Raw genomic sequence first — 130,944 nt, forward strand, 5'->3', positions numbered from 1 at the left:
CTCACTGCCCTCCAGGTGCCCAGCAGGGGGCCGGGGTTGTGCTCAGCTTATGTTAAAAGAATGAATGAACCAATGAGCGGATGAGAGCTTCAGTGGTCCCCAGCAGTCCCGCGGAGTCTCCCGCGCTGACACACACAGGCCCAGTCACCGCCTCCCCGGGTCCTGCTTATACACAACTTGGGATGAACCCCTACAGGGCAGGTTTTGGTTCGTCTGATGACTCCGGAAGGTCCTGGAACTTAGCATCCCGGTCTGTGTCCCTGTCCCCAGTCAAGCACACAGTCGGTCCTCAATAACGGAAGCGGACTGAGGTTTCTAGGAGACCCTGGCCACTGGCCCAACCTCCGCCATGCTGAGCTACCGGAAGCTTCTAGAAGATGCGCAAAGTAGGTGCCCGCCGCGGAAGCAAAGCACAGTCCCTTCCAGGCCACCCGCTCTGGCAAGACAGACACCGGCAGACACATGGCTCGTAGCACGTGGTACTCTTTATTGTGACGCTCAGTGGAAAACATCTGTAAACCAGCTAACTGTAGTGGTGACAGCCGTAACGCATGCTAAGGCACTTTTATTATATAAAAAAGGGGTGGGGCTGGGAACTCCGTTCACTCCTTTGTGACAGCAACTGGGACCTGAATTCAGAGCTTTTTAGGCATATGTAGCTTTCGTGTATCTTCATGATTTGTTGAGTTTGTTTCCTTTAAAAAAAAAAAAAAAAATGCCTTCTTTGCCATAAGTCTAAATGCAGCATATACAAAACAGGAACACAGGTGAATTAATTCAGCAGCCAGTGTAGACCAGCGCAGGACAAACTATTCTCTTCTAAACGTGGTTCCAAAGGAGAGGCAGTGATAAAGACTTGGAATTGTATCATTTATTATAAGAAGGGGAAAAAAAAAGAAAACTTTTTTTTTTTTTTCCTTTCAAAAACATCTGTGCAGATGGCAGAGATTCAAACCGTACTCAGTCAATGCTGCAGATAATCTACCCTCGGGCCCCAGTCCTAGAGTAGGTATGAGATCACGGGAGGGCCACTGGCCCTTTGCAATGAATGCTCTGGCTGTCAGACTTGGGACAAGTCCCTTAACCATTAAATATATTTGGTCCCCAAGAATGTCGGGAGAAGCCACTGCGGGCCTTTCCAGCTTGGCCCCTGGGCCCGGTCTGCTTGGCCCCACAGCCTCGCTGTGGCAGGGGGCAGGCTGCCCTCGGCAAAGGAGGGAGGGGGGCCGTCATTGCACTTGAGACGCTGTAGAATCAGGAAGAGGACAGTGGCACTGCCCGGAGGGGGTGGGGAGGAACGACCCTCCTTCCCCACCCCCCCACCCCCCCGCATTCTGTGCCCTGCACAGAGGTGGCGTCCCTGGGCCTGCTCCTGCCCGATCGCCCAGGGCCCACGGGAGTGGGGGGCCGACGGGGCGGAGGGTGTGAGGTCACCGTGTGTGATTGCCAACAGCAAAGAAGGAGGGGGAGCTGGTGGCGGAGGAGGGGGAAGGTGACAACTCTGCTGGGGTGTCGAGCTATCAAAACTTCTTAGTCTGGAGAAAAATAGATTCGTAGAAAACTCTTGCCCGTCCCCGGTGGCCTGCCCGCCTTGCCTCACCATCTTGTGCTTTTTGGCAAGAGAGGGCCAAAGATCCTGCTGGTTGCTCTGTTCCCAGGCCAGGGGCCCAAGACTCTGACTCTTTGGTATCAGATTCTGGGGGGCGGGAGGGGAGCAGGAGGCGGCTGCAGCAGAGGAAGCCAAACGCCCTCAAAAAGGCCTGGGGGGTGGGCAGGGGGTGGGGTGCAGGCCTGAGGTCCCCTGGCCTGGTGGGATGGGGTGGGGAGGTCACGATCACAGCAGTCCCAAGAAGGCGGAGGGGGTGCTGCGGGGGCTAGGAAGGGGAGGCGGAGTCGTCTGTCGGCCGGTCCGTCCGTCTCGGGCAGCAGGAGGAGAGGTTACTCGGCAGCTTTGGCCTCGGCCCCGTCGGCTTTGCCGTCCACCTCCTCGTCCGAGCAGTCACCAGCACCTTTCCGGGCCATCCGGCGGGGCACGACAAACGGCAGGTCTCCTCGCCTGGGGGCAGAGGCACAGGGTCAGCAGGGCCGGCCAGGGTGACGGAGTTCAGCTCACACATTTCAAAGCGCTTTAGAGGGACCCCAGGCCCCAACATCGCACGGGGAGAAGTAACACGGGGCCTCGGGAACACAGCCTCCTGCTTTAACCCGAGACACTGGTGAAGACAAACATCAGCAAGTTGGGACTGATCGAGAGAGAGAACGCCCAGAAGCAGAGTCACCTTCTGCAAAATGCCACCCTTCGCTCAAACTTCGAGCACACGGTGTAACCAAGAGATACAGAATAACTCCACACGGTACACAGATACCAACACCCTCTTCCCATCACGTGCAAGAAAATATTAAGTTCTGGCTAGAACATCTGCTCTCGTCGCTATTTCACATTTTTTAACATTTATTTCTTTTTGAGAGAGAGAAGCAGGCTCCAGGCAAAGTCAGACGCTCAACCACGTCTTATCTTCTTTAGGCATAAAAGCAACGAGAGGGGCTCCTGGATGGCTCAGTTGATTGAGCGTCTGACTTTGGCTGAGGTTATGGTCTCACAGTTCGTGGGTTCGAGCCCTGCGTTGGGCTCTATGCAGACAGCCGGGAGCCTGGAGCCTGCTTCCGATTCTGTGTCTCTTTTCCTCTCTGCCCTTTTCTTGTTTGCGCTCTCCTTCTCTCTCTCAAAGATAAATAAACATTAAAAACTTTTCTTAAAAAAATTTTAAATTTAAAAATTAAAGAAAAAAAAAGGAGGTAAGAAGTGAGACCTGGGGGAAAGACCCATCTGATACTTCCTGAAGGGAAACGCTCCTCGAGAAACGCAAGGCAGCCATCCTTGTGGGCACGGGCCTTGTGACTGGGCACCGGGACTCACTCAGCAAATGTTTACAAGGCACATAGCACGTGCCGGGGACGTGCCCGGTCACTTCCAGCAACTTCTAATGCAAAAAACGCAGCACGGAAACATCCTCATCGCGTTTAGAGCAGCCACGTGACCAGATTGTTCAGATGAGATGGGAACGAATTACCCAGACTTCACGGTTTACTCAAAAGGCCGGGCAACGGCCCAGGAGGCAGAGCCGGCCCAGGGCCAGCGTGGAGCACGGGGCGCCTTGCCCACTGACATCTAGTTGACGAACGGAACCAGTTTCTAGGAGCCGAATTTGGTGAAACGTGCTCTTCGGAGCGCACTGACTTTCGGGAGGAGAAGGAAGGGTGTCGAGGGGGCCGGGCTCACCTGAGCTTGTTCTTGAGGGAGCTGACCTCGCGGTTCATGGCGTCGGCCGTCTCGGTGGCGTCTTCCAGCTCGCGCTGCAGTTTCCGGCGGGAGGCGTTGGCCCGCTGGGCCTCCTCCTCCGCCTCCTCCAGCTGCCGCTTGAGCTGCTTCAGGCGGGTGGATGCCTTGTCAGCCTGCAGAGACGTGTGGCCGGCGGCCCCGGTTAGGGGCTCTGATGCGGGAGGCCGGGGGACCCCTCGCCAGCCACGACCCGGGCGGCCCCGCGCGCAAACACACCTGGTCCTTGAACTGCTCGGCGTTCCTCCGCTCGTCATCCACCTGCAGCAACACGTCCTTGAGCTTCTTCTCAGCCCGACGCACCTGCTTGCAGGCCGCCTGGCGCTCCCTGCGAGGCACAGACGCGGCGGCTCAGGGACCCTCCCTTCGAGGGTCCAGCCACACGCCACCAGCTGGACAACCTGTTCTGGGGCCTCGTGGGCATTTCCTCCCCAGGGAGGCCCTGAGGCCGAGGCGGGCCACCTCCACCGAACACCCCAGGTGCCCTAAGGGAGGCGCTGTGACCAGCCCCGTTTCACAGATGAGGAAACAGGCTCAGGGAGGGAGGTGACATAGTCCAAAGAGCAGATGTGGAGGCAGTAAAGGGGAATTGAGATGTGGGGCCCAGTGTGACCCCCCCCCCAGTACCTCCAAAGAAGCCTCAGTCTTGCTGAGCCCACAGGAACCCCCACCTGCGTCTGAGTCAGCCCCCAGACAGCTGTCAAAACTCCCGCCGTGGAGGTGGCCCTCGGGCCCCGACCCCGGCCCCGTGAGGCCCCCGCGGGTCGCTGCAGGAGCCGAGCAGGGGCACCTACTTGGTCTCGTTGTCCAGCTGCTCCTCCAGCTGTGCGATCTTGGCCTCGAGGGCGGCGATGGAGGCCTTGTATTTGGACTTGACAGTGCCCTCCATCTCCTGCAACTTGACCTTGAGCTCCTTGTTCTGGCGCTCCAGCTGCTGCCGCGCATTCTCGTTTTTCTGGGCGTGGCTGCGCTCGAGGTTCAGGTCGGTGTTGATCTGGTCGATCTGCGGGAAGGAGGGCCGGTGACCCGAGGAAGGCTGGGGACCCTGGCTGGGGCACACGTGAGGCCGCGGGGTCCCGAGGGGCCCCTGATAACACCAGGCCCCGGGGCCGGCAAGCTCTGGGCCTTCCCAGGAAAGGGAGCCAGAGCCAGGGTCCAGGACGTGCTCCCCTAAGCACCGCGAGCGCTCGGCTTCCGCCAGCCGCCGTCTGGGAGGAGCGGAGCCTTGTCTGGAAGGGGTGCCCGCGCAGCCCCGGCCCCCGCCCACCTGCAGGTTCGCCTTCTTCAGCCGGTCGTTCACCAGCTCCGTGTTGCCCTGCTCCTCCTCCAGCTCCTCCTCCAGCTGGGCGATGCGGGCCTCCAGGCGCCGCTTCTCCTCCAAGGCCAGGGCTCTGGGCGAGGGCAGGGAGGAGTGAGAAGGGGCCTGTCCCAGAGGCGGGACACCCCCAGCCCCCAGCCGAACACGCCATGCCACGGCTCACCCTTTGCCGCTGCTGTTGGCAATCTCGTCGGCCAGCTCGTCCCGCTCCTGCTGGGCCTGGCGCTTCGCACGCTCGGCCGCTGCCAGTTCCTGCCACGGGGACCCAGACGGTGACCTCCTGGGGCAGCCCAGAGCCCCGAGAGCCCCCCTTCCCTTTCCTGATACCCTGCAAGCGCCACGCTCCCGGAATCCTGGCCCTTCCTCTCGACTACCCCCTCACCCCCCAGGCCTGCCTCCTCCACGAAGCCCTTCCTCATGAGCCTCTCTAACTCACAGGGCTGATTCCTTCCTCTCAGACCATAGCTTAGGTACCACGTGTTTGCAAAGCCCCTACGTGTAAGTGTTAGGAACCAAGCCATATGCTGGGGATGGAAATAAAAAACCGTCCTGCCCTAATGGATACGCTGGTTCCTCTGTGTTCTGGGGAGACCGGAAGTCAGGGGGATAAGGCAGGGATTTAATCAGGGTGAGAGCATAGGGGCTCTGAATGCCAGGTGAGCTGGGGGCTCTGAAAGCCTCAACAGAGACCCACACGTGACCTCAGAGGGAGGGATCAGCCCAGGCCCAGGCAGAAGAGCACAGCCCTCAGGTGAGACTGGACACCGGGCCCGGGTAGGGGCACCGGCCAGCCAGTCGGCTCACGGTACAGGAGACTGCCTAGGGCCGCCGGAAGCCTTTCACAATATGCCCCTCGCGTGTGACCGACAAGGCTGGGGGGTGGGGGGCATGCCGCGCACCAGCGCTGGAGAAGGACCCTCCTTCCAGGTGCCAACTCCCAGCAGGAGGCGACGATTACCACCAAGCCTCATCTCATGCAAGGGAGCTGGCCCCAAATGGTGCCAATTTAATTCACACACACGTTTTACTCACACGAGGGAGCCTTGCTGCTTAACGAAACCCCTCAGGGATTTCCTTCATGAAGCAAAAACCACCCCCACCCCATTGCCAGAGTTGGGCTAGTTCCTGGCCAGCAGCGCCCCGGAGGGGGGCGGGGGGGGCGGGGGGGGGGTGCTCAGGCTGTCTGGGCGGAGGCCCTCTGCTGCCCCCTGCTGGCCAGAGGGCAGCGACCCCTCAGTGCCATCCTCGCGGCCTGCCCACCTCCTGCAGCTGGATCATCTCGGCCTCCATACTCTTTAGCTTCTTCTCGTTCTCCTTGGCCTGTGCCAGGATCTCCTCGCGGGAGGTGCGCGTGTCTTCCAGCTCCCGTACGTAGTCCTTCATCTGGGCCTGTGGTGGGCAAGGGAGGCTTGGCACCCACCGCCACAGCTGCCAGCCCCCCCACCCCGCGCACGGACACCCTACCCACAGGCACCGGAGGCTGGTTCTCGGCCTGACGCCACATTTAACCAACTCAACAGCGAAAGGGCAAGGCGATAAAGGACAAATGTCTCTTTACCCTGTGTCCTTTTTACACTTTGGTGACCACTAAGGTTACAGGGCATGGTTTTGGCAGTGTTAGTCACTGGTTACACATTAGTTCGAGCTGCTGTCTGGGTTTCGCCTTCCACGACTTCCTGTGGACTCGAGTCTGGCGCTCTGGAGCTGTCCCCCCGTGCCACCCACTGCTCTAGGTCAATGCCCACCTGCCAGGTCAGCCCCGACCAGAGGTAGAAACCCATTTCCTCTGTTCTTCTCCTGTGATTTAAACTCTAAAGATCTTGGTCAAATAGGGTTTTGTTTTGTCTTTTTTCTGTTTCCTTTTTCCCTTTCTGCAGATAAATCCCAATTTGGGATTCTCCAGGCCAGATGGTACCAGGTGGAACCACCACCAGCAACGAGAGCATCTGGGCCCTACGACCTCGCCCACCGACACCGAATTTGGTCTTCCTGTTGCTGGTTTTCTGGGTGTGATGTGGCTTCTCAAGGATGTTTTTTACGATTTATTATCTTTAACACTTATTTAAAAAAAATTTTTTTTTAACGTTTATTTTTGAGAGAGACAGAGACAAAGCTTGAGCGGGGGAGGGGCAGAGAGAGAAGGAGACACAGAATCCAAAGCAGGCTCCAGGCTCCGAGCTGTCAGCACAGAGCCCGATGCGGGGCTCGAACCCACAAACCGTGAGATCTTGACCCGAGCTGAAGTCGGACGCCCAACCGACTGCGCCACCCAGGCGCCCCTCTTTAACACTTATCTTGATCAACACTGAGTTACATACAGAAGTGCTGAATCACTATATCATATATCTGAAACTAACATAACTCTGTACGTTAACCACACTGAATTTATCATAAGAATAAAATTAAGGGGCGCCCAGCTGGCTCAGTCAGTTAAGCGTCGGACTTTGGCTCAGGTCATGATCTCCCAGTTCCTGAGTTTGAGCCCCACATCGGGCTCTGTGCTGACAGCTCAGAGCCTGGGAGCATGCTTCAGATTCTGTGTCTCCCTCTCTCTCTCTCTCAAAAATAAACATTAAAAATTTTTTTGAATAAAATTAAAATTAAAAACATGTAAGCGAGTAAAACTTGTGAACTTTAATCACTGGTGAGAACTCTCCAAGTATGTGTTCTGTGCTCTGTGCTGCATGTAGGGTTCCGTGCTCAGGTCGGAACCTCCCATCGCCGTCCCCCAAGGCTGGATTGGGTGGTTACGTGGGCCAGATCTGGTTTACTCTGGAAATCTGCCACCAGGTGACTACTTTCCTAACGTCATTGAGTTTCCAGGTTTACGTGGGTTTCTTTGTTTAATGGGCGCAAAGCCTACGATCTTAATGCAAGTTTGCTTCTGTTTTGCTTCCGCTTGACCCCTGGGTCTGAGTCCCCACCCGTGAGATGGGGCTAAGGGCACGCGGGTCCTTCCTCAGAGAGGGGAAGGCGGTGCCCCTCGGCACTCAGCAGCACCCCACTAGTGTCCCAGACCCCTGCGAGGCCAGGGCCGCGGGGGCAGCCGCGCCCAGCGTGGCCCGGCCTGACCTCACCTGCAGCTTCCGCAGCTGCTTGATGGCCTCGTCCCGGTTCTTGTTGGCTGAGTCGACGTGGGCCTCCAGGTCTTTCAGGTCCATCTCCAGCTTCTTCCGAGCGGCCACCGCCATCGAGCGCTGCTTCTTCTCGTCCTCCAGCTCTGCCTCCACCTCCCGCACCTGGGGGACGGGAGGGCGGTTCGGGCGGCTGCACCAGCCCCCAAGCCCTGCTCCACTCCGTGCCCGGGGGGGGGGGGGGGGGGGCTACTTGCGGCCAAGGACGATTACTGACCGAGAGGGTCCCTGACCCCGGTGACAGAGGGCTGGAACGCAAGGACGTGGGAGGGGTGGACAAGGAGCCCAAGACAGCCCGGGGAGAGGAAGGAGAAAGGAAGCCGACCGGAAACTGGGGGACGAGGGGGGCGCCCCTGCCCACCTCTGCCCGGGGGCAAGGGCAGCGGGAGGGGCGTCCGCACCTGTCTGACCAGCTGCTTCTTCTTCTCCTCGCTCTGCTCGTCGCGGCCCTGCAGGTCCCGCTCGAACTGGGCCTTCATGGCCTGCAGGTTGACCTCGAGCCGCAGCTTGGCGTCCTCGGTGGCCTGCAGCTCGTCCTCCAGCTCCTCCAGCTGGGTCTTCATCTCCTCCACCTGCTGCTCCAGGGCCCGCTTGGACTTCTCCAGCTCGTGGACCTGCCCCCCGCCCCAAGGGGGTCACATCAGAAGCGGAGGGATGAGGCCTCTGGCCTCGGTGTCCGCTCAGCCCTACCCCCCCCCCCCCCCCCCCCCCCCCCGCACAAGCCGGCCACCAGCTCGGTGCTCACGCTCTTGCCGACGTCGTCCTTGGAACTCATGAGGTCTTCCATCTCCGTGCGGAACTGCTTGTTGAGCCGCTCCAGCTCTGCCTTCTGCTCCATGGCCTCCTCCAGGGCCCGGGCCAGCGACAGCGCCTTGGTCTCCTTCTCCCGGGCCTCCGCCTCCGCCCGGTCGCGCTCCTCCGCGTACTTGGCAGAGATGGTCTTCTCCTCGGCCAGCAGCTGGGGGAGAGGTGGTCACCGTGAGCGTGCGGACCTCAGGCGGGCAAAGCACACGGACCCGAACTCCTCGGGGGATGAGGGCCCCAGGCGCTGGTCCGAGGGGAGGGGACCGCGAAGAGCAGGCACAGGCCACCGCTTCTGAGCGTGGCGCGTGCCATGCGGGGTGTCCTCGGAACCAGAGGCGGGCAGAGATCACCTCTGCCGGTGCGCTCTGAAGTCTGCTTGCAGCGTTGACCATTTACTAATCGTGGTCCTGCAGGTCCCATGGTGCCCCTTCCGTGGGAACCCACGGGACACCTTCCCCTCTCAGAACCAGAAAAGGCTCTGCTCTCCTCAACAACCGGTCGGTGCTTCCTCTAAAAAGGATGTCGGTCTGGCCGCTGAGAGGCCCAGATCCCACCTGTGCCCCTCATGAAGGATGCCCGGGCAAGTTCAAGTTTCCGGTGTCCACCCTCCACGTGGGCCCACCCGCGGCCAGACCTTATTTCCCCACCTTCCTGTTCCCTCTGCCCCAACACCTCTTTGTCCCCGACCCGCTCCTTAAAGGGCCAGACGATGAATGCGTGAGACGCTGCAGGACTCTGTGAAACCACGAAAGCAGCCGGAGACACCGGCACGTGAGGGAACGTGGCAAGGTCTAATGCACTTTTGCCCACGGCAACAAGTGCAGGGCCGTAGCCGGCCGGTTGGGCCGACGCCGGACTTACTGTTTTTCTATCCTATCCCACCGTCTGTGTCTCTGTAAGCTGCCTCAGAGTATTTGGAAGGAGACAGAGGTATGACACATAAATAAAAACCCTAAACAACAGGGGCACCCGGCTGGCTCAGTCGGTAAGACACGTGACTCTTGATCTTGGGATCATGAGTTCGAGCCCCACGTCGGGGGCAGAGTTTACTCAAAAAGAAAAAACATCCCCACTCATTGTAAAAGGGGCTCATCATAGGCCATTTGAAAGATGTAAGGAACCGGAAAGGGGAAGAGACGCCCTCCCCGAGGGGGACCACTGAGGCCCTCGCACGCGAGGCCATGCCGTGCGGCACGTACCTGGTCGAACTTCTTCTGCTTCTTCTCCAGGTTGGAGGCGGTCTGGCGCTGGTGATCCAGGTCCACGAGCAGGTCGTCCAGCTCCTGCTGTAGCCGCGTCTTCGTCTTCTCCAGCTTGTCATAGGCGGCCGCCTTCTCCTCATAGCGCTGGCTCAGCCCCTCTAGGTCCTTCTGGAGCTTCCTCTTGGCTTCCTCCGCTATCTCCAGGCACCCCACGCCGTCCTCCATTTTCTTCTTCACGTCCGTCATCTGGACGGGAGCACAGACTTAGGGAGGTAGCCGCCCCGTGCCCGGGACGGCGGCTTGCCTGCTACCTCATGGACGGAGGCCCAGGCACGGGGACGCCCCTCTTCCGCCGGGGCGAGAGAAACGGGGTTTCCGCAGAGGGCCTCTGCCTAGAGTGGGCAGGCCAGGGGGAGGCCTCCCAGTCGTGACGAACACCAAGCCTTGTTTTACAGAGACGGACAAGAGGGGAGGCTCCTCCATCGGCCTCTCCCCACGGACACAGTCTGCGGGAGGCAGGAGTGCCACAGACACCCGTCCCACAGCCCCTCCCTGCTCCGGGAGACACAGCTGCCGCCCTGTACGTGACAGCTGCTCCCACCCAGACTGTCACACGGGCTCCGGGCCCACCCCGAGGAGGTGGGGCGGGTCTCCTGGCCCAGCACACTGAAGTCCCAAGACAGGATGTAGAACGGGGCTCTTGACCTAGTTCTGGTTGTGGGAGCTTTGATAGTCTAGAAAAAGACTATGGCGTCCCTCTTAGAACGATGCTTTAACACGCATAAGACGTATAGGATCACCAAGTAAGCCGATCCGGAAAAATGCGGTTACCGGGTGCTTTTTCAAGCCGTGATACAGTAACCCACGTGCTGCCCTAGTAGCACGTGTAATACCAGCTCCTGAAGTGGCAGGGAGCACGAGGACACCCCCAAAGCCCTGCCTCAGCTCCGACGCGGTGACCGGCAGTTTCTATCGAACCCCAGCACCGCTGCGGTCATGGCTTACTGCCTGTGTTCCTAACGGAAGAAAACGCTAAACGTCAGCCAGATTGGTGGCCAGACAGATGTGACGTCGCCTCTAGCCAAGTTCACGGATCCCTGAGTTCTGCCTGGGTCCCCCTGGCTAAGAGCTCGGGCCGGGGAGGGTGGGAGCTCCCCGAGGGAGGGCGCCCGGAAACCACACCCCCCCCCCCCCCCAAGCCTGCAGAATCCAGCCATTTTCCCTGGGTCATCCGTGCGGCCCGGGGCACGGAGGGGGAGCCGGCACTGAACCTGGGCGTGGAGGGTGGCGATCTGCTTCTCCAGGTTCCGCTTGGCCTCCTCCTCCTCTTCCAGCTGCTCCTTGAAGGAGTTCTTCTCATCTTCCATCTGCTTCAGCTTGGTGCTCAGGCCCAGCTTCTGCCGGTTCTCCTCCTGCAGCAGCTCCTACACCGAGGACGAGCGGGGGGCACGGGCTCAGGAGGCGCCGAGTCAGAGCCTCCCGGGCCCCACACCCTCGGCAGGATGGAAGAGCCGGTCCCTCTGATTCGGGGGACAGCTGGGGGCACCAGGAGGACCCAGAGACCCCGTGGATACAGGGGAGGGCGGCTCATCAGATGAACCGGGGCAGCCGATGCCTCAGGGGCTCAGCGTCCTCCCAGGAAAGGTCCGGGGCAGGGACCGGCCGCCACCTTACCTGTGTGTCCTGCAGCTGTGACTCCAGAGCAGAGAAGTCCTTGGTGAGTTTGCTGGACTTGCTGTCAGACTGGGTGAGGAGACCGGTCACGTTGTCCAGCTCAACCTGCACGGGGACGGAAGAGACAAGGGACAGGGGCCGTGACTGCTCTGGCCCCACCTCGGCTCTCAGGCCAAGGTGGACCTGAGCTGCTGTCGAAGGCACCCCTGCCCAGGCCCGGGTCCCAGCGGAGGCCTCACCTGCAGCTTGGTGACCTTGTCGGCCAGCTCCGTGCGCACTCGCTCTCCCTCGTTGAACTTCACCTGCAGCTCCTGCAGCTGGGCCTCCACTTTCTTCCGCTTATGCTCGGAGTCCCCTTTGCCCTGCAGCAGGACCTTCACCTCGTTGGCCAGCTCCCCTCGCTCGTTCTCCAGGGTCTGCTTCGCCTTCTCCAGGTTGGCTTTCACCTGGTGGGGACAAAGGCAAAGATGTGCCAAGGGGCGTCGGTGCCCCGGCGTGAGGCTGGTCTTCCTAACGGCACCGGGGGAACCACCAGGTCCAGAGACAGAACCTGCCGCCCCTGCAGCAAAGACACGGGCCAAGTTCAGGGGATGGCGTGCAGGCAAGAGGTGTGGGCTCAGAAAGCCAAGCCGGGTCCATCCTCATCGCTCAGATGGACGGGGTGTTTGGCACGTGTCCTCCCCTCTGAAACGATCCCTGCCAGCCTCCCTCACCGGGCAGAGGGGACGTTCAAGCGTGAGGTGTTTTCACGGCTCATCTACCACGACTTTGGCGACATTATCATAAGATGAGGGAAATTATAACTGCTCAGTCAGGCTTCCAGTAAAGCCTCTTTGAAATTTGATCTTCCGGGTAATAACGTAAACATCTTCTAAAAGATATGAGAGTGGCGTTTACAGACTCAACTGCACACGCCATTCTACTCTGTGCTGAGCTGGCTGCAGGGTCACAGACAAGTTCGAGGGGAGCTGTATGAACTTGAAGGCGTGCCAGGTGAGAAAAACTGAAGGGCAGGGAAAGGCTCCCCCAGAAGGGATGCCGGTGGACACCGCGTGCTTCTGAGAACAACACACAGGCCTCAGAATATTCTTAGGCTGCCGGCAAGAGTGGCTTGGCGCTGGAAGCCACAGCACTCAGAACGTGTCTAGACAAACTGCCTGGCCCAGCCACCTGCCCAAGACTAGCGCGGTGAGCAGCCCAGGGCTTCCCACCAAGATCCAGCTGACCGCTGAAGGTGCTCCACAGAAAACCCTAAGGCTTCAGCACCAGGCCACTCCAATCCCTTGAGGCTTTCTGGCCTGATGGGGTCCTGAACAAAATACCAGTGATGCTAATTTTTGAACAACTTACTGACCCCTTATTGTTCACCTGTTCTACACGCCGTCAGCCCCACCTGTCATGTATTTGCATGAGACAGACTATCGTTACAAATGGGGAAACTGAGGCAAACAGGCTCTTCTCTGTAGGCTCAGCCCTAGCGAGTGGCAGCAGTCTCCAGGATGGCCTCCCTGGCCAGCACCCCGGCACCGCCCTCAGTCGCAGAATGGCCCCCGCCAGCAGCCCGGCACCGCCCTCAGTCTCGGATTGGCCCCCGCCAGCAGCCCGGCACCGCCCTCAGTCTCGGACTGGCCCCCGCCAGCAGCCCGGCACCGCCCTCAGTCTCGGATTGGCCCCCGCCAGCAGCCCGGCACCGCCCTCAGTCTCGGATTGGCCCCCCCAGCAGCCTGGCACCACCCACGCACTCGCTTCGTCTGCTCTAGCTGCTCAGCCAGCTCTTCCACAGCCTGTGAGTGCTTCTGCCTCATCTCCTGGATCTGCGCCTCGTGGGTCTTGGCCTCTTCCTCGAGGGTCTTCTTCAGGATGTTCACTTCCTGTTCGCGTTTGGACCTGGAGAGAAGCACCCTCAGGATGGAGGCCAGGCCTAGGCATGCCGCCCGGGGCTCTTCTTCCCTGGTTGCAGATATGCCGGCAAGGGGCGGCGGCCGCCCCAGCCTTGCTGCCTAGGCGCCTCCTTCCTTGGCTGTGCATCTTCCAGCCCGGGCTCGCGGTCCCACTTTGTAGAGAAATCTGTGCCCTTTCAGCCTTAAAGCCCGCCCTGAACTCTAAGCCAGATTTTTCAACACCCTAGGGAGGAGCTGCCGAGGGGGCATTATCCTCTCTGCCTTCTAGTGCCGCCCGCCCCCCCTTCCCGGCCTCCCTCTCCCTGCCACCCGCCCCCGCCCCCGGTGACTCGACTCCTTGGCCTCGTGGCACACCTGAGCTCCTGCTGGGCTGCCGTGGAGTCCAAAGTGTCCTCCAGTTCCGTTTTCAGAGCCTCCAGCTCCTCCCCGAGGTCCCGCTTCTGCTTCTCAGCTTTATTCCTGGAAGCGCGCTCAGATTCCAGGTCTTCCTGGAGTTCGGAAATCTGTGATTCCAGCTCCCGAATCTTCTTCAGGGCCATGTTCTTCTGGGTGGCTTCCTCCTCCACTCTGCCAAAGAGAGCACAGACATCAGGAGGAGGTCCCTTCTGCCTCGGGGAGCAGGGTCTGCAGAACAGGCTTTGGAGAGGAGCAGCGGAAGCCGCTTCTGGAAGTCATAACCATGGCTCTTAGGCGCTCCTCTCCGCAAAAACAACATCGGGAGCTTCCAGCAGGTTTAGGAGCAAAACCACTTTGAGACCTAGAAAACCTCACAGAAGAATCACTTCATTTTCCAAACATAACTCAATGCTCCAAACATAAAAATAAATAAAGATTAAGTGTTAAAACGAAAACACTTGAAAAGGGAATAAAATGTTACAGCCCGTCATGACAGCAACTGAGTAAAAACACAAAGGCTGCCGTAGACAATCTGTGAGGGATAATCACATGGCAGTGCAGGTTCCAAGAATTGGAACAAATGTGCCACCCTGGCCTGGGACGTGACAGTGGGGGAGGCCATGGGAGGAGGGGCCTATGGGATTTCTGTGCACCTTCTGCTCAATTTTGTTGTGAATTTAAAACTGCTGTAAAACAAAGCTTTTTTTTTTTTTTTTTTAAAGCACGCCTGTAGCCAGTAAGTTTAAAATGCAAGACAGGGAAGGCCTGTGGTGGTTGTGTGACGTAGCAGATGACTTTTAGAGGCCACACTCGTAACTTTTAGCGGACAGGACAGGTCTTGCAGCACAGTGGCTCCAAGATGACAGGGTTGGGAGGCGCGGGGGGGGGGGGGGGTCGCTGCCCTCACCTGGCCAGCGCGGCCTGTAGCTCCTCCTCTTTCTTGGCCAGCTGCATCTTGAGCTCGGCGATCTGGGCCTGCAGCTCGGCGATCTGGTCGTTGAGGTCGGTGGAGTCTCCCTCCAGCTTCCGGCGGGTCTTCTCCAGCTCCTGACGCTGCTTCTCCTCCCTCCGGAGGCGCTCTGGGGAGGAAGCGCGGGGAGACCCGACACAGCCCTCAGCGCCTGCTGATTTTTCCGTCTTTGTTTTCCATTTTTTACATAAAATACTGAGTGTTTGTTCCGTACCATACGTGAACCTTGAAGGATCACCGCACGCAGACACTCGTACCCAACGCCTGGATGAAGACACCGCGAGCTGCCAGGTCCAGGCCCACCCCCCCTCCCGACCCTGCTGACCTCCCCACTGGGGACCTACTCTCCCTGAAGACTGTGTTCACAGTTCCCTCGTTTTTAAGGCTGTACCACGTCTGTGTCCCTAAAAAGTATGTTTAATTTTTCATGAACCTAAATTACACGGGAACGTCCTGTATGAAGTTTACAGTCGGTATACGGGATTCGCGGTCCAATGTCTGGCTTTACAATTTCCACTAGGACGTCACTCAGGTAATCCCTCAGCTTTGTCATGTGTCATCCGAATAATAAGGACAATGAGACAATCTGCCTCATTACATTGCAAGGCTCGTGAGCGTCAGTCTCTACACTTACGACAGCTCCTAGCCCAGGGTCAGTGCTCACTAAGGGTTAGCGACTTTTATTCCTCGACTTGCCTTTGTCACTCGATATCGTGACCTTGAGATTTGGCAAGCGAAGTGTCACTGCAATGGATCCACATGGACCAGAATGTTCCGTTGTGTGAACATACCACAGCTCGTCTATTTGTCCTACAACTGACGGGCATTCGGGGTTTGTTCCCTGTGTGCCCCCAGAATGGTGCTGCCGGGAGCGCTCCTGCCCGGGACCCCCAGCGCACAGGGCCGGGAACGTTGGGTTGGTTGTGGGCACGTGAAGCTTCTACCTCACCAGGCAACGCCAGATGGATCAAGGCCGCCTACCAGTTTATGCTCCCACCAGCCGTGTGTGTGTGTGTGTGTGTGTGTGTGTGTGTGTGTGTGTGCGTTTGGACTGCTCCACATCTTTAACACTCAGCAGTGTCCAACTAACCAGACCCTCTCTGTGTGCACCTGCCCTGGGGGCTGTACCCTCCTACACCTGGATGTGTAGTTTCAGCTGAGTGTTTCAGACTGTTCCGGGCTGAGGCAGGGAGTCCGTGGGGGGAGACCTCTGTCAGCACCTCGCTTCCCCTTGCCGGTCTGACTCGCCTCGTCCCATACAAATGTGACGGGGCGGGGGGGGGGGGGGGGGGGTGGCGGGAAAGCCCTCCTGCAGGTCAACCTGGCTGGTGTGGGCCCTACGTCCAGGCGGCATCAACAAGCGCCCCAGACAGGCCGGGCTGCCCTGTGTCTCCACCAAGGGAGCTGGGGTTTCTGGCACAAGCTCACAGCACCCCCCATGGTGCCCTCTCCCCTCTCCCTCTGCCGTCCACGCCTCTCCAGACGCAGGGGTGAGAAGTCCACAGACAGACACAGACCTGTGTTCTATCTACCCTGTCCTCCTCCAGGGACCCAGGGAGGCAAAGGCACGATTGTCACCCTGCCCCACGTCAAGCAACGGCCTCTCACGGCACCTGTCCAGCAGAGCATACACAGCGTGTCTCTGTGTGGTTGAGTTCAGTCCCCATGGCCGCCCGTTCACCGTGTCCCCCTTGGCGGGAAGAGAAACGAGGCCGACAGGATGACACAGCTGGTAAAGTGGCAGAGCGAGGGTCGCACCCAGAACCTCGTAGGAAGTCAGTCTTGTGCAGCTCACGGCACGCGACAACGGAGAGACGCCGAATCGTTCTCTCGAGAGCTCCTCACGTTGGGGACACCCCTCCCCAGCCCAGCCAGTGCCTGGAGGCCCAGGCTCCCGTAGAGACAGAGTTGTCCCTAGGCTTTCAGAGCGGTGGCTGGGAGTTGCAGACTGCGAGCCTGCCTGCACACACGAACGTGAGACCAGCACAAGAGTGAGGCCCAGGCTGGCCCTGGAGGCGGGGGGCCTGGTCCCCGGGTCCGTCAGCTCCCGCCCACCGCCCTCTCACCTTCCAGGTCGGTGATCATCGCCTCGTGTTTGTTCTTGAGTTTGGCAAGGCTCTTGGATTTCTCCTCCTCTTCCATGAGGTTGGTGGTAAATTCCGCTATTCTGTCTTCCAGAAGCTTCTTTTCCTGCGGGGGCGAGGGTGGGTCAGAGCTTAAAGTTAGTTGAGCACAGAACGCTTCAGCTCTCCTTCAAACTATGACCCGCCCGGCCATTTAGAATTGGACGAAGGGGCGGGCCTTAACTACTTGATTCACTAGGAGTTCCTGGATCAGAGGGTAATTTTGAAAGGTCACTAGCGCCCCTGAAAGGGCCGGATAAGCTTCCTTAGGGTCTACAAATGTGGGTGCCCAAGGCCTTCCTGGACCTGTGTCACCCCTCTGGGCTTGGGTTAGAACGGCGTCCAGGTGGCAGCTAGCATCACCAAGGGGATTCACACACAGTGACACCGCCCTCTGTGCCCCACACTCATCCACTAGGTGGGCCGTGACCCCCCCCCTCCCCCGTTACTTGTGTTCCCACACAGCCCCGGCTGCTGTCCTGGCTTTCTGCTGTGTGGCCACCGCTAGGGTCCTAATGTCAGCAAGGTGCCCCACGAAGGTGACCCACCCAGCAAGCGCCATCGCTCAGCATGCATCTTGGTCTCGTGTCAGAGTCTGCAGGCAGGCGTCCTGCCCCTTCAACCCCTCAGTCCCCGCTCTGGGGATCGAGGACGACATTCTGCCCCCCGTCCTTCCTTCTGTGACACACCTCTGGGCTTTGATCCGCTCACTGGCAGACTCTGACAGGGACCCGACTTGGCTCTGAGAGAAACAGCCACCACCCTGGAGATGGCTGACGGAGGGCACCCGCCCCACAACACTGAGCCACCAAGGTGCGGAGAGCCCGCTGGTGACTGAGGTGCGAAACCCCTCGGATACGAGTCTCGGGAGCCGGCCAAGAGCCTGAGAACAGAGGCCAAACCTTCCCCCTGGGCCCCACTCCGCTGTGAGAAACATCCCTTTGAACAGGACGCTGGCTCCCAGAGGATGCGGACACCCCGGAAGAGGAGCTGTGACCGTGACCCAGCAGAAGCCGCAGCGCCACAGGCAGGGGGAGGAGGCCGCGGGCCTCGAGCCGCCTGCGCCCGGCCGCTCGCTCTCCGCGGCCCCGCGTCTCCACGCTCGGGGCCTCACCTTGGCCAGCTTGCAGTTCTGGTCCTCCATGATGATCTGGTCTTCTTCCAGCTTCTTGAGCTTGGCCTCGGTGGTCACCTTCTCCAGCTGCAGCTTCTGGCGGGCGCTCTCCTCCTCCTCCAGCTGCTCCTCCAGTTCCTACCGCGGAGCCGGGGAGACCGTGAGGGGTGGCGGGCCGCGCGGCCCGCCCCCCGCTCGTGGGGGTCCTGTCTGTAAAACTGGGGTACGGGGACGAGAGGCCCGGTCCGGTCGCGTGGCCCCTCGTTCTGCGGTGCCGCCACGAGCGAGGCCGAGCCGATCGCCCCGGCCACTCAGGCTGGCCGCGCGGCGAGGACCGGGGCAGGGAAGCCAGACGGGCCCCAGGCCCCGCGGGCAGCTCAGGCGGCCTCCGCGTTGCCTCCGGGCCCGTCCCCGCCGCCCCATTTCCGGCGTCCGGCCCCGCCCCCTCCTCTACCTGGATGTTCTGCTGCATTTTCTTCTTCTCGGCCTGCAGGTGCTGGCAGCGCTCCTCCTCCTCCTCCACCCTGGCCTCCAGGTCATGGCAGATCTCTTCCAGCTCCTGCTTCTTGGCGGTCAGGCGGGCCCGCAGCTCTTCCGCCTCGGCACACAGTTCCGTTTCCGCCTGGAGCTGCTCCTGCAGCTGTAACTTCTCCGCCATGAGCTGCGGGGAGCACGCGGAACACGTGAGCCCCCTGCGACCTCCTCGGGCCACTCGGGGCCAGGTGCTGTCTCGCTCGGCTCCCACGGAGGGGGGAGGGGGGGAGGGGGCTGCTTCGGCTCCCGGGCGCTTCCTAAATATTGTGTTCTTTATCCTTCACCGCTGCTCCATGAGCTGGCCACGGCGAACCCCAGGATGCAGGCTCAGAGAGGCTAACCTAACACTCAGGAACCTCCCATCTGGCGGGGGGGGCCCTCCCTACCTCACAGGACCCCGAACGGGGTCTGTGGAGAGACGAACGCTGCTTGACAGTGACCGTTGACATCTCCTTAAACCCCAAACATGCCCCGCCTACTGGTGGCCAGCAGGTGGCAGCACCGGGAGCGGCCGCGCGAACCGCCGGGGCGAAGCCTGCAGATACCGACCTGGGACTGGAGCGTCTCCATCTCCGTGAGCCTGTTCTCAGCAGCCAGCTGCTTCTCGCGGACCTTCACCAGCTCCTCCTCCTTGGCCATCATCTCCTCCTCCTGCCGGCTCACCTGCAGCAGCGGCTTGACCTAGAAGGGGAGACGGGGGCACGGCCAAAACATGAGGCCTTCCCCTCACCTGCGCCCACGCAAGCTGCCGAGACTGACGGGAAGGAGGTGCAAACACACACGAGCTTTCTGGGGATCAACTCGGTGCTGTGTGCCACAGGCCTCTGCCCCGCTAATTACACGTCAGGGAAACGGCCCCCATGTATGCAGGAAGGTGTTCAGGACGGCATTGTTTACAACGGTGAGAAACTGGGAATGAGCTGAAGAGACACCGTGGGGAAAGTAACCAGGTAAAATACGACACATTTCCAGGGAACAACGTGCTAACTTAAAAAAATTTTTTTTAACATTTACCTTTAAGAGAGAGAGACAGGGCATGAGCAGGGGAGGGTCAGAGAGAGGGAGACACAGAATTTGAAACAGGCTCCAGGCTCTGAGCTGTCAGCACAGAGCCCGACGCGGGGCTCGAACCCACGGACCGTGAGATCATGACCTGAGCCGAAGTTGGCCACCCAACCGACTGAGCCACCCAGGTGCCCCACAACATGCTAACTTTTAAAAAATGATGCTCGTGAAGGAATTCTAAATGGAAAATATAAAACACAAGATTGTCTACAGAAATCAGAGCTCAGCTGGGTAAGAATGCATATGGCTTACTGAGCAAAGACTTAAGGGAGAAAAGATAGCGGGAATAAATATTGAGACACGTACTTAATACTGATGTTGGCTTGGGGTTGAAGGGATTACACATGAGCTTTTATTCTCTTCTTTAGGCTATTTTTTACAAACAAAAGCAGCTGAGGGGCCCCCGCGTGACTGCATTGAGTGAGCGTCGCTGGACCCTTGATTTCGGGTCAGGTCATGATCTCATGGTTTGTGAGATTGAGCCCCGCGTCACAGAGCCTGCTTGGGATTCTCTCTCCCTCTCTGCCCCTCAACCCCGCCCCCCCCCCCCCAATAAATAAATAAAACGTTAAAAACAAAGCCGGTGAACGACTGCGTGCGGATTCTGACCCACTGCCCCGCGGCCGCTTGGGGGCACAGCGCGGGCAGCACGCGGGGCCGTCACACCTCGGGAGCTGCTCTGAGCCCGACGGCAGGCTGGGCCGCGTGCACCAGGCACGACACGGCTTGCACACTCCAGACTGGGCGGGGCAGGGCCGCCTCGGGCTCACGCGGTCAGGAAGCCACCCCTGGGGCTGTGAGTCCCGCACAGAGGCCGGCGTGAGGTCGCTGTCCCCCTCTGCCGCAGCTGGGGCCGGCAGAGCGCCCACCGGGCCACGGGGAGGTGGGGCCGCCTTCCGGAACCCACCTTGGTGAAGAGCCGCCACCACTGCCAGTTCCGCAGCTTCAGGTAGGCGGCGCAGTTCCTCTGCAGGACCTTCATGGCCGTCAGCTGCTGTTGCCGCTTGGCGAAGGCCCTGGGTGGAGAGACGCGGTCAGGGTGGGGGACCGCAGACCTCTGGACAGGAGTGTAGCGAAGAGGCCCGGCCTTGGCGCTGAGTCCTGTGGGTGACCCCACAGAGGGCGACAAGGACCCCGACCGCCCTCCTTCACCAAGGGAGAAGTGGGTTCGAGGGGTGAAAGTCCCTCGCGAGCTAACTAGGTCCGAGTCAAGTGTGACGGCCGGTGGCTGAGGACATGTACTGGCTTTAGCGTCCCACCCTCCTGCCACCTGCTACCGGGGGCTTCTGATTGGCAGGAAAACGTCAGCAGCTGACGTCCTACAAAGGGGGGCTCAAGGTGTCGACCGGGGGCTTCTGGATAAATGAAGGCTCCGTGGGTCCGATACCACAAACCCCTGTTCTGTCCCCCAGTGCTCACAGCTCACGTGGAATGTACGTCCCTCAGCACAGACCCGGTCAGGAGACTAATGTGCAGCTCCCACACCCGCTGTCCTGCAGCACGTGAGCCCGACTCTCAAAGGAGCTGCTCTGGACCCAAGGACAGTCTCCGGGCCCTGGGAGCACAGGGGACTCTGGGGATGACCAGGTTCCGGGCATCATCCCCACACGAGGAACTGGTAAACAGGACTGTTTGGGACAGGCAAATCCGAGCACAGAGTCACCCCCTTCCCAGCCCGTCACCTAAAACCTCAGACATAAACTCAGAAGGCAGGGAGCAGGGAGCTCCACGTGGGCGTCCCTTGGACCTCCGACTGGCGTCAGGGCGTCCCAGGCCACCAGTTCCCAACAGTCCCCTGTGCGGCAGGAAGGCTGCGAAGGGCCCGCGCACAGGCAGGCTGGGCGGAGGCGGGCCCCTCTAAGGACTTACTTCCTGGCCAGGTAGCCTCTGCAGCAGGCCTGGAACCCGATGATGACGTCGGTGATCTTCAGGTCCCGCTCCTCCTCCAGGTGGGCCAGCACGCCGGCCCGGAAGAAGACCTTACTCTGGCCGATGCGGTACAGGTTGCTGTCCAGCTCCAAGGCTTTGATCTAGACGGGAGCAGAGCAGGCCGTTCACCACGTGCCACCACGGGGCCCTCAGAGCAACGCGGAGAGCCAGTGGTCTGTCCCCGAGAGGCTGTCTGCCAGCGGCCACTTCTCCGCTGGGCGGCCTGTGCGGCCCCGGAGCCAGAGAAGGCGGGCTCGGAGGATGCCGGGAGGAGGGGCAGGTGGCTTCCCACACACGGCGCAGTGACGCATGAGACGGCAGAAAAACACAGAACCTGGACGTTAAAGGGACCTGAAGACCTCTCCTTCGACCTCCCGCCCCCGCACACCGCGATCACGGACTACCAATGCCCAGCCGCGCTGCCCTCAGAGAGAGCTGGCTGAGCGTCGTCAACCTCCTCACCCAGGACTAGGACACGCTCCAGTTCAGGCCAAGCCCGGCACCAGACGCTGATTGGGTGCCTGGGGCTTTAGCCTCTGGGAACCCACCCTCCCTCAGCTAGAAGATGGGTATAAGGCTTTAATTTTTTTTTTTTTTTTTATTTTTAAGCAGTGAACAAAGAAAGCAAGTCATAGTGCCTCCTCCCCAGGACAGCTGCGGGAACTGAAAGGAGAGCAAAGTGCTCAGCCTGGGGCCACACGTACTGGGTAAGGAACAGATCTCAGCGGCCAGTACCATCACCGAATGGTTTCGGTGCGGCACAAGGCTCTCTCGTTAACCCACCGGCAAGGGGCCGCCTGTCTTCCTGGGAGAGGAGGATTCTGCACTAGCTCTGAAAAGGCAGAGCCTGCAGTGGGCGGAGTCAGGTCCGAGGGAGCTTCGGGGCCCACAGACGCCCCGGTCATCCCGGAGGAAGGGGAGGCTGGGCCAGAGCCAGCGTGGGTATCTTCCCTGCCTGCACCTGAAGGAGGGGCCTTTAACCTGGACAGCCACTAACTGAGTCTCCTGGAGAAAGGGTGGCCCAGACACCCTCCACCGATCACGCCTTCTGTCCCACGGGGTGGGGCTGGTGAGCGCGGGACAGTGGGGAACGGTTTCCTCCCTCCTACCCCACCTCCCTCTCCCTCCCTGACGCAGAGTCTCCCACACAGTCGGCGTTGGATTCCTTCTTCCCTCTTCTCTTTCTGCCAACGCCCTAGCCCATCCTCCCTCCTCTTTGGGAAGAATGCCCAGTAAAGGAGACCAAAGGCAGTGGCCGCTAACCCTGGACCATCGGGAACAGCAGGACGCCCACAAAGTAGGAAGTACGACAGAGTGGGATCGGGCCCCGGCTTGGCTGGCATCGCCACAGGCCGTCCTTCATCCCGGCAGAGTTCAGAGTGCCCAATGCACATCAGGCACTGCTCTAGGGGCCGAGAGGAAACGTCCGGAAGCATGGACTGCGCAGGTTGGGACAGCTGCAGTGCTCCGGGCCTGCTCCCCTGGTGGGGAAGCGCCCTCTGCTGACCACACTGGGCGTGACGATCAGAGGAGATATGAGCAAGAAAGCGCGAGAATGTGCCCCAGAAGAAGGGAGAGCCCCTCCTACGTCAGAGCCCTGCCATGGCTGGAGCACCGGTGTCCTCTACACCGCCCTGGTCCCCCGCTCGGAGCGCCTGGCAGGATCAGGACCAGAGCAAGAGCAGGACCACGGAGCACAGGCGTCATTGGGTGAGAGGGGCACTTGTCCGGGCACACGGGCACCCTCCCGCCCGAGGGCCCACCCCCAGAGGGAGGCGCAGGTGGCAGCCGTACTCACCATGAGCACACACGCCTGCTTCCCATCCATGAAGCCCTTAGGAATGGAGTTTGGTGTCAGGATCTCGTATCTGAGCGAAAAAGAGCAGCCTGGTCAGCCATGCTTGCACTGGACCTTTGCCTGGATTCCACGTGGCCTGGGGCGCACGGAGAGAGGAGGACGGGCCCTACGGGCAGCACAGCTAGGCTTCTCTCCCCCACGGTCTCCCGAGGAAGGAAGACATTTGGCAAATCCCACCCCGCTCTTTTCTTAGGCTGAACGGCACAGAAAGGCCGCCTGCGTGTTTTCCAGAAAGTGAATGGAAACTCACGTTGGACTGTTTCGGCCACTCGAGGGCGAGCTTTAGCTTGGGCTCCCCGATTGCTAACTGCCCACTGTCCGCATCTCTAACCCGGGAAGGCCGCGCTCCCCTTCTCCCCCGGGTGCCGCAGGGCCTCGAATGCGTGGGATGGCCCCAGAAACAGGGCTGGCACTGAACGCAGTCATGAGGCAAACAGGACGGTGTCATCAACGCCCCTCTCCGTGCGCACGGCCAGAGGCTGCAGCGCTCTGCAATCTCCATTTTTCTACACAGTTCCTCTAACACCCCAGTCTCCGGCTGATTCCTTTTGAATTTCTCTTCCCGGTTCCTCCAACAGCAGCAAAGCCTCCCAATCACTAGGAATAAAAATCCCTTCTCACACAGAGGGCGGCACAGAGAAGGAGCGGGAGCGGGCCGGACCTCAGCTCTCCGTGGACGGGGACACCGCTCCCTGGCCCGGGTGCCCTGCCCCCGGAGACGCAGCCTCCCGGCCGAGGCTCACCGCTGCCGGAACTCCTGGAAGACCACCCTGTTGGGAAAGCCCTGGCGGCAGATGCGGATGCCTTCCAGAACCCCGTTGCAGCGCAGCTGATCCAGCACCAGGTGGGGGTCCAGTTTGCCAGCCTGGAGAAACAAATAACGTGCATGTGGTCTCGCCCCCGTGTGGAGGATTGATGGAGAAAGGCAGGGCAAGGCCCCCTCCGGACTCAACGGGAGAACAGCCCCGGGGAACGGGCATCGCTGCGGCCCGCGGGTTTGGACAGCCACGTTACCCGACCCAGGTCTGGGAAAGGCCACAGAGAGACGGTGTGCCCAAGCAGGAAGGCGGCTACGATCGCAGCCGGGGCGGGGGCGGGGGACCTTCACCGAGGCTCTCAGGGTGTGTGGGGAGGAATCAGTTCTGCCCGGGGAGACAGACAGGGGCCTAGCACCCGCACCTTCTTCTCGTGGTTGGGGATGATGCAGCGGACGAAGTTGGGGTTGGTGTTCCGCAGCGTGGCCATCAGCTTGGCCAGCTGCTCCTTGTAGAGCTGCCCCACGGTGCGGAACATGCCCTTCCGAGTCTTGAAGGCCCCGGGCAGCGCCGTCTCTGACATGCCGGCCACCTGGTCCAGGCCGATGATGCGGTCCACTGTGGAGACCACCCAAACAGCACATGAATACCCAGTGGTCCTAGCCGGGGGGGAGGGGGGGGGTGGAGTGACAGGAAAGAGACGGACAGACACCTGGACAGAAGGAGGGGAGACTCCGGAACAGTGGGACCACTTCTACTTAGAATCTACACAGAGAGCTGAGATCAACCTCAAACGTTCAGCAAACTTGATGTTGTGAACAGGAAGCAGGAAAGGGTTGAGAGAGCCGGCTAAGCCATTAAGGGGGACGGTCTACTGGCCAACCCCACATTCACATTAACCATCTTCGGCCCACTGTGGAAGCTTCTATTCCCAGAGAGATGCGATAAAGCTTCCAGGCTATGCCGCTAGGCTGGTTCTAAGGAGGTGTTAAAACCTGACCTGCAGAATCCTCTAGTCCCATGGTCCTGTTAAAAATACAAACAAACAGGGGCACCTGGGTGGCTCAGTCGATGAAGCATCTGACTCTTGGTTTCGGGTCATGACCTCACGATTCATGAGCTCGAGCCCCTCACCGGGCTCTTGCACTAACAGTGCTGAGCCTGCTTAGAATTCTCTCTCCTTCTCTCTCTGCCCTTACCCCACTAACGTTCTCTCTTCCTCTCAAAATACATAAATAAACTTACAAAAAAGTTTTTTTTAAACCCAACCAAACAGACAAAAAAAAAAAAAAACAATCAGTATTCTGAATTCCCACTGACCTTTGCCGTAAAGCTACCTGCCATTGTCTATAGGACTCTGGATGATTCCCTCTCTGTCCGGGAGCCTCCCGTGCAGAGCTCCCTAAACCAGGGACCTGGGACAGCATATGGCGTCAGGAGCAGAGAGGTCTCAGGAACTAATGCTGACAACGCATATTCTGAAGTCTGAAGACCCCCTCCCGCCCTTGCATCTTGCCAGGTCTCCCAGCTCACGGGTCTTCATCGTCTAAGACGCCCTCCAAGGAAGCAGCCCTTGCCGCCAGGGCGCACGCCCGGAGCCATGAAGGAACTGCTTCCTCCCAGGTGAGACCAAAGTAATCAGCAAACCTCACCAAAGTGGCCAGTGATTTGAGGTCAGTTTTAAGCCAAGAGCCAATATGAACGTTGAGGGCTTCTGCTACTGGATGTAAAAGCTTAAGGCTTCTGTGCCAAAGTCTGCTTCCTATTCCTTTGCGGCCAGACCTCTAGTATTTATTTGAAGACGGCAGAAAGAACAGGCGCTCAAGACCGAAGCGGGCAGCAAGGACAGACTCGATGATCCAGTCAATTAAAATGGGAGGCATTTCTGACCTTAGGAACCCGGGGCCCGTTTTACCGGCTACAGAGGGTTTCCCGCGAGCGGGTGGCTTGTGGCCACTCAGGTTGCCCGGAGGAAGGTCGGATGTGCCCCATAATAACCGGCCGTTTCATGTGAGCGCGTCCTGCCCCCTGGAGGCCCGGCCCAGAAGGGGCAGGCCCTGGTTGAGAGCGCTGCACGAAGGCACAGAGGCGATTTTAGCCTTCAGGTGCACGTACGCGGGGCAGGGGGCGCACAACATCTAAGTCTCATGCTGAGACAGCACAGCCATTCAAGCAGCGTCTCACGAGCATCTCTGCACGTGCATTTCTGAGGAGCATATGAATTTTCACACTTGCTGTTTTCCACTTTCAAGATCTATATAGATCAACATCGACAGCTTGCCCGCAAGCCGGGGGCCGGACTGGGGAAGAGGACAGTCAGGCAGGAAGAGCCAACGGGGGAGGGCGGGGGGGTAAGAAAATCTGAGCAGAAGCGTGTCTCACACAGCCCCGGATGCGGCACACACAAGGGTCACCCCTCCGGGTGGCCAGTCACCTGGTTCTAGGTGGAGAATGGGAAAGCGTTGATAGAAATAGGCTCTCTGAGTGTTCTGCATCTCTGCAACAGAGAGGTTAAAGCAAAACCAGGCAGGAGGAAAGGAGGAACGGACGGAAACAAGGAAAGAAAACAACTCCAGAGCCACCGGCCTGCCAAGGAGAGGCGGAAACGCAGTAAAGTGCAGGGGGGGCGGGAACCTGTGTGGCGAGGCTTTGGGCCGCCTTGTCATTCCCACGGGTGGAGGCCACCCGGCCTGCGTCAGGCGGACCCCCGCCCCGTGTCCTGGGACCGCAGGGAAGGCGGGAAGGGAGAGGGGGTGCAAAGGGCGTACCGTCCTTCCACAGCTCCGAGACGAACTTGTCGGAGGACTGGTGCAGAAGCGTGGCGATGTTGTCGTTCAGGGGGTCCATGTTCTTCATCAGCCACTCGTCGGCTTTGTAATCCACCTGCGAGGGTCGGGGCCGCGCGGGTCACAGGCTGCTCTGGGGACGCCAGCTCTCACTGCGGGCCCCGAAAACCAGCCGGCCCCGCGGGGGCTGGGGAGAAGCCTAACAACGCCAACACCCCCTGAGCTGGTATTTCCTTGCCCAAGAAAGAAACTGAGGCGTGGCAAGGGCGGTGTGACACGGGAGGGCGAAAAGCTGCACACACGGACATCCAGCAACGGGGGACTAAGAGATCTATGTTGCAGCCAAGGTAACAGAACAGTCTGTATTATTATTATTTTTTTTTCCTAATACAAACATAAAGAAAACAACCCTAGCAGGACATAACCAAAGTGTTCCAGTGTTTCTTTTTGGCAACAGAACAAGGACTTTTGCGATCTACCTATCTATTTACTTATTTTGTTTTTTCTAGGACGCCCGAGTTTTCTCTGAGCTTGCACGATGGTTGCCTTTTCCAAAATACGTGAATGGGCAATCCGCTGTACTTTCACTGTGAAGCTTCCCGAACAGTACAGACGGCGTGCGGGCCACCTTGGCCTCCCGCTTCCCAACACACGGCACCGCGCAGAGGTGACCCCTGCTCTCGGGCCACTGCTCCTGCACGGCCCCTTCTGGAGGTTCTCCCACACGCACACTGGCGATGAGGTGTGTGACCCCGGCTTCTTGTTCCCTAGGAGCACAGTCACCTCCTGGGAAATGACAAAAGCCGCAGGGACGGCGTTGTGGCCACCTGGGCACAGCCGGCAGGCTTGTCCCGTTAGCTGCGGTGCCGCAGCCCAAGCGTGGACACACGTGGACACTTTTGTCGTTCAGGCTCGCCCCAGCGGGCTTTCGGGGGTGCCCGCTATTTTGCGTTATAAATAATGCTGCAACAAGAGCGCGGCAAGCGTCGCTGCACGTGCATTTCTCACAAAGGGAGAGGTGGAAATGCAGGTTCAGGGACATTACCTTAGGTGACTACAGACACAGGGTTTTTTAATGAGTATTTTTTTTTTTTTTTTTTTTTTTTTTTTTTTTATTAAATTTTTTTTTTTTCAACGTTTTTTATTTATTTTTGGGATAGAGAGAGACAGAGCATGAACGGGGGAGGGGCAGAGAGAGAGGGAGACACAGAATCAGAAACAGGCTCCAGGCTCCGAGCCATCAGCCCAGAGCCTGACGCGGGGCTCAAACTCACGGACCGCGAGATCGTGACCTGGCTGAAGTCGGACGCTTAACCGACTGCGCCACCCAGGCGCCCCTTAATGAGTATTTTTAAAGGCAAGAGCTGCGCACTTCAGCAGCTGTAGGGACCAGGCGGGCCGAGTGGGAGCGGCCGGGCAGCGTGGGGCCACGGGCAAGGGCAGCAGGCGGGGACCAGGTGTGGCTCAGGGTGAGCTACGCGAGGGGGTGGCTCTCCTCGCCTGATTCGCCACCTGCTCTGCCTGCAATCACTAATTAGGAGCGTCAAGCAAGCGACACGGAACTTGCTGCAGCCAGCTTTATTCTATGCACAGACCCCTGTGGACTCAGGGTACCCTCTTCGGTTAGGGATGAAGGCAGCTGTGCCATTTTGTGGCCGAGCAGGCTCGGTGATGACCAAGCCGTCACCTACAGTGGTGGCCCTGAACCAGGACGACTGTCCCCACTCAGTTTGGCGAAGCCTAGACATTTTCGTCACGTCTAGGGACAGTGCTGCTGACCCCTGGTGGGCAGAAGCCAGGAGTGCTGCTAAACATCCCACAAAGCACATGACGGTCCCGGGCGATGCACGTGGTCCAGCCCACAGGGTCAGGAGCACAGAGGCGGAGTGGCCCTGCCCCACAGCGCTGACCTATGCCGAGCACCGGGCTTCGCAAGCTCATTTAATACACGTCACCGTGCACGACAGCCGTTTCCTATTTCCCAGATGAGGCTCAGAGATGTTGACTGGCCCAAAGTCACACTGCTTAACGAGTGACAGAGTTCTAGTTCAAACTCTAGAGTCGAGGCACACTGCTGGGTGAGTCATTAGACAAGCAGTGCCCCCCGCCCCCCGACCCACTCCCTGGGCTGCCCAGCTCCTCAGCCTAGACGGAAGCATCTCCACCTGTCCGGCACCTTTCCGTGCAGGTGCTCCCCTCACCTTGCCTGCGTAGTGGATGATGCAGAAATCAGCTTTGTCCTTCAGTTGCTTGGGCTTCTGGAACTTGGGGTGGGTGCCCTGCTCCTGTACCACCTTCTCCACGAAGCTCTTGTCGGTGGCTTTTGGGAACCAGCATTCCTCGTCCAGCAGGGCCAGGATGCCAGGGGGACCAGCCTGGAAAATGCACAGCATCACACAGGTGAAGCCTGACCTGGCGAGTGCACCCTACCCCTGCCCTCTCGGGAAGGCAAAGGTCAGTATTCAAAGCCCCAGAATCTCAATAGAAGGTAGACAGCCTGTGCCCCCACACTCCAGGTAAAAGCAGCATTAGTGAAACTCAATTCAAGAGTTCTAGGTTAGGGGTGCCTGGGTGGCTCAGCCGGTTAAGTGTCCGACTTCAGCTCAGGTCATCATCTCACGGTTTATGAGTTTGAGCCCCGCATCAAACAGTTGGCTGTCAGCACAGAGCCCGCTTGGGATCCTCTGTCTCCCTCTATCTCTGCCCCTTCTCCTCCCTCTCCCTCCCTTCCTCTCTCTCTCTCTCTGTCTCTCTCTCTCTGTCTCTCTCTCTCTCAAAAATAAACACACACAAAAAAAGAGTTCTAATTTAAAATGAAACTTCTGGGGTCTAGTCTGTGGTTGACACATCTCAGCCAGATGATCCATCACGGAGTTTCTCCAACCTAGTGCCCTGGAAATCCCCGGTAGGTCTGATGGACGTGTGCCATGACCGCATGCCCAGAGGCTGTCCTCACAGGTGCCTCTGCCCCTGGAGTCACCCTGAGACACCGGCCCACATGCTGTGTCTGCACCACTATGTGGTGAGATGCAACACTTAGGTCAAGTCCTCCGAGGAAGCCCCAAGTACACTCAATTGATAAAATCAGAAAGCGGACTCAAACACCATGGAGACTGGCTGACAAGACTCAAAGCCAGATGGGATCTTGTTCATTGGAAAACTCGACGGATTTAAAAACAAAAAAACAAAAAAAAAAACAAAAAAACCCCCAACTCATCACAAAAGTAAATTGCTTCACGTTAGGATCGTGGGGTCTTTTTTTTTTTTAATTTTTTTTTTCAACGTTTTTTATTTATTTTTGGGACAGAGACAGAGCATGAACGGGGGAGGGGCAGAGAGAGAGGGAGACACAGAATCGGAAACAGGCTCCAGGCTCCGAGCCATCAGCCCAGAGCCCGACGCAGGGCTCGAACTCACGGACCGTGAGATCGTGACCTGAGCTGAAGTCGGACGCTTAACCGACTGCGCCACCCAGGCGCCCCAGGATCGTGGGGTCTTTTAACCCCTGCTCCCCGCCTTGACCAGTAGTTTCAAATGCACCAACTTCTTCCTAGGCTTTTCCAACTACTTAGCAGTTCGGGGTAACTCTGGTGTACACATTTTCAGTAGCCCAGGACTCCGGGAAGATGTGGGGTCATTCAGCACTTTAACCCCATCAGGAGGAATACAGACGAAGAAACAGCTCAGGCTCCATTAAAGAGCACACCCTGTCCAACCTAGACCCCAAGGGCACCTAGCAAGAGCTTTCACTCTGAAGTGAAGGAAGAGGGGACGGCTCTCTGGTCACCACCACCCGCCAGCAGCCAACGCTCTGGGGCGGGAGCTCTGGTGCTGAGCTAGTCCTGAGGGGGCAGACGGCGCTTCAGCACCTGTACGAGGAACAGCACTCCACGCCCTGGGTCTGCACAACCTACGCTGCCGCAGAAGCATCCGGGGATAGGATGTTGCGACCTAAAACCAAGCCTGTTTCCTTAAGACAAAGGCTTGTCGCGCCCGCCCCTTAGGTAAACACTGGGTGGTCTTCTGGGACTGAAGCACCAGCCGCATCCCCACCTGGTCGGCAGCTGGGCGAGGCTCCCAGGCCGCAGGTCTGAGCCCATGACCTTATTTTTGCAGGTGACACCGCCAGGGAGAGGAACCAGACACGCCCCCTCCCAGCCCCCACGGCCAACACGGCGTGTCCTCGTGAGGGGACGAGGGACCAGCCGGGTCTGAGGTCTGGGCAGGTCTGGCTCTTACTGGCTTCTCGATGAGGTCGATGCAGGGCTGCAGGTCGAGGCCGAAGTCGATGAAGTTCCACTCGATGCCCTCGCGCTGGTACTCCTCCTGCTCCAGGATGAACATCGTGTGGTTGAAGAGCTGCTGCAGCTTCTCGTTGGTGTAGTTGATGCACAGCTGCTCGAACGAGTTGAGCTGCAAGGAGGAGGCCACGTCAGAGGGCTGCCCGCCCGCCGCAGAGCCGCAGCGCCTCGGGAAGGAGGGGACGGGTGTTGAGCGCTGGCCCCGGGGAGCCCGGATGGGCGGGCGCCTTCCCTCATCAAACCCAGAGCCGGGGCTCCTGTGGACCTTTCTAGAAGCCTGGCAGAACCTCTCTCAGAACAACGTTTGAAAATGAATAAAACAGTTTGCGAAGGAAAGAAGTCCTGTTGAAACGCAATTACCCAAGTACCGTGACATACTAATGACATACATAACAAGCACAGGCTGTGGGCGTCCTAACTTGCAACATTTTGAAGTGGATGAACATAAATGATGTTACAACGTCCCCACAGCAACTGCTGTGATGTGCAAACATCTGATTTCCACCGGAGACAGACCCCAAGCGCTGCTCAGGCAACTGCGGTTTCGATATGTTGCTCAACTCACGATGAAAAAGAAATGCATCACCTCAGTGACACGTTAGTGAAAAATAAAGAGATGATTCCCCACCCCCGCCTCCCAAAGTTCACGGCCTCTCCGAGATGTGCCATGGACCCCAGGTTAAGAACGTCTGATCTACTGTAATTATCATTTTTTTCCTACCAGACTTCAGTCTTCATGGGCAGAGACGGTGTCTTGTCCCAATGCCCAATAAATAGTTGCCAGAAGAGTAGTAAAATCTCAGAAAGCACCTGCCCACGAACAGAAGGGCAGCTAAACGGTCCCGCTCTCTCTAGCCCTGCTGCTTGGGAGTGGGCATGCTTACTTAAACTTAAAATACGCCCCACTGATGTCTCCTGCCTCCATGTGAGGCAGGAGGTGGCCCGCTCAGACTCCTGTTGGGGCCACAGGAAAGAAGACGCCCAGCCAGGGAGAAGGTGGCCAAGGAGGCACGAAGGAGGAGCTCACATCAAAGATCTCGAAGCCAGCGATGTCCAGGATCCCGATGAAAGAGGCGCCCTGCCTCTTGGTCTTGTCCAGAGCCTTGTTGATCCGTAGCACCAGCCAGCGGAACATTCGCTCGTAGGTGGCCTTGGCCAAGGCCTCAATGGCAAAGTCAGCCTGGTGGGGGAAGGGAGAGGACACACCCCGGGGGACAGAGTGTCAGGTACAGGAGCCTTTAAACCTGGTAACCCTTTGCTCCAGGAAACCCACCTGCAGGGATCTGCCCCAGAGAAACAGCCCTCAGGATGCAAAAAAAGCTTCCCACACAAGTATGTTCGCTACAATGTTATTTATAATGACAAAAAGTTGAAACAGCCTGCGTACCCAGCAATGAGGCATAGCATCAAGTACTTAGATATTTGCAAAAACCTTTCTAAAATAGATGGGGATTGGGGCGCCTGGGCGGCTCAGTCAGTTGAGCGCCCGACTTCAGCTCAAGTCATGATCTCACGGTTCGTGCGTTCGAGCCCCACCTGGGCTCTCTGCTGTCAGTGCAGAGCCCGCTTTGGATCCTCTGTCCCTCCCCTGCTTATGCTCTCTCCCGAAAATAAATAATAAAAAACATTAAAGTAAAAAATAAAATAAAAAGTGGGGACATACTGAGGTATCTACAGAAAAAATGATAGGACGTGTGAGGTTCCCTTCAAATAATGTGCGAGGCGGGGGGATGGGGGAATAAGGTTAATGATGAGCCAAGACTGGCCGGGAGTCAGTGACTCGACGCTGCCTGAGCAATGGGCACACGGGGCTCAGTACCCTATTCTATCGTGCAAATGCTTGAACAGGGTGACAGCTAAGTTTTAGAAAGAAAAAAGCCTTGCAGGAAATAAAGAGCTGGCTGATAACTGTCACTGGCTAGGACTGTGATCGTTTCTTCTTTGCTCTAGACTTTTCTATATTTTCAGCATCTGCGGTATTCATGCAGTAGTTTCATCGTGGAAAAATAAAGGTTCTTTAATTATTACGGAAATGGGGGCACCTGCATGGCTCAGTCGCTTGAGCATCTGACATCAGCTCAGGTCACGATCTCCCTGCTCGTGGGGGCTAGCCCCACATCAGGCCCTCTGCTGTCAGCACGGAGCCCGGAGCCTGCTTTGGATCCTCTGTCCCCCTCTGTCCGTGTCCCTTCCCTGCTTGTGAGTGTGCTCTCTCTCTCAAAATAAATAAACATTAAAAAAAAGAAGAAGAGGGGTGCCTGGGTGGTTCAGTCGGTTGCGCGCCCAACTCCGGCTGAGGTCATGATCTCACAGCCTGTGAGTTCGAGCCCCGCGTCGGGCTCTGTGCTGACAGCTTGCAGTTCGCAGCCTGGAGCCTGCTCCGTGCTGAGTCTGTCTCTGTGTCCCTGCCTCTCCCTCGTGTGTGCGCACGCGCTCTCTCTCCCAAATATAAATAGACATTAAAAAAATTTTTTTTTAATTATCAGGGAAATGAACAGTTAGTGACAACTGTGGTCTTTTCGGAACAATGTTCTTGGCTGTGGTGGGGTGGCTCTGTACTAGTGACGGTGAGAGCCACCAGAGTGGGGCTACAGCAGACGGCACCTTTAGGGAAGAGTGAACTTGAGCGCATTTTTGGGAGATGGTACCACCCGCGCCGACAGAGGGGCCTGGCGGGGCGGGAGCTGGGCTCCCGGGGGAGGCTGCGGCTGAGGGACATCGCTGCCGTCTCTCACCACGCACAAGACAGCAGGCAGTGGAGAGCCAGCTTCTAGGCCCGGGCTTGGAGGGCGGCTGCCGCCGTCCTGCACCTGAGCGAGCTGTGCTAGAGACACAGCAGGTTCCCGTTTCACTCTCTACCAGGACGGGACTTGCCTCCGCACCCGCCGACCAATTGGTCTCGAGGTCGCCCTGGAGCAAAGAGGCTCAACTGGTAAAGGTGGTCCTTCCTGAGTGAGGGGCCTCGGGTCACTGGGCCTCTGGCGGCACACGGACACCCCGAGGCCAGTTTTCTCATGTTCTCACGGAGGGTAAACACCACCTTGCTCCCTGAGCTGCGGTGAGGGCTGAATGAGGCACCTGGCCAGGCGCCTGGCACAACAGTGGCCCAGAGCAGGCCCCAGAGAGGCCACCGCAACGACCCTGCTAAGGAAGCGCCCCCCCCCCATCCGCCCCCCCCCCCAAGCCCCCCCGCCCCAGCCAGGGGGCGTACTTCTTCCTTAGTCTGAGCCTCCTGGATGAACCCCCCCCCCCAAGGCCCCCCACCTCCTCCTCCCCCGCGGCCAGAGGGCGTACCTGTTCCTTAGTCTGTGCCTTCTGGACGTAGTCCCGTCCCACCTTGATGCGCGGGGTGAGGATTCCTCTGGTGAAATCTGTCACGTTGATCCCCAGGAGGTGGGACACTTTTTGGGCGGCTGGTATTTTCCGAAGAGTAAGGAAGGGAAGGGAGAGAAGTTTTAATTAACCCCAAGAGAACGGGTCCCTCTGCTGGAGCACGAGGTGGTGGCTGAACAATCATCACCGGGACGACCGGCTCGGGGCCCCTCCGCAGCAGGGCACGGAGTCCTCGGCTCCCCTGTTAGACCCAGCAGCCATGGCGACCTGCACCCTCACCAGCCACGAGCGGCCGGGAGGCCCCCATCCTGCCTGGGGGCCCAGCACCGGTTCCTCCGCACAACCTCAGCCACACAGTGCAAGAGTGCGTCCCACCCAGGGACAGGACTGCGAGGAGCCGGCCCCGATCCCGCTAAGGGGCACAACGGCACACATCCCGCGGGAACGCCTTCTACGCCCAGACACCCACGTGTTCAGTCTTTTCAGAAGCCCCTCAGAAGGGCGCATTAAGGCTGATCGCTTAAGTGGGGCCATTTGCAGGACTCAGGGGGACAGCGGCGGCCGAGGCGTTTCACGGTCCTGACGTGTTCACGGGTAAGGCGCGCCCTGAGACGGAGAGGCCGCCGACATCGCTGTTTTAACTGGACAACTGGTTTGGCCTCCACGACAAAAGAGGGAAGCCCTGGTCCATATGATCAAGGGGTTTTCTAAGTCATTCTGATGCCGCCTCCCCGAAAAAGCACTAGGGTCACGTTCACGTACAGTTTGCAAAGAACCCGAAGTGATAGCCAGCCAGAGATACACAGGAGACGAGAAACGGAGGACGGTCTGGAATTTCTACCAGACTTCTTCTCCTGAGCAAATCCAAGCCCAGACACCAGGCCCCACATTCCAGGTGAGGCGCCCACGGGTGTTACCTGTGTTGTCAGGCATGGATGCTTGGTCAGTGTTACGCTCCTTCTTGAAGACGATGTTGCCGAGCTGAAGAACTCCCGAGATGACCCTCAGCAAGCCTTGGGGTGCAACCAAAGGCAGCTCAGAACCAGGCAGGGATTGGAATAAGCCCCTGGGTGGAGGCAGCCGCTCCCCTCCCTGGGGGGGCGTGGACAGGACAAGCCACATGGTGGGCACAGCCCCCCTGCAGGGCTCACGGTCAGGGCCTCGGGCAGACCTCGGCTTGGGCAGCCCTATGCTTAGATCCAAGCTCTGTTAAAACTCCTAAACCTTCTAACTCTGGGCCAAGGACGTGCCTCTGGCCCAAGGGCCCACTGTCTGTTTTTATAAGTAAAGTTTTATCGCACAACATTGTACCCACCGTTTGCATATTATCTGTAGCTGAGCCAAGGTGGCTCCGACCCTCACGTTAGAGAACAGGGTGTGTTCTCCCTGTCCCCCACTCTTTTGAAAACAAAGCCTGAAGGCCTCTTTGCCCTCTTTCTGGGGAAAGAGGAAGACACAGGCATGCTCCACACTCCACCAATGCAAAGATCCTGGCCCCTTTCCGACGAAGCAGGAATATTCCCCTCTCAGCAAATGCGAGGACCGGAGCAGGTAAGCACCCGTCCTTTGTCCTCCTGTGCAGAAATGCCCGTGGTACCACTGGGAACAGACAACCCTGACACTCAGATACGAGGTACTGCTTCATGCCCACTCGAGGCCTTCCTCCTAGCCTCCACAGGACTCCCTGAGAGCCAGAGCCAACAGGAAGCGCTCCCCGGGCCCGTCAGCTGCCCCGTGCCTCCTAGGGCGCGATGACCAGCCTCCTGCCTCCCCTCCCTCCCCCACAGGAGGGCCAGCCTTGTACCCATTTGTTCCTCTTCTGGGATGCCCATAATCCTCATGGCCTCCATGGTCTCCTGGAACATGTCCTTGTCCTGCTGCCCCGGGATGGTGACGTGCCCGTTGGACAGGAAGCGGTATTTATTGTATGGCTCCAACAGGAGATCAGCTGTAAGGAGGGTCAGTGAGGGGCTGTAACCAGGGTTCAAGTCAGCACTGGGGCCTCAGAGGTTTGGGAGAATGGGAGGCACCCCTAAGCCCCGAGGTACCCCCCAGAACTACAGAGCAGCCAGGAATGCCCTCTCCCCGGCGTGAGACTGACATTCACGTAGCCCCCAAGAGCGTCAGGGCCCCGTGATTCACAGAGGCAGGTTCGACCGCCCTGACTTTCCTCTGGCGTGCTCAAATCAGAAGGCCGAGGCCCCGGAAGGCTGGCGTTTTCGTTTCCCAAGAGGAACATGTGGCCCGACCAGGGCCCGCAGCCCGCGCGCCAGGCTGCCGGCCCACTACTCACTCTTCAGGTGCTCTCCGGCCCCAGACAGGAGGTAGTAGAATATGTGGAAGGTCCGTTCCTCCTTGGCTTGGCGGATAGCACGAGATTTCTCCAAAAGATCTTGGCAAACGCTAAGGAACTGCGCAGGCAAGCAGGACGGAAGGCCACTCCCACCCGCCCCGCCCCCATCAAAAGTGACTGAACTTTGCCAGGCAGAAAATGGCAAAATCGAACAAAAGCAAACCAAATCGGCTCCTTCCGGGGGCACAGCCTGTCCAAAAGCAGCTCTTGCACTTGGGAGCCCTGTCTGGGTAAAGAGCCCCCTCTCACAAGGGGCTGGAGCACAGAATGTTCCCACCAGCAAGGCTACGATGCCTGTGCCAGGGAGAAATGAAGGAGCATCCACTCGAACCCTGCCCCTCTGGGAACCACACTGGAGGGTCTTCTGTCGTCCCATCCCTTTCGAAGCAGAACTCTGTCCTGCCAGTAAAGAAAAACCTGAGCTCGGGGTTGGGTGTTCCATGAGCTTCTCCGGGTACTCTTCCTGAAGCCACAGGTAAGGTGTCCTAACAGGCCCATAAGGAGGAAGCTGCTGGAATCAGGAGGCAGCTTCCTCTCCATCAAAGTCTTGTCCCTCCCCTCTAGACGCGGAACTCCAGGCCCAGGACTCCTCTCCATCAAGGTCCCGTCCCTCCAGACAAGGTCTCGTTTCCAGACCAAGGATACAAGTCTCAATGTTGGCTCCCACGATGTAGCCGTTGACATCAAAGTTAATGCGAATGAATTTGCCCTAAGGAGAGACAGATAAAGAGAATCAGAAGCCTGGTCCTCCAGTTTCTAGCTCCTGCGGTATAGCCCGAAGAGGGAAAATCAAGAGACCATGCCCATGTCGGAGGCCAGGGGCCCGTGCAGTGCACTGCATGGGTACTCAGGACTCAGCGCTGTGCTGCTTAAAGCCTGGGCCAGGACAAGATCCAGAGATGCCCAAGTTCATCCGCTGAGGCGCAGGAGTGCTCCTCGGTCTTTCATCTGGCTGTTGGCTACAACAGGACAAGGAGCGGGACCGGCAGGTAACTCCCCACTGTCCCTCCTTTCCCCCCAGTTCTCTGCCACCTGGGCTGAAGCAGCCACGTGTGCAGGTCCCCACCAGCTGGAGCTCACCCCAGCCTACTCCCCGCCACAGGCCGGGAGGCAACCAGGTCCGAAGCTGCCTCACTTTCTGAGGTGAGAGCGGCAGCTGGAAGGCGATGTGTGCCAAAGCCGTGGGTGGGAGCCTGAGCCCCGCGAGCTGGGCATGGCCGGCCACTACTCACAAATCGGGAGGAGTTGTCGTTCTTCACAGTCTTGGCGTTCCCGAAGGCCTCCAGGATGGGGTTGGCCTGCAGCAGCTGTCGCTCCAACTCGCCCTGGAAAGGAACCCGGGGATGCGGTGAAGGCCAGGCAGTGGCTCGGGTCGTCGAACCTGCTCCGCCAGGCAGGGGGGCCGGTGGCAGAGCTGTGCCTACACGCCCAGCACGCCAGGAACAGAGGGCGTTCCGGCCACGCCAGCCGCAGCCTGGCCCCTGTGTCACTCGGGAGCGACCTTCCCGCCGGGTGTTGAACTTACGTCGCCGGACTGACCGATCAGCACCCCCAGGAAGGGAAGGTGGGTGGCTCCCCCAGCTCGACTCTGGAGGACGCGTCAGGAAGCGGCACCGTTTCTCCCCCTGCGCAGAGCCCCCCCCGCCCCCCGGAACAACGGCTTCCCTCTGCCCTCTCTGCCCGACACCCGACAACATTTTTTTCCTTTTCACAGGACAAGGCGAGAAGGAATCAGCTCCATAAAAGACACCAGCTCACTTCATCCGTGTCCTGATAGACACGGCACTTTCCCTGCTGGACCCTGTCCCGCCACCTACCCACCCCCACAGACGTGCTTCCAGAGTGTCCAGCGCGTGAGCCGGGGATCAGTGAGGCCCACCACGGGTTCTAAACTGTTTATCGACAACACCAATAAACTCTACTTGTGGTCCCAAGCCACTCATGTGGCTGACACCCCCTAAGCCTCCCTATCCCCGGATCCTCAGGATAGGCAAAACAGGGTGGCCCCGAGGTCATCCGGCAAAGCAGCCGCCAACTCGCGTCTTCTCCGACAGGTGTCAGTCACCGCCCTGTCCCCCAGCCCTGCGTGGGGCTCTACCCCGCCAGCCTAGATCAGTTTCGGAAGCAGCCATCACCTTCCCAGCAGGCCAGGCAGTAACGGACGCTGGCTGCGGAAAATTCGGCCCTTAATACCTGGGATCTCTCTAGGGGGAAAGAACATCACACAGGGGCCAGGCCGGCTTTTGTATTTATTAGCAAGGCTGGACTCCGGCCAGGATTTTACGGGAACGGCTGCCTGTGAATGATGAAAAGGAAAACTGGAAGTAGCAGGAGCTCCCGGGAGAGTCGTGAGGTTCAGCCTTCCAGGCGCACCTGCTGCTGACGAGACCCGTCTGCAGAGCACTGAGCCAGGGGCTGGAAGGGGCTGGAAGGGGCTGGAAGGGGCTGGAAGGGGCCGGGGCAGACTCTCCTGCTCCAGCAGCCCATCCTCGGCCAGGGATCCCCCCCCCCCCCCCCACCGCACCCCGGGACGCCAGGGAGTCTTGTTTTCACACCACACGGATTAAGTGAAGGAGGGTCAGTGGAGCCACGCTGAGGAGCAGGGAGCAAATCCACTGCACGGGCTGAACATGTGTGCTGGGCACCAGCCGTCACAGGACACCGGGCCCCTGCCCACAGGGCTCGCGCGAGCCTGCGAAGTCAGCGGAGGCAGACCACGGAGTCCAATTTGGAGGAGCGCCGCTCCCCCACCCACTAAGACGCTCCTCGCAGAGCACAGGCCGGGCCACTAGGCTGGCTGGGCCACTCCCGCTCCTGTTTCTGCAGACCGATGGGACCACGGTCCCCACCAGAGCCTGCCGCCTGCCCTGGCTCGGGAGCCTCGCCAAGGTCTCTGTTGTGGGACCACACGCTGCTGCCGTGGCAACGTGGGACCGCTCGGCCAACTAGGGGGCAGCCACTTCAGATTCCGGAGCCGAACTCCGTGCAGACAATGGTGGTGGCTAACCTATGGGTTTTTCCTTATTGACCCATACCCGGGCACGGCAGGGACCTTTATTTCTCAATAAAATCTGCACGTGACCATGACCTTATGAGGTTCTGTCGGTAACATATGCTCTAGGTCTAGAATTAACCCATCCGGTTTCTGAAGGGCTTCGCTGGCTGGTGTTTCTGCCAGTGGCCTCCAACTAGTATATAAACAACAGAGGGAGGAAGAGGAAGAACGGCTGAAGATCACGGCTCCCCCCCCCGCCCCTCCCGCCCACGCTGTGCCTCGCCAACCGGCAGCCCCGGCCGAAGCCCGGCCCTCCCGTGGGCTTCGTGAAGTCGGGGCGTTCCGGTGGGCAGCCTTGGGAGAAGCATCTGGGTCACTGCGAGGGAGAGCTGTCGCCCAGAGTGTGCCGTGACAGGCTCCAGAATACGAGAGCCATAAACCAAGTTCAAGTGTCTCGTGCCCCAGCTGTGTGTGGAAAATCACTGTACAGCTTTAGGCAAGGAAATCCACTAAACTGTCAGCGGCCTTTACGACTGAGGGCCTGAGCAGCAATCGGAAGCCAGAGGCAACCTATTCAATCTCTCCACTTGGGGACAGAGTGGCCTGTCACACACTGTGACTGGAGACATAGGATGTGACAAGTTTGCTCCCCCTCATCACCCCTCCCTCCAGCAGGCCGTCTCCTCCGAGTGGGGTGCCCAGGGCCTGCCGTCCCCCCTCTGCAGCTGGAGTTCCAGACACAAGCCCCACGCGTCTATGTGCTGACTCTGTAACTGCGGTCCTGTCCCCCATCCTCCAGGGCAGGGACTCCAAGGTCACCCTCCAGAGACCCAGGCACATACTAGACATTCAATAAATAGTTGGGAAATGGATTTTATGGCAAATTCAGAGACGGAAAACCACAGCTAGAGGATTCCTAGCCTCGCGGCTCTGTTTTTGAAATAGGCCTCCTAAAGAGAATGGAAAATGGGGGTTGGAGACAGGGAGCAAGAGAAACTTTATTAGTTTCTAAATATAACTCCTGACGCCCCACGGAAAAAGATTTAGAATGTCTTGAGCAGTCTGGCACATGAAAAGTTACTTTTGGTTCGATTCCAGAAGACTGTACCCATTAGGACATTCAGGACACACCCCGGGTCTGCATGCAACAGACACACACCGCTACTTACTTCCACACGCTGCTCACGGCTCCCCGTGAGCCCCCCGTGGGGCAAGGGGCAGCCACGGAGAGACGGCGCAGTCCCCCCTGATGGCTTGAGGGGACACCACGGGCACTTGGAATTCACAAGGAAGCCTAAGAGTGTGTGCTTAAGAGAAAGGCGAGAGAGCACCACACGGGCATGCTTAGGACTGATCATCCCCAACCCTGGGACACTCCAGTGTGGGGCCTTCCGGGCGCTGCTTCTGACTGGCACAGTGCTGGCAGGTGGCGGGGGGGGGGCAGGGAGAGGGGGGACAGCCATCTCCATCCGGTCCACAGACACCGAGCACGTGGGGCTCCGGGACAGCAGATTCCCATTCCGCCGGACCTCGGTCGGGGTTCTGCACCGGGGCCTTACAGCTGCCGTGGGCACAGGGAGCTCTGGGCACGACCAGAGTTTCCGAGAACGGCTCCGGCGATGGGGCCCGTACCCGCTCTGCGGGGGCTGTCATTTCAGAGTGCACGAGAGGTCACCGCGTGTCACACCCAGCCCCTCCTCCCAAGACAGTCAGTGAGCCGAGCCTACGAGAACAGGTCTAGCCGCAGAAGGTGACAACGGTGTGGAGTGAAAAGCTGCTCAGGAGAAAAGACATAAATCAAGGGCACACGATGGGCAGAACACGCATTCCTGGTGCAGAACGTGCAGTAAACGTGCAAGCTCACCTAGCGAGGACACTGCTGGGTTCGACCATAATCCATCAAGAGGGAGGGGGAGAAAAAGGGAAGTGAGATGACTTTCTAGTTGCCCTTTCTCTCTTCACTGGGGGACCGTCCACCCAGAGGCATTTCAACAGCAGGGTGAAGAGGCGGGGGCTCAAAAGCTGGCCTGCCCGAGAGGCTCCAAGTCTCCGACAACTTGAGAACCGACTTTGGGAATCTCTAATTAGCCGTAAACGCCGGGAGCGCTGCTTCGCAAAACCTGGGGGTCTCCGGTGTCCACAGCCACTCAGAAAGTTAGGAGGCCGGGGGAGAAGTGGGCTGGCTACCACCGGACCCGCTCCCCACACGGCCGAGCTGCCGCCTCCCGTGAAAGAGGGTCCGGCCTCTGCTTCGATCCCCCAAACGCTCCGAACTACGAATCGTGAGATGCTCTTCCTCAGGGAGGAAGGCCCGCGCTCACCTGGTCCTTCTTGCTCTTGTGTGAGGAGGCCACGTGAGCCAGGTACTGAATGACTTTCTTGGTGTTCTCGGTCTTGCCGGCTCCAGACTCACCCCTGCCAAGAGAGCCAAGAAAGTTCTCAGGGGGGACGTGGCCAAAGCCTTGAAGCGCAACGCACCCGGGCCACCGCCTCCCGTCCCGCTAGGTGTCAGTGAGGGACCCAACCCCTTGCGGCAGGAGGGGGAACAGGCGAATAAATGCTGCGTTCTGGAATCCTCACTCCGGCCGCTTCCCATGGGCCTCGGGAGGCCCGACAGCAGACCGCCCGGACCCGCTGCCCGGCCTGGTCACCTGGGAGGCTTGCTGTCACCAAGTCTCAGGATCGGCTCTGGGCAGCTGTTGTCTCACGGGCCAAAGGCACTCACACGTGTCCCTTCGAAACCACTTGAAGGAATGTTCTGTACCATCAACTCCCCCCACAGTGGGGTTTACTTATCTCCTCGGTAAGTGCCGGGGGCCAGGGCGAGCAGCCCCGGTGTCTGCTTCAAAGCAGGTAAAGAAAGCCACCGTTCAGAGCTAGAAGGAATGTGCTCTGGAGGCACCCACCAGTTCCCAACTGTGCTCTGTGGAGAAGATTCCTGCTTCTCTCTGCTACGGACCTCCCCGCACGGTACGAGGAAGCGGAAGGGGAGTCCACGTCTGGCCCCGAAACCAAGCTTATCTGTGCCACGGGACTGCCGAGCGGCTAACCTGGGGCCTGGAGGCCCATCCCTTGGGGAAAGGGCGGGGGCCCGACTGGGAGCGGACCTCAGCAGCCTGGGTCTCGGCAGGAGTCCGCACAGCGAGGACAACCCAGGGGGTGACACGAGGCCCCGCCACCGGGCAGAAACACTTACGTGCACAGAATGGACTGGTCCTCTCGGTCTGAAACAAAGAAGACATCAGGTTAACTTCTGCCAGATACAAAAGCCTCCCTGTCAGGCTTCTGAAGAGCTGCCCCTTCCCCAGGAGCAGAAGGTCTCGGCCGCTGCCCTGGCGGAAGGCCCCGCACGCCGGCCGGCATCCACCCGCCCGATGCCCCACTCGGACGGGTGCCAGTGTCGCTGGGCGTCTGCCCCTCCCCCCACCACTCCGGGAGCTCAGCCTGCCCACCCCCACCCTCCCCCCCAGGAAACCACCTCCAAGAAAGCCCATCTCCAGAGAGGTCCCCAGGAGTCTGCTGCACCGAGGGCGGAGGGGAGGCCTGCCCTGTTACGCTGACCCTTGGGGCGGGGGCCGTAGAAATAAGGCCCGGCAACATCGGTGAGGCGGCTGGGTGCGGGCCGGGCAGACCAGGCTAGGGCACAGGGCCGCCTCTGCCGCGGGGTGTGTGGGACCTCCGACCCGTGCGCGGGCTCCCGGAGCCCCCGCCTCCTCCCGTGACGGGGAGACGAGCACCCGTGCACGGAGGCAGCAGTGCGGGGTCTGGCACGTGGGAGTGCTCAGCGAGCTGGTTCAAGGGCAGCTCGGAAGGAACGCAAACATGTCAGAATCACAGCTTCTGACCGGCGTCTGGGACAACCTGGGCCTCTAGGCCTGGCCGTCGGGAACTTTCTACGACCGACCCCAGCTGTGACTCCCTTAGCAAGTAAGGATACACCAGCTCGCGCCCCTTGTGTGCGGGAGGAACAGTACCGACCACGCTTTGAAAGCGAAGTCTGACAGAAATGCTGGAAGGCGTCTGGGCTGACCTGGTTCAGGGCGGGGTGTCCAATCCTAAGCAATGGCTGAGAAGACAAACTCATGTTTTTCCCCTTTTCACCCCACCCTGCGTAATCCCCTCAACTCCCTGAAGTCAAATCCGCTGAATCCGGGACCAGGCTCCTTGCTGATATTTGAGCTGCCGTGAGGTCTGTAAATCCCAAGTCTCGGGTTCCTTATCCATAGAGTAACTATGCTACTAACTCCCTGACAGGATTAGCGTGGAGAACAGAAATAACACATGTAACGGATGGACCGGCACGTCAATAGGACGAGCTCCGCAAATGGCCGCTATCTACTTCCCCACGCGAAGCGGGAGTCCTTAATGAGGAGGAACAGAGGACTGCTAGTCAAGCCCCAGTAGAAGAGCACTGGCTGAGGAGTCTCAGAGGAGGACCGGCCACAATCAGAATTCGTGGTGCTGCACAGAAACCAGCGCTGGTGATCTGGAAGGACACGCTCACTGGCTGCCACTGCCCGGCCAGGGCCCTGCAGGATGGGACAACGGGAAAGTGACTCATGGCTCACTGTGTTCACGGCCTCAGGAGACAGCTTTAGCTGTTCAACACCAACAGACACCGGATCAGCTAGGTCACCTGCCACCTGGCAAGGAGAGCCTCCAACGTGCCCAATCTCGGCGCGTATGCGTTTACACGCGTCTCCAGCCCTTGTCTGTGGGTCGCTCGGGAGGGAAAGAGGACATCCAGACAGAGAGAGGCAAGAATAAGCCTCCCACCCAACACAAACGGCAGCGCCCCCCCCCCCCCCGCAGCCCTCCCTCTGGCCCCCTAGCAAACATCAACAGTGTGGGGGTGCAAGGGAACTCAGCCAGGCACCTCGACCCACACACCCCACACCCTGCTCACCACTGGGCACCTTCTCAGAGCAGCCCCTGGTCTCAACTTTCCCACCAAACGAGGTCCTTCAAGACCGACCTCAAGACCACGCAGCAAGGGCCCAGGGAGCCTCTGCAGGGTCTCCGGAAGACAGAGGGGGCAGGGAGGGAGCAGGGGCTAAGGGCTGGGGAGGACAGGGCAGTCCCCAGCACCCGCCCCCTGAGGACAGCATGGTCACCAGCAAGGTCTGAGCAAACCCGGCTGTAATCCCAGGCCCTGGCGCCCCCACCCCCACCCCCTCACATCCCTGTGGGGCCAGCCCCCACCGCGGACACGTTCAGTCACTGCTCCACAAGTGGGCAAGAATGTACCTGCGCGGGCTGGCAAGTTGTAAGGCAGCAGCGGCCGACGCTACCATAAAAGGAAACATCCCCATCCCTTCCAGAAGGAACCGTTTTCCCAGGGCTGCCCAGGCCCCGTCCCTGGGATGGCTAGAATTCCTCTGATTGTGTGTCAGATGCTGAGCTGCCGAACAACAGGAAGCAGAGCCCACAAACACACACGTGTGCAGACACACAGCCGCGCAGAGCCGCGGACAGGCTGCGTGCGGGCCCATGCGCTCGCGAGCACATGCACACCCACGTCCGTGGACACACAGTGTCCGTGGACACACAGGTACGGACGCGGGTGCGCGTGAACACGAACGCAGACACGCACACGGGTGGCACGCACAGAGGCCTGAACACGCTTCAATTCCCGATTCTGGACCCAAACGCTAGGCGGCCTCCATGCACTTCACCGCCTCCAGGCCTTCCTCTCCTGACCCTTCACCCCCAATCCCTGAAGCACCACTGTCAACACGGCCTGCAAAGACACACTCCGATGCTCTCATTTTATAAAGAGGTCTGGATTCGCTTTGCCAGAATACTCTTTTGGGCAAACGCTTTTGCAAAGAAAAACTGATGGAGGCCTCTCTCGTCTCCTCAGCTCTGGTCTCTACCCCGTGGGGCCCCAAACCCACCTGCCTGCAGTGAAAGGACACCATGGCCCCGTAAGTCTGGAAAGGTCTTTTCAGTTCCTACAGTGGGTTTGGGTCTGTTATCTTGCGGCCTCACAGGAGGAGGCAGGGGACAAGGCGGGCACTGTCCCTGGTTTACGTGTGTTTCTTCTCATAGTGCTTCTGGATTTGTTCCTCAGCTCGGAAGCTCTTCTGGGTACGGGGATGGTTAGAATTCTCAGCAACCAGGAAGCTCTCTGCCTGACTCAGTTTACTCGGCCAGACCTCCCATGCATTCCAGCGGGGTCCCTCCTTAACACCCACTCCGTAAGACCTTCCCCACAAGGTAACCTCGTGGCACACAGACACTCCAGAATTCAGGCTGCTGTGTTTTTGTGTGACTGTTTATTTATTTTTGAGAGAGAGAGAGAAAGAGAGAGAGAGAGAGAGAGAGAGATTGAGAGACAGAGCACGAGCAAGGAAGGGGCAGAGAGGGAGGGAGGCACAGAATCCAAAGCAGGCTCCAGGCTCTGAGCAGTCAGCACAGAGCCCGACGCGGGGCTCGAACTCACAGACCGTGAGATCATGACCTGAACCGAAGTCTGACGCTTAACCAACTGAGCCACCCAGGCACCCTCAGGCCGCTCTGCTGTGATTGAAGTCCTTATTTGGGCCTATAGGGACTGAAGGCTTATTTGAAAACACCCTTCCTTCTGCCACACCAGGAGGAGGCAGGCAGACAGAAAGACGACAGGAACCCTATTGCCCAGAACCAGGCGAGTGCACCCATCAGAGGCAATCCAGTTCTGAGAAACAGGTTTCCTGCCGGGATGAAGGCATCAGCCTGACTGTGGCCCCTAACCTCTCCTGCCCAGCCCCTGACTTGGTGGGGGCTGGGTAGAGATGGGATTATAAAACGTCTCTCTAGTGGTTTTCAACTCTTTAAGAGCAACCTTCTCTCAGATAAACTCTTGAATTTCCAACTTGAAGAACAGGAGATAAACACCAGAGCTGCCTTGGTGGTAGAGACAGGGCTCCTTAGAGCACACTTAGACAACCACTACCTGTGTGTCTGGAGCACTGACAGAAGAGAGAGGACAGCGTTCTGATTTCCACTCTGTACTCTCCCTAGAGATGCCTGGCCCCTTGACCTCTCGGAATCGGAGGCCAGGGCCTCACCAGCAGGGCTGCTCTAAGGACTGAATGACATGGGTGCCTGAAGCACGTGGTACAGCACAGATGCCTGGAAACGTTGTCCTTAATAACCCCAGGCCCTTTGCACCTCCCCTGTGCACCCTCCACAGAACAACCACAAAAAAGGTTTTAAGCTACATGTTCACTGATGAGGCCATTCCCTTTCCTGATTTTATTTGAAACCCAAAATGCCCTGAGGCCTTTCAGAGCTGATACAGGCCTCCAGCCCGGGACAGGTGTTTCCAGCCGGCTCAGGAGGCCCAGCTCAGGTGGGAGGAGGGGAAACCTGACCGCAGGTATTTCACCCCAGGTACAGACTTCTGCTAGGGGCTTTATCGCTCACTTCCTCACTGAGAGGAGCTGCGATTCTTGTCCATAAAAGGCCACAAGGCTCGCAGAGTGGTGACATCAGCCCCGACAGGAAGTACACAAGGAAGAGAACGGGCCTGCTTCACCAACAGCCGCTGCCGGGACTGACTCATCAAACGCTCACTGAGCTAAGGGCTCCCGAGGGCCGGTTGCTCTCGGGGGCACACCTGAGGAACGCCCTGCCCTCGGGACCCGTCTTCAGATCAACCAGGCTTCTTGAGCAGTGGAGATGGACCAAGAAAAAGGAAAACGAAGGGCAGTCCCAGGTCGGGTGCACACCAGTGTGGGGCGACCCGTGACAAGCAGGCCTAAACTTTCCCCCACCGAGGCATGTGCCTGTCACGAAAACGGCAGACAGACCCCAGGGTGGCTCACGGTGTGAACCCTGCAGAGTGTCGCCCGGGAACAAGGCGCAAAGGCCCGCACTCCGGAGCCGGTTCTCTCAAGAGCCCCGTGGAGTGTCGGGCTCTTGTGGGCCACAGGGCAAAGCTTTCGCCAAGTATGAAACGTGGAGACACCTGTGGGTTCAGGCTCAGAACTTGGGGGCTGGGAAGGCCCCGGGGAACATCTGGCTCAAACAAGTCCGTTCAGAGGGCAGGACACCGAGTCCCGGAAACTCTCCTACGTTGTCAAAGGCACGCAAGCTGGGCCACGAAGCCGGGCCTCCGGGAGTCTGGTTCTTCCCTGTGGACGCTTCCGAACAGGGCAGGCCGCTCGGCCACCAGCAACGCTGCAGAGCAGGAGCCGTCTGCTTTCTCAGGAAGGGTTCCGGGGGCCTTACAGACCCACCTGGTACTTTCTCCAAAGCCAGACCCATTCACCCGGGTTGCAGGTGCTTGGGAGGCAAGGAGAGAGGTGAGAGAGGCAGAATGATGCTCCACGTCGACACGGGCGGCAGGCCGATGCTAAGCCTCAGGCCCCGTGTGTCGTGGAGCCTCTGGCAGACCGCCCGCCTCGCCGTCCGCAGCCAGGGACTCCCAAGCGCGCAGCATGGTAGGTGCCAACGGTCTCGCCAAGGCACGCGGGTAGGTCCAGACCAGGAAGATGCCAGTCAGCAGCAACCGCGGCCAGAAAGCAGCTGGCTGTGGCCCAGTGTCTCCACCCACACACTCCCCCAGGCGCGGCTGCGGCCGAACCCCCGCCAAGTAGGCCCAGGTCTGTCGTTGCGGGAGGCCAAGAACGGGCGCCTCCCCCATCAGGCACCTTTGATAATTAGAAAGAAGCCCCAGGGACCGCACTTAACGTTCACCATGGTAGAGGGCAGGCCAGGCCCCAAACAAGTCCTCTTTCGGCCGAAAGGCACCTAGCTGCTCACACCGGTGACTCCCGGGGCGCGGGCAGACCTGCCAGAAGCCACCGCTGGTCGCTGGGACACCTCGTCCCTGGGCGGGGCTGGGAGTGTGGGGCGGCTGCTGAGACAGCCCTGGCAGGTCTGTCAGGGTGGAGGGAAATTCGAACGTCACACGTGAGTGCCGACATCTCACAGCAAATGCCACCTGGACGCTCAGAGAGACCGTGTCCCAAACGCTGGAAGGCCAGCCTGCCTTGCTCTTAAACAACGTTCCCCTCAGGGCAAAGGAGAGACAGGCAGGGGGGCTGGGCTAGGCCCACTAGAGCCCCAGGTCACCGCTCCACTGTCCAGGAGGGACGAAGGGAAGCATGGGAGGGAAGGACAGTGGGGCACCAGGAATGAGAGGGACTTGGCCAGACAAAGCTCAGGACCCACTTGGCCCCACATCAGAGCACAAACAGGCCTGGCTTTTAGAAATGCCCCCGTGATGAGTGTCGTCAGGCTTGGCGGAGGACAGCAGGAACTCGGGTGCCGGGAGGCGAGCGGTTATAACACGTGGAGCTGCGTCCCGAAGAAGCCAGTGGCCCCGGTCGCCTTGAGAAGGGGCCATCAAACGAAATGAAAGGCATGTTGGTAACTGTTAGGCCAGAATTTGCTCCTGGGGCATGGCCTCTGTCCTTGGCTTTCAGCTTAGCGTGTCTGTGGACCAGCAAAGGGTGGGGACCGGATCTTCATCGAGTCCCCAAGTCTGGCTGGAATGACGGCCTCAGCCCCGGCCAGAGCTGCCTGTTGGCCAAAAGAACATCAAGGGTCCTCAGAGTTCGTGGCAAAGGTGGCCACCGGGCCAACAGCCTTGGTCAAGACCAAAGGAGTTTGACAGAAGCCAGTTAGAGAATCCTGACTTTCACGCCGGCACACTTTCAGCTGTCTTACTCTTTAGCTTTAGAGACTTCGTCTTGTTCTCATCGGACAGCTTCATTCCTGAAATCAGGCAGGGGAAGGAAAGCAACCCATTCCTCTGAACACACGGACGATCAGTCCTGACCTATTGGAACACAACTCTGCTGGAGTCTGGGCCAGCACTGGACAGAACAGGAAATAGGGCCGGTAAGCGGCATTCACAGGCCGAGAGGAGGGGCGTGTCCAGAGAGGCTAAAAGCACAAAGCTCCTGGGCCATTACAGACTTTGCAGGTGCCTTCTGGTTGTTTGTCCGTGGGCTGGAGAGGGGTAGTGACGGATACACTGAGCCACGCTTTGGACCACCCTCAAAATTTCAGGTTCCCAGAGGGCACCTCCTTCTCGCCTCCCACTGCAGATGGCCCAGAGCAAACCCCAGCAGACCCACTGGGTTGGATTCAAAGCCAAACAAAAAAGTAAGCCTAAATAAAGCCGAATCCTTGAAAAGGATCCACGAACCGCAGATTCCTCTTCTAGAAAGAACATTTTACAGAAATGGGACGGATAGGCACGACCACATTATAATTAAGCAGCCTCACTCTGAGGACCGGGCTCTCCTACTGGGGGACCCGACCAAGCAGCCTCCTGCGAGGGGCTGTAGGACAGCACCTCACCCCCACCCCGTCCAGGCTCGGGTGGACCCGGGGTCGCTTGTCACAGCACGCCCCACCCCCGGGGTCCCCACCTTATGTCAACAGAGGATCCCTTTCAGCGCTGCTCAAAAGAGCCACCTCTGAGTGCACGTTTTCCTGAAGCCCCGCCGAAGCCATGTCGACCCGCGGGCCTCCGGCTGCCCGCTGGGGGCCGCGGACAAGACGGGCCAAGTCGGAGACCGCATCTGCCCGCGCATGCCTGTGTGCTCTGCGGCCGCTGCTGGGAAGGTGGCTTTGACGAGTCACTTCCTATGCACACTGCTACCAGAGCCTGAACTCTCCCGAGTTGCTCTCGGAGAAGATTAAGAAGCCTGCCCTGGAGCGAGCATTTGGTGATCACCTCCATTAAGCGAGAGTGGCAGCGTGGAGGGAAAGAACGCAGGACGTGGAGGGCAGAGACGGTGAAGTCAAAAACTGATTGCAGGCCAGGCCCCTTGTCTCATCCCCGCAAAACCCCCCGCCACGTACGTTTCCGTTGAGCCAAGAGGCAGACAAGAGGAGGGAGGCTCAGCGAGAGCGGTCCCCCATCAGTCAGGAACCCAAATCGAGGGCAACACCAGCCACTCTTCTCCACACCACACCTCTGGCTCACAAGACAAGTTCCTCCTAAAGCTGAGGCTGCTGGCGTGGGTGACCTATGCCGCGTCTTGTGTCAAAGCCGCTCCCACCAGCCCCGCAGCCCTAAGGCGAAGCGAGGCTCCCTGCTCTGTGCTAGGCTCTCTCCCTCCTCCTCAAGTTCATTCACCTGCCTCTCGGGACCTCTTCCAGGTGGGCCCAAGTCTGGTGCACAGAGACCATCTGCAGGCAGGGGGCACGCCCCGTGGGGAAGGCAACCACACGTGGGCACTCGGGGCCTGGCCCCAGACCTCCCTGCGGCTGGCGGGGGCCTCTGCGTGCACGGTAGTGCTTCTCTGGCAGGGCCCGAGCCCCCTGGCCGGCACGTTCCTGCTTAAGTGGAGTCATCCCATCTGTGGTTTCCTCGGCCGCCTGTCCTGGTGCGTGTGTTCACGGTCATGTTTCCCCGTCCCCGGGAAGCACTTCCCCAGCGCCTCCCCCCGCTTGGCGCTTTTTTCCCTCAGAAAGGCCTCGGAGAGCAGAGAGTTCAACAGCAGCAGTTGGCAGAGAGAGTGTGGAGAAGGAACGAGGGCCTCCAGCCAGCCAGACACACAGAAGTCCTCCAAATGCCAGCCAGAGAGCGAGGGGCAACGGTGCCCCTGGGGGACAGGCACCGGGATGGGGGGACGGAATCAGGAGGCCCTGGTCTCTGGCGCTGACTGGACAAGTCAGTTAGCATTCATCTCTGGGCCTGTCCCTTCACCGGTGAATTACAGGGATCACACTCACATACGAAGACAGCGCTAGAATTCCACCCCTGGGTCAGCCCGGAGGTCAGTCTGCTGCCGAGGGCGCTCGGACACCCGCTGGACACTCTGAGCAGCTGCTGGGGGACCAGCCGCTTCTCCGGGCAGCTTCTGCTGAGACGCAGAGGTGGGATTAGCCCAGAGCAAAGGGTTAAATAGTTCTCAGATTAGTTTAGGCCTGGAATGAAAGCAGACCCCGCTGCCACTCCCCCAGACACGCTGGGAGCTCATTAAAATACCATGAAGTCACCGAAAACGAACGGGACCTGGCATTCTACCTAATCGGCACAGGAGAGGTTTTCTGCTTTCGCTGGGGAGAGAGCTGCGCTCAAGTCAGATTCTTTCACTGGTCGGTTCTCCCCTAAGAACACGCACACAGCCTGACCCCCAGAGGGAGAGCCCGGAACGCCAGGTCCCGCCGGGAGCCCGGGGTGCCATTTCCCAACCCCATGGTGCCTTCAACAGGCCGCGTGCCGCTCCTGCCCCAGGACGTGCCCTCATGCCCCACAGCGCTATCCCCTGCCCGGCAAGGGGCTCACGCTCTCCTCCAGCGGCCCTTTACGGAACCCCGAGGACTAAGGACCGGCTCAATCCCTGAGGCAGGAAGAACCCATTCATGGCCACGGCAACATATTAACCAAGCAGAAAAGAAGCCAGGGTTGGGAGGGTGAACCGACCGAGTCACCGCAACTTTAATTAAACCCAAGGTCGAGGCTTAAAACAAACAGAACTGCCGGGCACGTCTGGGCTACAGTGTAACCACTTGTTGACGCACACCTGCCAGCCTTTCCACAGGAGCCGGCCTCCCCGGTCCCTCCCCGACCACCCCAGGCCTGGGTGGCCACACCTTCCCCTGAACTCCCAGGACACCTGCTGCAGCCGCGCAATCGACACGGTGGCAGCTTGTCTTCTTCTACAGCCACGGCCCCAGATGTCTGCGTACAAACACGTCCCATCCCTCCGCCTGGACTGCCAGGGTCTCCAGTGCCAGAGTAATGCACTAAACCTCTTGGTATTCCGGCACTTTCCACCTCCTCTCTCCACAGACTAATCCAGGGTGCCAAAGGCTGCCATGCCCCATCCTGTGCCCACGGCAGACAGCACTAATCTATCCCAGCAGCATCCCTTGGCATTGAGTCTTGGATCCTTGGCAAGGCGGAGGCACTACTGATCCATGGAAGCCGACACTCAATAAAACCACTCTGCAGTGCTCAGTCCGGTGGTTCCCAAGTGCAGGCAGTTTTGCCCCCCAGGGAACATCTAGTAGCAAAGTCTGGGGACGTTTCTGGTTGTCACAATGGAGAGGGAGGGTGCCGCTGGCATTTAGTACAAAGGGCCCAGGTTGCTGCTAGACATCTACAATGCACAGAACAAGCCCCCTACCCCCAGCAGAGAATTATCCGGCCCCAAAGTCAAGAGTTGCCAAGTTTGAGAAGCCCTGGCTCACTCTGACAAATAGGTAGGGTGACCATAGGATTTATCACCCAAACTGGGCTGCTCTTGAAAGTGAAAATGGACACCACTAATATTAACTGCGGGACAAGAGGCATACGTTAGGACTGAGGCAAACCAGAGCGTTTAAGAGATGAAAGGCAGGGAGGTCCCGGGAACAGGCAAAGAGCTCATCTCATAAAAGTCCCCAGACAAAGCCGCCAACTACCCTATTTGGCAGAATAAATGCTAGTATGTCATAAGCCACAGGCAGCTCAGGGAGGAAACCTTTTTCGAGTTCCTGTTTAGGGAAAAAGCAGAAAAGGAACTATCCGGCTGTGCCCTTTAAGAGGTGAGTAGCAGAGAACAACCCTGTTTTCCCCCAAAGCCAGTGCCAAGGAGCTCATCTCAGAGCCCGCTGACCCCGAGGTACCACTGTCCATAATTAAGTCCTGTTAAGTAACTTCCTCTCTGCTCCAAGAACAAGAGACCTGTGGCTAACTGCTTGGCAGGTCAGCTGTGCCCAGCGAGAAGGGACTCGGAAATATTCTCAGTCGGTCACCGTGGGGGCTCAGGGCTGCAGCAACTCCAGCATCATGCAGGAGGTGAGGGAAAACCTCTCAGACGGAGGGTTAGAAATTACGTGGGCCCTGAACTCCCACAGATCGTTAAAAAGAAGCACCAAGGCCCCTGTCTTCCTGGGCCCGCAGTGGATTGGCATCCCTGGTCTCCAAAGGATGAAACGCACACCCACTTGCTCTCGTAATTTGGGAAGCCCCTCGCTTCCTATCAAGACCATTCCGTTAGGGCCAAAGCTTCCCGGTCAACATGAAGGAAAGCTCCAGCCTTCTGGATATCCCTTTCCATTTTTCAATTATCTCCAACCTATGGAGCTGACTTGTGCTCCTCAAATTTTTTTTATTGCTGGATAAAAATTGGGCAAATCTCTTTAGGAAGGAGTCTTGTGTGCAAGACATGGGAAGAAAGGCTGGGAGTCCAGTTCTAAGGACCCCCAGCTGCTGGTGCCATGTTCCACATCATGACATCGCCCTTGCCACAATGGCTTGCCCGAAAGTAAAGGAAGGCCACGTGCTAGAAAACCGTTCAAATCCAGGATCCGAGTGTGGGAATGTGCCCTAATTCAGCAACGCAGAGCTCAGGAAGACTCTGGGGTGAACTTGCACTGGGCCAATTAAGACAGCTAGGAGAAAACTGACTCATAACCTCTAGAGACACAGACTCAGGCTCTTCTGGAATCTCACAGAATGTTCTCCCACCAGACTGCTTTAGTTAGCACTTTAAAACAGACATCCCACTTTAAAAGTAATGGGCTGGTTTCCCCCAAGAAATTTTCATCGATGTAAACATAAGCCAAAGGCTAGGCCAAACTCGTACATGCTGCAGAATTCATTGAGCTTGGCAACAAAATGCCTTCCCCACAACAACTATGTGTACGACACGAGACAGACCCGCGGGCTGCCCCTTCAAACCACTATGCCACAGATAAAGCTGCTAATACAGCAAGGTTCTCTATCACCACTGCCCAGCTTCGTGGCCAAGTTTAAAGGAAACAAGCAGGCGCGTGTATTCGGATTTGGAAAAGCACTATCAGTATGAGGTTTGGGAATACAGCCCGGCCTGGAAGTTGGGCTTGACTCAGAATGACATTGACATGCCGCCATAGGCCAAGCACCTGGCTAAGCTCGAGAATATAAAGGCAACATGGGCCCTGTCTGTGTCTAGGAGGGAAAAACAAGTCTGTGAGCACCGAAGTCAAATGAAGTATCACCAAATCTAGTCCAGACATCCTCCCTGGAGGGCAGGAATGCCTCAGTCTGGTCTTTCACAAGGGAGTAGGGACTTGCCAGGCACTACAGGCAGCTGGCACGGGCCAGGCAGCCTGAAGCAGAAAGGCCTGGTAGAGAAACAGATGAGGTCCCCGTAGCAGGAAAGCCAGAGGCAGTGGAAAGCCGATGACAAAGGGCACTGCATGCTGCTGGCGGGTTGCAGAGTTACCTCTGGGGCCACGGAGGAGCCTTTTCGAGATTTTTGAAGATTTTGAATCAGGGGGTCTGATCAGATTTGCATTCTAGAAAGATGACCCTCTGTCAAAGGCAGAGGGAGGGCTCTATTAAGAGTGAAGGTTAAGAGGTCACAGCAACAGTGCAGGCAAAACCCTGCAGAGGCCATAACTGAGGTCAGGGCCAAGGGATGAAAGAGGGGAAAGGGGGCCGTAAATATGAAGAGATAAAACCCATAGAAAGTGCTAATGGACTTGAGAAAAGGAGGGAGAAAGAGAGAGAGGAGAGCAGAGGAACCACTGGGCCCGGGTGGCTGGGTAGACGGAGAAATGGCAGCCAGGGGCAAAGGGCCAGCATCAATCAGGCGACGGTCCCGATCCTCCCCCAGAATGTGCCGGTCAAGGCGCTCAACTGGATGGGTCCGTCATCCAGAGGAACAGCTGAGCAAGCGGTGAGACCGTGAGGAACACGGATGCGCGGAGGGGTGGCCAGAGATCAGGAGAAGCAGAGAGAGGGTCACATAGGAAGGAAGGGCTGTCACAAGGGGCGGTCAAGATTGTCCAACACTGGGGAGAGGTTAGGTAAGATGAGAACACGCGAGAGCTGTGGAAACAGCAACACAGGGAGGGTAACCTTTGTCAGAGTGGAGAAGTGCTGGGGCCAGCGGGGTGTGGTACTTCCTCTCTCAAGTTCCAGTGTGAGAAGACAGAGAGTGGACACAAGCTGGGGGGGGGGGGGGGGGGGGGGGGGGGGGGCGGGTGCAGAATCCAAGAGAGATTTAGTGCCTGTTTCTTAAAGATAAGAAAAACTTAAGGGGCACCTGGGTAGCTCGGTCAGTTAAGCGTCCAACTCTGGGCTTTGGCTCAGGTCATGATCTCACAGTTCGTGAGTTCGAGCCCCGCGTCGGGCTCCGTGCTGTCAGCACAGAGCCTGCTGGGGATTCTCTCTCTCCCTCTCTCTCTGCCCCTTCCCTGCTCATGCTTCCTCGCTCTCCCTGTCAAAATAAATAAATAAACTTTAAAAAAAAAGAAAAGAAAAGAAAAACTCAAGTGCGTTTCCAGATTGTGAGGAAGCAACAAGAGAAAAGACATGAAAAACGAGGAGGAAAAAGGAGTACCTGGTAGAAGGGACCTGTAAGTGAGGAGACTGGCACAGAGGGTCTTGACAAGAATGAGAAATTGCGGTAACTAGGAACTCTATTTTTAGAGCTTCTAGAAGGTTCTCTCAACATATAAACATGCCCTTTGATAGCCACTGGCCTCGGCTCTCACACTGGCTCAGAGACCTCCATGATGCACTGCGCCATCACCAACGCCAATCCAGGCCCTAAATCCCTGTGACCGTGAATGTGGATGAGCACCTGCAAGGGTGTCCACGAGGCTGCACGTGAAGACTGAGCCACAGGGAAGGTCAAGGCACTCACCTTGCATCATACTCCTGTAGGCAGTGTCTGTGATGGCATAGATGTGGGGGGGCATCTCGTGCCTCTTCTTGCCCTTGTACATTTCCACGATCTCCTCGGAGTAGATGGGCAGGTTCTTATAAGGATTGATGACCACACAGAAAAGGCCTGAATAGGTCTAAAGAAAAGAGCAGCAAACAGGAAAGGGTTAGACAGTCTTGATTCTCAAGGGGGTGCAAATTGGGTGGCAAACTTATCTGCCACCAAGGGCCGGGATTCGGGCTGCTGGGAAGGCACCCCGGGACGCCCTAACTCTCTGTGCCGCGCCCTGCCAGGCCCGCTGCGGGGGCACGGGCACCGGCACCGTCTCTGCTCACTCAGCAAGGGTCCTCCCCCGACGGCGTGACCGCTGCCGGCTCTGTGCGCCAACGAGCAGGTGCCTTGGGCAAGAGCCATGGCAAGCTGCGCAGACGGTACAAGTCCAGTGACAAAACTCAGATCCAGGGACAATAAGAGATGTGTCTGCCGTCACGAGATGCACAGAGAGAAAAGAACCGGGCTGCAGCAAAAGCAAACTGTGCAGAAGCACAACGTATTCCGCCCTCAAGGACTCTCGGGGAGACAGGCAAGCCTACACTTTTCCAGCATCGGGAAAACCCCGACCAGAGCTTTTGTGGGCTAGTATATCGCTGACAGCTCTCCCTCTCGAATCATCTAGAGACATTCACATGAGCATCCCTCAAAAACTCGACCATTTTCATGTCCCCTGTGAGCCTTCTCCAAGACTCGAGTCTTCTCAGAAGGGGGAGCCCGATTAGCCAACACCCTTCACGTGAGGCACCCAAAAATACACCCAATACTCCAAGTCTGACCTGATGGGATTAAAATCTGACCCCAGAGTCAGCCGTCCTGAGTTCAAATCCCAGCAAGGGCCAAGTTTCTTAACCACCCTCTCCCTCCATTTCTCAATCTGTAAAGTGGGGACAGCCGGACTCTATGCCTCCCTGAGCAGTTTTCAGGACTGGCACGCACCCAGGACAGCCTTGGAGAAGAGTTCTGAGAAGGTCAGGAAAGCAGGGTCCAGTGGCAACTGGCCAGACAGCTCTTTCTTCAGGGGCTTAAGGTAAATTCGTGTTAACTTGTGACTACTAATTCTTTTTCTAATAACCTGCTCCTTTGTCTTCCAAGATCTGTCTCCCGGGCCAAAAAAAAAAAAAAAAAGACAGGCTCCGAACAAGTTGGGCATGACTCCTGAAACCACCCAGGTGGTAGGTGCTCAGATAGGGGGGGCGGGGGGACGCAGCCCAAGCCCCCTCTTCCGAGGACAACACACCAGAGTTCCAGAAGCAGCCATGCAAAGCTGTCATTCACACACACCTGCAGCCCTGACTGTTGAGTGACAGCTGAAAGCCATGAAGCAGTGAACGGCAAAGCTGGGAGCAGCCCTTGGTGTCCCCCACCCCCTCCCCCTCCCCAGGCCAGACCTCCCTGGTCAGAGGCCAGTTCTCTGAACTCCTATCTTTTTGTTTTCCTCATTACAAGTGGCCTCCACCCTCCCTGTCCACGGCTGTGCCCCTCGGTCCAATAGCAGCCAACACCCACAGGGCACTGTGCTATGTGTCAACCCAGCCCCATCCCGCCCTGCCCTCTCCGCTCCTGCCAAAACGGAAGATGGGTCTTGTGGCTGAACCCCAAGACAGGTTCCACACGGGAACTAGTCGCAAGGACAAAGCCCTTTCCAGCTGTGGCCAAGGGCTATGGCGCGTGGACTTTCCAAACAGAAGTTAAAGACTCAAAGCAGAATTCCAGGAGAGCCTGGGTGGCTCAGTCGATTGAGCCTTCGCCTCTTGATTTCGGCTCAGGTCATGATCCCAGGGTCGCGGGATCGATCGAGCCCCGTGTCAGGCTCCCACAGGGCATGGCGTCTGCTTAAGACTCTCAGTCTCCCTGCCTCTGCTCCTCTCCTGCCGGTGCACATGCTGGCTCACTCTCGCCAAAATAAGACAAAAATAAAAGCAGAGCTCCAGAGGGACCCAGTAACCCACAGTGGTCTGCAGGCCGAAGAGCAGCCAAGTTTGGAAAGGACCAAGTGCATCTGGCTGCCTCTTCTGTTTGGAGGCGGGGACTCGGGGCCCTCAATTTTCTTTCTTCCTGGGATAATCAGTCATTTGTTTTCCCTCCAACGACTCTTTCACAAGGGACCAGGAAAGCTCCGAAGCAGAGAAGGCCACACGTGGTGTGGGCCACCTGCAGCGCGGGTATCACAGGAAGATAAGAGGAAAGCAGGGGACTTCTGGTTTTTCCTCCATGGGACTGTCGGGCCAGGATGAGATAAGGCCAGGGAGCAGTGAGGTCATCCCAGGAGCTCAGAAACAATTGAGCTCTGTTCCTGGGGTTTGAGAAAACCCACACTCTAGGAACTCGGCCCGATAAAAGCCAAGGACACATGGCCACACTTTTAGGGCCTGCCTCTGAGCCAGATGTTTGCAAACAGCTGGTCATGACAGCAGAAGGGGACCGGGGGTTCCCGGGACAAGGCTTTCTGACAGCTGGGTGGGCAGATGGTCCTGTGGACGGTTCTCTCCGGAGACCTTCAAAGTTCTCTGGACTAATCCCATCAAACCAGCAGCCGTGAGCCCAGCAGCTCAGGTGGGAGGAAGGAGCCCTGATGGCGAGCCTCCCTCTCGATACTTGCAGAGGCACGGACACCGAGCAAGTGGCTTTGCTCCCACATGGCTACGCCAGGAAGCTGCTCCATTCACGGGCCACAGAGGCTCTTTGTGCCCAGCCGCCCCCTGTCCCGGGGCCTCACCCCCCAAGGAAACAGACAGAGCAGCTGTGCACAGGATTAGCCACGCCGCCCACAATGCCAGGCGAACACGCTGCACAAAGGCTCCCCGGTCGCAATTTGGAGCGTCGTGTGCAGAGAGGTTGACTGTGAATGAGGCGGCATCCCCTGCCCAGCGGCTCCGATCCCCCCACAGCTCTGCACCTGCTGGGGTCCCCATTAGGGCGACTGCGGAGACAATCGACTTCTCTTCCGGGGAGGATGCTTAGGAAGAGGCTGGTCTGAGGCACACGGGAGGCGACAGAAACAGGAGTGAACGCCTCCAACCAAAGAGTCCTGCCTGCCTCCAGAGGGAAACCCACGCTAGCGGAGGAGAAATGAAGCAACCATCATTGAACCCGCTTTAATAATATTTCCCTTTGTGGGACAGAAGACTGCAGCCAGCTAAGGCAGGCGAGCGCAGGCCCCGCCCCCCTGACGTGTGTCGCACTCGGCAAATCCCTAGCGGGACACAAGCTGAACAGAGACCCCCAGCAAAGGCCACGCACAGGAACAGCTACCTTCACTTAGAACAAACGGCAGCAGCTGCACAGTCTGGACCCTGCCGTGAGCCAGGTGCTGGCTGGCGTTCACACACTCGAGTCCTCGCCTGCGAGGAAGTGGGGTTCCTCGTAGCCGCGGCGTGTGGTGGGGAAGGGATCTGAAGCAGGACCTGGAGGCCCCAAGTGCCGTGACCTTCATCGCCCTGCTTCACCAAGCAGAGCCTGTGTCAGCTTAGGGGCACAGCAGAGTGGGCACGATCTGCTGTGGAGCCTGCCTGGGGGGCGTCCCACTCTCAGACAATAGGACTTGGATCCCAGCTGCCCCAGCAGACAAACGATGCTTTCTCAGAGGCCCCTTGTTTTTCTACCAGTCGCCAATTCTGAATTCCAGTGGTTAATATCCTTAGGGACAGGGGCTTTTAATTCTGTCCATACGACATTCTCACCAAGGAAAAGATAGCTGGGCTGAGGGTCAAAAAACCCCAAGCTACAGTCTCAGGATGCATGATCCCGCACTGGGCCCTTGCGCCCTCTAGGCCTCAGTTCTCCTCACCTGCCGTATCAGCAGGTTGGGCTAAGCTGGCCTACAAAGGACTTTTCCAAGAAGACGGTTCTGTGTAGTTCCTTTCTGGTAGCTCCTGACTAATCAGGCCCATCCCCAAAGGGTGGTCTTCAACGGCAGGACATAAGAACTTCATTATCATGGACCGACTTAGCAATCGGCAAGGTAACACAGCCCCGGCATGCGGCTGGCCCAGTCAGAACTCCTGGGCAATCAATCCAAGAGGTTTGGGACTTCACAGAGGACTCTGGCACATGGCAGGGCACTCGGAAGTAGCAGTCCAGGATGGCAGGGCAAGTGCCCTGTGGAAACATGTGCTGAGGTCACCCTGAAACTGTATAGAAAACAAAATGGCCGACTCTGTGGGGGCCACTCGCCATCCGTGTGCCAGGACGAGCCCAGCACCTCCTTGTATTGCATATGTGATCATGAGCTAACCCCTGGGTCTGAGGCTTCACCTTCCCATCTATGAAATGAGAGGGTGGTAAGCATCTCGAGATGTTTTCTTCCTCCAATTCAAACAAAGTTTTGAGAACTGTTTTATTGAGCTCCAAGACCAAGAAGGCCAAGGTAAACCTAACAACATACCTAAACAAAGAGCTATTTTAGGAATAAGAGCCAGGTAGTTCTTCCCTACCTGGGACAAAACTAGAAGGAAATACCTGGGACACTGAACAGAAGAAATAAGAAATTAGCAATAACTTTTGTGACCCTAAGACTGAAAGATCTTGCAGCCTATTACACAGGAGACGGGAAAACGCTACAGCAAGGAGCTGTCTCTGTGCACAGGTAGCCCTGCTAAGCCAGAAGAAAGAGGGTGGCTCAGTTGGTTAAGCAACTGACTTCGGCTCAGGTCATGATCTCACGGTTTGTGGGTTCGAGCCCCGCGTCAGGCTCTGTAACTGACAGCTCAGAGCCTGGAGCCTGCTTGGGATTCTGTGTCTCCTCCTCTCTCTGTTCCTCCCCTGCTAGTTCTCTGTCTCTCTCTGTCTGTCAAAAATAAATAAGCGTTAAAAAAAAAAAGAGAGAGAGAGAGAGAGAAGGGACCGCACCTTCTCTGCACACCCCGGGCCCTTTACACGTGCTGTTCTCTGGACGCTAAGCCTGGCAGGGCAGGGGCACCGCCAAGCTGCACGGACCAAAGGTTCAAGTCCTCATCTCCGCTCAAAGCACACTCCCCAGGGAACTAAGCCACACCCACAGGCCTCTAAAAAGAAGAAGATGGTGGAGGTTCCAAAATGAGACTGAGCAAATGGGGAGGGGGAAGGGGACCAGGAGGTGCAGGAGGAAGGAGCGAGGCGGGAAACCAGGGCATGGCAGTCCCTTGCTTTAGAAGGAACTATCCTTCCTGTCCCCACCGAGACTGAGGACCAAGGCCCGTGGGCGGGCCCCCTCACACACACATCATGATGTTCTCCCTATGTGTGGTCTCAAACAGGCTTCCTGTCGTGTTTCGGGCTATGCAGAGAAAAGGTGAAATAATGCCGCGACAACATTCCGTTAGGATGTTCGCGTGCCAAAGCTGGAGGATGTCACCGCAGCTTTCTTCAAGACCCCCAACGCTCCGGGACAGACCCGGGCCTCCCGCACCCCCTGCGCCCCGGGCCCGGCCCCGCACTCACGTAGATTAGCCCTGAGTAGTAACGCTCCTTGAGATTGTGCAGCACCGATGCTTCGTTGAGGCACGTGAGCTCGGCCATGTCCTCCACCTTGGAGAACTTGGGTGGGTTCATCTTCTGGATGTCATCCTTGTTCACTTTCACCTTCTTCCCGTTTTCCACCAGCTCCACGATGGCCTCCTCGCCCACCTCTTCCTTGAGGCTGGCGGGCTCAAAGCCACTCTTGTCAGAAGGCACCCAGACCAGCTTCTTAGCCGCCCAGTCGGCCTGGGCCAACGGGTTATTGATGAAGTTTTTATCCACATAGAGATACTTATCAGCAGCTTGCTGCGCCATGGTGACTTACAGCCAGGACCTGCGGGACAAACAAGGACAAAATGTCAGGTACAAACCACATCAGCCACACGAGGAGCGCTGAGCACCTCCTAGCTTTGCAAACGGCACGGCATTAGAGCACAGCAAAACTTCTGCAACTGGGCGGCACCGGGAGAAAGATGTATATGACGGAAAAAAAGAGTTGTTGTCAGAGATCTTGCGAGAAATGAACGATAAGGTATATCCGAGGATCCAGCCACAACCAAACAAATCTATAAACGACCGCCGTGCCGGATGACGAGTGTAATTTGAGTCTCAAAGGCAGATGCAACCATAGTCACTGTGCTATACCTGCCGAGGCAGGAAAGTGACCACGCAGCTCAAGAGGACCTCCCACGAAAACAAGTTTCCCAGTAGCCCCCCAAAAAGGCAAAAAGTATGACCGCACGTAATGGAAGTTGTCAGTTCAAAAAACTTTTTATTTCACGGAGTTCCACCAAGAGGGAAAAAAAAACCCAAAAAAACAAAAAACATGTGGCCAAGAGATGTTGATTCCGTCTTGATAATACAGCCCAAAGAAATCAGGAGAGAAGAAAAGTCAGGCTCCAGGAAATATCATGAGCAGCGAGAGCACCTCCCTCCCGGGGCACTAACACAGAAAGCACCCCTCACCATTTCTGTCCAGGGGAACTGAAGCACATGTGTGTCTTTTTTTTTTTAAACTCATTTGCAGAATAAAGATGAAACAATAGCCCCTCACACCGGTGTGGCTTAATGGTTTATGAAATGCTTTCACACGCCCTTTGCTGTCTCCAAAGATCCTCGTCATAACGCTGTAGAGTGGGTAAGAAATGTGCTTCGGCCCGTTTTACAGATGAGGATCCGGGAGCTTCCTGGAGGTTCAGGGGCTTGTCGCCCAGGGAGGACTCAGGACTCCCGGTCCCGTGGCCTTTCCACGGTTACCACAGTGCTTATTCCTGCTCACAGGCTCAGGCTGGGGCCCTCAGGACTCTGAACGCAGGACTCTGAAACCGTGGTCCGAGATAGAGCCAGCCCACAGCCACCAGGGGAGCAGCCTAGAAGCTCACTGCCCAGCTCACAACGCAGGAAGGCCTTTCCCTTGTGAGGCCAAGGCCCCCTCCCCAGGCTGGAGGTTTGGGATAGAGAGAACAAAAGGAAAAGTCTGGGCCGCCCAGGCCTTATCTGGGCTCGTTAAATGCTTTCCAGATCAAGACTAAGGGGCTCCCCTGGACACGCTCCAGGAAAAGGGTTGTTTTCCAGGAAATCTGCTCGCTCCCCAGCCCCCACAGGAGGGAAGGCAAGTCCAAGGAACAGAGCCTGGCAGCCTCCCCCAGCAAACCCAGCCGGTGGCTTTGTTTACATTCCCAGCCAAGCAAACCCCTGCGGCCCCTCTTGGGGGACCAGGGGCATCATCCACCTGCAAGGACCACCCCCTGAGAGAACGCAGGGCCCAGAGCCAGGCAGGAGTCCACAAGGCAGGAAGGGACGGCCTGGCCTCATCTTCCATGAGGGGCTGGGGTCTAGGCCGCCTGCACGCCCCAGCCTCACCAGCTTACTTCCGGCTGTCCTGGCTCCCACACTGGCCAGGCCATTCAGGCAAATCGAAGGCTTCCCTCTGCCAGAGTAAATATCAGCTGTCCTGTCCCTCTGTGCCATCCATCTGACCACTGGCCAGGTAGCCTCCCCAGTCTCAGGACCCAGGCTCCTGAAGCCAGTCTCCCCCTCATGCCACTGCCCTGCCCGAGGACTGGCAAGGACCACAGAGCACACGGCTTCGCGGGCTGCTGGGTCTCAACCTTTTTGCAAAGTTCAAACCAAAAATGGACAAGACAATCTCCTATCAATACGTAAGAAGGGATTCACTTGAACCCTGTCCCCCCAAATCCTAAGTCCGCTGCTGGTTAAGAGTTCTCCTAACCCAGCCCAGGGAAGACACCCGAGGATATCTATCACATGCCCTCTTACGAGATCCCTCCAAGAGAAGAAGGGAAAGGGGGACAGTCATTAGGTCCCTAACCTACCAACATCAACCTCGCGTCACCATCAATCGCTCTGCAAAAGAGCTTTTATTATCCCCAATTTATAAATGAGGAAACAGGCTCCAAGAGGGCAAGTGACTTGCCTACTGTCACCCCATCCAGTCATGGGTCCACCAGGCCCCCCGGCCTGGGGTCTCCTTAGCACGCTTGTGCCTAGGGTCCCACAGAAGAAGTCGGGCTGGCGTTGAAGCTGGATCAATCGGTAAGTTGAGTGGGACACGGGGCGTGTGGGGGAATACATTCCACAGCGGTCAACACACAGTTACTGGGCTCTACCAGGCAAGGCAGGGAGGCTGAGGGAGCCTTCCCTGTGTGGACCACGTGACCGGTCCAAAAGCAGGGCGCACTGGAACTGTTACATTCTTGCCCTCCTGGTCTTGCACCGGTGGGTGTGCACTGGCCGGCCATGAACATGGCAGCCGCTGGCAGGGGACCACTCCACCTGGCCCCTCATTCTGCCCTACCTTCAGGCCTCAGTGGGAGGGAAGGGGGCGCTTACGGGGCAGCACTCCCCCAATGGCCACCAGAGACCTGGAGGCCAAGCCGCACTTCCTATAAGAGAGGGGGGCACGCTGTGACCGCCTCAGAGCTAGACCAACACAGGGGGCTGCCCCTCTCTCCCTCTGGGGGTGCCGAGTACACAGGTGGGCACCCTATATGTAGGTGGGCCTCCGTGCCCCTCTCTGAGCAGAACTTTCACGAAACTCAGCTGAGTCCTGTTTGGCCAGGCCGGGGACAGAGCTATTTGGTGTCACTGCTCTGCTGGAGTGATGTGGGTCAGCAGCAGTGCCAAGGTCAATACGCGGGTTGGATGGCGGCGGTGGGGGGCAGAGGTCACCACAAACAAGGGGGTTTATTAAAGCCCTCCCACCAGCGCAAACAAGAATATCCATATCCGGTGACCGCAGCTGAGCTTCGGTGACCACCTGAGTCAGGTGGAGGCGCCCCCACGTCCCAACAGGGCTGCCAGCGACGCACTCAGGGGACGGTCAACTCTAAGGGCACAGACGGACTAAGCCGTTAGTCAAGAGCTGTTAGAAATGAAGAGGGGAAAGAAGTAGAGAGAGAGAGAGAGAGAGAGAGAGAGAGAGAAAGGGAGGGAGGATGAACAGAAGGAAGGAAGGGATTAAAAGGGGCATCAAAGAAGGGATGCTAGGGAGGCATGTGGCCACTTCTCCCCTTCCTAGCCTGGGACCATGCTGAGTGGCCCCTTTTGTAAAAGCTATACAAAATATAAAAGTTTTGAAAATGAAAGACAACTATCCCCATACATTCCTGAGATCCTCCACCCCCCCCCCATCAGTTTGCCCTTTCTTTTTTTAATGTTTGTTTATTTTTGAGACGGACAGAGTGAGCGAGGGAGGGACAGAGACAGGGAGACACAGAATCCGAAGCAGGCTCCGAGCTCCGAGCCGTCAGCACAGAGCCCAACGCGGGGCTCGAACTCATGAATCATGAGATCATGACCTGAGCCGAAGTCGGACGCTCAACCGCCTGAGCCACCCAGGCGCCCCAGTTTTCTGTCTCTTTTATGGTCCTTCCGGTCCTTGTTCGTAGAAACACTTGAGACTTTTAATTATCACAGGCAGAGCACGGGGTTTCACGTTGTGGATTTTTCCCATTTACTATAACCACTTCCCCGCTGGGCCATTAGTTTCCTCGTTGATCATTTTCTCCAAACGCTTCATTTTCCAGGTGATGAGGCAGAGGCTCTGAGAGGGAAGTAATCCCACTTGGACACACAGCTGGGGAAGCGAGGACCCAAATTCAGGACTGCTGGCTGCAGGGCCTCCTTGAGAAACACTGTTCATGGCTGCAGGATATTCCAAAGTGATTTTTTTTTTTTTTTTTAAACCACCACGCACTAGGTTTTCTCCTTGTATGGTGGACCACCTTGAGATCAATTCCCAGAAGTGGAGTGACTGGAACAGGGGAACATCCAGGCATTGTTATGGCCCTGACAGGTACGACTCAAAATGTTTTCCCCCAGGGTCGGCGCGCTCGGTCCTGTGAACAGGGTCCCCATGCGGCGGCCACCAAGCCAGCACTGGGAAAACTGTCTGCAGGAGTAAGGCCGGGGGTTCGGCTTAGGGAACCTCAGGAAACTCTGGAAATCTGTGGGACTCGCAGGCCAGCAAGGAGTTAAGGAAAAAGAAGGCAGCTTTCCCCATTGGAGATCAGATCCGGCAGAGGCCGGCCCTTTCCACACTGGCTTCCTGCGGGTGCCAGTACAACGCCAAGAAACCCAAGTAGTTGCCTTTTTAGGCCATAATCGAGAGGACACGACCAGAGGCTAAATTAGGACTCACAGGAAATGATGAAACTGAAAGTAAATAGGTTGACCAAAAACCTCTGCTTTCAACCCAAAGTGGAATTCCTTGACTATCTGCCTTCTCCCCTTTCCCCTCAACACCCACTTGGACCTTTTTACTCTTTCCTATTTTCCCAAGGACCCCCCTCTCTCCCCCACCTTTCTGCCCTTTGCTTGGTTCTCTTTGTAGTTACTTGTGTACTTATTTAAGAAAGGAAGGGCTAGCCCCTAAAAGACAGAATTTATTCTGCCGGGAGCGTCTCGATTCCTCGACAACAGGGTTTGTGTAAAGCCTTTCATGGCCAGGTTCTAGGCCTAGGGCTTCAAGTTCTCCCAACCCGTCTCAAAGCTACCCTGAGTGACGGCCTGTGAATAAGCTCTCCATTTTCTCCATCCCCGCAGGTGAGGGAAATGAGGCCCACACCAGTCACAAAACCCAGGTTCAAACACAGACCCACTCGGCTTCCACCGCAACTGCCTTGCCTGTGAGCTCTCTGGTGCTGGCTAGAGAGAAAACAAACTGAGAACCCCCTGGTCAGTTAAGCAAACCAGGGACACGGACGCCGATCCTGCCGACTCGAGGCTGCAAATCCCACCTTCTGGTGCTGGTCTGAAGCAGGAACACGTCACACTCCCCTCTTGAGCTGCTGGCACTAAAAGAAGGGTCAGGGGTCTGACCTTGGGTGAGCTATTTCCGTTCTCTGAGCCAAGGTTCCAGTTCAGAGACCCGGTGGGCTCAACTCAAACACTGAAAGCCTGTTCCAGGTTCATCACTGATGTTTTCAAGGAGGCCCCTCTGATCCTTTGTCCCCACCCCCACCCCAGAGGGCCCATGTGAACATGTCCCTTTTCTTTGTTTTTATAGCCATTGCTTTGGAGTTAGTGAAACTATCAAGATGCCTTAGTTCCACTGTTACCAAAAGGCTCTACGAAGGCAGCTGCTGAAATGATAGAGAAATTGTCAAACCCCAGGGCTCCTGGGTGGCTCAGTCGGTTAAGCGCCCGACTCTTGATTTGGGCTCAGGTCACCACCTCACAGTTCGTGCACTGCCCGATTGCCCTGCAATCGATCGGGCTCTGTGCTGACAGAGCAGAGTGTGCTTGGGATTCTCTATCTCCCCCCGTCTCCCAAAAATAAATAAGCGTCAAAAAAAGAGAGAAATCGTCAACCCCCGCAGATTTAGTTATTCAATGAATCAATACATACTGAGGGTCTGTTTGCAAAAATATCACGACAAAGGTATAAAGGACCCAGGGAGTTTATAATGTAGTGGGATGACAGGACAGACACCCATGCCACTAGTTAAAGAGCCAACCTGGGCAATGCAGCCCGGACAAGGGGACGACAAGTGGACAAAAAGCAAGCGCTCTGGTTTCCTTCTGTCCTGCACGCCGCTGCACGACGGGCGTCTGATACACAGATGTGCCGTATGGATGACGAGGAAGCATTTGTTCTGTGGCCTTGGGCGCATGCCACCTCTCTGACTCAACTGTGCATGCTGTCTTCCCTATCTATCGAGGCTGTTTAATTCAACATACACTCCTTAAATGTGCACAACAATGGGGCAGGACGTCTGTCACTGTGGAACATTTGCTGCGGAGGGGGGGACCATGCAAACGGCCAGCTCCAACACGAGACTCGGTGGAGAAAGATGAAGGAACACGTAACTCGCTGCAGGAACAGAGAGGAAGGGGTCATTCAGCGGAAAACCCAAAGCACCAGGGAGTTCCATGGAAGGGATGGCATGTAAACTGGGTCTTAGGAGAGGGGACGAGAATTGGTGGGAGAGGGGAAGAGTTGGTAGAGAAGGATTCAAGCCCAGGGAGAAGAGGGGGCGGTCTTTCATAAACCGTAAAACGATGTGATCAGTTAAGGTAGGGCTCCCTAGCCTCGGCACCCTGAGCATTTGGAGCCACGTAAGCCTTTGTTGTGGGGGCTGTCCTGTGTATTGCAGGACGTTTAGCAGAGTCTCTGGCCTCTACCTTCTAGACGACAGTAGCAGTCTGCCCCCGGTTGTGACAACCAAAACTGTCTCCAGACATTGCCTAGCATGGGGGCTGGGGGAGCAAAACTGCCCCCAGTCGAGAACCACTGATTTAAGGGGCGAGCTGCATGAGCAAAGGTTGCACAGAAGCCAAAGTTCTGCTTTGCAAATACTCTCTGGAGTCTGAAGTGGACACTTCTTAAAACAGAAGTCCCTAGTGAAAAGTGATTCCCAGGACCCAAACGATGACCACTACGGATGGCACGGTCACCAAGGAGTGACTGCCCCTGTAATACACTGTATTTTAAGGGATCTGACCTGACTGAACCCATTACTGGACTATACTCTAAAGATTCCTGAATGTCAAGAGAAAGAAAGAAAGAAAGAAAGAAAGAAAGAAAGAAAGAAAGAAAATGAAGAAAGGAAGAAAGAAAGGAAGGAAAAAAGGAAGAAAGGAAAGAAAGGAAAGGAAAGGAAAGAAGGAAGACAGAAAGAGAAAGAAAGAAGAAAGGAAAAAAGGAAGAAAGAAAGGAAAGGACAGGAAAGAATGGAAAGAACAGGAAATGAAAGAAGAAAGGAAGGAAGACAGAAAGAAAGAAAAAGACAGAAAGAAAGAAAGAAAGAAAGAAAGAAAGAAAGAAAGAAAAGGAAGGAAAGGAAAGAAGGAAGGAAGGCAGAAAGACAAAGAAAGAAGAAAGAAAAGAAAGGAAGAAAGGAAAAAAGGAAGAAAAGAAAGGAAGGAAAGGAAGGAAAGAAAGGACAGGAAAGAAAGGAAAGGACAGGAAAGGAAAGAAGGAAAGGAAGGAAGACAGAAAGACAGACAGAAAGACAGACAGAGAGAGAAAGAGAAAGAGAAGAAAAGAAAGAAAGAAAGAAAGAAAGAAAGAAAGAAAGAAAAAGAAAGAAAGAAAGAAAGAAAAGAAAGGAAAGAAGGAAGGAAGACAGAAAGACAAAGAAAGAAGAAAGGAAGAAAGGAAAAAAGGAAGAAAAGAAAGGAAGGAAAGGAAGGAAAGAAAGGAAAGGACAGGGAAGAAAGAAAGAAAGAAAGAAAGAAAGAAAGAAAGAAAGAAAGAAAGAAAGAAATCAGGCAAAGGAGGCTGATGTGCCTCCCCAGGCAAGGCACAAGTCTCCAGGACCTCCAGCGCAGCCGCTCCACAATCAAGTTCACTGGCAGGAAGAGGTCAGGTGATTCACGGAAGCCAGGCAGCAACCACGCTCTGGGGGGCTGTTCACATGGCTGTGCTGACTCACCTGGGAACTGCATCAAATGCCATTTATTGAAAGGTTTCGACAAATCAGGATTAATCCCAAGGATGATACCTAGATAAATGTATCCCGCCCAGAAGCCTCCTCCAAACCCCCTCAAATACGTCCGAATGCCCACCAGTCGATGCCTCCACCCGGAGAACCCACAGGTACTAGGACACCTGAACCCCCCCAAACCCGCACTCCCTTCTGGGTCTCCATCTCTGGGAAAGACACCGTCAGCCTGGTCGCCCAAGGCGATCGCTGTAAACTCCTCTGGGGCAGATTAGCAAAGCCCTCTGTCAATCCCACGGCCAGCGCCCTGCTCCAGGACTGCGTCCCCTCCTTTCCAGGCTGCACAGCAGCCTCCTTCCCGGCCTTCCACGGGGGCTTCTACCTCCTTCCAATCCATACCCCTGCCGCCTTCAGGATGACTCAGCAGCCCCGTTTCTATGCGTGCTATATCCTCTTCTATCGATAATCACTCACCAGTTCGAAACAGTTCAACGGCTCCACACCTCCTCCCGAATAAAATCTCATCATCTTTGCAGGCTGAGTAGGCCCTTCGTGATCACACCCATTCATCTCCAGCCCTTCCTCATAACCAAGTCCTGTTCACAGCTCGCTCTCCTCGTGCCCCCTCCTCTGCACCAGAAGCCCTCCTCTCTCAAATCTCAGCGCAGGCTCCGTCCTCTGCAGGGCCCTCCCAGACTGTCACCACGAAAGGACTTCCCATAAGCCATCACACGGCTGAACTGTCGGATCTGCCGTTGCCTCTGAGCACAGGAGGCGGGTCTCATTCGGCTGATTTCAAACGTCTCGCGCAATGCCTGACCCCAGCAGGTGCCGTTAAGGTTTCCAGAATGAACGTATGAGGAACAAGGCAAAGAGGAGGAAGGAGTCATGGAGGAGGTTTCTAAAAAGGTGGGAAATCGCCCTGAGCTGTGCGGAGGGCCAGAGGGTTAGAGAGCTGACGGGAATGAGGAAGGAGACCCGAGCTGGTGGCACCCAGGTCCCAGCTGCTTCACTGCTGCAAAACCCAAGCCATTAATGGGCCAGTTCTTATATTCCCAAAACGAGAAGCAAAAGAAAGCACACCAGGGCTTTCAATCCTCGATGAGAATAGGAGTGAAAATAATTTATTGGTCCCCAGAAGCTTTGCAGGAGGTTGAATAAACCACCTCAGTTTTCTGGAACCTTCTAGTGCTTCCTGATGAACCAAGGTGGAGGCACCTACCATCTACCACCAGAGACACCAGAAGTGACTTGGCTGGTGTGGCGTGGCCTCTTCCCTAATCAGGACCCGTGAAGCCACCTCGGGCTGCCCTTCCTGCCTCTCCTGGGGCACTCGGTCTGCTAAGCAAGTGCTGTAAATGCTGATCTTTGGTACCAATTCTGAACAGATGGAACTGGAAAAAAACCACTGTGATGTGCAGCACCCATTCTGTGAATCCTGAGACAAGTCCGTAATGCTCTGTCATGGAATGGAATGGGCACGGATCTGGAGTCACACAGACCTGGCTCTGAATCCCCCGCTCAATTCCTGTAATCTTTTTTTTGTTTGTTTAATTTTTTCTATTTATTCATTTAGAGAGATACAGATAGCATGAGAGGGGGAGGGGCACAGGGGGAGGAAGGGAGAGAGAGAATCCCCAGGAGGCTCCATACTGTCAGCATAGACCCCCCCCCCCCCCCCGCCAAAACGCCGGGCTCGAACTCACAAAACCGCGAGATCATGACCTGAGCTGAAACTGAGAGTCGGGTGCTTAAAGACTGAGCCACCCAGGCGCTCCCAATTCCTGTAACCTTGAAGCTGTCACCTCAATTTCCAGGCTCTACAGGAAGAAGAAAAAAATCTGTATCAGAGGACTTGCAACTCAAGCTCCCAGGAAAGACTCTGACACCGAGTAAGAACTTCCCGACCTTGTCCTCCTGACCTCATTAGCCCTAATCCTTCCCTAGAAGGACACCTGGGGCCTATGAGAAGTTTCCAGAAGTTTGGTGACTCTTTCTCCAGGCTCCACCAGTCCGAGAACAACATGGCACAGTGCAGTGTCTCCCAACCGGTAATTTCGCACAAAGGAAGAGGGTTTCGTGGCCAAACGCGGTTGGAAACCCGCCTCCCCGTGGCCCTTCTGCAGTCACGATGCACACAGAGTGCCCTGAGGAGCCCGCAGTTAAGGATCCCCGTTTCACTGTGTCCAATCGGGCTAAGTACCCTGGGATATCCTGCAGGAGAAATGTTCCTCGGGGCCGGCCCGGGAAATGCTGGGCGGGTGGGATGTGCCGCGGCAGAAGGGCTGAATTGGGGTCCGGCTTGGCACTGAGCAGCTGCTTGGCTCTCAGGCTCAAACAAGATAATGGACACAGGAGCCGCCCTGCATAAACGCCGGGGCTGTCGGAACAGTCATCCGCGGGGAGGGCTCAGTCACTCTGCCAACCGAGGGCAGACCTTACCGCAGCCGCCCACCCACAGGTGCTCGGTCTCCCCGGGGAGGGGGAGGGGGAGGGGGAAAGGGAGGGTCCTCCCGGGGCCCAGAGCCCAGGAGGCAGAAGCTGTTGAGGACTGGGAAGGATGGGCCCCCTTACCCTCCCCCCCCGCCACCGGGCCTCAGGAATGCTGTTTGCTTACAGAAGAAGCTGGGACTTGTTGCCATGAGCGGTATTCCAACCCAAGCCTGTGTTGATGCTTAGCAGATAAGAAAACCAGACTAGAGACAGGCCAGAGAGGAATTTAGCACCAGAGCCCCACAGACCACCCCCCTTTACCCTTCCTTCCTCAGAGGCCACATGGAGGGGCTTCCCAGGACCCCTCAGAGCCCAGGAAACACTGACAAATGCTCACACTTGCCTGACTACGGAAGGCAGGGCCTGGGATCATTCTGACTTTGCCCTGCGTCCAACAAACCCAGACCATCGAAAATGACACCAGCATTTCGTACGTTCCGTCCTCCTAGGTAGGTTAAGGACAGAAGGTGGGCGAGGCTAGGTGGAGGGAGCAGCTGCAGAGGGGATAACACAGCAGCTTACCTAGGATCTAATCAGCCATGTTGAGGAATGTGGGTTTTAGTCTAAGGACAAGGGGAGGCTACCACCGTGGGGGGGGGGGGGCGGGAGGGTGACATCACTGGATTTGTATTTTAAAGAGATCACCCTCCCTGACCTCACTTGGAGGGGCCATGGGAAGTGATCAGTTGCAAAGTGGCCTGGATTAGCCAGGAGGGGGGTTTCCAATCTAAGAGAAAGGGAAGAACCCCAGGACAGGGCTAGGGAGAAAGTGGTAAAACGTCACAAGACAGGGGCAAATGAAGGCACAGATCTCACCCTCTGACAAAAGAGCCTGGCCCGGGGAGAAGCAGGACTCGAAGCCCCCCCGCAGCCATTTCCACCTAAGTAAGAAGCCCAGCTTTCCAGGGCCTCTCCAGCCACAGCGCCTTGGGCACGGATCTCGGGCAGGATGATGTCACACAGACCAAACGGGTCACCTCCTCTACGATACCGTCCCTGTCCTCCAGGCCACAAGATACATTCTTCTTTTTTTTTTAATTTTTTAAATGTTTATTTATTTTGGAGACACAGAGAGAGACAGGGCATGAATGGGGGAGGGTCAGAGAGGGAGGCACAGAATCTGAAACAGGCTCCAGGCTCTGAGCTGCCAGCACAGAGCCCAATATGGGGCTCGAATTCACAAACCGCGGGATCATGACCTGAGCCAAAGTCGGACGCTCAACCGACTGAGCCACCCAGGCGCCCCACAAGATCCATTCTTAATGAATGAATCAATCCACCAATCGGACCAGAGAGCAGAGGAAGAAGATGGCCCTGTTGTTCCATTCAAGAATTCTGCCATTGAGAATGCCCATCCGCCTAAACAGAAAGGTCCCCGTGGCCTTTAAAGCCCAACCAACTCCTGCACCCAACGTCTCCCAACTGTCCTGCCAGTCCCCCCTCTCCTGTCCCCTGCCAGACACTCTCCAGTCTAGACCCGTTCCTCTCCCATCAGCCCAGCAGCCTTTCTTAACACCCCAGGAGATTATTCATCTTGCCTCCCCAGGCCAATTCCAGCAAAACCAGCCTTATACCAGAACTACCCTGCTTCTCTGCCCACCTTCCATTTGGCCCTCACACACCTTGAAGTCAGGGGCTGTCCCCCTGACCCCATATACAGGTGCTGACCGAGCCCAGGGTCCACAGAGAGGGCCCTCGCTCAGTGCTTGTGGAAGTGAACTGAATTGTTCAACACACTTGGGTTCAAGGCTCACGTCGCGTCTTCTGGGGGCCTGGCCGTCCAAGAAAACAACCATTCCCAAGTTAGCCCTCCCAAGCCCTCCTGTCTGATGTCGGGGTGGGGGGAGCACATCAGCAGCTTCTGCTCAGGCCCCTGGCCGAATCTGCAGTTACATCACCTGCACTGGACCCTTGACTTTGCATTTAATTGTTCAATATTTGTGTAGTGAGACCACACACGTGCCTCGCCTACCCGGAGAGACCGCAAAGAGAACCAAGATATCTTGGGCCAGTGTCTCCTCCCAAATCGCCGGGCACAGATCAGCCCCAGCCTCGCCCCCAGGTGTGACAAGGTGGACAGAACTGCTTAGCTGCCCTCCCCTTAGGAATGCGCCCTGAACACACTGACCCTGCCCTCCCACCTTCCAGACCTTGCTAGGCCTAGGCGGCACGCATGTGCACAAGGGGGAACTTGAACCCTTCGGACTCCTGCGGCGGAGGGGTTATTCCCTCCCTTTGGTTCTGCCGAGAGGACGGCTTTTCTTTCCTCGAGCACGTGAGCAACAGTTTGCTGAAACCCAATGCAGAAAAATAACCATACTGAAAAGATGTAATTACACGGCCACTGTCTCAACGGGAAAGTGCAGTGTGCTTGGTTTCCTGAGTCCACATCGTGCCGGCTGAGAAATGCAACCCGAGATGAGAAACTAAAGACAATTTTTGAAGAACACTCTGTCCAGGGCCTACCAGGCCTACAGCAGCCTGTTATTCTGAGTGCTGTTTAAATAACACACACACACATGCATGCACGCACGCAAACCCAAAAAAGCACTGAGTAGTGTAACCACCACCACCAACAGCCATCCGAACCCTATTCCTGCTGAGCCAAGGGCTCTAAGGCCACAGATAGGGCCCAGTCACCACTGGGTCCCCGCTGCTTGACACAGGGAAGTGCAGCAAAATACTGATGACCCAGAGTCATAGGGAAGGTGACAGTCTCCCAAAAGGTCCAAAGTCCAGGCATCCAACACCAGACTCTCTGCCATCCATTCTCAGAGGGCATGACGCTAAGATCGATAACCCTGCACCTTCTCTGGTGTGGTTGTTTCCCCCTTTAGCAGGCAAGGCAGCAGAAGCTCGGGACAGGTGGCCTCCCGGATCATATCACTGCCCTCCTCCTCCTCACCCACCCTTCCAGTCAAATCTGATTCATCAGTTTCTAAGAGACACATGAGTGGCCAGGGGTCAACACAATCTTCCTGAATTGATCAAGCGTTCATACAAATGGGACTCTGATAATGAGCTTCATCGCTGAAAGGAGACAAACCTTTCCAAGTGGTGATAACTTATTCATGACCTTCCCAGAAGGCATCTGAGAAGGAACCCAACTCAGGAGGCAGCCAGGCTGGCCCAGGAATTCCAGACCCATCGCTTAACTAAACCAACAGAACAAACTCTGCTTCGTTGACGCAGCCCCCTGGGCCCTAATTTCTCCATTTACAAAACGGAAGTGCGACCAGCTCCCCCTCAGGACAGCTGTGAGTACGTGAGAGCATGTGAGGGTACAGCCCCCACCAGGTCTAGCTGACAGTCCCAGCTCTGCAGTGTAGTCAGCGCACTGCGCAACTCACAGAACAATTGTGAGGATCACAATAGGCTAACGGAGGAGTGTGGTGCTTGGTGGCGCCCCGGGGCCTGCGGGCCCCCCTCGCCACAATCTTTTGCCTCTTCTCTCAAGAAGTCTGTGTCGCCACTGAGCTCATAATGAGTCAGTCACAGCACTGCCCTCACACAGCCCACTTCGGGGGGTTTGAAGTCACATCCTGCCTAGCCTCACTCAACATGATTTATTCCACCCCAGGAATGTAGCTCATTTCCCAGAATTTTGTGAAGAACTCGAGTTAAAGAGCTTGATCTTGCAAGGGACTCCATTTATAGGCTCGGCTGCAGTGGAGGAGGAGACTCAGCTCAGCTCAGACCTGTAGGCGGGAACCACACAAAGTCAGTACTGAAAGAGGCCCCCGGAGCATCTCACCCTGGAGTGCCAACATTTTTTTTTTTCTTAATTTCAACCCACGGTAAAAAAAAAAGTAAAATAAAATAAAGACTGTTTAGATAATAGATAATACACACAAACATGTCAAACGAAAAGCTTCATGAAACGATAGGTACATACTATTCACCTTGATTATTTCCCATTCGAGTCTATCTTATTTCATGTCTAAAAACCCTGGTTGCCACCCGTGAAAGTAATTTCACGGCCCACCAATGAGGTCTCAGCTGACGGTCTATAAAACACCAATCTGACTCAACTGTCACTGGGTAGATGAGGCTTGGGCTGGTCCAGGGACTCCCCCGGACCACAAGTTGGGCCAAAGAGCAGCTCAAGTCCAAAGCCAAAGCAAGGCTCTGTGGATGGCAGCCGCCTCACATGACGTGCATTGGGCATGTTCGTGGCCTGCTGCTCTGTCACCTGATCGCGACAACCTCAATAAAGCCCTGGTAGCCATCCTGCTCCCCACCCTCCCCCTTAAAAAAAAAAAGACTCCGAGGGGGCGCCCAGGTGGCTCAGGCGGCTGAACACCTGACTTCGGCTCAGGTCATGGTCTCGCAGCACAAGAGTTCGAGCCCCGTGTCGGGCTCTGGGCTGACGGCTCAGAGCCTGGAGCCTGCTTCGGATTCTGTGTCTCCCCCTCTCTCTCTGCCCCTCCCCCGCTCACTCTGTCACTCTCTCTCAAAAATAAACATTAAAAATTTTTAAAATAAAAATGCAAATAAAAAAATCAGAGGCTCAGGGAGATAAAGCGCGCTGCCTGGATCTGGGCACTTCGGAAACATCCTTGGAGGACCCGGAGCCCAGGGCGGGGAAGATGGCAAGGACGGAGTTTCCTCGGTGCAGCATCACAACAGATCCAATCCACTATGATCAGAACATCAGCCCTCCAAGCCCCAGCCCCATGCCGAAGAGACGCCCAAAAGTGACAGGAGAGGGACAGGTGGATGCAAGACAGATCAGATGGGAGAGGAAGGCCACTGTCCTGCAGACATGAGCTCAGAGAAGCTACTCTCCCTGTTCTTACACCCGTGGGGTGGCATAACCTAACCCTAATGAACAGACCCTCGTGCCTGCAAATAGCCTGTGGATGGCTTGTTTACACGCACGTGCACGCGCGTGCACGACTCTGTAAACAGGAAACCCAACGTTCTCTCTGGATCGTTGGTTCTGAACGCTTTCGGCCAGTAAGGACCCCTTTGAGAACTGGCTGACGGCAGTGAACCTTTTGCCTACCACCTTAGGGGGCCCACCGAGACCCTCAAGTACAGTCCCTGGACTTTTAGAAGCCCCCCCCCCCCAAAACACACACACACACACCCAGGTCCCCAGTTCCAATTTCAAAGGCAAAAGGACTCTGGAATGGCCTCCTTCTCCACCAAGGCGGCATGAACAAAGACTTGAGAGGATTCTTGTCCTTCGTTCCTCTCCAGAGGGGTAATGAGGATCTCACAAAAGAGGTCAGAGGGAGCAAAAGACAAGCTCTGCAGTCAGGACAAGCCAGCAGTGACCATTGTCATGGGAAGTGAAGGACTCAGGATGGTTGGGGCAGGAGGCCACTTCCCCTGGGCTGTCCAGATCACCCTGAGCTGCAGAAACAAGAAATCCAAACCTGCACGCCGAACTGTCCCTCCTCCCTACACTGCCATCACTTGGGACTATTCTCAAGTGAGCCAGCAGGTGCCAGACCTGGGCACACAGGCTGCCTGGAGGACGGGGCCGAGCTCCCCAGAGAAACCAGGGTGGGCAGGCCGCATCCCAGAGCCTTTGGCCTCCCTGGGGGAAATCACCCAAGAACTAGTCGCAGAGTGGAGATAAAACCCGTGTATCTCCCACGCTACAGAGAAATTAGATTACTAGAGAAGGCTAATTAATCCCTCGAGGAGGCTGTGGTGATGATGCCCCCGTCTGAAAGGCTGGCCACCCCAGCTGTCCTTGAGCAAGGAGCCTGGCTGCAGCAATGACCTCACCACATCCTTCACCAGAAACCCGGCTGCTGATTATTTAACCACCCGCCAAGAACTGCCCCTTTGCCCAGGTCTGGTTCCAAAGGGGCCAAGGCCGAGGCCGCACAGGAGAGAAGGAAGGAGCAGCGGCCCCTGCTCTAGACAGCTGCCGGATTCGCACCGAACCCATCCCGCAGACATGTGCACACACACAAACCTGTACACACACAGGCAGGTGCACACAGACACGTGTGTGCACACTCCAGGGATGTGGGATCAGGGCCAAATGTGACACTTCTAGAGTCGGGCTGGCCTGGGGTGAGCGCGGGAGTCTCTACCCAGAGCTTGAGGGAATCTCTGGGAATGTTAGTTATTTTAAGGGGTGGGGGGGGGAGCGGTGCATAGAGCGAGAGAGGGAATCCCAAGCAGGCTCCGTGCTGCCAGCACAGAACCCGACACAGGCCTCGAACCCACGCAACTGTGAGATCATGACCTGAACCGAAACCAAGAATTGGATGCTTAACCGACGAAGCCACCCAAGCGCCCTTCCGGGAATGTTATTTGAGTGCCCTGAACCTCGCTGTCTTCATCCGTAAACCGGGTGTCACCGGGCCCACGCCCCACAAATAAAACCCGCTAGCACTGAATTCTGGGTGCTTTTCGTAGGAGAGCTTCCCCAGCCCACACAACCGCGAGGTACGTTCTTCTAGGATCCGGTTCTGCAGATGAGGAAACTGAGGCCCAGAACGTCTAAGTGACTTGCTCAAGGGCATGCAGGTAGTAGCAGCTGGTGTCTGTGTCCCGGAAGTCTGACTAGCGGCCCTAGGGTTTTCGTGCCTGACCACTCGGCTCGCCCTCTGAGCACCTGGTGAGGCAGCAAACGTGTGAGGTCTGCAAAGACCAGACAGAATCATCAGGAAGGGGAAGGAGCCTCCGGTGACCCACGATCTGCCCGGTCACGCACCGCAGAGGTGGTCCTCCCGGCTGACGCCAAGCCCCTCGGTCAGAAGCGTTTCCCTGGCAAACTCCTCTTTAACCTGACTCCCCCCACCCCTCCCAGCTGTCCCCTTCGGAGCCAGGAATTCAAAGCGCCTGTAGTTGTCAGAGGCTTCCAACCACAACCAATGCGGAATGTCCCCCGGTCCAGGAGCACAAAGGCTGCCTGGTAAAGCCCCCGGAAGAGCTTTGAATCCTGCCCCTGATCTTTGCTCGGGTCCGCACAGAGGATCACATTCTTCAGATTCTTGTTTGAAAGCCAGAAGGGGGGGAGGGGGAGGGGCATCCACTATTTCAACCTAAGGCTAATTAAAGCCCGCGACTCGTTTTAAAGGGGAAGAGGGCTGTCCTTTCCCAGCCTCCCTGTAATACACTGGTCTGCCCTGTGTGATACTGCACTAGTCTGCACCCGGGCGCTCTGCATCTTGGAAGGGTCCTCACTTTGAAGACGCCGGGGTTCCAGCACTAGTAAGTGGCAGAGGGGGGAGGCCGCCAGATCCCCAGCCTCGCCCTCGGAGGCCACTGTCCATTCCTTCTCTGACGCGAGGCTCGCGGTGCCGGCCAGAAAGTCAGCAGAACCAACTCCAGGTGGTTTGGACGAAGGAGTTGGAGCCGGTCGGAGGCGAGAAGTCACAACACTGATGGGGGCCTGTAAATGCCACCGAGCAATTAATCCCATAATGAGGCATTTTTAACGAGCACTGGGCGCGACACAGCCACCTCCAACTCGATCTGGCAAAAGGAGGAAACAGTTGGCGGGCGGCAGGCCCGGCTCTGGGCAGACGGCAGGTTGAGAGCAGGGCACTGTCGGCTGGCAGGCCGCTCGGGAGGCAGTGGCATTGGAAAGCTGCGGGAGAAAAGCTAGTTGCCCTGCAGGAACCGGGCTGACCTGACCTCACACACCTGGCCGCCCACCCCCACCTGCTGCCCGCCGATGGGTCTCGGAGTGACAGGAGGGGCTGTATTTTACACCTGGGCCCATAAGCCAGCGGGGCGGCACCAGAACTCACTGCTTTAAGGCTGTGTGCAAAAGCGTGACCGCCTCCCGACCCCAGGTTCATAAACATCCCCCCCCCCCCAACTGACTGTGTGAAGTGGGATGAGAAGGCAGGGGAGGCAACGAAAGCAGATACAGAAAATAATCGGGCATCAGGTCAACGTCGAGGAGCAGGGGAGGATCTGGGCTCTCTCACCCGCTACCTGGGGCCCGGCACTCAGGTTCTCTGGGTCTCAGCTTTTCCAGCTATAAAGCAGGAACATTTACACCGCCGCCTTCATGGGACTGGGAGACTTGCACTGCAACAGCCTGAGCGTGACTTCAAACTTTATATCGAAAGCAAAAAAACTGATTAAAATAGGGTTTTGAAAATGGATAACAATTGATATTTTTAAAACAGACTGGCACTGCGCTGGACAAATTGTGTATAAACAGGGGCACCGGGCTGGCTCGGTCGGTGGAACGTGCAACTCTGGATCTCGGGGTCGTGAGTTCAAGCCTAGAGCTTACTTAAAAGATGTTTTTTAAATGTGCGTATCAATAAAACAGATAAACAACAGAGCCAAGCTTTACTGAGCATCATAATCCTCTATGGCGAGCGACTCTATTTACCTCATTCCACACATGAGGAAAACAGGCATGGAAAGGGGGCGTGGCTTGTCAAGGCCAAAGAGCTGGCAAGTGAGAGAATCAGGATCAGGACCAAGGGTCTAACCCCAGAGCCCCCTGCCTGTTACGTAAGGACCAGACATAGACACACTACAGTGGTTAAGACTGAGACCCCTCCTTCCACCCAAGCTGTTGCAGAGCTAAGCGGAGGTGCCGACGATAAACCGCACACCCCACGTGAATATATATATTCCTGGTTCCTCAAGCTGACCTTACGTGCCCACCGAGGGCGAGGCATGGTACAAGGGTCTCAGGAGCAGCACCTCGAATGGGAGGAAGCAAGACCCAAAAGTAGGTCAGCCAGCACAGAGAAGTGCCGAGGGGAAGCATTATCGGGCAGCAACTCGGGTTTTAAGTTTAAATTCCCCGCACCGGCATTCTATTAAGTGATACCCGTCACTCGTGTAAAAACAGTGTTTATGGCTCATCAGAGGGGACAAGCCATCTCCAAGAATGACTGGTTGACAAGAACTGGGGGGGGGGGGGGGGGGGGCGGGATGCGATGACCCGGTGAGGAAGGCAGAGCAAGCTGGGAACAACCCGGTCCCTTCCACGAGCCCCCTGATACTTTGCAGTGGTCCTGGGCAGCAGAGAGGAGGAAGCAGGATAGAAGGAAAAGGGGCTCTGGGGAACGAGGGACAGAAGGAAAGGGGATGGGGATTGACACCTACTGGGAGCCACCAGGAGTGGAGTTCACAGAAGGGTTGGAGGGTTGGTGAGGCACTCAAAGGACACTGAGATTAGCCACACTTTACAGAGGAGGAACCTGGGGCTCAAAGCACTTAAATAAACTGGGGAGATCAAGAAAAGCCCCTCACACCTGGAAGAATAGGAAGAATGCTGCTGGATTATTAGAGAGCCCCCCCCCCCACTGACAACCACACCCACTCCCTTCTGCCATTATGGACAGACTTGGGTCCCACACCCCCCCAAATTCACCCATTGAGGCTCTAACCCCCAGGACCTCCAGATGTGACTGTGTTTGACAACGGGCCCTTAGGTGAGGAAGTAACAATGAGAGCATCAAGGTGGCCTCCCCCATCTGACTGGTGTCCCTGGACGAGGAGGAAGGCAGGAGACACCATGGATGGGAGCACACAGAAGACAGCCGTCTGTAAAGCAGGGAGCGAGCCCTCAGGAGATCTGGGCTGCCAGAGGCGCCTTGCTCGTGGACTCCCAGCCTCCAGAGCTGTGAGAGACAAACCCCTCTGGTCGAAGCCAGCCCACCCGGGGGACCCCGTCCATGCCCTTGTCTGACCACTGCGGTCCACCATCCTGACCTGCCACGGCGAGCCTGTATGCCCCGCCGTCGTCTGCTTTGCCACTCGAGAGTGTAAGCTACAGACCTGGGTCGTAAACCAGTCATGCCTCCCGGGCCCCTACACAGGCTCCACCTCACCACCAGCAAATCTAACGAACAAATAAACCGAGTGAAAATGGGATGGAAACCCAGCTGCTACCTCTGGAGTCACCCGCTCCCTGGCCCACGGTCCACCACCGACTCCTGCTTTATCGAACTCTCTTAGTCCCTGTTCCCACCTCCAATATAGGAGCTGGCCCATAATTACAGATGGTATAAATTCCAAGATAATCTCCAGCTTGTAATCACCACCAAACAGAAGTGTCAACAAAGTGACAGGAGATAATCTACCAAGTGCTGAAATGCCCGGCTTACGTTTGATTCTTATTAGCAATTTTCAGTCAATACGTAAAAAAAAATAAAGTTTGGTTCGGTTTTGGGGTTTTTTTGAGTGTGTGTGTTCAATGGGTGGCACTGAGGACAGTGACAGAAACTCTCCTGGTCAAACGTCACCCCTGGGCAGCGTGGTACTGACCCAGATCTGCCCGCAGGCTGCAGAGGGGGCTGGCGTTGGTGGACAAAGCCTGAAACGTGAACGGGGCCCGGAAGTGTCCCAGCGACCACATCTGGGGCTGCCCCTACCCTCTTACTCCCTCGCAGGGCGGGGTTGACAAGCTCCTTTCGGAACAGCAAAGGACTTGTCTCCTGCTCTCTAGGAAGACGGTGGGATTCAGGGTAGGCTCCCTCAAGCCAGGAGCTGCGGGGACAGGACAGTGCAGGGCAGGGAGAACAAAGAAAGGAACACCTGCAGGAAGCCAGTGATGTGGAATGAAAGAAAATACTAGAACAAAGCCACTGCATTCCTTTCTAGACCCTTGGCCACCCATCCTCTCCCCTCATGCCCAGCCCAGGCCCAAATGACTCCCTTACCATTGTAAACATCTATCTACTCCAAAGCAGCCACTAAGATTCTGAAACTTTCTCTTCACAACAAAACTAAAGTGTTGCAACTTGCTGCTACAATCCTGAATCTTCCCTGGGCAGTAACCTCAGCAGAGCCCAGCGGCCTGCCAGCCGCTTTGGGACCTTTCAGAGACCATCCCTGCCCATCCCGTGCTGTCCCTTACCTAGGTACAGAGAGGTCTCTCGGTAGGGCCAGGGGGCGATTTCCCCAGGGGACAAGGGCCCCTCGGAACCTTCCTCCCAGGGTGTTTGTTTTCTGGCCCAGGCCCGCGAAGCTGGGGGTGGGTGGGGGTGCGGGAGCTGGAGATCTAACTCCAAAGAGCCCAGAAAGATCTCCCAGGTCCTTGCTCCTAAGCCGTCTCACCACTGAAGACACAGCGGTCTTCCATCAACTCAAATTGGGTGCTCAAGCCGCCATTTTCTCCTAGGCTCACCTCTAACACAACCCACAACACCAGAGTAAAGTGCTTTTTCCTGGAGTCTAGACCTGAGCCCCTTGAGGGCAGGGCCTGTGATGCCTCATTCGGCTACAGCCCAGCCACGTAGCAGTTTCTTGCCCTAGAACAGATGCTCAGGATGTATTTGCTGAATGAATCTCAAGAGTCACTAAAACCCATGGAACTTTCTGGCAATGGAAATAATGGTTCTTCCCCTTTGTGGACCATAACATAGCCACTAAGATAATAATTGTGGAGACTGTTGCGACACAGGAAACTTTATGTTGCAGTGCTGGGTGAGTCAGAGCACACAGTATCTGTTCTGCTCACAGGTTTGTACAACGGGCATGTGTGTGGACAGGAAACCCAGAAAGACGCAAACCGTGGACGGGCTGAGGGGCAAATCTGCTTCTTGTCAGCTTTGTTATTATATTGTTTTGCTATAAACAACACTCCCCTTTTTACTTTAAAAAGCAAACTAATTCCAGTAACAATTACGTCTCTCTCAACACTCTGTGAAAAATCGCACCCCCGGCCCTTCAGCTGGGAACAGCGTGCTGACCACAGAACCAGAGGGCACAGGCAGAACTCCCACCCGGAGGCTAAGGACCTGGGAAGGGAATCCTGCACTCCCACGTTTCCCAGGGAATGGCACAGGGAACTAGACTTTAATGGGCCATGTGGGCTACGCAGGGGGCTGAGAGAGGGGCTGGGGCCCGGCGCTCCTCAAGACGAGAGGAAATCTAGCGCCTGGACAACAAAGCTCCCTGGACACATTCCAGGCCACATCCCTACCTGCAATGGGCTTGGATGCCCCCTCCTCCTGGAAGCCTGCCCAGAGCCCCCTGGGCCCTCTCCCCTGGGACAACTGTCAGCTCCTGGAAACAAGGGCCCCACTTCCTTCACCTCTGCAGTCCCAGCACCACCCAGCCCAGTGCCTAGCATATAGAGTAAGCTCTGAGGCATGACAACGGCACAATGAGGGGCAGATAAACGAATTAAGGAAAGAAAAAATGCATGTTTGGGGCGCCTGGGTGGCTTGGTCGGTTAAGCATCCGACTTCGGCTCAGGTCACGATCTCACGGTCTGTGAGTTCGACCCCCGCCTCGGGCTCTGTGCTGACAGCTCAGAGCCTGGAGCCTGTTTCAGATTCTGTCTCTCTCTCTCTCTCTGACCCTCCCCTGTCCATGCTCTGTCTCTCTCTGTCTCAAAAATAAATAAACGTTTAAAAAAAAAATTAAAAAAAAAAATGCATGTTTGCAAGTGGGCTGAGGCCAAGAAGAGCCCACTAGTCAAGATGGCTGGCTCCCCAGTGAAGACCAGCCAGGGCCCAGCCAACAGCAGCCAGGACTTATGCTGCCATGGTCTGTCATCTGCCCTCCCTTAGGACCAACCACACACATCTGAGGAATGGCGAGTTGAGGCTAAAGGTGATGTCAGTAGCCAAGGCAACGCTAGGGATCCAGCAACCTTGCTCTGAGTAGACAATCGCACCCACGGGACGGAGGCCCCCTTCTGCAGCAGCCCAAACCTCTGCTCCTTTCATGAATTTTTGGCCACCTGTGCAAGAGCAGTTCTTGGGGAGCAGCCCACCCTCAAGTGAGGAAACACAAGTTCAGGGGTGAAGGTCACACAGGGGTCTGGAGTCAGAGTGCCAAAATCTGAACACCTGCTCAGTCTCCTCATCTGTAAAATGGGGGTAATTTCTTATCTCTTGAGACTGGGGTAAAAAATTAAATAATTCATGTAAAAGCACCAGCCCTGTGCCTGGTACACAGACATGACGAGTCTCTCCCCCAGGGTCCCAACTCCCCGTTAGAGGGTGAGGCCGCTGAGGACGGAGCTGGGCTCTCTGCCCTCCACCTCTACTGAAGCCCCACCGAGCCCAGCACGATGCAGGCCATGCAGCAGGAGCCCCAGGGGTCTTCGGACGACTGAGATTTGCCGAAGAAATTTGGGGTCAATACCGTCAATACCCAAGAGCTGGTCTTAAATATTAAAAATAGACAAAAACTTTAAGATGACTCCCAGCCACCACTTTTCTTAGCCCAGAGATTTCCAGACAAGTGCCTGGCACCCATGCTTTGTAAAGTGGAGAGAGCAGTGAGTGGTATTTTAAAGCCGTGGCTGCCTGGACCTCCTCGTCCCAGGCTTACAGGCAAAGTCACCAGCGAGCCCTGAACTCCACTGTGTTAACCAGGAGCCGCCTCTGTGCCAGGCACGAGGTGACTTATGGATCCAGACTTGAGGAAAGACTGCCTCTGACCTCCAGGTCCTCAGTCCGGTGGGTTCCAGGATCTTCTCCCCCATCCCAGACCAGTTAGATTAAGTCACCCCCAACCAGTTCCAATGCCTGTCTTTATGTTTATCAGACAGGAAGCTCCTTCTCCAGCCCAGTGACTTCATGCAAAACACAGGAAGTGCAGTGGCTTTTGAACACAGGCAACTCTAAATAAAGGGGCCTCTCCTGCTTTTATAACGCCCTTTTTAAAAAATGCTGAACCCAGCTAAGATCCCTAACCCAGCTCAGATCCCTAACCCAGCTCAGATCCATGTGCCAAGATGAACTGTACTGTGTGGTAAGAAGGCTGCAAAGGTTGAGACCCTGAAAACCTCAGCATCCGACCCAGGAGATCTTCTGGCAGGTTCCTCAGCCTTCTTCACCTTCACATTTTGTTATCAAGGGACAGACTTGTCAGACACATTTAAAATCTTTAAAATCTGACCACACATCTCCTACTGCCCACGGAGGACAGATGATATTGGTGAGACCATGAAAAAGGAAGAAGAAGGAAGGGGAAGGAAAGAACTGGACCAGTTCACTTATCTTTACATGTAATTACAAGCCTGAAAAAAACAGGCATCTCCGTGTTGCAGGTGGGGAAACTGAGGCCACAGTCTAACAGCTGGAGCACAGGCGGGGGTCTGGTCCCAGCTCTGCCTGATCCCAAAGCCCTTGTTTTGCTCCCTCCACCACGGGCTTCTACTGAAAAGACAAGAAACCGATCAGCTCAGTGCTTAAATGACTAGAAATGACTAGAAATGAGGACCTGCGAACAGGCAGTGGAGAGCCAGTGTGGCCGTCCGAATGGCCCACCCTGCGGCCTGGCGCTCCCCCATGTGAAATATTGATTTCTGGGCCGTGCAAGCTTTCAGCTGAAGGGGCCCTGTCCAGCTGGAAGAAGTTCAGAGAAACCGAGAACACTTCCCACCCGATTTCTTAACCATAGTGCCCCTCCCCACCAGAAGAAAAGGATGAAGGGTGTGGAAGAATAAACTCCTGAGGACAGATTAAAGGGGCTAAGTGTGTGTTCCTTGGCTAAACAGTGCATAAAGGCCAAGAAAGGGAAGATAACACTTTGAAAACACTCTTAAAGGAGGCTAAGTGATTCTGAGGGAAACCAGGAGCCAAAGCTTCCCACCGCCTTGCAAGAAAGAGCTGGGGTAAATCGCTCCCCCCTCTAGTGGGGGTGGGGGGTGGAGGTGGGGTGACTGTCCATCCAGCTCAGACACTCTTTAATTCTAGGTAAATTCAGCAGGGAGGGTTTTATTGCTGTTCATTTTCCTTTGGGGCAGGGCGACACTGGGAATTACAGTTCAAGTGAAAAGGGAGAAGTCTTGAAGGTGATAAGTTCCCAAAATGGGAATGTCCACGGAGGTGAGAGAAAGCTCCCCGGGGTGGGGGGCCTGTTCTTCTGGGAAAGAAGGACTGTAAGGACCTGTGAGGACCTTAGAGGCACCAAGGAAGCAAGTGAGGGCTGGGGAGACAAGCTACACCTTCCTCTTCCCTCCAGGCCGCAGCCCAACCTGCCTCAGCAGGAAGCCACACCCTTTGGTGGCAACTTCCGGAAGGCCCAGCAAGGCGAGGCTCCCTCAGCCAGAGGGGAGGGTTCCTGGCGGAGAGACTGGAGGTGAAGAGAGCCGCTGAAGGCCGCTGCAGACACTCCCCAGAAGGCCTCGCCCTCAGCCAAAGGCCATCAGAGAGCCTCCCCTGGGCCCACCTGCCCCAGGCGTGTGCTGTGTCCCATTCTGGGTGCTGAATCACCTAGAGGGCAGAATGGGGCCTGAGAAATGCCAACAGAAGCCCTCCTAAGTTACTTTTTAAAAGGACACACATCAGGTGCAAGAGGGCAGCTCCCCTCAGGCTTCCCAAATGTACGGTGGGGAGGTGGGGAAGTGGGGAGGTGGGGAGGTGGGGAGGTAGGGACTGGGGCGGGGGAGATCCCAGCCAGCCTCCAGCCTTCAAACCATCTGCCATGTGGTGGCAGGCCCACTTTAGACCCAGGCTCATTCTGTGTGCTCATGTGTGACTCATGCCATTCCTCCAGGAGGCCCAGAGGCTGCCTGGCAGGGACACAGGCCTGTCCGAGACCCCGATGGGGGGTCTTCGGCTGGCTGCGCCACAGGAAAAAAAAAAGCCAACTCAGCGGTGAGCAGAGCTGGTGGCTTCTCCAATACCCATGTCATCCAAGGCTAAGACAGTCTCTCTTGAGAAGGGGATCAGGGCCCTCCAATTCAAAACACCCCTTTTGATCACATTTTCTCAAGAATTTGGGCTTTTCCACTGTTATTAATGCATTAAAAACCCAGAAGTCTGAGGGACAACTGGGGACAGCGTGGGAAGGGGAACGCTAGTGGCTGCAGTGACTCCAACTTTAAAAAAGAAGAGGGGCGCCTGGGTGGCTCAGTCGGTTAAGCGTCCGACTTCAGCTCAGGTCATGATCTCACGGTGCGTGAGTTCGAGCCCCGCGTCGGGCTCTGGGCTGATGGCTCAGAGCCTGGAGCCTGCTTCTGATTCTGTGTCTCCCTCTCTCTCTGACCCTCCCCCGTTCATGCTCTGTCTCTCTCTGTCTCAAAAATAAATAAACTTAAAAAAAATTTAAAAAAATAAAAAAGAAAAAAGAAGAGAATCTGGGGGGCGCCTGGGTGGCTCGGTCAGTTCAGCATCCGACTTCGTCCGGCTCAGGTCATGATCTCATGGCTTCTGAGTTCAAGCCCCGTGTTGGGCTCCGTGCTGACAGCTCAGAGCCTGGAGCCTGCTTCGGATTCTGTGTCTCCCTCTCTCTCTGCCCCTCCCCTCCCTCTCTCTCTCTCTCAAAAAGAAATATAAAAAACTTAAAAAAAGAAGAAAATCCAAGTGAATAAAGGTCTGGTTTCGCCCAACGGTCAGAGTGGGCTCCCCAGGAAAGAACCACATGTGATGTGGAGCCAGGGGAATCATGGGAAGCCCGGCAAAAGGGTATCCCCCAAATACTTTCCAGACACACACTGCGAGCTTCCTTTTCTCATACGAAGAAAAAGCCATCATCTATCATTTCCCAGCACACGAGGGAGTGGATCAGAATAGGCGTTCGTTTGAGGGGTTACTCTGGCAATATGACATCACGGGGGAAGAAAACAGGACCCAAAATGTTCCAGCCATGAGAGCAAGCCATTGCATTTCTAGGATCCTTCCTCCTTCCGTGCACACAATAGACACTCAATATGAAATTTGGAGTCTAAAGCAATGCACTTTGAAGCGGAAACCTACAAGAATGGCCAGAAGATCCCCTTATATTGACACGTAATAAAACCCAAAAGCCATTTACTGAAGAGTAATGCTCATTTCCTGGGCCTCCTTCCCTTTCTGGAGGCAGCCACTATTGCCAGCATCTCAGAATCTTTCCATGCAGAGCCCAAGTGACATACTATGTTTTCCCCCCCCCAAAAAAAAAAAAAAAAAAAAAAGGAGCACCATATATCCTGCTATGCACCTAGTTTTTCCCATTTGCAACGTATCTTGGAGAGCATGCGCTGTGACTACGTACAGATCAGCCTCATTCTTCTAAGGGCGACAAGGATCCCCACTGTGCCATGATTAATTGACCCTTTTGATGGACAGTTTGCTTCCTTCTTCTTCTTCTTTTTTTTTTTAATGACAATACTGTAAAGAATATGCTCCGACATTTCCTTTTGCATATTTGAGTTTTTCTGTGGGTTGAGCTCCTGGAAATTAGTCAGAGGGACTACGCTTTGCAGACACTGCCAAAGTACTTTTAACAAGAGGGTTGTTAAAACTTACACTCCCATCAGTAGGGCATGAGGCTGTGCTCTAAACACTTGGGGCATCTCCGAGAAATTAAGATTACTGAATCTTCCAGTTTCCCAGGCACTCTTGTGTTTCATAAGTGGGCACATAAACTGGCATGATGTCTTTGTAGGATGTTAGGGCCCTTTCTATCAAAATCAAGTTTTCCTCCGACCGGAGCCAGAAGGCAGATCTCAAGGCCCTTGAGTCCTGTGCTCTCTCCATGTCACCTCTTGGCTGTACCCTAGACTTCCTAGATCACAAGAAACCATGTTTTAGAACTAAAATCGCAGATGGTTTACACACCTTGTGCCTGGGCCAGAGTCCTGAAACCAGGCTACGCAGCACAAGCTCATTACCAAGGGCATCCAAAAGCATCAGCGGGTAGGTCCCAGACCCACCTGGGCTTTACAGTCCACAAGGCGCGCGCGCGCGCACACACACACACACACACACACACACACACACTTTTAGAAAGCAGGAAGAGCACTGAGCAGGAAGGAGCCAGGAAAACCATCTACCCTTCCCTTCCTTGTTTCCTCACCTGAGGACCCAGGGAGGTGAGACCGGCCGTTTACATATTTTTTTTAAAAACTTAAATAGCCACTATGTATGAGGCCCTTTACACACCTTATTGCTTTTAGTTCTCACATCTAGTCCTTCAGGGTAGGTACTCATTCCCATATTACAGATAAGGACACTGAGACGCGGGGAGGTTATGCGACTTGCCCAAGGTCATAAACCTAATTAAATGGCAGGGTGAGGATCTGAACTCTGCCTAGCTCCGAAGCTCACGCCCCCACTCTTCCCAGATCTAAGAATGGGACTCTGTAAGCCACAGGAGCACCACCACTCCCCAGGGGGCAGCCGGGACTCCGCTCTGTTGTCACCAGAGGCCTTGAGCCCAGAAGTTCAGCGCGCCAAGGGTTAAGGCGGAGAGGCAGTGACTCTCTGGGGCTGCACAAAGGGAAAATGCACTTCCTGCCCCTGCGGGCAGAGATGCTGTTTTATGCTCAGCAAATTAGGACGTTTGTTTAATTAAGACGACACACAGATTTTGTTATTCTAAATATTTTTGGAACATGATGCTGGGGAGGAAGCTGTCAAGGCATGGATTTTTTTTTTTTTTCCCCTTTGCTTTGGGTTTCTTTCTCCCCCTTCAAGAGAAGGGTAAGGCCAGGCTCAGGGGAAAACAACAGCCAACCCCTCCTCTCCTTTTGAAATAAAGATGTCAAGCTGGTAAGGGCTGTCTTAAGCACTTTATTGAAGGATTAGCTAGAAGAGGAAGTGAAGAAAACACAGCTAGTCTGGTTTCTAGCAATACCCTACCAGGCCGCACAACAATGCTGCATTTTCTGAGTGTGCTTTGCTCCTTCTAAAAAGCTAACAGATCCTTGTTTTGTTTTTTCTGGAGCAAGAACAGGCAAGAGGCAGCCTGTGATTCACATGCGTCCTTCATCCTGCAAGAGGGAAGTTCTCCTATCTCCAACCCCTTAGGTTAAAGAGTTTAAAATTAAAAAACAAAAACAAAAACAAAAACAAAACAAACAGAAAGCCAGGACCCTGATCCTCTCTCTCCTGGACCTTCATGTGCCCCCCAGGTAAGCAGCCCCACAGAATGTCCCTCTCCAGCTGCCCTTCCCAGAACAGAGCCTGCCAATCAATCCAGGCACCTGGATCTGCCCAGAGCATTTTGGTGTCACCCTGCAGCCAAGTGGGGGGCACAGTGACTCTCAAATTACACTAAGCAATCTCTTGATTGCTCAATTACGCACTAATAGGAGGCCTCGCTTTCCAACACTGAGGGCTTGCCTCAGTTTGCCCAGCCTGCAGCCCTGCAGCGGGCTCCCTCTTCCGGGGCCAGCCTCCCTCCTTGTCCCCCTAGCTCCAGACAGAAGTGCTCCCTCTTGGAATTCCTCGAATCCTTTGTCTCTGGTGTGCTCGGGACACTCATCACAGGCTGCCTTTGTATTTCAGTCATTCAGATGCTATTTCCCCTTGAGGACTGTAAACCCCTGGAGGGCAGAGGTCTCCTCCAAGAGCCTCTGGGATGTCAGCAGAGTGGACTGGCTCCTTTCTCCTAGTCCCCATGACTCACAGTACCTTTCTGAGGGCCATGTCATCTACAGATTTGTCTCGGCTCTCCCTAAGTGCCCGAGGGCAGGGGCCAGGTCTTACTCAACCTCACACCCCCCACCACCTGGCAGAGTCCTTGGCACACAGCAGGCAGTTAAATATTTGCTCAATTACACATCTATGTACCCTCCCCCATGCATCTAGCAGCCTTGTATATAAACTGACTAATATTAATCGGGTGATTGTCTAAACAGGCCTTAAAGCAACCTCCCTCCTTACCAAAAGGGGAATAAACCACCAGGTGAGGTTATGAGGCAGGTATCGGAGGAGTCAGAAATGGCCACAGTGTTGCAGGAAGGAGCTGCTGCTCTCTTCCCCTTCAACAGTTACTCAACAGTTACTCTGAAATCCTGTTAAACCCAGAAAAGGATGCAGTGAACCGAGAAGCTGCCGGGCCTCTCAACTGCCCAGCAAAGAGAGCCGCCTGTCTCCACGACCTGCCAAGACCTGGGATTTCCCGGGAATCTTTCTCCCCACACCGGTTGGGTGGGGCCACAGACTGCAGCTGGGCCCTCACCCTGCCCCCAAATCCAGGCAGCCGGCCACCTTGTCCGGGAATTTGTTATAAACGACTGGGCTCTCTGCAGGGATGCGGGGGTGCAGTCTGCCCCCCACCCCCGCCGTGGCCCCTGGACAGGGTGGAGTGAGGCCCCCAGTACAGAGAAGTGGGGGAGGGAGGGCAAAGACCCCGACTCTTGGCCCACGCAGGGACGATGCAATAGCCCCGGGCCGGTCCTAAAGGCGCAGGGCCCGGCTCCCCGCCCCCGCCCGCGTGGGGCGGCCCCCAGGTGCGGTGGAATCAGGTGCGCTCCCGGGCGGGCGCAGATGGCTGCGGGCATTCCTGGGCCTTTCTCTCCGGGGGTAGCGGAAGTCAGAAGCCAACGGCTGAGGGGCTGTAGAGGAGGGGGGTAGTCTTTCCTGCCTCGTCCGGCCCCCGCAGATCCGCGGTGCCCACGCACCCGCCCGCACCTCTCCCGGTCCCCCTCCTCCGCCCGACCGATCGCAGCCGGGCGAATGAGGAAGTCGGGAGCGGAGGGCGGAAACTGAGCCGAGCGCAATGTCTACAGCAGGACAGTCCGAGTCTGACTCAGGAGGACGCCCTGACAGCTGCCAAACGGTCCCCGCCTGCCCGTTACCTCCGTGGCGAGAACGCCTGGAAAACTTCCAAAGGAGCCGCTGCCCCAAGCCCCCCAGCTCGGCTCACCCGTCCGGGTCCAGGGACAGCGGCTCCCCGGAAGGGGTTAAAAAGTTTGCCCAACTCGGGCACTTGGCGAGGCGAGGGCGGGGCGCGTGCCCCGGCGGCAGGGGGAGGTCGAGGCTCCCGGTGCCCCGCCGGGGCAGTGCGCCTGGCAGGGGGAGGGGCGGAGGGTTTCCGGGGAGCGCCGGCCCCGCAGCCTTCCCGGCTCCCGAGGCCTCGCCTCCAGCGGCGCCGTCCCCGAGCGTCGCGCAGGGGTCCCGGGGCCCCTCCCGGAAGGATGCGGTGCCCCGGCCGGGCCCCGCGGCGTTCGCGCCCGCTCGCGCCGGTCGCCGGCCGCGCGGAGGCCGAGAGCCACACGTCGGCCCGCTGGCCCCAGACGCCGCGCGTCCCGTCGCCACCGCCCCCGCCCGGGGCGGGACCGGCCGGTGGGGCTCGCTCACCTGAACCTGGATCTGCGCCGGGGAACGGGCGCTGCTTCTCCCGAAAGGGCTTTCTCGAGCGCTCGGGCGACGGCGGGGGTGGGGGGCGAGCGCGCGAGGCGGGAGCTGCAGGAGGTCAGTCTCGCTCAGCCTTCCGTACCCTTCCCGGGAACCGCGGTGATCTGCGCGCCTCACCGCACCCAGCTCGGCTCCTCGCCGCCTTCCCGCCCCGCCCTAGCAGCCGCCCGCCTATTCCAGCCCGGCGCCGGCTCCGGGGCGGAGCCTGGAGCACGACTCCGCCCCCTGAGCTGCGTCGCCCACTCCAGTGCGACCTCGGTTATGATGGACAGACACCTTGGCCCGTGGGAAGCGGGTGAGAGGAGCCTCTGAGACCAAAGGCGTGGTTATTCAGCCTCCTCACCCGTCCCCACCGCCGCCCGCTCCACCTTCCTCCGCGCTTCCTAGGCGGGAGCCCCGCCCCCTAGGGCGGGCCCGACGAACAGCCAGGTTCCAGGGGGGGGATAGACACAGAGAGAGTCCAATCAGGAGGAGGAGGCTCGCAGAGGGCTCGGGCAGGGATTTTGGTGCATTGCCGCGGCCGGGCGAGGCAGGGCGGGAGCCGGCTGGGGAGGTCCCGGACTCTGACACCCCGCCCCTCGAGCTGTTTTCCCGGTCCCGTGCCCTCCTACCAGAAGAACAGATATTAAGTACCATATATGGGAAAAGTGCTATTTTACATAATTATGGTGGCGTGGGGGGTGGGGGGGTGGGGGCGGGCGTGGACTCAGCCCGGGATCCGCTGCGGGCGCCCTGAGTTCGATTCCTGACCCTGTCTTTAGACCCCGCTGCGGTCTTCTGGCCTCCGGATCTCGGCTCAGACAGGTTCTTGGGGTGCACTTCCAGGCCTCTTTACCTTCACGCCATTAATTGGCACATTCCCTTTCAGATTTTTGTTACGAATTTGTGTGTGTGTGCGCTTTTTCTCAGGTAGGCAAAGCGCCGCTCTTTTTGGTCACTGCCCACTACACGAGGATAAAAACTTTGTTATTAAAAAATATTTTTTTAGAGGTGCCTGGCTGGCTTAGTGGGTAGAGCATGCGACTTGATCTAGGGGTTGTGAGTTCAAGCCCCACGTTGGACGTAGAGGCCACTAAAATTTTTTTTTTTAATAAAAAAAAATTGTACTTATCTTTTTTTTTAAATGTTTATTATTGACAAAGAGAGACAGTGGGGGAGGGGCAGAGAGAGACGGAGACACAGCATCTGATACAGGCTCCAGGCTCTGAGCTGTCATCACAGAGCCCGTCGTGGGGCTCGAACTCAGGGACAGCGAGATCATGACCTGAGCCGAAGTCGGACGCTCAACCAACTGAGCCACCCAGGCGCCCCTGTACTTATCTTTTAATCCATTTGGAATTCAGTTTGGTTGTGGAATGAGGGGGAAAGCTAAAACAATTTTCGTAAAAGCCCAGTTGTCCACACACCATTGTCTCCACTGATTCATCACCTTTCTAACATATATGCTGGGACCCGTTTCTGAGTTGTATCCATTGACCTTTCTGTGCTAGTTCCAAAATACTTTAATGATGGGAGCTTTATAATATATTTTATATCGAAGAGGGAAAATTTCTCATTACTCTTTCCTTTTGGAATGTTCATACTATCATGATTAAATTGTAACTTCAGAAAAAATTTATGATGTAAAGGCAAAAGAACACTAGGGAAAAAAATGATGCAACCCTAAGAATTACTACCAACAATATACAAAGAGCTCTTCTCAGTCATTAAGAAAAACCCCCAAGTACTCTAGGGGCGCCTGGGTGGCTCTATCGCTTAAGTGGCTGAAGTCGGCTTTGGTCATGATCTCCAATCTGTGAGTTTGAGCCCCCAGTCAGGCTCTGTGCTGACAGCTCAGAGCCTGGAGCCTGCTTCAGATTCTATCTCCCTCTCTCTCTGCCCCTCCCCTGCTCATGCTCGCTCTCTCTCTCTCTCTCTCTGTCTCTCAAAAATAAACATTAAAGGGGCGCCTGGGTGGCTCAGTCGGTTAAGCGGCCACTTCGGCTCAGGTCATGATCTCGTGGTCCGTGAGTTCGAGCCCCGCGTCGGGCTCTGTGCTGACAGCTCAGAGCCTGGAGCCTGCTTCCGATTCTGTGTCTCCCTCTCTCTGACCCTCCCCCGTTCATACTCTGTCCTCTCTCTGTCTCAAAAATAAATAAACGTTAAAAAAAATTTAAAAAATAAAAATAAAAATTAAAAAAAAATAAACATTAAAAAACAAACAAACCCCAAGTACTCCAAAATAAAAATGGTTCAAAAAAAGGAATGGGCAACTAAGAAAGAAGAAACATAAATGGCCACTAATTATGAAAAAAAATGAGTCATTAGAAATGCAGACAGAACAACATGGGATGCCATTTTTCGCCTAACAAACTTTAAAAAAAATAATAAAAGGATACAAACACCCACTCTTAGACAGGTTTAGAGATATAGGCGGGAAAGTAAACCGATCAGTTGTCTCCGAAAATTCACCGTAAAAAAATAATTGGAAAAGTGCACAGGGGCATCTGGCTGGCACAGTCAGTAGAGCGTGAGACTCTTGATCTTGAGGTTATAAATTCAAGCCCCATGGTAGGTGTAGAGATTACTTAAAAATAAAATTTTAATAAAGGGGCGGAGGGGGGACGCTGGGTGGCTCCGTGGGTTAAGTGTCCATCTCTGGATTTTGGCTCAGGTCATGATCTCACCATTGGTGGGGTCAGCCCCAATCAGGCTCTGTCCAGACAGCATGGAGCCTCTTTGCCCCTCCTGCAAGCAGGGGCTCTCTCTCTCTCTCTCAAAATAAATAAATAAATAAATTAATTAATTAATTAAAAGGTCATGATCAGGTCATGATCTTGCGGTTCCTGAGTCTGAGTCCAGCATCGGGCTCTGTGCTGACAGCTCAAAGCCTGGAGTCTGCTTCAGATTCTGTGTCTCCCTCTCTCTGTGCCCCTCCCCCTCTCTCTCTCTCTCTCTCTCTCTCTCTGTCTCTCAAAAATAAATAAACATGAAAAAAATTTAAAGGAAGAAAGAAAAATGCAGACAGTGGTTTAAAAAGTATTCTTTCCAATAAATAAATAATAAAAGGTATTCTTTCCAACATTGTTTATAGTTACTAAGTATTAAAAATAAATGTATAAGAGATTGAATAAATGTTGATGCATCCATATCTTGCAAAATACTCAGACACTAAAATTTTATTTAGATTTGTAATTACTGATTTAAGATATGTTAAATAAAGAAAAGCAAGTTAGAGAATGTTGTTATAGCAGGATCTCATTTATTTTTGCACAGTGTTTGTGTGTCTGTCCAATGTGTGTGTGTGCATGTGTGTGTTCTCAGAAAGAGAGAATGAGGCTTAAAAGGAATAATAACGTGTAAATAAGGGCTATGTCTTTTTTCTAATGTTTTATTTATTTATTTATTTTAAAAATGTTCATTTTTAAGGGATAGAGTATGAGCAGGGGAGGGGTACAGAGCAAGAGGGACAGAGGATCTTGAAGCAGGCTCTGAACCAACAGCAGTGAGCCCAACGCAGGGCTCAAACTCACAAGTCATGGGATCATGACATGAGCTGAAATCAGACACTCAACCGACTGGGCCAGCCAGGCACCCAAGCTGACAGCTGTCAGCTGTCAGCACAGAGCCCGATGCGGGGCTCGAACCCACGAACCGCGAGATCATGACCCGAGTGGAAGTCAGACACTTTTTTTTCTTAATTTCTTTTTAATCTTTGTTTATTTTTGAGAGAGAGAGAGAGACAGAGCGTGAGGAGGGGAGGAACAGAGAGAGAAGGAGACACAGAATCCGAAGCAGCTCCAGGCTCTGAGCTGTCAGCACAGAGCCCGAGGCGGGGCTCGAACCCACGAACCGCGAGATCATGACCTGAGTCAAGTTGGAGGCTTCACTGACTGAACTACCCAGGTGCCCCAAGGGTTACCTCTTAATAGAAGGATTGTGGCTGATTTTTTCTTTTGCTTCTCTGTGTTTCTAACACACATATCACTTGCATAATTTTATCCGAAGTAGAAGAAAGTGACTCACTTCGATGTCACCTCTTCTAAAATGTCTTCCCCGACCCTGCAGGCCAGTTTGGACGCGTGTCCTTTGTACAATCGCATCGCATCATCTTTCCCTTATCTCTCTCATTGCACACTGGATTTTAACCCTCCGTCTACTGGCTGTTTCCTCCGCCCCCGCTGGAAGCTGCCTGAGGACACATAGGGGCTGTGCCTCGTTTGTCTCTGTGGACCTGGAACGAACACAAAGCCTGGCATAAAATGGTCCTTAGTGAATGCTTGAGCAGGACTCGGCATCTGTTTCCTTATCTGTAAAATGGGTATAATCACTGAGTCTTGCTTGGTCCCAAGGATGGCTGGCGAGAAGACAGGAGATCCACGCCTCAAGGTGTTTTCTAAACTGCTAAATAGTATGCACTTACAATAGAGCATTAATGATAATGTTCATTTCCATTTACCTCATAGCCCCAGCCTCCTGGCACCACCCTCTCCAGGGAACTGAGGTCGCTCAAATGGAAGGGCCTGTTGGCCAGGCCCTGAATTCTCTCATCCCCATCCACTGGCCCAGATGCTTCGCTAACTATAGAAGCCCTCCTTGGCTCAGTCTGTTAAGTGTCTGACTTCGGCTCAGGTCATGATCTCGCAGTCAGTGAGTTCAAGTCCCGCATCGGGCTCTGTGCTGACAGCTCGGAGCCCGGAGCCTGCTTCAGATTCTCTGTCCCCCTCTCTCTGCTCCTCCCCCACTCACGCTCTGTCTCTCAAAGATGAATAAATGTTAATAATAATAATAAAATGTAAAAAATAAATAATACACATTAAAAAAATTTTTTTAATAAAAGAATAAAGAAGCCCTCCCACCCGCTATCTGGCCTAACCCCTCCTCTGCCTCCCAAGAAACTGCATCCTTGATATAGAATCTACACTTGAAAATTTTTTAGGAAAATATTTCATCTATATGGTCTGAGAATTAAAATAGTATTATGGTTGGTATAGAAAATATTAAAAAGCAAGAAAATTAAAAGCACCCATAAACTTACCACCACAATATAGCAACTATTAACAAACCTTGTTTCCTTCAAATGTTTAGACACACACATACATATTTGAATAAAATGGAGAGGGCCACATATATACATGGTTGTCTGAGATATCACAAAATTGCCACTGAAAATAAATGAAGAAAAGATGGTCTTTTTAGCAAACGGTGCAGGTCAATTGCATATCCACCCGTGGAACCGTGAATCTTGATCCCTACCCTCACACCATTTAGGGAAATAGTTCAGGAGGAATCAGAGGCCTAAATATGAAAAGTAGACAATAAAACTTCTAGAAGAAAGCATAGGAGAATATCCCCATGACCTTGAAATAGGCAAAAATTTATTTATTTTTTTAATCTTTATTTTTGAGAGAGAGACAGAGTGCAAGTGAGGGAGGAATAGAGACAGAAGGAGACACAGGATCCAAAGCAGGCTCCAGGCTCCGAGCTGTCAGCGCAGAGCCCGACGTGGGGCTCGAACTCACGAGCTGTGAGATCATGACCTGAGCCAAAGTAGGATGCCCAACCAACTGAGCCACCCAGGCACCCTGACAAAAATTTCTTAAGACAAAAAAGTATAAACCATAAGAAAAGATCGTTCGATTGAATTTAATTAAAATTAAGAACATCTGTTCACCGAAAGACACATTAAAGAGAGCAAAAAATAAAATTTAAAAAAGAGTGAAAAATCAAATCACAGACTGGGAGAAAATAATAACAATATATATGTCAAAGGAGCTGTATTCCAAATTTATCAAGAACATCTAGGGGTGCCTGGGTGGCTCAGTTGGTTAAGCTTCCAACTCTTGATTTCAGTTCAGGTCATGATCTCAAGGTCATGAGATAGAGCTCTGCATTGGGCTCTGCACTGGGTGTGGAGTAGAGCTTGCTTAAGATTCTCTCTCTCTCTCTCTCTCTCAAAAAAAAAAAATCTGTGCTAAGAAAAAGACAGATGGGGCATCTGGCTGGCTCAGCTGGTAGAGCACATGACTCTTGATCTTGGGGTTATGAGTTTGAGCCTCACGTTGGGGGGCAGAGTTCACATAAAAAAATAAGAAAGAAAAGACACACAACCCAATTTGTTCCTAAATGGGCAAAGATCTGAATGGCCACTAATATGAAAGAGGATATCTAATTATCCAGGAAACAAATAAAAAGGTGCTAAGCATCATTAGTTATAACAGAATGCAAATTAAAACCACAATGAGAGAGCACTAACCCCCAACCCGCACGACTCAAATGAAGATACGAAATGTTGGCAAGAACGGGAGGTCCTGGACTCTCGAGAGTTACTTGTGGGAGTGAGTGCAAGTTTCTACAACCACTTTGGGAAAATGTTCAGCCGTGTCTACTAAAGTTGAATATACATGTATACCCTACGATCCAGTAAGTCCACTCTTTTTAATGTTTATTCGTTTTTGAGAGAGACAGAGACACAGCATGAGCGGAGGAGGGGCAGAGACAGACAGAGAGAGAGAGAGACACAGACTCAAAAGCAGGCTGCAGGCTCTGGGCTGTCAGCACAGAGCCTGAGGCGGGGCTCGAACCCACGAATCCTGAGATCACGCCTGAGCTGAAGTCGGACGCTTAACAGACTGAACCGCCCAGGCGCCCCCAGCAAGTCCACTCTTCAGTATATACTGTACCTGAGAGAAATGAGTGCTTGGGCCCAACAAACATGTGTAAAAATGTTCTTAGCAATGTAAAGTAGCCAAAAACCAAGAGGAGAAAAGTATATGGATGGTAAAATGAATACATGGAGGGTATCCATACAGTGGACTGATACAAAGACAGGAAAAAGGACAAACTAGAGCTAACATAAAAAAACACAAAGACTTGGGGCGCCTGGGTGGCTCAGTCCGTTAAGCGTCCCACTTTGGCTCAGGTCATCATCTCACGGCTTGTAGGTTCGAGCCCCGCGTCAGGCTCTGTGCTGACAGCTCAGAGCCTGGAGCCTGCTTTGGGTTTTCTGTCTCCCTTTCTCTCTGCCCCTCCCCCGCTCATGTTCTGTCTCTCTCTCTCTCTCTCTCTCAAAACTAAATAAACATTTAAAAAATTTAAAAAAAACACAAAGACTTAAAAAAAAACCCACACACACAAAGACTTAAATGTGAACTGATGAATGAATAAACAAAATGTGGCATCTTCGTACAATAGAATATGAGTCAGGTGTAAAAAGGAATGAAATATTGACACGAGCTACAACACGGGTGATCCTTAAAAACATTATGCCAGGTCGAAGTGGCCGGTCACAAAAAAGCACACATATTGTGTGATTTCGCGTCTATGAAATTTCCAGGATAGGCGAATCGATAGAGACAGAAAACAGATTAGTGGTTGCCGGAAGCTGGGAAGAAAGGAAGAAATGAGAAGTTAGTGCTAATGGCTAGGAGGGTTGGGCTTTCTTTTGTTTTTGTTTTTGTTTTTGTTTTGAGGCAACGAAAATGTTCTAAAATTGGATTGTGGTGATGGTTGTGCGACTCTGTGAGTACGCTAAAAGCCTATGGAACTGTCTACTTTATGTATTTATGTGTTTACTTATTTATTTTTAAGTAAGCTCTGCGCCTAACGTGGGGCTCGAACTCACAACCCAGAGATCACGAGTCATATGTTCTACCAACTGAGCCAGGCGGACTCCCTCCCACCGCCAACTTCTTTTGGAATTGTATACTTTAAAAAGGAGAAACTATATGGTATGTGACATAGCTCACTTAAGCTGTTGTTTTGTTCTGTGTGAAGTGAATGAACCTCTCAGACATACTGTTTGAAAGAGTTTAGATACCAAAAAAAAAAAAAAAAAGTAGAAGCCGTATAATACAGGCAAAATCAGTCTCTAGTGGCAGAAGCTGGGATGGAGGTTCCCTATGAAGAGTTTGTGAATGTGAGGGGGGAGTCTTCCAGAGTACTGGAATGTTCTATATCTCGACCTGGTTGGTGGTTACTCTGGGTCCACGCAGGTAAAATTTATTGATTTGTGATCTACTGAGTTGTTAGCCCATTTTTTTTAATTTTATTGTTTGTTTTTTTAAATTTACATCCAAATTAGTTAGCATATAGTGAAACAATGATTTCAGGAGGAGATTCCTTAATGCCTCATTAGCCCATTTTTGACTCGGGTGGTTTGTTTTTCGGTGTTGAGTTTTAAGAGTTCTCTGTATGTTCGGCATATCAATCCCACATCAGATCATTTTCTCCCATTCTGTGGGTTGCCTTTTTACTTTACTGATCATAGATGCATAGGCACAGAAGTTCTTTTATTTTCACCACATTTAACTTGCCTATTTTTTTGTTGCATGTGTTTTCCAGTCTTTTTCTCTTAATCAGCACTTTCTTAAGATTTTATTTGTAAGTAATCTCTACACACAACACAGGACTCTAACTCCCAGCCCTGAGATCAAGAGTCACATATTCTACTGACCTTGCCACCCATGCACCCCAGTCAACATTATTTTTGTTTAAAGTTTATTCATTTATTTTGAGAGAGAGAGAGAGAGAGAGAGAGAGAGAGAGCGCATGAGCAGGGGAGGGGCAGAGAGAGAGGGAGACACAGAATCCAAAGCAGGCTCCAGGCTCAGAGCCCGACGTGGGGCTCAAACTCATGAATTGCAAAGTCATGACCTGAGCCGACAGGTTGGACACCCCATCGACTGAACCACCCAGGTGCCCCAATACCAACTCAAAAAATTTTTTAAGTTCCAAAATATTAGAAAAAAAAAATGGAAAACATGTAAATTACCTATAGTTCTCTTGCCCAGGATTCTTGATGTGTTTCCCTGTTTTCAGCGTCTAATGATGAACTCCCACCATCGTGGGTCTTGCCAAACCTGTCTGTGCGCCTGACTTCCAGCTCTGGTCACATTTCCAGCCTCTCCATGCCAACCGACTCAACCCAGAAGCCTCCCCTCTCCTCCGCCTTCTCTGGGAGACTTCACTCTTGCTGAGACCATCTTACCCAGGCTTCCTTTCCTTTTCCCTGGATTCTCACTGCATTCTGTCCCTTACCCTCTCCTCCTCCCCTCCAGACAAGGATCTTAGCGTCTCCACTGTCTCCTCCCTCTTCCCCCCTTCCCGGTATTTTCCACCTCCAGAGTTGATTGTCCTGAAGTATGGCTATGAGCATCAGCTCAGTACAGATTTTTTTTTTAATGTTTATTTATTTTTGAGAGCGACAGAGAGACAGAGCATGAGCAGGGAGGGGGAGGGGGTGAGAGAGAGGGAGACACAGAATCCAAAGCAGGCTCCAGGCTCTGAGCTGGCAGCACAGAGCCCGACGCGGGGCTTGAACCCACGAACCACGAGATCGTGACCTGAGCCACATTTGGACATGCAGCCATCTGAGCCACCCAGGTGTCCCTCAGCACAGATTTACTGAGCACTCACAGGCAGGCTCGGGGCTAAGGACTTGGCACATAGATTGCCTTATTGCATCTCCGTCTCCGTGCTTTGATGTGGGTACTATTATTCTCCCCCATTTCACAGATGAGGAAACTGAGGCACGGAGGAGTCAAATAATTTGCCTAAGATCATAGTAGAGCTCTCAGTTTCTAAAAACATTATCATCATTACTTGTCAATTACCGTCAACAACCCAATTGTTATTATGACTTTTTTTCTCTCCTCATTTTACAGAGGCCAAAACCAAAGCCCAGAATGTTAAGCAACTTAATCAAAGTCCTTGGGCCCATAGGTAGGCAGGCTGGGATTTGAACCCCGATCTCCTAGCGGCACCAAATTCATAACTTCTCACTTTGCTGCGCTGTGTTGGTGGACTCTGCCCTGACCCTCAAAGACCCGAGCACATCCTGCTTCTCTCCAGCCCAGGAACGTTTCTAGCGCTTTCAGTGTGCCGCACAAACTCCTAACCTGGTAGCCTAGGCCCCCTGCAATTGTCTCCAGCATCCTGGTAAGCCCTGTCTCTCCCTGGCCTTCTGCAGGGTCCTATACCCCAAGCGGCGGCCGTTCCCTGCACTTTGAACCTGCCCATTCTACAAATCGGCCACTGTCACGCCACTGCTCTCATACCTTTTCTGCCAGTTCTGCCCCCTGGGCCCCTACCCACCTTCAGGACCCCCACCCTCCACTGGAAAGTGACTTCTCCCTCCATCTCTGCGGGGTTACTGCTTCCTTTCTGTCGTGCGTCTGTCTTGAGCCGCCCAGATCAGAGTCCAGACTCTGCCACTTACGGAACCTGTCTGTGCCTCAGTGTCCTCAGGTGTAAAATGAAGACGATAAAAGGGGCGCCTGGGTGGCTCAGTCGGTTGAGCGTCCGACTTCAGCTCAGGTCATGATCTCGCGGTCTGTGAGTTCGAGCCCCGCGTTGGGCTCTGTGCTGACGGCTCGGGGCCTGGAGCCTGCTTCGGATTCTGGGTCTCTCTCTCTCTCTCTGCCCCTCCCCTGCTCGTGCTTTCTCTCTCTCTCTCTCTCTCTCTCTCTCAAAAATAAATAAGCATTAAAAAAAAATGAAGGTGATGACAGTCATTGCAAAGTTGGGTTGTTGCAAGAACGAAGACGCCGGAATGGTTTGTACGATGATGATGATTGCGTGTCCTTGTACCTCCTCTCCTCCAGGAGGTTCATTTTGTCAGTCCCCAGAGATTCCCTGAGGGCTTATTATTTGCCAGACCCTGCTCCAGGGTCGGCGGCTGACACCCGGCCCAGATCTGCTCGGGTGCTGCTCACACAAGTTCTAACGGGCTGCTTGGGTGCTGCAGACACAGCGCTGTAGGGGGCTGGGGAGGCGAAGGGCGGCATCTGGGGGGAAGGGGGAAGAGTTCGTCCCAGGCAGAAACACTGGGCACAAGGCCCAGCGGGGAGAATACACAGACTGTGAAGGACCCTGAGCAGCCCAGAGATGCGAAGAGTCAAGGAGGCGGAAGGGGTCAGAAGGGGCTTGCTGCAGAAAGTAGGGTTCTGGGACCAGAAAAATGGCAGCATCGGCCTTATATGGGAGCTTGATTTTTTTTTAATGTTTATTTATTTTGAGAGAGAGAGACAGACAGAGCACCAGCGGGAGAGGGGCAGAGGGAGAGGGAGATGCAGAATCCGAAGCAGCTTCCAGGCTCTGAGCTGTCAGCACAGAGTCTGATGCGGGGCTCGAACCCACGGACTGTGAGATCGTGACCCGAGCAGAAGTCAGACGCTCAACCGACTGAGCCACCCAGGCGCCCCTGGGAGCTTGTTAAATGCAGGGTCGCAGCACCCAGGCTAGACCCACCGAACCCAAATCGGCATGTTAACAAGCTCCCCAGGTGTTTCACGTCACCTTAAAGTGCGACAGGGGCGCCTGGGTGGTCCAGTCGGTTAAACGTCCGACTCTTGATCTCAGCTCAGGTTGTGACCTCATGGTTCATGAGTTCGAGCCTCGCGACGGGCTCTGCGTTGTCAGAGCGGAGCCTGCTTGGGATTCTCTCTCTTCCTGCCCTTCCTTCCGCGCATGCACACGCTCTAATAAATAAACATTAAAACAAAATGAAGTGTGGCAAACACTGGGCTCAATCAGGAGGTGTCCTGTGGTCCTCCTGAGGGGTTTCCACTGCATCAGATGTTAGAATCCCTGGTGAGATTTTAATTAAATCAGTGTCTCAGGAGAAGCGTCCTGAGCACCTCTATTTTGTGCATTCATTATTCATTCCGAGAGTGATTACTGAGCACTAGCCATGTGTGCTCTCTCCCTAGGACCATGCCTTCTGCTTCCCTGGAGTGGCACTCAGGGCCCTCTCTCTAATATGCACCCAGCGGACATTATTCCATGAATCTAGTGCAATGTCACCCAGGCCCGATTTACCCCTTCTACCTCGGGACCGCTGGGTCTCCCGGCCATCACTCAAACATTCCCACTGCCCCCTTTCTCTTGAGCCTTTGAGTGTGTTGAGTCCTTCAGGAGGCCTCCCAGACCACTTGGTGCAGCTGGGAACCGCGGTGCTCCCATCACACTCCGGCCTACCCTCGGTCACGGTGACTTCACCCCGTGAAGCTTGCCTGTCTCCGGACGAGGAGGCCAGGAGCTTCCGAAGGACAGCTCGGTGCTCTGTTCGTGCTTATTTCCCCAGGACCTGGCGTGGTTAAATGTTTGTAGACTGAATGAACACACACATAAGCTAATAAAAATGAAAATGAGGACACGTGCCAAAGAAGTACACCAAAGCTAGGAAATGCAATTATTCATGTGTGTGTGTGCGTGCCCCATGGTTTCTCAGCACAGATGGGTGCTGGAGAATAAAGAACCACGCTTCTGGTTTTTTCCGACAGCTTTCCTGCAATATAATTCACATCCCATACATTTCACTCATTGAAAGTATACGGTTCGTTCGGTGGTTTTTCGTATATTCACAGAGTTGTGCAACCATCACCACTATTTAATTCCAGAACATTTTCCTCACTGCCAAGGAACCCCATATCCATCAGAGGTCAGTCACCATGTCCCCCTTACCTTCTCCCCCAGCCCTAGGCAACCATGCATCCTCTGTCTGTCTTTATATCTTTGCCTGTTCTGCACATTTCATACAAATGGAGTCATACAGCCTGTGGTTTTTTTTGTGTCTGGCCTCTTTCACTCAGCATGGGTTTTCAAGGCTCATGCATGCTGCAGGATGAGTCAGTACCCCGTTCCTTCCTATTGGTGAGTGACACGCCATACTTTGTTTCTTCATTCGTCAGACCGCAGTCACCAACCGTCGTGCAGGTATGTAGCATTTCGTTCCCGCTGCAACGTTTTCGTGCTATCTCCCTGCCTCTTGACATGTACTGTTTCACCGTTTCAGAAGGGCGGTGTTTGTTCCCATTTTGCAGAGGAGTGAAACGAGGCGAGAGTGAGCAGTTGTGACTTGCCAGAGGCCACAGGCCATCAAATGGCAGTCATAACTTGAAGCCCTTTTTCTCTGCGCCGTTCTGTCTCCCTCCACAATCCAGTTTCTTATTTTTTTTTTAACGTTTATTTATTTTTGAGACAGAGAGAGACAGAGCTTGAACGGGGGAGGGTCAGAGAGAGGGAGACACAGAATCGGAAACAGGCTCCAGGCTCTGAGCTGTCAGCACAGAGCCCGACGCGGGGCTCGAACTCACGGACCGCGAGATCATGACCTGAGCTGAAGTCGGACACTCAACCGACTGAGCCACCCAGGCCCCCCCACAATCCAGTTTCTATCGCGTGTCTCTTTTCCCCTCATAAACCCCCTCTTCGTGGCGTCCACAGTGCCCTATGGCCACCAGGCCCTGGGCACACGGAAGTTTTGGTTGTGAGCCCAGGGAGGGTTTTAAGCCTTTATCTCATGTGGGTTTGTAAGGCAAGAGTCTGCACTCTTTCCAGCCTCAGAGCAGACAGGCCATTTCTAGGTTGTGGGTGTGGGTGGTGAGGACATAGTCAGGGGAGACTGTGCTCCACGAGGCCTCGACCTCGCTGTCCACCCTGCACAACGGGGGCCTCTCACACCTGCCCCGGGGTTGCCCGGACCTCCCAGTGGCCACTTCCTTCTGCTTGCCACGCCCCTCCCTCCCCAACAGAGAACCTTAACGGCACTTATCACCCGGGGACGCAGTGTGTTTCACGTCTGCTCCCCCAAACCTGTGAGCTCCGGACATAAAGGGTATTAATCATCTATCACAGAAACTGACCCTTAGTAGGAACTCAGCTAGTATTGGTGGAATGGAGGGATCTTTCCATGTTTCAATAATAGCCCTACAAGGGGGCCCCGGGCTGGCTCAGTTGGTAGAGCATGGGACTCTTGATCTCGGGGTCGTGAGTTTGAGCCCCATGTTTGGTGTAGAGATTACTAAGGACAGTAACAATAATAGTGCCTATGATCAATTGCATGCTTACCACAAGACATTTTATCCTGACAACAACACTTTGATGTGGTATCTAATCTCCTTTTCACCGAAAAGGTAAAGTTGACTGGCCCAAGGTCATAGATAGCAAGAAACAGACCTGGGATTTAAATCCAGGACTGCTTGTCTCCCAATATGCTGTTCTTCACCACCAGCGGGCCCCCTCATAGGACAAGTGGGAATTTAGAATCAGGCCTTCAGGAGTGGATGATTTTAAAAAATTAAAAAAGAAAACAAAAGGAGGACCTTGTTGCCCAAAGCTTCTCAAATTCTACTCACCTGTGATCTCTATTACGCGCTCCTACTTCAGGTCTCAAGAGAGAAACCAGCTCAGAGAGGTTAAGTGGCTACCAAAAACACACAGCACTCAAGGCTAGGCCTGCTTGTTTCCAAGGGCAGGCGTGCATCAGTATACCACAGTCACTGAATATTTATTCCACTTGTCATTGCTTAGGCGGAAGTCTCAGTTTCCACTGAGCAGCTTTAAAAGTAAATGACTACACCCAAATCCTGGAGAAATCAGAACCCTCCCACATTGCTGGTGGGATCATAGGAAGGTGCAACCGCTTTGCAAAACGGTGTGGCAGTTCCTCAAACTCTGTTTGGTAACAGAGTTGCCATCTGATCTAGAAGCTCCACTCCTAGGTATCTGCCCAGGAGAAATGAAAACATATGCCCACACAAACACTTGTACACGAATGGACCTGAATGTCCACAGCAGCGTCGTTCATGATGGCCACACACACACACACACACACACACACACAGGAAACAACTCAAATGTCCACGAACTGATGAGTGGATAAGCAAAATGTGGCACATCCATACAATGGGATGTTACATGACAATAGTGTGTGTTACCAACTCTTCGCAGACGACATAATACTCTGTACGGAAAACCCAAAAGATTCCACAAAAAAAAAAAAAAAAAGCCTGCTAGAATCGATCCACGAATTCAGCAAAGTCACAGGGAAATAAAATCAATGCACAGAAATCGGTTGCATTTCTATACACCAGTACCGAAGCAGCAGAAAGAGAAATCAAGGAATCGATCCCACTTACAATTGCACCAAAAGCCATAAAATACCTACGAATAAACTTAACCAAAGAGTTGAAAAATCTATACACTGAACACTATAGAAAGCTTGTGAAAGAAACTGAAGAAGACACAAAAGGATGGAAAAATATTCCATGTTCCTGGATAGGAAGAACGAATATTGTTAAAATGTCGATACTACCCAAACAATCTACATATTCAATGCAATCCCTATCAAAATAACACCATCACTCTTCACAGAGCTAGAACAAACGATCCTGAAATTTGCATGGAAGCAGAAAAGGCCCCGAATAGCCAAAGCAATTCTGAAAAGGAAAACCAAAGCTGGAGGCATCACAATCCTGGACTTCAAGATGTATTGCAAAGCCGTAACCATCAAGACAGTATGGTACTGGCACAAAAACACTCAGATCAATGGAACAGAATAGAGAATCCAGAAATGGACCCACAAACATATGACCAACTAATCTTTGACAAAGCAGGAAAGAATATCCAATGGAATAAAGACAGTCTCTTCAGCAAATTGTGTTGGGAAAATTGGACAGGGAAATGCAGAAAAATGAACCTGGACCACTTTCTTACACCGTACACAAAAATAAACTCAAAATGGATGAAAGACCTCAATGTAAGACAGGAAGCCATCAAAACTCTGTAGGAGAAAGCAGGCGAAAAGCTCTTTGATCTCTGTCACAGCAACTTCTTCTTCAACGTGTCTCCGGGGACAAGGGAAACAAAAGCAAAAATGAACTATTGGGACCTTATCAAAATAAAAACCTTCTGCATAGTGAAGGAAACAGTCAGCAAAACTAAAAGCAACCGACAGAATGGGAGAAGATATATGCAAACCACATATCAGATAAAGGATTAGTATCCAAAATCTATAAAGAACTTATCAAACTCAATACCCAAAAAACAAATAATCCAGTGAAGAAATGGGCAAAAGACATGAACAGACACTTCTCCAAAGAAGATATCCAGATGGCCACCCGACACATGAAAAAATGCTCAACATCACTCATCATCAGGGAAATACAAATCAAAACCACAATGAGATACCACCTCACACCTGTCAGAATGGCTAAAAGTTAACAACTCAGGCAACAACAAATGTTGGTGAGGATTCAGAGAAAGAGGAACTCTTTTTTACTACTGGTGGGAATGCAAGCTGGTGCAGCCACTCTGGAAAACAGGATGGAGGTTCCTCAAAAAACTAAAAATAGAAATACCCTACGACCCAGCAATTGCATTACTAGGCATTTATCCACGGGATACAGGTGTGCTGTTTTGAAGGGGCACATGCACCCCAATGTTTATAGCAGCACTGTTGACAATAGGCAAAGTACAGAAAGAGCCCAAATGTCCATCAACAGTTGAATGGATAAAGAAGATGTGGCATATATATATATATATAATGGAGTATTACTCAGCAATCAAAAAAAATGAAATCCTGACATTTGCAACAATGTGGATGGAACTAAAGGGTATTATGCTAAGCGAAATTAGTCAGAGAAAGACAAATATCATATGAATTCACTCATATGTGGAATTTAAGATACAAAACAGATGAGCCTAAGGGAAGGGAAACAAAAATAATATAAAAACAGGGAGGAGGACAAAACAGAAGAGACTCTTAAATCACCACTTAAATATAGAGAATCTCTTAAATATAGAGAACAAACAGGGTTGCTGGAGGGTTTGTGGGTGGGGGGAAGGGCTAAATGGGCAAGGGACATTAAGGAGGACACTTGCTGGGAGGAGCACTGGGTGTTATACGTAGGGGATGAATCACTGGAATCTACTCCTGAAGTCGTTATTGCACCATATGCTAACTTGGCTGTAAATTTAAAAAATAATAAATTAAAAAAAATAGTACATGTTACAACATAGCGTAATGAAAACACTACACTAAGTGAAAGAAACCCATCACAAAAGGCCACTTATTGTATGATCCCATTTATACGAAATGTCCAGAATAGGCAAATCTATGGAGTCAGAAGGTAGACCAGTGGTCAGAGGGGAGGAGGGAGTGGGGAGTGACCGTTAATGGGGATGGGGTTTCTTTTCAGAATGATGAAAAGGTTCTGGAATTTGATAGTGGTGATAGGTGCATAACTCTGTGACTACGCTAAAAACCACTGAAAGGTACACTTTAAAAGGGTGAATCTTATGGTATGTGAATTATAGATCAATAAAGCTGTTATTAAAAAAAGAAAAATATGGGGCGCCTGGGTGGCTCAGTCGGTTAAGCGTCCGACTTCAGCTCGGGTCACGATCTCGCGGTCCGTGAGTTCGAGCCCCGCGTCGGGCTCTGGGCTGACGGTCAGAGCCTGGAGCCTGCTTTGGATTCTGTGTCTCCCTCTCTCTCTGCCCCTCCCCCGTTCATGCTCTGTCTCTCTCTGTCTCAAAATTAAATAAACGTTAAAAAAAAATTTAAAAAAAATTAAAAAAAAAAAAGAAAAATAAATAAAAATGAAGTGACCTTTGTCTTTTCCAGCTCCGTGGAAACGGGTATTGGACGGAGAGACCACCGGCCAGTACACTCATCCCATGCCCCTTTGGTGACAGAGCATGGCCTCCTCTGAGCAGGAACCAAGGCCCCAGCAGCCAACCTTGGCATATTTGACTTGTAGGAGTGTCTCTCAGCCTGTCTTCCCTTCCAGGGTGTGTTTTTAACATTTGGCCTCATAGCACTTCTGTGTGGCAAAGGACTTTATGGTTAATGTACCCTTTCTGAGTGACATCCATTCTGCCGTCTCAGTAGCCCAGCCCAGATGGGTGGTGGTGGAGTCAGGGTGACATCACAGGATTTCAGCCATTTTGGAGCAAATGCAGCGTGGAGTCCCAGTGCTAAAGCCGCTGAAACAGAAAGGCAATCACCCAGGATCTGACCCCCCCAACACCTGAGTTTGAATCTCTGTTCTACCACCTTACTAGCTTAGAGGTCTTGAGCAGTCTTTGAACTGCCTGGAGCCTCTATTTGCTCACCTGAAAAACGACAGTGATGATTTCAACCTCACAGGACACGGAAAGGTTCCTGGCTATCCAAACCGGAGTCCGTGGAGCCCAGCAGCCTCAGCATCCCCTGGGAGCTTGTTAAAAATGCAGACTCTCAAACAAACAAACAAACAAAAAGATGCAGACTCTCAGGTCCCAACCTCGGCCCGTGAAATCAGAATCGACCTCTTTTTTATTTTTATTTTTTTAATTTAGTTTTGAGAACATGCGTGGGGGGAAGGGCAGAAAGAGAAGCCCAAGCAGGTTCCATGCTCAGCGGGGAGCCTGATGGGGGGGGGGGCTCAATCTCACCACCAGGAGATCACGACCTGAGCCAAAATCAAGAGATGAATGCTCAACCAACGGAGCCACCCAGGCACCCCCAGAATCTACTTCTTAACATCAGGCCCAGGGGATTCACAGAAGGTAAAGTTTGAGAAGCACTGGAAAGAGCTAGAATGAGGTAGGCAGGTGAAAACCTGGCACAACAGGATTTCACACACGGATGTTACGGTGTTTCTTTTGTTATTTACAAAGAGGGCTGGACTGAGGTCCCTGCTGTGCGATCATAAGCTGGGCGCCTGACCACTCTCGGCCTTCGTATCTCCATGTCCCTGCTAACAAGATCGGTTTGATGAGGTTCATCTGATAGAGCGTGTGGGAAAATGCTCTAAAAAGGCGAAGGCCATATGTGTTCAGGGTTGTCTTGGCCAATGTGGACAGAGAATGACTGGCGAGATTCTGGAGAGAAGATAAGGTCTGAAGCACCCGCCCAAGCATCAGACAGAGGGGGCAAAGACCCTGGCAAGCCGAGACGAGTGACTGAGGAAGTGCTGCTCTAGCCTACCAGAACCCTCTCCACCTTGAAGTCGTTTAAAGGCAAAGGGGCCAAAAACCATAAAGTGCCCTCAGGCAAGATAGGGAGGTCTGGGCAAAGGTGAAGGGACAGGCTCACAGCGGTGGCGGTGGGGGGGGGGGGGTGCTCCTGGTAAACAGGGCAAAGGTATCAAGCTGCAGAAGCCTTGAGTGCAGAGGACCCAGGCAGCCCTCCCATAAATGCCTGTGTCCGGTTTAGCTAGTCTTCAAAGGGCTGGAAATTCCTCCTCTACTCACGCCTCCTCTATTGGTGGCCAGCACATAGGACCTGCCACGCATTTTCCGAGAACAGTTCCACGTACTCACTCCCCAAATCCTCACATCGGCCCAAGAGGTAGGTCTCTTTCAATCCCCCATGGTACAAATGAGGCTACTGGAGCACAGAAAGGTCGAGTGACTTCCCCAACACCGCAGAACTATTAAGCAGTGGGGCCAGGCTTCAAGCCCAGGACATCTGGCTCCAGGGCCCCTTTCTAGAGCAACGCTTCTTCAGCATTTTTAAAAAGCCTTTATTTTTTAGAGCCGTTTTAGGTTCACAGAAAACTTGGAGAGATTTCTCCTATATCCCCTGCCCCCGTAGACGCACAGTCTCCCCGTCGCTAACATCTCCCAACAGAGTGGGTGTGATATTGTTATTTATACACACATACATTGTAATATACACATGGGCAACTAGACTACAAAATGTGTTTCTCGTGTTTGATCTCGGTCAAGGTTCCCAGCTCAGAGCTCCTAAAACCCTTGGTATTTGCAAAGTGTGTCTTTTGTTACGTTAATGAGGCGACTTTTGGAAAGTACCTAAGGATGGGGGCTTGTAGCCAGTGGAACCCGCTGAGAACAGAGAAGTTTGGAACTTTCCATCTTACCCCACCCCCCACCTCCAGGGAGGTGAAGAGCTCTTGAGGTTGAATGGATGGCTAATGGCTCATGATGTAATCAATTGTGCCTTTGTAATGAAGCCTCCATAAAACCCCAAGAGGATGGGATTCAAAGAACTTCTGGTTGGGGGGCGCCTGGGTGGCTCGGTCGGTTAAGCGTCCGACTTCGGCTCAGGTCACGATGTCGCGGTCCGTGAGTTCGAGCCCCGCGTTGGGCTCTGTGCTGACCGCTCAGAGCCTGGAACCTGTTTCAGATTCTGTGTCTCCCTCTCTTTCTGCCCCTCCCCTGTTCATGCTCTGTCTTTCTCTGTCTCAAAAATAAATAAACGTTAAAAAAAATTAAAAAAAAAAAAAAGAACTTCTGGTTGGTAAACACCTGAAAGTGATATGAAAGCTCCAGGCCCTCTCCCCACACCTTGCCCCATGCGTCTCTCCTGTCTGGCTGTTCCTGAGTTATAGCCTTTTATAATAAACCAGTGATCTAGTGAATAAACAGGTTTCCTGAGTTCTATGGACAGCTTTAGGAAATTAATGGACCCAAGGGGGTGGGTCTTTGGAACCTCTGGTCTATAGCGTGGGTCAGAAGGACAGGTGACAACCTGCCCTTGTGAACCAGCATCTGAAGTGGGGCGGGGGGTGGGGGGACAGCCTTGTAGGACTGAGCCCTTCACCTGTGGGACCTGACCCTATCTCCAGGTAGAAGGGTCTGAATTGAGTTGAACTGGAGGGCACTCAGCTAGTGTCCAGAGCATTGCTTGTTGGCGTAGGGACACCCCCCCTAGTCCCCACCACCACATACAGGAACTAACGACCCGAACCCTTATTAGTGGCACATTTGTTACAAGGGATGAACCTACACTGACACATCATGATCATCCAAAGTCCATAGTTTATATTACGGGGTCACTATTGGCGTTGTACATTCTATGGGTTTGGACAAGTGGAAAACAACGTGAATCCATCACTATAGCATCATAGAGAGTATTTTCACTGCCTTAAAAATCCTGTGTGCTCTGCCTATTTAGCCCCTCCTCCTCCACCCCCACCCCTACCCCTGCCACCACTGATCGTTTTTACTGTCTCCATAGTTGTGCCTTTTCAAGATGTCATAGAGCCAGATCATACCGAATGCATGTCGCCTCTTCAGATTGGCCTCTTTGATTTAGTAATATGCATTTCAAGTTCTTCCATGGCTTTTCATGGCTTGATAGCACATTTCTTTTTTTTTTTTTTTCTTTTAAATGTTTATTTATTTGAGGAGGGAATGGGGAGGGCAGGGAGGGACAGAGAGAGGGAGAGAGAGAATCCCAAGCAGGCTCCACGCTGCCAACGCAGAGTCTGAGGCAGGGTTCAAACTCACAAACCATGAGATCATGACCTGAGCTGAAACGAAGAGTCAGACGTTCAACTGACTGAGCCACCCGGGTGCGTGCCCCCACAGCACATTTCTTTTTTAGTGCTAAATAATATTCTGTTCTCTGGATGCACCACAGTGTGCATCATCTACTAAAAGACATCTTTGTTGCTTCCAGGGCGCCTGGGTGGCTCAGTCGGTTAAGCATCCGACTTCGGCTCAGGTCATGATCTCGCAGTTCGTGGGTTCGAGCCCCGCGTCGGGGTCTGTGCTGACAGCTCGGAGCCTGGAGCCTGCTTCGGATTCTGTGTCTCCCCCTCTCTCTGCCCCTCCCCCGCTTGTGCTCTATCTCTGTCTCTCAAAAATGAATACATGTAAAAAAAATTTTTTTTTCTTAAAAAAGACATCTTGGTTGCTTCCAACTTTTGGCAATTATGAAGAAAGCTGCTATGAACATCCGTGGGCAGAATTTGGTTTGGACAAAAGTTTTTACTTTTACTGTTTTTTTTATTTGTTTGTTTTGTTTTTTAAGCCTGGAGATGGAGGTGGTTGTTTGGAGGCTGGCCTGAGAGCCATGTAGCAGAGAGGTCAGGGCTAGATGGGGTCCTCTAGGACTAGAAGGAGGAGGAGGACGACGACGACGACTAATCCAGCACTTCTGTTCCTAGCATCAGTCTGGCACAGAGGTCTGGTGAACCAGGGTCACTAGCAATTTCACGCGTGCTGCCTGATTAGTTAAGCTCCAATAACGGCCCTCATTGCAAACCAGTAGACGCCGGGTGCTGTGACAGGTGCTTTATCCATGGCGGTGTCCAAAACAGTGTTCTTAGAGTTTTTGGTCTTTTTACCTTCACACAACTGCAAGGAACGTATTTTATCATACAAATGCACTCACGTAAATGAAACAGGTGACCCCAAATACTCTAATATCTTCTAATCTAGATCTTTTTTTTTTGAAAAAATTTTAATGTTTATTTATTTTTGAGAGTGAGAGAGAGAGAGAGAGACAGAGTGCGAGCGGGGGAGGGGGCAGAAAGAGATGGAGACACAGAATCCAAAGCAGGCTCCAGGCTCTGAGCTGTCAGCACAGAGCCCGATGCAGGACTCGAACTCACAAACTGCCAGATGGTGACCTGAGCTGAAATCAGACGCTTAACCGACTGAGCCACCCAGGCGCCCCGATTTCATTTGTTTTTAATGCCGGTCATGACATTGACTTCCTGGCACGACATGGAATTCTACTGACAGTGCAGCTTTGGGCAAGCCCCTGAACCTCTGTGAGCCACCAGGCAGGCCTTAAAATGTTGTTCTGAGTGGTAAGTGAGATAAGGTCTGTGAAAAGTTTAACACCAGATCTTTAACATTGATAAGGGCCCAAACCAGGGTTGAACCTGGAGCCAGGTTCTCCTTCCCACAATTCCGAGCTGCTTCTCTGAGAAGCCAAACTTGCCGGGTGTGGCTTCCCAAGGCTGTGCTACTGGTTACAGCTCAGTCATTTGGGTAGAGGCCAGGTTCGCCACTCCTGGAAAATGTAAGAAGCTGTCCTCATGCTCTCCTGCACCAGTGACAATCTTCTCTCTCCCTCTCCATTGCTCAATTTATTTTATTTTGTGCCATTTGTAAGTGATCTCTACACTCATCATGAGGCTCGAACCCACAGCCCCGAGACCAAGGGCCACCTGCTTCACCGACTGAGCCAGCCAGCGTTCCTCCATTGTCCACTTTAACTCAACGTCCACTTGCCGGGCACGAACTGGACACGTGGCTGTTCCCTCTTTCTCTTCCCCAGCCTGGAACTCTCCAGAACTGCCCGGTGCCCTCCTTACCTCATTCAGATTGCTCCTAAAATGTCACCTCCACAGAACCATCCCTAAATCCCTGATCCAAACGAGAATCACTCTCCCTGTCTAGGGTAACCCCTTTTCCCTGCTTTAGTTTTCTTCACGGTTTGTTACTACCTGACAAATTATACACCATGTTGGCTTATCCATTAACTCTTCATCTTCACTAAAACATAAACTCCAGGAGAGCAGGAACTTGGAGGGTTGGTTCCCTGCTCTATGCCCAATACCTAGAACAGCGGGGCACAGAGTAGGTGCTCAATGGATGTTTGCCGAATCAACAAAGGACACTAGGCCAAAGCTGGGGAGGTGGGCTGATGAAACAACGGGGGCCATGGGGAGCTATGTGGGTGGACCTTGTGACAAATACACTCAGCCAAGTACAAACCGAGTGCCTGGAAGCACAGAGGAGGCAGAAATCAACTCTTAACTCTGGATCAGGGAGGGGGCTGAGGGACCGCAGAGGTTGGGCGGAACCTCAAAGATGTAGCTCTACGGAGAGAGAGTGTCTGTGTAGAGGCAAAGGCAAGGACAAAGTCAGGGTAGAAATGTGCGTTGGGCAGAGACCAATCTGTGGGGGCAGTAGCTGTGGGTTCAGGGATGATGGGCAGGTGGGAAGAGGCTAGAGCAGGATGTAGAGGGCTTTGAATGCCAGGCTGAAAAGTTTGGCATTTATAACTCTCTGACAGTGTCCTAAGAAGATCCATCCATCTATCTATATCTATATATCTATATCTACACACATATGTGGAGCACATTTATATATGCACACACCATGAGAACCTATTAGAACATAAAATTCAGGGGCACTGGGTGGCTCAGTCGGTTGAGCAACTGACTTTGGTCTTGGCTCAGGTCATGATCCCAGGGTCACAGGATCGAACCCTCAGTTGGGCTCAGCGCTGAGCACGAAGCCTGCTAAAGATTCTGTCTCCCTCTCTCTGCCCCCTTCCCCTGCTCACATGCTCTCTCTCTCTTTCAAAAAAAAAAAAAATCAATAATATTTATAGATATGTAAAATTTTAAATTAAATTTAAAAATTAAATAAATTAAATATTCAATATTGAATTAGCTATAAATTAAAATTAAATATACAACGCAAAATAATATATACTTTTTTATTTTTTTATATATAATTTTGGGATTTTTAAATTGTTTTTTATGTAATCTCTACCCTCTAATGTGGGGCTAGGACTAGGATCCCAAGATCAAGAGTCAAGGGTCGCATGCTCTACTGACTGAGACACTATATATATATATAATATATATACACACTTGTGTATAGTGTATATATATTTATATACATATAGTTACATATGTACTTTATATATATACTTTATATATATACTTTATATATATACTTTATATATATATATATATATATATATATATATATATATATATAACTATATATATATTTAAAAATTATGTTTTAATAAATTCCCACGGTTCACAGTTCGGGCATAAAAGACTTTAGGATGAAGATCTCCCTCCAGTTCCTGCCCTTCCCCGCCTCATCCCCTCCCCAAGGAAGTCCCGCAGAAGTAATCAATGTCACTGTACTTTGTGTTGTCCCAGCACATGCGCGTTTGCACCAGGCCGCGCTTGCGAAGCGGCTGTGTGGGGTGTGGACGGGTTCCTGCCTCGGGTCCATCAGTAGGACGCCCGGCCTCCTTCACCGCTGCCAGGTGGCCCTTCCCCCTTCTGCAGCCCGGAAGCTCTGCGTGCTCCACCCACTGACAGGTAGATTTGCTTGAGCCCGCCCACTCCGGTCGCTTGAGCCAATCGAACACGACATGCAAATCGAGTCTCATAGCGCTACAACCAATGGTGGCGGAGGTGCAACAACGGGTTCCCCCGGGCTCCCCTTCTGACTCTGCGCAAAGTCTGTAAAAATTCTTTTCAGGGGCAAAAAGAAGTTGGCAAATGCGGGAGCTGGAGAAATGAGGACGGGGACGTGAAGGGAATGCTGAGGTGGGAGGACACTGAAGCTTGAAGGACTGCTGGAGGTCATCCCGCCTGGCCCCCGGGCTGACCCTCTCCCTCCCTCCGCGCCCGCCCTGCCAGGTGCTCACACCGTCTCTGGTGAAGTCACTACCGGCAGGCGCCCGCCAGGCTGAAGTGAAAACCGGATGTGGCTTCTGCAGAAACCGACCCGAGGTCTGGGCGTGGGGCGAAAACCCCAGAGAGAATCCGAAGCAGCCTCAAATCCTGCCTCTACCACTTGTTAGCTGTGTGACTTTGGGCAATCGGCGCCCCCTTACTAAGGCCTCGGTTTTGCCACCTGGAAAATGGGAATAATAACACTACCCTCCTAGCTCCGATGCTGGGATCGATGGGCTAGTCAGATGAAAACGCCACAGACTTCGATCTCTGCAAGCTACAGTACTTGGTAATTAAAAGACGATCACTTTGAAGTTAGATACACCAGGTGACCCGTTCCCGGTGTTCCCAACTATTTGTGGTGTGATCTTAGGCAGATCACTTTACCTCTCTGACTCTTGCTTTCTTCAACTCTTAAGTAAAACATTTCAATGGCTGTTGTTGGGATTCAATGTGTCAAGGTTTATAGGGCACTTGGCACAGGGCCAAGCCACATGTGCCTAGAACCGTAGGTCCTCCTGGAACCTCAGTCTCATCGTCTGTATTCCGGATACAACAATAATGTCTTCCCTGCCTGCCCCACAGGATAGTCATGAGCCTTGAATGTCTTGCGACACAGTTTATAAATAGGAAAACATTATACCAATGTTAATTAGTGATATGCAAGGCAGTCAGCACACTGGAAAGAGCGTGATGTTGGCCCTGACTCTGCCTTTTATTCTCTGTGTGACCTTGGACATGTTATTTTTTTTTCTGTCCAAGGGTCAATTTCCTCTCTTGTAATATACCAAGTATATAGGGCCATTGTGGACATTGATAAAATGGTGTGTGGAAAATGCCTCCTTTATGCCCAGCACATGACAAATTTTAATAAACAGTACCTATTATTACCAGCAAGTTTTTCTTTAAATATCCCTAGATTCTATTTCCAGAACAGAGGGATTGAGAGAGAAGGGCAAGAGCAAGACTTGCTTCTCACTGTACATCCTCCCGTATCTTTTGACTTGTATTATGGGAACGTGTTATTTTTCTAAGACGTAAAATTTAAATTAAAAATGGAAATACAATTAATTATGCAACTATAATAAGTAATAAAAATCAAAACAATAAAATTTAAAACTAATTTTATATTTATTACTTTCAATTTTTATAGTTTATTTATTTATTTTAAAAAAATTCAATCTTTATTTGTTTTTGAGAGAGAGACAGAGTATGAGCAGGGGAGGAGCAGAGAGAGGGGGAGACACAGAATCTGAAGGAGGTTCCAGGCTCTGAGCTGGCAGCACAGAGCCCGAAGCAGGGCTTGAACTGATGAACTGTGAGATCATGACCTGAGCTGAAGTCGGACGCTCCAAGGGCCAGATGCTTAACCGACTGAGCCACCCAGGCACCCCTAAAACTAATGTTTAATCTCATGGGTAGAGAGGCCTCGTCCGGGGTAAGAAGCAGCCCAAATTCAAAGAATAGCCTTGTGTCCACAAATCCCAGAGTTTACCACGGAGAGGCAGAGTCCTGCTTTTTTTCTAAGATCAATGGGAAAATTTCCAAACCCCAACAGGGGGTCACCTCTGCAAGGACTGACCACCCATCGGTGTAAACATTCTCGAAGCCACTGTGAAGTCATTTTCTATGGAAGGAGATGACCGGGACTAGGAAGACTGGGCTGGATTTCTCTCAACATCAGAGGTATTCAGGACTCAGGGTGAGTCACTCCTGCCCAGAGGGCTTGCCCTCCAACCCCAATAAGGATGAACACCTCATTCCGCAGTATTAGTGTTCCCCCGGCCCCAAGGCCTTACATGGGTATCAGCGAGCCATGGGCCGTCCAGCCAACCCACCCCCAGGTTCCTCCAACTGTCCTGAGATGCCTCTGGTCTTGGACAGCCTTTCTGTTCTTCCTCGTCTGGAGGCCAAGTCCTGAACTGACCGACACCACTCTAGTCTGGAAGCTCCCATTCAGCTGGAGGAAGGCAGGAAGGAAGAACACCAAGGCCCAAGGCCACCTTCCCTCCAGTGTCCGCTGTTACATCTTTACTGTGTATGGCAGTGACCTTGCAGTTCAGATTCTGTTTCTCAACTGTTCGTCAAGGCAGCAGAGAGGGCACAGACTTTTACCTGCTTCCCCGTGGTAGGGACGCGTGCCACTTTCGCTCACATCTCATTGGCCAGAAGCAGTCGTGGGCCCCGACCCAGTGAAAGGGTGTGGGCTGGTGCTGGGGAGTGACTGGAATATTCCGTGAATGTTGCTCTGTCTGCCACAATCTTTCTGCTCAGCCTTTAGGCCAATAGTAATTAACTTAAGAAAAAAAATTAAAAAAAAAATTTTTTTTAATGTTTACTTATTTTTGAGACAGAGAGAGACAGAGCATGAATGGGGGAGGGTCAGACAGAGGGAGACACAGAATCTGAAACAGGCTCCAGGCTCTGAGCTGTCAGCACAGAGCCCGACGCGGGGCTCGAACTCATGGACCACGAGATCATGCCTGAGCCGAGGTCGGCCGCTTAACCAACTGAGCCTCCCAGGCACCCCTTTTTTCTATTTTTTTTTTAATTTTTTTTTTTAGAAAAAATTTTTAACATTTATTTATTTTTGAGGCAGAGAGAAACACAGAGCATGAGTGGGGGAGGGGCAGAGACAGCGAGAAGGAGACACAGAATCCAAAGCGGGCTCCAGGCTCCAAGCTGTCCACGCAGAGCCCGATGCAGGGCTCGAACCCGTGACCGTGAGATCATGGCCCGAGCCGAAGTCGGATGCTTAAGACTGAGCCACCAAGGCGTCCCCAACATTAATTAACTTTAGAGCCAGGGGACATTAGGGTGGGAGGGACCCCGGGAGTCATCTCATCCAGCGACTTCTGAAAGTAGAAACATATCAGAACCTTTGGGTCGATGTCAAAAATGCAGAGTCCTTGGTTCTACCCCAGAACTACTGCCTCAGAACAGTCGAAGGTGGTGCCAGGGAATCTACATTGTTAACACGCTTACCAGGGAATTCTACAGTCTCCGTGTGGGGTGACGCACGGTGGACAGGAGCACCCTCTCTGATCACACAGGCTTCCAAGAAATGGCCCCCCCGCCTGAGTCGCTGCAAGGAGGCCTCACAGAACAGTCCGCAAAGCTGGGGTTTCTGCAAAGAGGTAGGAAATGTGGTTGGGAGTGCTCTCTGGACTCCTGCACACCCCACGGAACTGAAAGCAGGGTCTCGAAGAGATGTGGGCACATCCCTTTTTATAGCCGCGAGATTCACATTAGCCAAAAAGGTGGAAGCTGTCCAGTGCCTTAAAGACGAAGGACATTCTGACCCGGGCGATAGCACGGATGAACCTGGAAGACAGACGTTCTACTTAGTGAACTACGCCACTCACAAGGGGACAAATACTCTATGATTCCACTTACGTGAGGTACTTCGACGAGTCGACTTCGGAGAGACAGGAAACGAGATGCCGCCTGCCAGGGGCTACAGGGCAGGGCAAATGGGGCGTCAATGTTCAAAGGGGACAGAGTTTGTTTTGCAGGTGGAAGAAAGTTCTGGAGATGGACGGTGGTGACGGCTGTACACAGCATGAACGTGCTTAAGGCCGCAGAACTATTCATTGAAGATGGCTAAAATGGTAAATTTTAGGTTATGTGTATTTCACCACCATTAAAAATTAACTAATTAGGGGCGCCCGGGTGGCTCTGTCTGTTAAGCATCTAAATTGGGCTCGGGTTGGGGGCGCCTGGATGGCTCAGTCAGTTGAGCGTCCGACTTCGGCTCAGGTCACGATCTCACGGTCTGTGAGTTCGAGCCCCACGTTGGGCTCTGTGCTGACAGCTCAGAGCCTGGAGCCTGCTTGGGATTCTGTGTCTCCCTCTCTCTCTGCCCCTCTGTTGGCACTCTGTCTCTCTTTCTCTCTCAAAAATAAATAAACATTAAAATTTTTTAAATTAATTACAAAGAGTGGTCCTTTAAAAAAATTTTTTTCAATTGCTTATTTATTTTTGAGAGAGAGGGAGAGAGGGTGAGCAGGCGAGGGGCAGAGAGAGACACACAGAATCCGAAGCAGGCTCCAGGCTCTGAGCTGTCAGCACAGAGCCCGATGCGGGGCTCGAACCCTCAAACTGTGAGATCATGACCTGAGCCAAAGTCAGATGCTTAACCGACTGAGCCACCCAGGTGCCCCAAAGTGACAGCTTCATTTCAAACCCTAGCTCTGCCACTCCTGAGCTGTATCAACTTGGGCAAGTTTCTTTGCCTTTCTGTGTGTCAGTTTCTTCACTTATAAAAATGAAAATAGTAGGGGGCGCATGGGTGGCTCAGTCGGTCAAGCGTCCGACTTCAGCTCAGATCATGATCTCACAGTTGGTGAGTTCGAGCCCCGCGTCGGGCTCTGTGCTGACGGTGCAGAGCCTGCTTGGGATTCTCTCTCTCTCTCTCTCTCTCTCTCTGCCCCTCCCCTGCTCTCTCTCTCTCTCTCTCTCTGTCACAAAATAAACTTAAAAAATAAAATGAAATGAAAACAGTAATGGCACCCAGGCCAGTAGAAGTCTGGCGAGGTTTCGATGCCTCCAGTAACGCACTCAGAACAGTGGCTAGAGCCAAATATGCTCTCACCAGTGTTGGCTCGTATTATTTTCATACTATTCACTTGAAGCCAGAAAAAGACACTAACGAGCCCTTCTCCTCTAGCTTCTCAGTCTCTTTCCCTAAGTTCCAGCAACATAAAGAGACGGAACTGTCCCTGCGCGAAGGCACAGAGTGGGCTCGTGGAAAAGATGGGTGTCACAGCCACGCAGGGCGAGGCTTCCACTCAGCCCCTCCAAAAGTGCCGCTGTGCAACTTCGGGCCGGTTCACTTATCTCCCTGTGCCAGCATTTCCTCATCCAAGAAACGGGTGAACTACTCCACCTCCCAGGTAGACGTGAGGATTCAGAGAAAGAACGGAAGCACGTGGGTCCGGCCCCCCGCAGGCAGCCCACACACATCCGTCCCTTCCTTGTGCCACTGAGCCACAGCCAGGGGCCAGCGCAGCGTGCGCCCTCAGTCCCCAGGCTGTGGCTGCTTTGCAAAGGACCCGAGGAGCGTAGTCGCCGAGGACCGCTGCTTCGGTCCATGTGACCAGGATGAGGGTCATTAACGAAAGGCCACCAGCCCTCCGAGGCTTTGGGAAGAGCTTCTGCCTTCCTTTCAGGGCCTCAGATGGGGGTCAAGACATGCTCAGGGCGATAAAGAGGACGCAAACACAAAACCAAAGTGTTACCTCTGAGATGAAAATACATTGCTAAACACTAACCTCAAGGACTGATGTACAGAAACCACATGTCGGGGATGCTCTGGAATGTCACAAGCTCTGGTGGTTTGAGAGAGGCAGGCTGGGCTGGGGTCCAGGAAGCAGGACCAGGACTACCACCCCCCCCCACCCCCCCACCACCCCACCCCCGAGGCAGCCCTGCTGGGTACCCTGGCACCTTCACGTCCAGGGTTCCGTGATCTCTCACACCCCACCTCCCACGGCCTGAGCCATCCATACGCCCGCCCCCTGTGGCCACCCACTGGCCGTTCCTGTCTCTGCTGCCTCCTCTGTGGGGCCCTTCCATCCACCTGGAGGGCCCTTGCCGCCGCCCCCCCCCCCCCCCTTAGCCTCACGAACCTCGACTCATCCTTCAAAGCTGTGTTTAGACACGACCTCAGCTGGGAACCCTTGGCTGAGCCCACCCCACCCCCCAGACCCTCGTAACCCCTACGGTCTTGCCTATCACTACAATTCTACGAGGAATATCGGGTATCGGTGTCCTTGCTTCTCATCCCTAAGCTGCAAACCCTTGTATACCGTTAAGGATGTGGATTTGGAGCCAGACTGCCCTGGTTTGAATCCGGCTTCCCAGCTGTGTGACCTTGGGGGAATGAATGAATCTCCTATACTTCAGTATCCCCCCCCCCCCCCCCAAGATAGGGACGGTAACAGCGTCTGCCTTATGGGGATTCTGTCAGTTGCTGAGTATGTCTATCTCAATTATACATTCTGGAACGGGGGAAATAACCACGGGATGGGTTTGGGGGACCCGTTTGGCCAAGTGTCAGACAGACCTGAGCTGACGCTCCTTTGATCGCCCGATCTCTCCAAAAGCCCTTGCTCTGACCCGGCGGGGCCATCGTGATATTCTGGGTCTCTCATAGTTCATGTCAGTTCAGAGTCAGAAAAGTCTGATTATGTCCTTTCCCTAATGCACAGTCGCCCAGATAAAAGGCTGGAGTGCCCTTGGGGAAGAGTGGGAGAAAGAGTTAGAAAGTAACTTGTTTTTTTTTTTTTTTTAATCGGTCCCTCTTTTCTCCCTCTTTTTTCACTGAGCCCCCTTTGAAATTCTCGGGCTTGTTACTTTATTTCTTTTTTACTTTCCATTCGATACATGTGTGGCATGCCCATTTTTCTTTTGAGTCCTAAATTGGCTAAATTTCTTTTCCTGCCAGAGAAATGGCAAGCCCAATTTTAACCGTCTTGTGTGGCTTTTTTTTTTTTTTTACATTGATCTTTTCTGTTAATTTTTTAAATTTAAATTCCAGTGTAGTTAACATCCAGTGTTATATGAGTTTCAGTCGTGTAATGTAGTGATTCAACACTTCCAAACAATACTCGGTGCTCAGCAGGATAAGTGTACTCTTAACCCCCTTCACCTCTTTCACCCACCTCCCACCCACCTCCCTTCTGGTACCCATCAGTTTGTTTCTATAGCTCAGAGTCTGTATTTCAGTCTGTCTCTCTTTCTCTTTGTTTCGGTCCTTAAATTCCACACGAGTGAAATCATTTGTCTTTCTCTGACTTCTTTCACTTAGCATTATGTTTTCTACCTCCATCCATGTCTTTGCAAATGGCAAGATTTCATTCTTTTTCGTGGCTAAGTAATATTCCGTTGCATAGATATACCGCATCTTCTTTGTTCATCTATCAACGGACACTTGGGCTGCTTCCATAGTTTGGCTCTTGTAAATAATGCTGCTATAAGCACGGGGGTGAAGACTTTATGCTTTCCTTCTTCCTTGGTTCCCATTCGCCTTCCCCAAACACGCATGAATCTTGTAAAGTTTCTTTTAAGGATTTCTTGCATGGGTTTTGATTTTCAAAACTGAAATCTCGCTCTGCTTACTGCTTTGAGATCTGCCTCTCTGCACTGCTGCTATGGACGTCTTCTTATTCTTTGTCGATGCTCCAGCGTCCCTAGCATGGATCTGTGACATTTTGTCACCAGCTCTTGGTAGTACTGACCTTTCTAATAATCTGTGATGGGTGTCAGGTGGTATCTCACTGTTTTCATCACTGTTAACGGCCGTCTTCCCCGCTGGATTGTGAGCCTATGAGGGTGCCAGTTCCACGCAGAAGGCACGTCTGTGTCCTTAACATCCTGCTCAGTGCCTGCCACACCAGGTATTTCAATCTGTACCTTCAAAGGGATGAACGAATTAGTCTCGAGAGCCCCGCTCCTGAGGTCGAGTTTGACTCCTGCGGAGGAGAGGCACAGCCACGAGTGAGCAAAAAACGGAAGAGCTGATTCGCTAAAGCCTCAGAAAGACACCGGCCGGGGCGCCTGGGTGGCTCAGTCGGTTAAGCGTCCCACTCTTGGTGTCGGCTCGGGTCATGATCTCGCGGTCCGTGAGTTCCAGCCCCCCATGGGGCTGTGCTCTGACAGTGCAGAGCCTGCTTGGGATTCTCTGTCTCTCCCCTCCCCCCCCCACCCCACTGTCTCTGCCCCTCCCCCGCTCGTACTCTCTGTCTCTCTCAAAATAAATAAATAGACTTAAAAAGAAGAAAAAGAAGAAGAAGGCCAAGGGGAGTTCCCTAGGGACTTCCAGACACAGCTGGAGGGAATGTAAAGGAGGGGATGTTCCCACAGAGCCAGGGAGAGCCACTGGGTTGCAGACGGGTGTCTGTGTTCATCTAGAAAAAAAGGGCTGCGCTGAGATATGGGAAAACCCTGGCAGGGGCTGCCAGGCAGAATCCCCGGAGGCAGAGACTTGAATATCAAAGGGGAACAAAATTCCTGCTGCCAGGTGGTTGGACCAAACGGACCTTGCTCACATGTTATTTTAGTGACGATTATTAGAATTTGGGATAAAATGAGAGCCACGTGCCTCTGAACTATCCCGACCAAAGTCTCCCGGTGGGGGTTGCACAGAACCACTGGCTGGCAAGGGTCTGAGGGATGCTTTTCTGCCGGCAGCCTCAGTTTCCTCATCTGTACGGTGGGGACAATGACGGTGCCCGTCTCACTGCCCAGCATGTAGAAAGCACTCGGCAAACACCGGCGTTGACTGACTTTCTCACGGGCTTGGGACTAATGAGGGCCAGGGCATGGTCAGGGAGAGGCAGCCGGGCCTTCCTATGACCTCCCTTTTCTGGTTCCCGGAAGACTCTCTTGTGACTTGGGTCTCTACACACCCTCATTCAGTCAGTCAACAAACTCCTAAAGCAGCACCGAGGACACAGCCCCTACCCTCAAGGGGTCTGCAGGCACTGAGGTGAGGCTGTGATGAGGGAAAGACAGACCTCCACCCCTACCCCCACTCCCCCCCGCCCCCCGCACACACATCCTCTCCTTGCTATCCCTTCCAGCTCTGTTTGAGCCTTGCTTTTTTCCCTACAAAATGAGACTCACAGGGTTGTTTTCATGTTCAAGGGAGAAAAGGGATTGATGGGAAAGAACTTTCTAGACTGCCAAGTGCATCTAAACAGATGGCCAGGACTATATTAGGAAAGCGGAGACCCACTCATGGAGTGATGCTAATGGTCAGTGGGTTCCAGGGCAACGTAAAAACCTCCGGTTTTAAGAAGTTTTCAAATAAAGGAATGATGCCTTTAGCCCATCCTTTGAGTAGGAAGAGACATGGGGGCAATTGGTAGGGGAGGGATGGGCTGAAATTTGGTTGCTTACCTTGCTTTCTAGACGGCCAGGACCTGAGCTACGGGAGGGTGGGGCACAGAAGCAGATGAAATCCAATGGCTGTCTTCCCCTCACCTAGCCCCCCAGAGGTCAAGGTGCTGAAGGGGTGGGGACACCAAGCTCAAAGTCTCACTTCCTGGGGTGGCTCAGTCGGTTAAGCGCCCGACTTCAGCTCAGGTCATGATCTCGTGGTTTGTGGGTTTGAGCCCCGCGTTGGGTTCTGTGCCTGAATCCTGCTTTGGATACTGTGTCTCCCTCTCTCTCTGTCCCTCCCCTGCTTGGGCTCTGTCTCTCTGTCTCTCTCTCTCTCTCAAAAATAAATAAACATTAAAAAAATTTTTTTTTAAATCTTGCTGCTTCAGCAAGGGGACAGTATTGGTTAGGGGGCAAGCAATGTTGCTGTAACAGTGTGGAAAATATCGTTGCTTCAATGACACAGAGACAAGTTTCTCCCTCACGTGACAGTCCAGGGAGGTGGTCCAGAGCTGGCGTGGCAACTCCCCAGGGCTGGGCGCCCAGGCTCCTTCCATTTTGTAGCTGTCTTCCCTCTTATCCACGTGCCTTCTGCCGCAAAACTGCAATTCACTTGTCATTCCAGGCAGAGGGAGAAGAGAAAGAGAGAAAGGGCTGACACATTCCTCTCCTATTAAGGACATGGGGTGGCCAGCCTCCAAGATTGTCCCCGATGATCCCTGCCCTGCCCCTACCCCCCATATTCGTGCCCCCGTGTTGTCCCTTCCCACACTGAACAGGGATGACTGCATGACCGATAGGGTATTTGGGAAAAGACCGAGTGTGACTTCTGAGGCTAGGTCATAAAAGACATTGGAGCTTCCACCTTGCTCTCTCTTGGGTCACGCGCTCTGGGGGAAGCCAGCCGCCATGTCATGAGAACACTCATGCCCTGTGGAGAGGTCCATACAGTGAGCAGAGGCCTCCCACCAGCGGCCAGCGTGAAACTGCCCGCCACGTGAAGCAGCCACTTTGGAAGCGGACCTCCCGGCCACAGCCCAGCCTTCAGATAATCGCAGACCCAGCGGACATCTTGATAACAACTTCGTGAGAGATGCTGAGCCAGAACCACCCAGCTAAGCCCTTCCTCAACCCCTGACCCACTGGAACTGGGTGAGACCCTAAATGCCTATGTTTGTTTTACGCTGCTAAGTTGTGGGAAATCTGTTACTCGACACTGGGTAACTCACACAGGTCACCCTCAGAAGGCACGCTCATCAGAGTCGTTCACATCTATTGGCCTCAACCCAGCCACATGACCACGTGTAGCTGCAAGGGAGTCTGGGAAATGCGGTCTTCGGTTGGGCGGCTAGGTGCCGGGCTAAAACTTCAATGACTCGGGTCCTCAACTCAATCACATCTGCAAAGTCCCTTTTGCCAGATAAGGTAATATAACCACAGGTTCCAGGGATGAGGATGTGGACACCTTCGGGGGCCATTATCCTGGCCGCCACAACTCAGTAGCTTGTACGTGCATGTTCACAGCAGCTTTATCCATAGTAGCCAAAACAAAAAAAAATGGCCAAATATCCTTCTAATGGATGAATGGTTCCGAAAACTGTAGTACATCCACGCCATGGACTACTACTTGGCAATAAAAAGAAATGAGCCATAAATACACGCAACTCGGTTAAACCTCAGGAAAATTAGTCTGAGTGGAAAAAAAAAATTTCAAGAGGTTACGCGTCGTGTGACTCCATTTACACGACGCCCGTGAGCGAACATCGTTACAGAGGTGGGGCCCAGAAGCTACAAGGGGGCAGCGAGGGTCGCTATATATAACGACGCATCTCATGGTGGTTAAGTGTCTTGATTACGGTGGTCGTTACATGAAGCTCCCCACGTGATAAAAGTGTGTAAAGCTCCCCACGCACCAGCACACGAGTGCACGTATCACTGGTAAAATCCAGATAAGCTCTGTGGATCCCACTCATGTTGATTTCCTGGTTTTGATGTTGTACGATAGTTAGGCAAGATGTTACCATGGGGGAAGTCAGTTCAAAAATTAAAAGTTGGGGCGCCTGGGTGGCTCAGTCGGCTGAGCGTCCGACTTCGGCTCAGGTCGTGATCTCGCAGTCCTTGAGTTCAAGCCCCGCGTCGGGCTCTGTGCGGACCGCTCAGAGCCTGGAGCCTGCTTTGGATTCTGTGTCTCCCTCTCTCTCTGTTCCTCCCCTGCTCACGCTTTGTCTCTCCCTGTCTCTCAACGATAAATAAACGTTGAAAAAAAATTTTTTTTAATTACAAGTTAAGGGGCACCTGGGTGGTTCAGTCGGTTAGGCGTCCGACTCCTGATCTGGACTCAGGTCACGATCTCATGATTCATGAATTTGAGCCCTGTGTTGGGCCCTGCACTGACAGCGTGAGACCTGGCTTAGGATTCTGTCTCTTCCTCTCTCTCCATCCCTTCCCCAGCCATGGTCTCTCTCTCTCTCTCTCTCTCAAAATAAATAAATAAACTTAAAAAAAAAAAGTAAAAAAAAAAAAAAAGCAGGGTGGGGGGCACCTGGCTGGCTTAGTCGGTGGAACGTGAAACTCTCGATCGCCAGGTTGTGAGTTCGAGCCCCACGTTCGGTATAGAGATTACTTAAAAAAAAAAAAAAAAAAAAATGCTGGACTCCCAGCCTGGAGACCTGGATCCTGGGTTGTAGTTCTGGTTCTTTCCTTAACTCGCCTTAAGTCGACGGCAAATCCCTGGCCACCACTAGGACTCTATCAGCCCCCCTGTGAAACGGGGGTTTTGGCTTGTGTCACAGGTTTTCACAGTTTGATGTTTCACGGCGATACGTTTTGTTCCAAACATCCTGATGGAGACACGATGGGCACTGGTGCTGTGATCCCCCATGGGACTTCTCCTGCCAGCACCTGCACCATCTCATTGGAGGGCTCTCCCTGAGCTCAGGGGAGGCCGGAAGTGCCGAGAAAGGAAAGTCCTCTGACGGGAGCCGGTCATCAAGTGTCCGGGCGCCTTCGCCCCTTGGGCAGAATGGCCGGGCTGTGTGTCTTCTGCCCTGGCTCCCAGAGATCCCCAGTGGAAACCCACATGCTTTGTCCTTGTCTTGCCTTCCTTGTCTCACCGTCCCCTCTCCCTGACCTGATTTGCCGGGGAACTTTATCCAAACAAATGACTCGTATTCAAATCATCGTCTCAGAACCTCTGCGAGCCCCGTGTCGGGCTCTGTGCTGACAGCTCGGAGCCCGGAGCCTGCTTCGGATTCTGTGTCTCCCTCTCTCTCTCTGACCCTTCCCCGTTCATGCTCTGTCTCTCTCTGTCTCAAAAACAAATTAACATTTAAAATAAAAAAGAAAAGAAAAGAAAAGTAAGGGAGTCAATAGGGCAGCACAACTAGAGAGGAAACCTCGTGAACCAAGGCCCTAGGAAGGACCCTGAGACGATAACTCGCTGTCCCCATCCTCCGCGCTGACCAAGTCACTTGGTGGCAGTTCTCTCCATATCTTGCCTTTTCACTCAAGACCACGTTCCTGTTTTGACCAAGAAAGTGACCCAAAAAGGACTGCGGTCACTCTCTTATCGGGCCTGTGGTGGGGGTGGAGGACACACGTCAGACCCTTCCCCAGCTGCTGTGGCCCCAAGCCACTTCTCCGGGGAAGACACCCCAGCCCCACTGGAGGCCACCACTGGGCACCTCTCAAACTCTGAGCCAGACGAAGGGATGTGTCCTGAGCAGTGGGCCCAACGGCACCCAGGTAGCCTGGTCCTCCTAGGAGAGAG

At 54.3% G+C, this 130,944-nt stretch overlaps 1 protein-coding gene and 2 long non-coding RNA genes across 3 annotated transcripts in view; 2 read left to right on the forward strand and 1 right to left on the reverse strand.

The window, feature by feature from the left end:
• Positions 1-467: 467 nt before the first annotated feature.
• MYH9 (myosin heavy chain 9) lies at positions 468-93,512 on the reverse strand. Its single transcript, XM_042947690.1, has 41 exons — positions 93,292-93,512; positions 61,950-62,301; positions 56,457-56,613; positions 43,079-43,106; positions 42,204-42,297; positions 38,120-38,212; positions 37,533-37,596; positions 36,828-36,926; positions 36,339-36,482; positions 35,452-35,547; positions 34,496-34,614; positions 32,229-32,381; positions 31,140-31,313; positions 29,102-29,275; positions 26,883-26,997; positions 24,539-24,732; positions 24,103-24,224; positions 23,300-23,369; positions 21,442-21,602; positions 20,480-20,588; positions 19,057-19,188; positions 18,428-18,634; positions 17,974-18,111; positions 16,803-16,926; positions 14,674-14,845; positions 13,725-13,937; positions 13,212-13,356; positions 11,709-11,915; positions 11,470-11,574; positions 11,067-11,219; positions 9,793-10,041; positions 8,535-8,747; positions 8,191-8,403; positions 7,733-7,894; positions 5,916-6,044; positions 4,819-4,907; positions 4,605-4,728; positions 4,132-4,340; positions 3,557-3,665; positions 3,281-3,453; positions 468-2,056 (listed from the first exon to the last, which is right to left on the reverse strand). The coding sequence occupies exons 2-41, from the start codon at positions 62,280-62,282 to the stop codon at positions 1,939-1,941; spliced, it is 5,883 nt and encodes a 1,960-aa protein (XP_042803624.1). The 5' UTR covers positions 62,283-62,301; positions 93,292-93,512; the 3' UTR covers positions 468-1,938.
• Positions 36,920-39,718, forward strand: LOC122225072. The gene is made up of 3 exons (XR_006205103.1): positions 36,920-37,362; positions 37,452-38,451; positions 38,602-39,718. It is a non-coding gene; the product is annotated as an uncharacterized LOC122225072 (long non-coding RNA).
• Positions 93,513-130,782: 37,270 nt separating the features above from the next.
• LOC122223738 overlaps positions 130,783-130,944 on the forward strand; it is an 18,045-nt gene continuing 17,883 nt past the window's right edge. The window contains exon 1 of the long non-coding RNA XR_006204447.1: positions 130,783-130,944. This exon is cut by the window's right edge and continues 971 nt beyond it. This is a non-coding gene — a long non-coding RNA (uncharacterized LOC122223738).

The sequence above is a fragment of the Panthera leo genome, chromosome B4 (assembly GCF_018350215.1).
Source record: "Panthera leo isolate Ple1 chromosome B4, P.leo_Ple1_pat1.1, whole genome shotgun sequence".
In the NCBI taxonomy this organism is placed as follows: domain Eukaryota; kingdom Metazoa; phylum Chordata; class Mammalia; order Carnivora; family Felidae; genus Panthera; species Panthera leo.

Coding starts and splice junctions, on each gene's coding strand:
- MYH9 (XM_042947690.1), bottom strand. CDS start 62,282: ATGGCGCAGCAAGCTGCTGATAAGTATCTCTATGTGGATAAAAACTTC. Junction 21,603..23,299: donor AGCAGGCGTGTGTGCTCATG/GTGAGTACGGCT, acceptor GCTCCCGTCTAG/ATCAAAGCCTTGGAGCTGGA. Junction 6,045..7,732: donor AGCAGCTGCGGAAGCTGCAG/GTGAGGTCAGGC, acceptor TGCCCACCACAG/GCCCAGATGAAGGACTACGT.